Here is a 135,862-nt window from a genome sequence, read left to right on the forward strand (position 1 = left end):
CGTGGGGAGTCTCAGGGGGACAGACAACAGGGGACAGGGGTCGCAGGGAGGTGTCCCGGCACCGTCAGGCAAAGGCCCCCGGGCCGGGGTCTCCGCCTTCGACCCGCCGCCTGGCCCCTGAGCTCCGCTTCTCAGACCCGGCCCCAGGCCACCCTCACCCCGACCCCCGCCCACAGCTCTTGCTCCCGCCCCAGACCCGGTTCACAGCTCCAGGTCCTGTCCCAGGGCCCGCCCTAGGCCCCGCCCACAGCTCCTGATCGGTCTCAGGCCCGGCGCCAGATATCCCGTTACAGCTCCTGGTCCCGCCCCTCGCCCCGCCCCGCCCCGCCATAGCTCTTGCTCCCAGGCCCCGCCCACCACGCCCGGTTCCCGTCAGCAGGCCCCGCCCACAGCCCCAGGCGTTCCCCCCCCGACCCCACCCACAACTCTCGGCCCCGCCCGCGCCGGCCACCCGAACCCTCCTCCGGACGCTAGCGAGCAGCCTGCAAGGCCTGGGTGTTTTTTGTTCCGAGGCTCGGTGGCTGTGCCCAGGCCAAGGGGTCGCGGGTTCGAGTCCTCGGGTCACCGCCGCGGCCCTGGGGTGCGTCCCCGTCTTACGGGCGCAGCCGTTGCGAGCGGCGCGACCCCAGCGCGCGGTGCGAATCTGCTGCTGCGAATCGGCGGGCTGAGCGGCGGCGGCGGTCTCGCGAGAGTCTGGGCGACGCGGACAGGGCTGCGGGCGGGCCCGGCGGACGCGCGGGCGGGCCGGCTGACCAGCAGACGTGTGGACCGGGGCCGGGAACCGGGGAACCGGCGGGCGGACGAGCCCGCGCCCGGAGCCGCCGGCATGACGGGCCGCGTGTGCCGCGGTTGCGGCGGCACGGACATCGAGCTGGACGCGGCGCGCGGCGACGCGGTGTGCACGGGCTGCGGCTCGGTGCTCGAGGACAACATCATCGTGTCCGAGGTGCAGTTCGTGGAGAACAGCGGCGGCGGCTCGTCGGCCGTGGGCCAGTTCGTGTCGCTGGACGGTGGGTCCGCGCGGGCGGGCGGGGGAGCGGAGGCAGGCGCCGAGCGGCGGCGGTGAGGGCGGGAGGCTGGGGCTCGGCGTGGACCTTACTCGGGGTTCGGAGAGGAGCGGCGCGATGCGTGCGGGGCGGCCCGGCCGGGACCCCGCCCGCGCTCCGAGGGGGCGACGGTGAGCCGGGCCTCACGTGGCGTCCAGTGAGCACACGGTGAGGACAAGGGGAGTTCCGCGGCCCCGCGTCTCCCGCGGGCTGTCCCTTCACTGTCCCCCTCTCCCCACCCTACCCCGGCGGCCGGGTCTGCTCTCCGCCCTACGGTTTTGTTTTTCAGGAACGTCCAGTAGATGGAATCACACTACTGCCTTTGGGCGTTGTGTTTCCCTCAGCCCAGGGCCTCTTGAGATTCGCTCAGGGTGTTGCGAGTATCGGTACTGGTCCGTCCTGTGGCTGAGTGCTGGTCCATCTGTGGATGAGTAGTGTTTCATCCTGTGGCTGAGTGTTGGTTCATCCTGTGGCTGAGTAGTGGTCCATCCATCATGTGGGTGAACCACGATTTGTTGAAGGATACTTCGGAGTTTTGTCAGTTTAGGGTGATTATGAATAGAGGTGCTAAGAGCATCGTGTATAGCTTCTTATGTGAACCTAAGCTTTCGTTTCTCTAGGGTGGTTACCCAGGAGTGGGGTTGCTGGGTCGTATGGTAGCTGTATGTTTAATTTCATAAGAAACTGTCAAACTGGTTGTCAGTATGGCTGTGCCATTTTGCATTCTCACTGGTTGCTGCACATCTTTCAGCACTTGGTGGCGTCAGTGTTTTTTGTTTATCATTCTAGTGGCTATCCACGGGGCCTCATCTCGGTGTTAATTTGCGTCTCCCTACTGCCTAGTGATGTTCAACAGCTTTAATGTTTATTTGCAGTCCCTCAATCCTCTTTCTTTGCTGAAATGTCTGTTTGAGTCTTTTGCTCATTTTTTGTTCAGGTTGTTTGTTTTCTTACTGTTGAGTTTTGAGTGTTGTTTAAATATTCTAGTTACAAGTCTTTTGTTGGATATGTGATTCACAGAGCAAAAGTTTTAAATTTTGATGCAGTCCAATTTATCAATTTTTTTCATAGATTGCCCTTTTTTTTTTTTTTTTTTTTTGCCTGAGGAAGATTTGCCCTGAGCTAACATCCATGACAATCTTACTCTATTTTTTTTTTTTTTTTTACTATGAGAGCCTGGCCAGCACAGCATGGCCGCTAACAGAGCAGTGTAGGTCCGCACCCGGGAACTGAACCCTGGCTGTCGAAGCAGAGCACTGAACTTAACCGCTAGGCCACCAGGGCTGGCCCACCATGGATTGTACTTTTTATGTCATGTCTAGGATATCTTCTCACCCTAAGTCACAATGTTTTTCTTCTAAAAGTTTTATTTTTTTATATCTTACATTTCGATCTATGACCATCTTGAGTTTAAGTTTTCCATGAGGTGTGCTGTGCAGGTTGAGGTTCATTTTGTGCATGTGGGTGTCCAGAGTCTCAGCACCATTTGTTGACAGGCCGTCTTTTATGGAATTGTGTTTGCCCCTTTGGCAAAGATCCCTGGGCCATGTTTGGTAGGTCTGTTCCTGGGCCTCCTGTTCTGTCCCGTCTATCAGAGGGCCAATTCCCTTGTCTACACCACACTGTCTTGTCTACTGGACATTCGTAGTAAGTCTTGAAATCGGATACTGTGAGTCCTCCAGTGTTGTTCTTCCTTTTCAGAATTAACTATTGTAGTTCCTTTCCCTTTCCACTCAATTTTAGAATAAGTTTGTGTATATTTACAAAAATTCCTGCTGTGGTTTGATTGGAATTATATTAAATCTCTTGATAAATTTGGGGGTAGTTAACATTTTTACTACATTGTGTCTTTCAGTCCATGAACACAATATGTCTCTCAGTTCATTTAGGTTTTCTTTGATGTCTTTCATCAGCGTTCAGTAGTTTTCAGCATATAGCTCCTATGCATTTTTTTAGATGTATGCCTAAGATCCAAAGAGAACTTTTGTAAATGCTATTTTTTTAAAATTCAGTTTTCAATTGGTCATTGCTAGTATATAGAAACATGGTTGGGTTCTGTTGTTGGCCTGTTTCCTGTGACTTTGCTAAACTTACTTATTAGTTCTAGGAGTTTTTTTAATAGATTCCTTGGGATTTTCTGTGTAGACAAGCACGTTGGCTACAAGTAGGGGCTGTTTCATTTCTTCCTTTTGTTTCTCTTTGTTGCCTTAGAGCGGACATGCTTGCCTTCTTCCCAATCTTAGGGAGAAGCAGTCTCTTCCAGCTCAGTATCATGTTAGCTATAGGGTTTTTAATACCTGTTCTTTATCAATAAAGTTGTGGAAATTCCCTTTCTACTCCTAGTTTGCTGAGAGTTTTTATCATGCTGGATGTTGAACTTTGTAGTATGGTTTTTCTGTATCCACTGATACAATCATGTGTTTTTCTCCCTTAGTCTGTCAATGTGGCTGATTTTTGAACGTTGAACCTGCCTTGCATTCCTGGTAAGCCCACTTGGTCATGGGGTTTTGCTCTGTGCATGCGTTGCTGGATTGGATTTGCTAATATCTTGTTGAGGACTTTTATGTTTATGTTCATGTGGAATATTGGTCTATAGTTTTCTTATAATGCCTTTGTCTGGTTTCGATATCAAGGTAAAGTGCCTCCTGGAATGAGTTGGGAAATGTTCCCTTCTCTCTCTTTCCTGGAGGAGATTGTGTACAATTGGTGTTATCTCTTCCTTGAATGTTTGGTAGAATTCACCAGTGTAGCCATCTGGGCCTGGAGGTTTCTTTTTCAGAAGGTTTTCAACTACAGATTCAGTTTCTTTATAGTTGTAGGTTATGGTTATGTTGTAGATTATCTTTCACCTTGGGTGAGTTTGTGGTTTGAGGGTTTGGTCCATTTGATCTAAGTTGTTGAATTTATGCAGTAGAGTTGGTACTATTCCCTTAGGAGTCTTTTGATGTCTGCAGGGTCTGTAGTGCTTCCCCTTTTTCCTTTCAGATATTGGTGTTTTGTGTCTTCTGTCTTTTTCCCTTTGTCTTTCTTGCTAGAAGTTTATCATTTTATTGATCTTTTCAAAGAACCAGCTTTGGGTTTCATTGATTTTCTCTCCTGTTCCTCTCTCCCCGTCATCTCTTATGCACAGCACGTCTTTGTGTTCTTCCTGGGCAACTTCCCAAGGGTGACTTCCTGGGACTGCTGGGGCTCAGGCTCTGTGACGCTGTGTTTTTGGCTTTGTCACGTGTTGCCAAACTGCCCCCTCGAGTCATCCAACACTTTGTTTGATGCCTGTTGTGAAGAGAGTAACCACAACTGTAAGAACGAGCAGTCGTAGTAGCTGACACTTTGGGTTTTCCGTGGGAAGGCGCTGTGCTGAGTGCACTGCTTGACCCGAGGACAGTGCCTGTCCTCACTGCAGACGGGGAAGCGGGTGCAGAGCAGGTGGACGCCGGAGAGTCCCAGATGTGAGAGATGTGCTCCCACCCATGTGCGGCAAGGTAGATTGCACAGCCTTGTGAGCACAGCCTCAGTGCTGGGCACTGTTTGGTAGTGTGATTTAAAGGTCATACGAAGACACCTCTCCAGCCTGGGCTGGCTCTGTCCTGTGGGCCCGCTCTCTGGAGGGCCTGCAGGGAAGCATTGCAAGGATCATGGGTTCTTAGCCCCTGGGGGACCCAGAGAGGCAGCGCCTGGGCAGAGAGGGGGACAGAGAGGGGAGAGGGCAGCCCCTCCATCCCCCAGGTAGGGCTCTCCCAGACTCCTGGCCTCCTCTCTCGCCCGTCACAGCAGCGATGGTACCAGGCTGTCTGCCTTGGTTGCTCTCAGTCTCCCTGGCACAGGAGTGTGTGCCTAGCCAGCACTTCTCAGCTCTTCCTTTGCTCCAATCTCGTGCTGGAAGCTGAGCTCGCTAAGTTGCCCTTTTCTGGGTCGCAGGGCCAGAAACTGTCTTTCCTAAGTGTTCCTGCTTATTTTTTGAGAACGGAGCGTGGACAGGTGGCTCAGCAGTTTACTCCAGAATATGTAAATTAGACATCAGGGCGATGTGGCCAGAGGCCCTCCCACCGAGGGCTGCTGACCAGGCTTCTAGAAACTACCCCAGTGCTCCGGCGTCCGGGGGCCTTTCTGAGTGAGCATCCACTGTGCTCCACGCCTGGGGTCCAGAGGTGGAAGAACCACTGGTCCCCCTTGGTTGCCTGGAAGATGTTTGCAGACCAGCGAAGTGTGAGTCCAGTGTCCTGGGCTAGACACACAGACGGCACCTTCCTGAGTGGTATTGGCAAGGGCAGTGCTGGGGACACCTGGTCTGAGTCCTTCAGCTGCTGGGTATCTCGTGAGGGGGTGGGCACAGGGGAGGGAAGGGCGACTGGTGGAGAGAAGGGAGGGGTGTGTGAAGACTCCAGGCAGCCTGGTGTAGAATGGCAAGGCAGTGGGCGGGGCTGGAACTGCTGGGGCCTCGGCGGGGTCCTCGGGAAGGGTCCTGCCGCTCCCTGGGGAAGGGGCTTGCCCCATGTGTGTCAGGGAACATGGGACAGAGCAGGGCTTCCCAGCAGGGCTTAGAGGGTCAGCTCTGTGTGACAGGCCCACTTTAGCATCCTGTGCATGTGTCCGTGCTGAGGTCCTCAAGGACAGCAGTGCTTTCCTCTGGGTGTCCCCCAGCACTCCTGCGGGCCACTCCCCTGGGGTGTAGCCTGGAGGCAGAAGGAGCTCCAGCACCAGGCAACCAAGCAACCGTGGCTCCTGCTTCCTCGGCGTCCTTCCCTCCCTCTCCTGGGGAGCGTTCCCGTGGTTTCAGTAATCACAACTTTTCAACACTGCAAACTTCGTCTTTTAAGTCAAGGCGTCTGTAAGCGCTAGTGTTCTCACAGTTATGAGTAATGAAGTCCTTTCGACACATTCGTGATGGGTGAACCCCCCAGTACGATCAGAAAGGTTTGCTGCCCCAGCCCTGGAGGGGGGTGCCCAGGAGGTGGAGCCGCTCCTGTTGGCTGGGGAGCTCCCTCTGCCCTCCGCCCTTGGGGGGCTCTCCAGGCACAGCTCTGGCGCGGGGGTTCTGCGTCTGTTTCTATCCTGTGGCCCCTCAGAGCCCCATTGAGTTTCTGGTGGAAGGGACCTGCTCTCAGGAAACATGGGCTGAATCCTGTTCTGGAGGCAATTGGGTGAGAGGGGACCGTTTGTCTAATGTCATTTCTGCTTTTTTCACCTACCATGCTCCATGCTGCGTGGTGTCTATAGCCAGAATTTTAATCATTACAAAACAGGCTGTGTCTGGTTGGAAGAAGTTTAAGCTGCTGCCACTGTTTAGCTGTTTATTCATCAACGGAGAGAGGTGTGTGTCCTCAGTACTCGGGGACTTCCTGTGGTCTTGTCGAGTGTCTTTCAGACGCTTGGAGGGACTTCTGTCCACGAGTGGGCCCAGGCTGCAGACCACTGAGTTCCTGTTCTGTCCTGGAACCGCTCAGTTGGACCTTGTGCGGGCGTTTCCCCTTAGAAGGAGTTTCACAGCAGTGACAGACACCGCTCACTTTAGTTACAGCTAATTCAAAATTGTTAAGGTTTTTGCTTGCCCACGTTGGAGGAATCTGTGAGACGAGGATGGTGCTGTGCATGGGGCGTCCTCCTCTGGCCCGCCTTTCCCCTTCTGGTCTTGGGGTGTTGGTGTTGCTGGCTTTGTGATGCTCAGAGTGGCTGAGGTGCGACGCTGTCCCCCTGTTCTCTGGTGCCAGGCCTTTGTGCTTCTTGCTCTTGCAGTCACAGCCCCTGGGCACCTCTGGGAGTGGGATTGTGAGTCCCTCCCCCACTGTCCACCAGGGGGCGGTCTTGGCCCTGCCGTCCCAGCAAAAACGGCACCTTCTACTTGTCAGTTGCACTCGTATTGTTTTTGTTACAGGATCTTGTTATATAAAATAGCAAAGGTTTTTAGAAGTAGCGGAAGTAGTATGAAGGGCGTCTGAGGGGCAAGGATATCGTCCGTTGGCAGTTTTGGCCAGAGGTAATACCCAAGCTTTCTTCTTTCACACTTCAGGGGACCCCCAGCCCCGTGGTCTTAGCAGACTGAGATTTGCTGAGTAAGCACTTGTCATACCATCCACCAGTGCTTTCCACATTTTGTCTTTTGTAACCACATCCCCAGCAGGTGGTGTTTGTCGAGTCAGGAATCTGTATCAGTTCAGCAAGCAGGGTTTGACTCTCCCATCCCCCAGCTGGCTGGACCCAGTGAGGCGCAGGCCTTGTGGCAGAGAGCTTGGTCTGTGGAGGGGACAGGTGAGAAGGTCCCTGTTTCTCCTGGGAGCGCATGACGAACTGAGGCTACGCACAGGGAGCTCGGAGAATACGGGGCGGGTGTGCGTGTCTGTGTGAGCGTGTGTGTGCATGCATGTGTGCACGTGAGTGTGAGTGTACCTGTATGCATGTGTGTATGTGATGTATGCATGTGTGTATGTGATGTGTGCACGTGTGTGTGCATGGGAGGAGCAGGAGTCAGGAGATGGCTTCCAGAGCAGATGTAGCTGGAGTGGCCCCAGGAGGGGTGAGTAGGGTGTTGGGGAGATAGAGAGGGACAGCACAGAAACAGGAAACAGAGGTCCCAGAGGGTGCAGGGGAGAGTGATGGGGCTGGAGGGCAGAGGTGGCAGGGGCAGGGGGCTGTGGGGGCGGCTTGGAGGCAGTGCTGGGAGTGGAAGCTGCATTGGAGCAGGTTGAGGAGTGTGGAGATTGCGGGTTGAGGAGTGTGGAGATTGCATTTAACACTCGATGAAGATGGAAGTCTCCACTCTTGTTTCTTCTTTTTTCTCCCCAAAGCCCCAGTACACAGTTGTATATCCTAGTTGTAAGTCATTCTAGTTCTTCTGTGTGAGCCACCGCCACGGCATGGCAACTGGCAGGCAGGCAGTGTGGTTCTGTGACCGGGAAGTGAACCCCGGGCCGCTGAAGTGGAGCGCACCAAACTTGAACCGCTAGCCCACCAGGGCTGGCGTGGAAGTCTGCACTCTTATTCAGCACAGCATCCCTCTGTGATCTGTCCTGGCCGCCCTCCGTCTGTGTCTAAGCAGGGAGAGGTGGCTGGGAGGAAGGCCACCAGTATCCTTGTTCTTGGAAGGTGGGACTTCAGGGGGTTTGTACCATGTCATTGTCCTTTTTCTAATGCCATATTATTGTAATTATTTATTAAAAGCACATATCCATTTTAATTAAACCAACATGGGATTTTTTTCTTTGTCTTAAATAAAAATTGGGGAGTGGTGGAAACAAGTAGGCCACGATGTGGCGGTGCTGGTCCGATGACTGAGTGATGGTGCCTTCTTCAGTGGTTCTAGTGTCTACAAGATTTCAAATATAAAAATTCTAAAGTGTAAAAAAGCCATCACCACCAAAACAGGAGGGTAGGAGATACAGACCCCTGCTCTCAGCTCCGTGAGGCCCTGTCAGGCTTCGGCAGAGCTCGCAGGTAACACACTGTGCTGTTGGAAGCCCCCTTCATTCCTGGGCCAGGTGGGCCGGTCTCCCCGGGCCCCTCTCCAGGCCCCCAGTGTGCCCTGCCTGGCCGTCTCCAGCCCCATGAGGACACAGCGCTCTTCCTTATCCCTCCTCACCCTCTGTGGCCAGCTTCTTGAAGATACTAAGTCTGTGGTGACCTGTCAGGGCAGCAGTAGGAGGCCAACACCCAGTGAGACAGCAAAGCAACCTCCAGGTCCTACCACCTGTCCCTGGGCACTACACTCTACTGGACAGGGCTGCAGGCTCCAGGCCAGTCCCCACTGGTAGGCGGTGCTCATTCCCCGCCAAATGGGGCTGGCCCTGTGGTCTCTGCAACCACAGGAGGTGGCAGAGGATGCTGCCCAGCTCTGGGCTCAGCCCTAAGGGGGCCACTGTGGTGGGGGATGCGGAGGCCCCCCAACTAGTGTTGGTCTGGGATTTGGTTGCAGTCACCAATAAGTGGGAGGCCATGTTTGTTCTGTGCTGTCTGTGCTGGTTTGGTTGCCCAGGGATGACCCCGAGGTCCTTGCTGGCCCCAGGACGTGGGCCACATGGTTTCCCCGGGGGCCTCTTCCCTGACTCCAGAGATCTGGGTTCCCAGATCCCTGTCACTCTGAGTTTCCATCTTGTCCTCATACATGTCCCGGTCCCTCTGACGGGCCCTGTACCCTTGCCTTCTCCCATGTGGCTGAGGTTGTAAGGTCGTGTCCCCTAAGTGCAGAGGCTTCCTATCCTTTGGTCTGTACGTTGTGACAAACGCACTGGCCTGTGGGGCGGGTGGCACTTCCCAGCTCGGCTGCCTGAGTCCTCGCTCCAGCGTGGTACTTGTTTGAAGATGGCGCTTCAAGGGTGGACCTTGTAAGTCTGGTGAGCAATCCGGATGCCCACCTGGCTGTTTTCAAAGGGTAACAGGGCAGAAGCCCCAGCCCTGAGCCCTACAGAGCAGGGTGCATGGGACTTCCTAGGGTGGCTTGGAGATGGCGGGAGTTCCAAGGCAGAGTGCCCAAAGGTGCGGCTGTGGCCACACTTTGGCCTGGGGCTTCCTGGGCCGCCGCTCTGTGGATGGGCGGCACACTGGTGAATAGAGGCGTGAGCACCTCCTGCAGGCCGCCTGGCGCAGAGGCTCCAGGCCACACAGGACACGGCCCCTGCCCTCCAGTAACCTGCAGTCCCAGGGGGAAATGGATGCATTAACAAATTGTCACTGTGCAGGTGTGACTCCTGTGAACGGGCTGGCCCGGGGCATGTGGAGGGCTGAGGTGAGCGACCCAGGACAGGCCAGGCCGGTGCTGTAGTTTGGATTCGAGCTATGCTCTCGCCTGGCCACCATGGGACTGTGGTCCACTCTGGACTTAGAGCGCGTCTGGAACATGGTTAGAGAATACAGATGGGCGTGGTGTACCCGCCATGGCTCCAGGTCAAGGCCACAGCCCCATTGGCAGGCCAGAGGGAGAGGAGCTTCGCTGAGAGGGTTTGCCGGTCTGTGTGAATGGCAGGGGGCGCCCCACTTGCTGCTGCCTCCTGCTGTGAGCACTGACCCCACTGTGTTCTTGCTGTAGAAACTTTACCCGGTACAGTGAAAGGGCTGTCACGGTAGACTTTCTCTGCCCAGTTGTGCCTAATCAGCCTGGTTTGTGTTTCTAGGTGCTGGCAAAACCCCAACCCTGGGTGGCGGCTTCCATGTGAACCTGGGAAAGGAGTCGAGAGCACAGACCCTGCAGAACGGTATTTCCCATCATGGGTGCTGCTGGACGAGGGCGGGTTCCGGGGGTGGGAATGGGGCTGTGGGATCAAGGAGAAGAGCAGGCAGCCTGCAGTGACCCTCGCATCCTTGTCACCCACTATGCCCAGCGCAGGCAACTTCTGGCCGCAGTTGTTTAGTCCCCTCCCCAGGTCATCAGGACCCTCCTGGAGTCCCCTCCCCCAGGTCATCAGGACCCTGTGGAGTCCCCTCGCTCAGTCATCAGGACCTTCCTGGAGACCCCTCCCTCAGTCATCAGGCACCCCCTGGAGTCCCCTCCCCCAGGTCGTTAGGCCCCTCCTGGAGTCCTCTCCCCCAGGTCGTCAGGAACCCCCCTGGAGTCCCCTCTTGCCAGTCATCAGGCCCTCTGGAGTCCCCTCCCTCAGTCATCAGGCCCCCTTGGAGTTCCCTCCCCCAGGTCATCAGGACCCTTCTGGAGTCCCCTCCCCAGGTCATCAGGACGCCCCTGGAGTCCCCTCCCTCAGTCATCAGGAACCCCCTGGAGTCCCTTCCTGCAAGTCATCAGGACCCTCCTGGAATCCCCTCTCCCAGGTCATCAGGACCCCCCTGGAGTCCCCTCCCCTGGGTCATCAGGCCCTCTGGAGCCCCGTCCCTCAGTCATCAGGCCCCCTTGGAGTCCCCTCCCCAGGTCATCAGGACCCCCTGGAGTCCCCTCCCCAGGTCATCAGGACCCTCCTGGGTGTCCTGCAAAGAGTCTCTGCCAGGGCTGCTTGGTGAGATCAGTGGATCCTGCTGGGCCCTCACCTGTTTGTTATTGGTCTCAGTGGAGATAAGCACAGAAAGAACAAATTTATGGCAATTTGACCTGCACTGCCATTTTCGTTTATTTTTTAACAGTACCAGTCCACAACAGATTGGAGTAATGTCTATTCAAATACTTGGCCTGGTTTTAATTGGGTTATTTGTCTCCTTATTATTGAAATATAAAAGTTATTCATGTATTTTAGATATAAGTCTTATCAGTTATGCGATATATAGAACATTTTCACCATTCTGGGGTTGTTTTTTCCCTGTCTTGAGGTGTCCTTTGAAGCAAGAAGGTTTCAGTTTTGATGACGTGCAGTTTCTCTCTTGGTTGCTGTGCTTTTTTGTGTCGTAACGAAGAAACACGCCTAACCCAGTCCAGTCACAGAGATCCGTGCTCGTGTCGTCTCCTGAGTTTCACAGCTGTAGCTCTTCCTTCTGGGTTTCGATCCACTCTGAGTCGGTTCTGCATATGGTATCAGGTAGGGCCCAGCTGCACGCCTGCCTGTGGAGCTCCAGCTTCCCCAGCACTGCTTGTTGAAGAGATGGTGTTTAGCCAGTTGGCACCTTTGTTGAAAATCAATTGCCCGTAAATATGACCAGGTCCAAAAAGGACCACACTGTTTCTGTTGCTGCAGCTTTGTAGCAAGTTTTGAGTTTTGAGATCCTCCAACTTTGTTCTTCATTTTTAACATTGTTTTATTGACTATTCTGAGTCGCTTGAATTTCCATATGAATTTTAGGATCAGCTTGTCAATTTCTGTAAAGCAGCCAGCTGGGATTCTGATAGGGATTGCATTGAATCTGTAGATGAATTTGGGGAGTATTGCCATCTTAACGAGATGAAGTCTTCTGATCCTCGGACACAGACTGTCTTTCTGTTGATTTAGGTCTTCTTTAATTTGTTTCAACAATTTTTGTGGTTTTCAGAGTATGAGTTTTACATTTCTTTTGTTAAATTTCCTCTTAAGTATTTTATTCTTTTTGATGCTGTTGTAAATGGAATTGCTTTCTTAGTTTTATTTTGATTGTTTGTTGCCATTGTATAGAAATATGGTAGATATTTGTATATTGATCTTATATCCTGCAACTCTGGCAAAACTCATTTATTATAATAGTTGCGTAGTGAATTCCTGAGGATTTTCTGTACTCAAGATCATGACATCTGCAGAGAGATATGGCTTTACTTTACTTTCCAACCTAGAAGCCTTTATTTAATTTTCTTGTTCCTGATTTCAGGGGATAGCAGCCATCTGTCACCATTAGGTATGATGTCTGCTGGGGTCAGCTCTGGCATGGACGCTTTCTGCCGGGACCCCTCTGACATGTCCATGAGGACGCTCTCAGGAATGTGATAGCATATAAGAGCGCCTCCTGATTCGGTGTGGTCTTTACCTGCACTCTGGAATGGTGGGCTGGGCTGCGTGGAGCATTTTACCTGCACGCTGGGCACCTTGCTGGCTCTCGAGGACCTGCCTCCCCTCCCGCTGCCGCTGTGGCTGGGGCGGCCAGCAACTGCTTGCGGCAGGGCCGACATCCATGTCGGCCGACTACAATGAGGGTGGGGTGGGCTTGTAATATGTTTTTAGATTTCCATTGTGCTTCTTTCTTTGACCTCGTGGGTTTATGATCCATGTCGTTAGCTCTTTTCCTGCTTCAAGCCTGATTCTGCTGAGGTCAGAGGTCGTATGCGGTAGGATATCAGTCTTTTGAGACAATTTGATGCTTGCTTACGGCCCGCTTGTGGTCGGTTATGGTTCGTTTGGGCACTTGGTGTTGTCTCTGCGGTAAGTGGTACTGAGGTCAGGTTCCTCCCCATGCACGTTGACTTTGCATCTGCTTGTTCTGTCTGTCACTGAGAGGGCACAGTATAGTCTCCCAGGATGACGTGGATGTGTCCACTTCTACCCAGAGTTTTGTTGGTTTTGGGTTTGCCTGTTTTAAGACTCTGTTATTAGTGCATAGAAATTTAGAACTATTCCTGCTGGCAGCCCGACCCTCCGTGGCTCAAGCAGTGCTCCGGCCTGCACGTCCACCTGGTGTTGGCCACAGCCTCAAGGCCCAGTTGGTGTGTCACATAAGCTTTCTTTTTCTCTTTGGCTAACTTTAAGAGCTTCTCATGTGAAGAGCTTTATTTCCTGTAGAGAAGGTATGTATTTCCAAAAACCCATGGTGTGTTTACTAGAGTAGGTTGTACATTGGACCTAAATAAAATGTAAAGAGTGGCATTCATGCAGACATATCCATGTCAGTAAAATTGGAAACTGATAATGAAGAGAGAGGAATAATCCATCTTACTTAAAAAAAAGCTTTAGATAATGCTTGGTTTAAGTAAGAACTTAGAGCAGAACTTGCAGACTCCTCAGAGCGGGTTGTTGGGGAGGACTGGGCCTGGGGCCAGGGGGCTGAGGGAGGCCATCGGGTCCAGCCCCTGAGATTCTGTTGATTTTGGCCCCGGGCCCTGCTGACCTCTTCTGTCCTCAGAGATTGTCATTCCTTTTCTCTTTGCCCTGCTGAGTTTATGCTGATTTTATCACCTTGCTGTCACTTTCTGTAGCTCTAGGGGAGGGATAAAGGGCAGATTCTAGCATGTTTTCCACACGTTCTCTGAGAGACGTAACTGGTGCAGTTCTGATGAGCTGGGGCTGTTTCTGCCTCCTATTTCATGTTGTGTATTTATCTGTTTAAAAAACCTTTCCTGCCGTTGCTGATTGAAAGGCGTTTGTGTTTCTGTTTTTCCTTCTTGTTCCGTGTCTGCCTGCTCCGCTGCTGCCCGGTGCGGGGTTATTCGTGGTGTCACCTCTCTTAGTAGTCACCTGGGCGTGTTCACAGAGACGTGCTTCTCTCGGTGGCTGAGCTCGTCGGCGTCCTCCCACCGGGGAAGACTCCCGCTGCTTTCACTGCCCGCCGCCCACCCCAGCCTGGTGGGTTTGGTTGAAATCTCTGAATGTAGCTTCAGCTGTTCCTATTTGTTCAGTTGTGGTGCCTTTCTTGGAAAACAAGAAAGTTGGAAATGGAACGTGCTGACAGCTTGGACCCCCCATCATTTGGGGTTGCACATGGAGGCTGGCCAGCTCCCCCTCCCTCCCTTTGCTCCTGTGCCCACACCTGTCCCTTTCATGGGTCCTCTCTGCTTTTGTTGGGAACGTGCTCAGGTCGTGGTTAGAGCGGGTCGGAGAGAGAGGAGCTCTGGGCTCCACGTGTGGGACTGGGCTTTGTCTTCCCCCCGGGGGTGCTGGTGGGGTTGGGAGCAGGGGTCCCCCTGAAAGTGGGCAGTGGCCATCCCGTGTCCTTAGTGAGGGAGTCGAACCGCAGTCTGCGTTTCAGTCTCTTGTCCTTTCTTAACTGGGGCCTTTTGGGGTTTTCTCTGTCTTTGGGGTTCTGGAGTGCCATGAGGCTGCAGCTTTTGGACTGACTGACTTGATGAGCCCTTTCTTTGGGAGACATTTCTCAGGGAAATTTTTTTTCTATTCTTTTGTGTCTGTTTTTCTTGGTATAACACAGGTACAGTGAACTGACCTTAAGTGACCTGCTGGATAAGTCTGTGGGGAGTAAGGTGTGCCTCACAGATTAAGGTAGGACGTGTTTCTTGTGCCCAGAAAGCTGCCTCTTGCAGGTTGGTTTTGCTTGTTTTCTGCTCCATGAGACAGTTGGACTCAGAGAATGTCCTTGGCTGCAGATCGGCGGTTCATCCGTTTGCTGCCGTGCAGAACTTCCTCATGTGAGAGACACAGTTGTGTGTCTGCTTTTCCTCTCGGGGGATGGTCAGAGGTCCATTCTGGCTGCTGTGTCTAGGGCTGCCATGCACACTCCTGTACGTCCTCCTTCAGTGGACACGGGCGCCAGCGTCTCCTGGGAACGTGCTTGAGAGTGGGATTTTGGGGGCATCTTCCGTGGATATGGCCACACGTTTTCCAGCGTGGTTGTATGATCTGCCCTCCCACCTGCACTCACCGTGGGAGGGTCTGGGAGCTCCTGAGTGAGTCAGGCTTTCCAATGTTAGTCTTTCCAGTGGACGTGCTGAGTACTCACGTGACTTAGTGTGCTTTGCCTGGTGAGTAGTTGTGGCAGCCACCTTTACGTATGCCTTTTGGCCGTTTGGAGATCTTTTTGTGAGGTGCCTGTTCATCGTGTCTTTTGCAGAAGTTTTCTAAAAATTTGAATTATCTTTTTCTTTCCGGTTTGTGGAAGTTCTTTATGTATTCTGGATTCGAGTCCTTTGTTGGAGATACATATTTTGAATCCTTCTCTCAGTTGAGGGCTGGTCTTTTCACTTCTTAATGTTGTCTTTTGATGAATAGAAATTTCTTAATTTTAATGACGTCCCAATACATCAGTTTTTTATGGTTAGGGGTTTTGTGTGACTTAAGAACTTCTTGTCTATCCCAAGATCTGGAGATGCTGTCCTGTGTTTTTATTGAGAAAGCTTTATTGTTCTATATTTTGCATTTAGGTTTGTGATCCACCTCAAATCAATTTTTTACCTATGGTGTGAAGTGGGGGTTGAGGTTTCCATTTTTCAATGTGGACATCTGGTTGTTCTAGCACCATTTATCAAAAAGACCATCCTTTCCCCGGCACACTGCAGTGGTCCGTTTGTCATCCGTCAAGTGACCATATACGGTGATTCGATTCCTGACTCTGGTGTGACACCACAGATAAGCTCTAACTGCCGTATGTGGGTCTGTCTGTCCTGAGGTCAGAGGTACGTTGTCCCGATTACTGTGGCGTTATAGTCTAAGTTCTCCGGCTCTGGTGTTCCTCAAGATTGCCTTGGCTATTCTAGCTCCTTTGCATTTCAAAATATCTGTTAGAATCAGCTTGTTGGTTTCCAAAAGAAAACTTGCCCAGATTTTGGTTGGGATTACATTGAATCTATACATCAATTTGTAGAGAATTGCTCCATTTCCTTATGAAATCTAATAATTTATAGATTCTTTTCTTCATTACCAGTCATGTGGTTGGCGAATAGACATTATTACTTCTTCCTTTCCTGTCTTTATAAGTATCATGTATTTTCATGGCTTTGTTACATTTTTTATTGCTGTTTTGCCACACCTGCGCTATGATGTTGACTAGAGTGGCGGGGGTGGATGTTCTCGTCTGGTTCCCGACCCTGAAAGTGGTTGATATTTCCCTGTTGTTAAGAATGTTAGATGGGGCTGGCCCCGTGGCCTGGTGGTTATGTTCAATGCACTCTGCTTTGACGGCCTGGGTTCAATTCCTAGGCATGGACCTACACCACTCATCAGCGGCCATGCTGTGGTGGCGACCCACATAAAAAATAGAGGAAGACTGGCACAGACAGATGTTAGCTAAGGGCCAGTCTTCCTCAGCAGAAAAAAAAAATGATATTAGCATTTTGTCACATGCTTTTCTGTATCTATTGAAATGATTATATGTTTTTTCTGTTTATTTTGTTAATGTGATGAATTTCACTGATTGATTTTGTGACTGTTAAACTCACCTTGCATTTCTAGAATAAACCCCATTGGATCATGATGCATTGGTCTTTCTCTGTTCTCTGTGAGAGCTAGTGTCTGATTTACCAGTTTCTTCCTTAAATGTGTGGTAGAATTTACTAGCAAAGCCATCTGAGCCTTTAGTTTTCTTTGTGAGAAGATTTTAATCACAGATATAATTTTTTAATAGGATTTTAACAGGACCATTTAGATTTTCCGTATCTTCTTGTCAGTTTTGCTGAGGTGTACTTTCCACATTATTGAACATTGCGGTAATTCACTTTCCACTTTGCTGTCCCAGAGTCGTTCATACGCCCTCCTCTCATGTGTTAGCGTGTCCTCTTCATTCCTGACCCTGGCAGTTTGCGCTTCACCCGTTGTTTCTGAATTGATCCTGAATTGATCTTCCCGTGTATCAGCCTGGTGCTCGTGCTCATCTCCACGCCTCGGCTTGGCTGTGTGGGTCTGCTCTGGGGTCTTCTGTTCACTTTCGTTGGATGCTGCTTTGTGTCATCCCCTTTGTTCAGCATCTTCTGTTCAGTTTATTCTTTTTCAACTTCTCAAGTTGGAAGCTTCAATCACTTTTTCAAGCTTTCTTTTTCTAATATTTGTGTTTTAAACTGTACATTTCTCTAAGCTTTGGTCTAGCTATATCCTGCAATTTTTGAGATAGCTCTTTGTCCTTTTAGTTCTATGGGGTTTTTATTTTATTTTATTTTTTTTTTTAAGATTTTATTTATTTATTTTTCCCCCAAAGCCCCAGTACATAGTTGTCTGTCATAGCTGCACATCCTTCTAGTTGCTTTATGTGGGACGCGGCCTCAGCATGGCTGGAGGAGTGGTGCCTCGGTGCGCACCCGGGATCCGAACCCGGGCCGCCGGCAGCGGAGCGCACGCACTTAACCGCTAAGCCACGGGGCCGGCCCTCTATGGGGTTTTTAAAGGTTTTATTGAGAAATGCTTGTAGACGTACGGCAGGGTTGCAGAGGGAGCCCTCTGAGCGCTCCCCTCAACAGCTCTCTCCACCACAAACACCTTCCATGACCTGGCACAGCGAGCCAAGCCCTGACATCCACCCGGCACAGGACCGCTGACGACACTGCCGCCTGGGCTCCTTGTCCCAGTCTTCCCTCTGGTGCTCTCCTGCTTCGGGGTCCCTTCCAGGTCCCAGGCTGCATGAAGCTTCACCTTCCTTAGTCTCCTCCCATCTGTGGCACTTTCTCCCAGCCTGGACACATTTGAAGAGTCCTGGGCAGGTAATGTAGAAGGCCCCACAGTTTAGTCTGTTGGGGATCCCACAGAGGTGGGATGCCCTTCTCTTTGCCCCATATCAGGATGTACCTGAAGTCACATGATTTGTCACAGGTGATGTTGGCCTCAGTCACTGCCAGGCTCCTCCATGAAGGGTCACCTGCGTTCACTCTGTTCCTTTGAAACAAGTCACTTAGTCCAGCCCACACTCAGACTTGGGGAAACTGAGTCCGTTTTGGGGGGGGGCGTGTTAACGTGCGTGGTTACTGGGGGTATTGTAGGGAGATACTTTGTAGCTCTGCGCTTACCCCATTTCTCCTTAAAGCTCTGCCTGCTGCTCCTGGTGCCCATTGGCTCACCTCGCCTGCTGCAGTGTCTTGTCCTAGTGCTGCCGTGCTGTCCCCTCACTCCTTTCCCGTTAGTCATTGGAATTAATTCTCTGGCGGGTGGCGTTGGCCCTTCCCCATCAGTTCTGTCAGTTTTTATTCTGTTTTAAAGCTATGTTACCAAGTCCACACCGTGCGGATTGTTATTTCTTCCCGTGGCATACCTTGGTCTTTGTGATGTGCCCTCTTTATTTCTAATAGTCCTCCTTGCCTAGAAGCCTGTGCCCCGTCGGGAGGCGGAGGCCTGTGGTGTCAGCTGCGAGCCTCGCTCCAGGGGTCCCAGTGGTGGCCTTCTCCTGTGGAGCTGTGTGCTGGGAGGTTCCCTTCCTCCAGCTCCTAGCTCACTTTTTAAATCTTCATCTGTGCCCACTCTGCTGTTCGGTTATTCTTTTTTATTTTATTGAGGTCATATAGTTTATAACATTGTGAAATTTCAGTTGTACTTTGATTATTTGTCAGTCACCATATAAATGTGTCCCTTTACCTCTTATGCCCACCCCCCAACCCCTTTCCTCTGGTAACCACTGATCTGTTCTCTTGATCCATGTGTTAGTTTATCTTCCACATATGAGTGAAATCATGTGGTGTTTGTCTTTCTCTGTCTGTGTTATTTCACTTAGCGTAATACCTTGAAGGTCCATCCATGTTGTTGCGAAGGGGATAATTTTGTCTTTTTTTTTATGGCTGAGTGGTATTCCATTGTATATGTATACCACATCTTCTTTATCCATTCATTAGTCCATGGGCACTTGGGTTGCTTCCACATCTTGGCTGTTGTGAATAATGCTGCAGTGAACATAGGGGTGCGTAAGTCTCTCTGAATTGTTGATTTCAAGTTCTTTGGATAAATACCCAGTAGTGGGATAGCTGGGTCGTATGGTGTTTCTATTTTTAATTTTTTAAGAAATCTTCATACTGTTTTCCATAGTGGCTGCATCAGTTTGTATTCCCACCAGCAGTGTATGAGGATTCTCTTTTCTCCACATCCTCTCCAACATTTGTTATTTTTTTGTCTTGATGGTTATAGCCATTGTAACAGGTGTAAGGTGATATCTCGGTGTAGTTTTGATTTGCATTTCCCTGATGATTAGTGATGTTGAACATCTTTTCATGTGCCTATTGGCCGTCTGTATATCTTCTTTGGAAAAATGTCTGTTAATATCCTCTGCCCATTTTTTGATTGGATTGTTTGGTTTTTTGTTGTTGAGTTGTGTGAGTTCATTATATATTTTGGAGATTAACCCCTTGTCAGATATATGCTTTGCAAATATTTTCTCCCAGTTGGTGGGTTGTCTTTTCGTTTTGTTCTGGTTTCCTTTGCCTTGCAGAAACCCTTTAGTCTGATGAAGTCCCATTTGTTTATTTTTTCTTTTGTTTCCCTTGCCCAAGTAGACATGGTATTCAAAAAGATCCCTCTAAGACTGATGTCAGAGAGTGTACTGTCTGTATTTTCTTCTAGGAGTTTTATGGTTTTGTGTCTTACCTTCAAGTCTTTAATCCATTTTGAGTTAATTTTTGTGTGTGGCGAAAGATAATGGTCTGCTTTCATTCTTTTGCGTGTGTCTAGTTTTCCCAGCATCATTTATTGATGAGATTTTCTTTTCTCCATTGTATATTCTTAGCTCCTTTGTCGAAGATTAGCTGTCTGTAGATGGGTGGTTTTATTTCTGGGCTTTCAGATCGGTTCCATTGATCTGCTTGTCTGTTTTTGTACCATGCTGTTTTGATTACTATAGCTCTGTAGTATATTTTGAAGTCAGGGAGTGTGATGCCTCCAGATTTGTTCTTTTTTCTCAGGATTGCTTTAACTATTCAGGGTCTTTTGTTGCCCCCTATGAATTTTAGGATTCTTTGTTCTATTTCCAGTGAAGAGTGTCATTGGGATTCTGATTGGGATTGCATTGAATCTGTAGATTGCTTTATAGGTAGTATGGACATTTTAACTGTGTTTATTCTTCCAATCCATGTGCATGGAATATCTTTCCATTTCTTTATGTCATCATCGATTTCTTTCAATGTCTTATAGTTTTCATTGTATATGTCTTTCACCTCCTTGGTTAAATTTATTCCTAGATATTTTGTTCTTTCTGTTGAGATTATAAATGGGATTGTATTCTTGAGGTCTCTTTCTGTTAGTTTGTTATTAGAATATAGAAACGCAACTGATTTTTGTAAGTTGATTTTGTACCCTGCAACTTTGCTGTAGTTGTTGATGATTTCTAATAGTTTTCAGATGGATCCTTTAGAGTTTTCTATATATAAAATCATGTCGTCTGCAAACAATGAGAGTTTCACTTCTTCCTTGCCAATTTGGATACCCTTTATTTCTTTTTCTTGCCTAATTGCTCTGACCCAAACCTCCGATTCTATATTGAATAGGAGTGGCACGAGTGGGCACCCTTGTCTTGTTCCATTTCTCAGAGGGATGGCTTTCAGTTTTTCCCTGTTGAGTATGATGTTGGCAGTGGGTTTGTCATATATGGCTTTTATTATGTTGAGGTACTTTCCTTCTATACCCATTTTATTGAGAGTTTTTATCATAAACGGTTGTCGGATCTTGTCAAATGCTTTCTCTGTGTCTATTGAGATGATCATGTAGTTTGTATTCCTCATTTTTGTTAATGTGGTGTATCACATTGATTGATTTGCGGATGTTGAACCATCCTTGTGTCCCTGGTATAAATCCCACTTGATCATGGTGTATGATCCTTTTAATGTATTGCTGTATTTGGTTTGCCAATATTTTGTTGAGGATTTTTGCATCTACATTCATCAGTGATATTGGCATGTAATTTTCCTTCTTTGTATTGTCCTTGTCTGGCTTTGGGATCAGGGTGATGTTGGCCTCGTAAAATGTGTTAAGAAATGTTCTGTCTTCTTAGTTTTTTGGAATAATTTGAGAAAGATAAGTATTAAATTTTCTCTGAATGTTTGGTAGAATTCTCCAGAGAAGCCCTCTGGTCCTGGACTTTTATTTTTTGGGAGGTTTTTGATTACTGTTTCAATCTCTTTGCTTGTGATCTGTCTATTCAGATTTTCTATTTCTTCTTGATTCAGTTTTGGGAGGTTGTATGAGTCTAAGAATTTATCCATTTCTTCTAGATTGCCCAATTTGTTGGTGTATAGTTTTTCGTAGTATTCTCTTATAATCCTTTGTATTTCTGTGGTATCTGTTGTCATTTCTGCTCTTTCATTTCTAATTTTATTTATTTGAGCCTTCTCTCTTTTTTTCTTGGTGAGTCTGGCTAAGGGTTTGTCAATTTTGTTTATCTTCTCAAAGAACCAGCTCTTAGTTTCATTGATCCTTTCTACTGTTTTTTTTTGGTTTCAATTTCATTTATTTCTGCTCTAATTTTTATTATTTCCCTCCTTCTGTTGACTTTGGGCTTTGTTTGTTGTTCTTTTTCTAGTTCTGTTAGGTGTAGTCTAAGATTGCTTATTTGAGATTTTTCTTGTTAAGGTGGGCCTGTATTGCTATGAATTTCCCTCTTACGACCACTTTTGCTGCATCTCATAAGAGTTGGTATGGTGTATTTTTGTTTTCATTTGTCTCCAGATATTTTTTGATTTCTCCTTTAATTGCTTCAGTGATTCATTGGTTGTTCAGTAGCATGGTGTTTAGTCTCCACATATTTGTCCCTTTCCCAGCTTTTTTCTTGTAGTTGATTTCTGGTTTCATAACATTATGGTTGGAAAAGATGCTTGTTATGATTTCTTTTTTTTCTTAATTTTTTAAATTATTTATTTATTTAATTTTTTTGTGAGGAAGATCAGCCCTGAGCTAACATCCGTGCCCATCTTCCTCCACTTTATATGGGACGCTGCCACAGCATGGCCTGACAAGTGGTGCGTCGGTGCGCGCCTGGGATCCGAACCCCGGCTGCCAGCAGCGGAGCGTGAGCACTTAACTGCTACGCCACAGGGCCGTCCCCAAAGATATTTTGCTTTTTTTTTTTGCGAGGAAGATCAGCCCTGAGCTAACATCCATGCCAATCCTCCTCCTTTTGCCGAGGAAGACTGGCCCTGAGCTAACATCCGTGCCCATCGTCCTCCACTGTATGTGGGACGCCACCACAGCATGGCCAGAGAAGCAGTGCGTTGGTGCGCGACTGGGATCCGAACCCGGGCCGCCAGAAGCGGAGTGCGCGCACTTAACCTGATTTCAGTTTTCTTAAATTTATTGAGGCTGGCCTTGTTTCCCAACATATGTCTGTCTTTGAGAATGTTCCATGTGCACTTGAGAAGAATGTGTACTCTGCTGTTTTTGGATGGAGTGTTCTATGTATGTCTGTTAAGTCCATCTGGTCTAGTTTTTCGTTTTATTCCACTATTTCCTTGTTGACTTTCTGTCTGGATGATCTATCCATTGATGTAAGTGGGGTGTGGAGGTCCCCCACTATTATTGTGTTGTCGTTAATATCTCCTTTTAGGTTTGTTAATAGTTGCTTATGTACTTTGGTGCCCCCGTGTTGGGTGCATATATATTTATAAGTGTTATGTCCTCTTGGTGGAGTGTCCCTTTTATCGTTATATATTGCCCCTCTTTGTGTCTCATTGCCTTTTTTATCTTGAAGTCTGCTTTGTCTAATGTAAGTATGGCTATACCTGCTTTCTTTTGTTTGCCATTAGCTTGGAGTATCATCTTCCATCCCGTCATTCGGAGCCTGTGTTTGTGTTTAGAGCTGAGATGTGTTTCCTGGAGGCAGCATATTGTTGGGTCTTGTTTTTTAATCCATCCTGCCACTCTATGTCTTTTGATTGGAGAATTTAATTTATTTACGTTTAGAGTGATTATTGACATATGAGGGCTTAATGCTGCCATTTTATCACTTGTTTTCCAGTTGTTCCATATTTCCCTTGTTTCTCATCCCATGTATTTCCAACTGCCAGTTCAGTTTGGTGATTCTGTATGATCGTTTTCTCTTTATTTATCATTTGTGTCTGTGTTCTGATTATTTGTTTAGTTGTTACCATGAGGTTTGTGTAAAAAATCTAGTAGATGAGATAGTCCATTTTCTGATAGCCTCATATTTCCTTAGTCTAAGCAGGTTCCATGCCTTTCCTCTTCCCCTTCTAAGTTATTGTCACAACTTATTCCATTTTGTGATGTGAATTTGTGGTTAAAATGACGAGATTATAGTTATTCTTGATCTTTTCCTTCCTTTTATCTTTAATGTTATAATTAAGTGTTTGCTAACCTGTTCTGATAGAAAGCTGCAATTTTCTGACTTTGTCTGCCTATTTATCTCCTTGCTGAAGGCTTTGTAAAAACCCTTTCTTTTTTTTACAGGTATGAGGGCCTTCTTGATCATTTCTTGTGTGTGGGGGTGGGTCTTGTGGCAATGAACTCCCTCAGCTTTTGTTTATTTGGGAAGATTTTAATTCTCCATCATATCTGAAGGATAGTTTCACTGGATAGAGTATTCTTGGGTGAAAGTTTTTGTCTTTCAGAATTTTTAATATATCCTTTCACTCTCTCCTACCCTGTAAGGTTTCTGCTGAGAAATCCACTGAAAGCCTTATAGGGGTTCCTTTGTAAGTTATTTTCTTCTGCCTTGCTGCCCTTAATATTTTTTCATTGTCATTGATTTTTGCCAGCTTTACTAGTATATGCTGTGGAGGAGATCTTTTTACAATGATGTAATTAGGAGTTCTATTAGCTTCATTTACATCTAATTCCAGCTCCTTCCCCAGGTTTGGGAAGTTCTCAGCTATTATTTCTTTGAACAAGCTCTCTGCTCCTTTTTCCCTCTGGAATACCTATAATCCTTATGTTGCATTTCCTAATTGAGTCAGACATTTCTCAGGGAATTTCTTCATTTCTTTTTTAGTCTTAGTTCTCTCTCCTCCTTCATCTGAAGCATTTCTATATGTCTGTCTTCCAAATTGCTAATTTTGTCCTCCATAGTATCAGCTCTGTTATTCAAGGACTCCAGAGTTTTCTTTATCTCATTCATTATGGTTTTCATCTTCTACATTTCTGATTAGTTTTTCTTTATGGTTTCAATCTCTTTTGTGAAGAATTCCCTCTGTTCATTAATTTTATTCCTAATTTCATTGACCTGCCTGTCCGAATTTTCTTGTAACTCGTTGAGTTTTTTTATGATAACTATTTTGAGTTCTGTATCATTTAGATTGTAAATTTCTCTGCCTTCAGGATTGATTTTTGGGTGCTTGTCATTTTCTTTCTGGTCTGGACTATTAAGATACCTCTGCTATTTGATGGGGTAGATTTGTGCCTTCGCATAGTGATAGTATCTGGTCACAGATTCCCCCTGCCGCCACTGGGGATGGGCAGGAGCTTTGTATTCTCAGCCTGCCATGATCACTGGCTTCTGTGCCACTCCTTTGGAATATGTGCTGTTGGCCCATCTGCAATTGCGTGCTTACCACTGCTGCTTTACAAATGTATGTGCATGCACTCTGGGGAGGTGCCTTCCTCTGGCTGACTGGCCAAGCTGGTGCGCTGGGCGGGTTGAGGGGCACTTTCTTTTGCGTGTGCAATCCTGGGGGCGTTCTCGCTCTGCCCTTGCTATCTGCCCTCCTGGGGTGCTGGCTTGATGAAGACACCCCCAGTTGCTCAGCCTCCTCTGTGTGGAGCTTTCCCATGGGCTCTGAGGCAACTCGGAAAGCAAAGGCATTCCTTGGAGAGCTTCCCCTCCCCCTTCTCCTCTCAGAGGCATGCGTGATCCTGCACCCTAGCTCACTGCCAGGGAGGGAGAGGCGATCCCCTTACCTCCTTCCACTTTCTCCAGGGAGTCTAGAGCCTCCACCTTCAGGCATATGGCTGTGTGGGTCTTTCAGATGTCTGTCGTGTTGTGTGAATGTCCTCTGTTGGTTTATAAATGTCCTTTTCATTGTATCTTAGTGGGGAGAGACTAAGGGAAGAGCTCACTCCACCATGATGCTGATGTCACTCTCCCTGTTCGGTTATTTTTGAGTTTTATAAAAAGTTCAGTGATCATATTTTTAATTTTCAAGGACTGTGTCTTTTTAATTACAGCCTATTTATACTTTTCTATGAACTGATAGTTTTTCTAACATTTTGAGGATATAATGGGGCTCTGAAAGCTTTCTTCTGTTAGCAGTCTGCTTGTTGAGCTTTCCCATCACATTTCTGTTTTTTGCAGAGGTAGGATGATTCTTAGTTGTTTGTTCATGTTTATATGAATGCGAGTCTTAAATTGAACCCTTTACTCTGTAGCCCACACAGGGCACCTGTCGGCTTCTGGCTGCCCCCAGATCAGATCACAAGGAGTGGCTTCCTGTGTGGCCAGGCGGGGACAGATGTGACATGTGGCCCTGTTGATGTACCTGAGTCTCCAGGCCAGGCCAGCTGCACTGCCCAGCTGGCGTTGTGAAGGTCCTCCTGGCCTAGAGGAGGCTTCCAGGGGGAGCCCTGTGGCTTGGGGGCTTTTGTGTGGATCAGAGGATCTGCAGATTCTTGAGCAGTGTGAGTTACAGCCGTCCTTCCTCACATTCCCTGGGGCACTTGCCCTGCCGAGCACTGCCTGTATTTGTTTTCACGCTTGCTGTGCTCATGCCATAAGCCTGGAAGGATGCTGTTCAGCCACCTCTCAAATGGAAAGACAGGCCTTATTTTTACAAAATGTCGAAATTCTGAAGGTACCTCTGTGCTGATGCATTTACTTTTAGCATTCATTTATTGGGAGGAAGCCTCAGGAGAGTCAGCTATGGTTAGTTACTTAGGAATTGGTTCTACATCAATTTGTGTTTATTAATAACATCTTAGTACATTCAAAAACTGCACACATGCCTGTGTCATGATTTCTTCAGTCCACTGGTTGTACTTGCTGAAATAGCATGAATTTGGGGGGATGGGGAGTAACTGCTGATGGGTACAGTGTTTCTTTCTGGGATGATGAAAATGTACTAAATTGTGGTAATTGTCAAACAGCTCTGAATATACTAAAATCATTGAATTGTACAATTTAAGTGGGTAAATTGTGCAGTATGTGAATTATAGTATAATAAAGGTATTGTAAAATAACTTATTGCAATAATTCTAAGCCCCTCAAACCTCTGGGGAACCCCAGCCTGTGGGTTTGGGGGTTGGGGTGGGTCCCAGCCTCGGGTCAGCGCCCTCTGGGGACCACCTCTCTCTCACCTTTTGTTACGGGAGTTCTCAAACATGCACCAAGGAGCTGGTAGGGAGCAAGCACCCAGCGATAGTGTGTCTCCCATCAGAACCTCATTAGACTGTGGGGGTGGCTGTGTTCATCTGTCTGACATGCTGAGCATGTGGTGCTGATGGGGAGGCAGCGATTGGCTCTGTTGTCTTTCTGTCCAGTCGGTCAGGATCTTGGCTCTGCCTAGGCCCCAGCTCTGGGGACAGTGACCCTGATTCTGCATCGGTTCAGCCCAACTGGAGGCCTCAGAGCTGCATGGGCTCCGGGCAGGCCCCATTGGGTGCTTGAGGCAGCAGAGCTGCAGCAGGTCGGGGGAGCTCTGTGGGTGTGCTGACCACCAGGTCCCTGAGGTAGAGTCAGGCTTGTCCCCAGCTGTCAGACCACACACCGACTGCCGGTTCCTCGGGGCACTGGCTCCCTGGGTGCCCATCTTTGGCTGATGGTCATTGTTAGCAGCGTGTGTGGGGTGGGCAGGCCAGACCGTGAGCCAGATGAGACTGGAGGAGACCATACAGCCCTCGCCTACCCCAGCCCACGTCCTTGTCAAAGAAAGCAGGGAATCGGCTCTTAGCTTTTTGTGAACGAAGCAGGGGTCCTTGGCTTCTTTCCCTGGCCTGGTCTAGGGTGCCTTTGCTGGAAGAGAGAGGATGCTGGCTGGAACTGGGAGTCTGTGGTGGGATCCATCCACCCGCCGTGCCGACACAGCAGACGGAAGTGGGGATATGAGGTGGGCCCAGAGTGGTGCTGTAAACAGCTCTTGCCTCTCCAGCTCTCACCAGTGTTCTTGCTGTGGCCCCTGGGCAGCTTTGTTCTGCGCTGTGTACCACGTGGCCCACTGTACTCCTGAGGGGGGGGCAGCATGTCTGCTTTCTCTCTTGCTGCTGTCTTTTGGCCCATAGCTTATGGGATGGGCTTGCTCCAGGAAGATGTGTGTGTGAGATATGTCCTGGGGCCAGCTGACATCCTGGCCACCTGAGGGCCTGGCGCCCCCTCCCTCCGTGAAAGAGCTGGGGTGGCACGTGCCCTTGCCAGGATGGTGCATAGTAGGCTGGAACAATGCCTTCCTCTCTGAGCCTGGAACCTGTCCAGGCAGCGGCTCTTGGAGGAGAGGCTGGTGTGGGGGCCTGCTGGCTGGGGCAGACAGGGTGCTGCAAGGAAGGCTGGGCAGGCATAACCCAGCTCTCTGGCTGTTGGAGCAGGAGGCGGAGACTGGGGCACACAGCTGTGGGGCATGTGTCCCCTGGCAGGAGGCTGTGTCTGTGGAGACATTGCTTAGTAGTGGAGAGTAGCAGCAGGCTGGCCAGCCCAGACAGCCTTTTCTGGATACCTTGGGCTCGGGGGTCCTTGAGAGAGACACACGCACCACACTACCCATGCCCACCCGGGGCTGGAACTAATGCCGTTCAACGAGAAGAGAGTTGCATGCGCCTGAAAATCATAGGACATTCTCACCCAGTGTCCATACATAAAATTTTACTGGAACACATGCAAAAAGTGAACTTAAAAACATGAAAGGCAAAGGGCAAACCTCTATTCTTAGTCTTAAATTGCTGAGGCAGTCATGTGACACTTTTATTTATTTTTAACAAAGTTGTCAGTTAATGGACAGTTGGGAATCCGCGGTAACGTTTCGTGTTGTGTCCTAGGGAGGCGTCAGATCCATCACCTGGGGAACCAGCTGCAGCTGAACCAACACTGCCTGGACACAGCCTTCAATTTCTTCAAGATGGCCGTGAGCAAGCACCTGACCCGCGGCCGGAAAATGGCCCATGTGATCGCGGCCTGCCTCTACCTGGTGTGCCGGACGGAAGGCACACCACGTATCCTTTGGTTCCGGGGCCTCTTGGAGTACCCCTGTCTTGGCTCTTGGTCGGCCTCCCTCCTATCTTGGGCTCGGTCACTACAATAACTTGGTGTTTGTGTTTAGTTGCAGCACCTTGTTGGATTAACGGTCAGGGTGAGTGCAGGGCTTTCTGGACTTGAGGTAGCCTTCCACCGATGTAGGAGCTGTGGAGCTGGGCACCCGCCCCTCCTCGGCCCTTGGGGAGGACGGAGTGGGCACTGTGCCGGCCGCTCTTCAGCATCTTCCCGTGGTTGTCCGGTTGTAGGCAGGCCGGTGTCCTGCAGTGCGGGTGGGTGGCTGTGCAGAGGCCTGCTGACTTCCCCCCCATCCGCCAGCCTCCCCTTCTCTGAGAGGACTGTGGTCTGCCCTCTTCTTGTGCTTAGATGGCTGTGCATGCATGATGAGCATGGCCTGCGCTCCCCACTGCCCTGCAGATGTTCACGTGCATCCAGAATTCTGTCCATTGCACCTTCCTGAAGAAATCCTTCCGGGGCTTTCTGGCCCTCCACTTTGGCCGTCTGCACCCGAGAACATCTGAACATGGTCTTCCTGCCACCCTCACTCTTGGGGAAAGCCTGGTGGAATTCCAGGTTGCAGACTGGTTCCCCAGAATTTGGAGGGCGGTGCCTCCCAAGTTCCAGTCCAGCATTTCTGTGCCCTGATTCCCAGTCCTGCGTCTGTGACGGAGGGCTGTTCTCAGGGGCCTGTAGTGCCTCCCTCTGTTCTCACTCGGTCTCCCCGTGCTGAGGACCCACAAGCCTTCCGTCCACAGCTTCCGAAGCCGCTCTGGTTTCTCCCTCTGTGTGTCGTGTCCACTCTGCTGCCCCACTGACCTGCCTCCTGTCTTTTCCTTCCTCTTCTGCATGATTTATCTCTTGCCTTGGGGGAAGGCCTAAACATAATCTTTCAATGAGGTCTTTGTTTCTGTTGTCATGTTTTTAATTCGAAGAGCTCTTTGTGTTCTCTGAATGCTTCCTTTTTGTGAAATCCCATTGTGTGTGGATGTGGTGTCTTCTCATCTCTTGTTGGAAGCAGCCATCGTCTCTGAGCTCTCTTTTCCCGTGGTCTGTTGGTCTGTTGCAGGCTTTCCTCGCTGGCAGGTGGCCTTGGCTGTCTGCTCCTGTTTAAGTGGGGAGCGCCAGGAGGGTCCTGGAGACAGTGTGCATGGGTGGGTGTGTGTCGACCTTCAGTATCCGAGTCTTTCATTAAAATGTCTTTTTAAAATCTTGAAGTTTATCATTTTAGCATAAGTGTGTCTAAAGCACACGTATGCTTTAAGTGCTGACGTCTACCACGCAGGTTAACGATAGAGCCCACCTTGTGGCTCACATCTCAGCCCTCCTTCTGCCAGAGTTGCCACCGCCCAGGGTTGTGTCAGTTGCCACCTGGCCTTTCTTTATCCTCTGAGCGCCCATGGGTGTCCTGGAACAGTGAGAGGCCTGCCTTGCCTTGCTCTAAGGAGGACTGTGTCACGCCGGAGGAGGGCCCTGCAGGGTGGGCACACAGAGCTCGGGGTCAGGGTCTGGCCCTGCCCCCTGAGAGTTTACAGGAGCCGCTGGAGCTGTTGGGGCCGTTACAGGATGCAGGTATGCAGGCCAGGCTCAGGAATGTGGCTGAAGCATGAGGGGGTGAGCTGCTTCTGCCCCTGCCGGAGCCCCCCTGCACTCCCAGTGGGTCAGAGCAGATGCTCCTGTGGGGAGAAGGGGCGGGAACCTCGTCATGAGGTGGTGCAGACAAGTTAGACAGACAAGTCCGTGCCTTGTGCTCTGCAGGTGGGAAGGAGAGCGGCACAGCCCCTGCAGACAAATCGGGTACCCTGGGCCCGGGAGGCCCACTCCTCCTGTCTGCCGAGAAAGGCATGGATGTCTGCACACACACTTGTGCGTGACATTCGTATTCCCAGCAGCACCAGGCACTCTCGCCAAAGGTGGAAGCAACCAGACATCCCCTGCTGATGAGTGGGGGCACAGTGGGCGCATCCACACAGTGGGCTGTCACTCAGCCACAGAAAGGGACCAGGTAGTGGGTGAACCTCGGAAACGTGACGCTCATGAAGGAAGCCGGGCACAGAAGGCCACGCGTTGTGTGATTCCTTTTGTACAAAATGCCCAGAACAGGGGAATCCACAGAGACAGAAAGCACATCAGTGGTTGCCAGGGGCTGGGGGAGGTGATAGCTGAAGGGCTGGGGTTTGTTTTTGATGATAAAAATGTTCTAAAATTAGATATAGTGATGGTTGCACCACTCTGTAAATAGACTAAGAACCATTGGACTGCACACCTTGAGCAAGTGAATTTGTGGCAGTAACTTTGACCTCATAAAGCTATTAAATATGAGATGGCAGGTTGTGGGGAGGCCAGCGGCCGGCCCCTGGGCCTGTGAGTGGTCCCCTCAGCAGCCTCGCCCCAGGCCAGCTTCAGGATGGCTGCTTTTGGGAAGGCAGGTGGGGGTGCAGGTGTGACACGGTCCTTTCTGTCCTCCTCTGGTTGCTAGCACCACCAACCCCCCCTCACCCAGCCAGGGTCCCCAGACTCATCTGGGACATGCCTGGGCTCTCACCTCCCCTCTCTCGTTCCTTCCCCTTTGCCCTCCCTGCCACCCTGGCTTGGCTCTGCGGTCCCTGTCCTGGTGCTGCCTCCTTTCCTTCTACATAAACTCCAAGCCCCTGGAGTGCACGCGAAGGCCCTGCTCTCTTCTCCTTGTCTTGGACTGCCTGCAGCGCCCCCAGTGTCTCCACCGCCCCCCTGGGTATGCCAGGCCTTACACGCAGCACCCCTACTCCCCGACTCACAGAGGGGTCTCACGCGTGTGAGGGGCAGGCTGGGAAGAGACTTGCTCTCCAGACCTTCTGTCCCTGGGCCACGGCAGGCGTCATTGCCAGGCAGGTGACCCGGGCCAGTGTGTTTCCCTAAGAGCCATATGTCCAGATTCGTTAGTGCAGCCTTTTGTGACACAGGCAGCAGTGGGAGGTGCGTTTTTGCCCACAGCTGGTTTTAAGTCTTTGTTATTTATTGGGTTTTTGCTGAGCTGCCAGCAGGCCTGTGTGTGAGCAGGTGAGTCGAAGCCAGGAAGCTGGTGTTACCTGTCATCCCTGCAGGAGCCCTGGGCAGGGACACAGGTCTGCAGAGTGCTCCCATGGCTGACTGGCTGCGGCCTGCCTGCCGCTGCCTTCAGACCCTTCTCCTCTCCCAGGCTTCTGACTGTGCATTCACACCTGCGAGGGCTTGTTAACAGCAGGTTCTGGTTCACAGGTCTGGGGTGGGCTTCCAGAGTCTGAGCTTCTGCCCCTCCAGCCACCCCTTCAGCGTGTCCCTCTCCTCAGGTTCAGCTGAGGACCTTGTTTCTCACAGCGCAGTCGGGGACCCTCCCTCCTCCTGCCACCAGGCTCCCCAGGCCACATTTACCCGCTTCTCTCTGCTCCCCTCTGCTCACCTCCCCAGGGACAACCAAGGAGTTAAAAATGTTTTTGAATAGACTTTATTTTTCAGAGCAGTTTCAGGTTCACAGCACAATTGAGAGGAAGGTACAGCAGTTTCCCATATCCGCACCCCCCCACACACAGCCTCCCCCTTGTCAACATCCCCCACCAGAGTAGGGCGTTGTTACAACTGAGGAGCCTATGGTGACCATCGTCATCACCCAGACCCTGTGGTTTACACTGGGGTTCACTCTTGGGGTTGTACGTTCTGTGGGTTTGGCACATGTGTAATGACGTGTGTCCATCGTCATGGCACCACACAGAGAGTACGTGGTCAAGAGAAGGCCTCAGGATGGCTGGTTAGCGTCTGTCAGGTACCCAGCATCACTGGGCAGAATGAAGTTGCAAGTTCAAACCCACAACAGGCTGGAGTGGCGATGACTGCCTGTAGCCGGTGTTGGCCAGCCTGGGCCCCTGGAGCTCTGGAACTCCTGCCTGCCAGGGTCCAGTGACGCTTGGCGTGTGCACACCCTGGGGTCCAGCAGTCCCACGCTGCTCTGCCGTAGCATCCAGGCCGTCAGCAGTGTGAGCAGGGTGGTGTCCGCACGGGAGATCGCCTCCCCCTCCTGGCTGCCTTCTGTCCCTCGAGGGCATCTTTTGATGAACGTAGTTCTTAATTTTAATGAAGTCCAATTTATCTGTCTTCTCCTTTATGGTTAATGCTTTTGCACCCCACTGAGGAAATCTTTCTCTGCCCTAAGTCATGGAAATACTCTCCTATGTTCCCTTCTAGAAGCTTTTGGTTTTACATTTCCCATTGGAGTTTAGGATTTTGGAAGAGTTGGTTTGTGTGTCTGTTGTGAGGAAAGGGCCAGAGTTTGCTTCTTCCCACTGGGTGTCCCGGTGACCAGGAGCCGTCTGCTGAAGACCCTCCCTCCCAGTGCGCTTCTGGCACCGCTGTTGCGAACCCCGTACATGTGGATCTGGTGCTGGCGTCTCTGACCCCTTCTCTTGGTCTGTTTGCCTGTCCTTGTGCCAAGACCAGACTGCAGTTGTCCCTTGGTCTCCGCAATAGATTGGTTCCAGGACCCCCCACCTCACCTCTGGGGATACCAAAATCCTCGGATGCTCAAGCCCCTTACATAAAACGGTGTAGTATTTGCATATAACTTACGCACATCCTCCGGTATACTTTAAATCATCTCTAGATTACTTATAATAACTAATAGAATGTAAACGCTGTGTAAAGCGTTGTTATACTGTATTGTTTAGGGAATGATGACAAGAAAAAAGTCTGTACATGTTCAGTACAGATGGAACCATCACAGGCCTTTCCATCTGCGGTTGGTTGAATCCAGGGATGCGGAACCGCAGATGTGGAGGGCCGACTATTTTAAGAACAGTGGTTTGTAGTATGTCTCGAGATCTGTAGCACGAGACCTCAAACTCCAGCTGTTCTGCCTCAGGGATGTCCGGGCTGTTCTTGGGCCTCTGTTTTTCTGTATAAATTTTTGAATCAGATTGTCCATTTCTGTAAAAAGCTTTCTGGGATTTGGATTGGGGTTTATGGATCAGTGTGGGGAACATCAACGTTCATTTAACAGTATTGGCTCTTCCAGTCAATGAATATCCCTAATTTCTTCAGGTGTTTACTTTCTCTCAGGGATATTTCGTTATCTTTGACGAGGAGGTCGTACCCATCCTTCCTTAGATCTGTTCCCAGGTATTTGTTTGGAGCTAGTGTAAATGGTCTCTTTCATCACCAATGTATAGAACTACAGTTCAGTTTTGTATGTTGATGATATATCCAATAATACAAAATTCCATTCTTAATCTCACTACATGAACTTTGGAATCTCTTTTTTTTGTTTTTTTTTTAATTTTTATTTATTTATTTATTTATTTGTGAGGAAGATCAGCCCTGAGCTAACATCCGAGCTAATCCTCCTCTGTTTGCTGAGGAAGACCAGCTCTGAGCTAACATCTATTGCCAATCCTCCTCCCTTTTTCTTCCCCAAAGCCCCAGTAGATAGTTGTATGTCATAGTTGCACATCCTTTTAGTTGCCGTATGTGGGACACGGCCTCAGCATGGCCGGAGAAGCAGTGCGTCGGTGCGCGCCCGGGATCCGAACCCGGGCCGCCGGTAGCGGAGCGTGCGCACTTAACCGCTAAGCCACGGGGCCGGCCCTCTTGTTTTGTTTTTAATGCACAAAGTTGTGTCTGCTGCTAGTGTAAGTTCTTCCTTCTGATCCGTACACCTGCCATCTGTCTTTCTGGCCTGTGGCAGCCCGCGTGGTGGTGACAGTGGTGAGGGTGGCGCCCTTGGCTCTTTGCTCGTCTCTGGAGGGAAGTTTTCACCGCTTCGCCTTAGATGTCTGTGGTAGGGTTTTGTAGATGCCCTTCATCAGGGTGAGGATGTTTCCTTTTTCCCAGTTGCCACAAGCTTTTATCAGGAAGGGCAGTGAATCTTGTGTCTGTGTTGGTGTGATCATCATGTGGGTTTTTATTGTTTACTGATGTGAAATGCACTGACTACTTTTTAAAGGTTAAACCAACCTTGCTTACCCAGACTTGGTCATGACAGGTTATCCTTTTTAGGTATTGCTGGCTTTTCTTTGCTAATATTTGTGTAGGAAGTTTTGTGGTTGGTCTGTTTTTCTTCTTCTTGTAATGTCCTTGTCAAGTCCATTTGTCGCAGTCAGACTCACCTCCTGACAGCTGGGGGATGTCCCCTCATGCTACATGTCTGGGCAGTCTGGGGTGATTGGGACCATTTTTTCTTTAAATGTTTGGGAAAAATCACTGTGAAACCATCTGGGCCTTTAGCTTTCTTTGCGGAAAGGTCATAATTAGGGATTCTATTTCTATAACAGATGTAGAACTATCCAGACTTTCTGCTTCTTTTTCCAGTTTTGGTAAGTTGTATTTTGCAAGGCATTCATTTGGATCATTTCAGACACCCAACGTATTGGCATAAAGTTATTCTTAAAATTATTATCCTTTTAATGCCGTAACAGTTGTCCTGATGTCCCCTCTTTCATGTCTTATGTTGGTAATTTTACCTTTTTGTTTCTTTGATCATCCTGCGGGGGCGTTACCAGTTTTGAGGTCGTTTTTTCTTGGTAACAGCTTTATTGAGATATAGTTCACATACCATACAGTTCAACCATTAAAGTGTGCAATTCAGTGGTTTTTAGTTATAGTCACGGAATTGTGCAGCCTCACCACAGTCAGTGCTAGAACATTTTCATCACCTCAGAGAAAACCCCGGCCCTCAAGCCTGCACCTCCCAGGCCCCCAGCTCTCAGCACCAGCAGGCTGTCTTCTGTCTCTCTGTTTGTTCTGGACATTTCTTTTTTATTTTTTTTTGAGGAAGATCGGCCCTGAGCTAACATTTGCCAATCCTCTTTTTTTTTTTTTTGCTGAGGAAGACTGGCCCAGGGCTAACATCCATGCCCATCTTCCTCCACTTTGTATGGGACGACGCCACAGCATGGCTTGACAAGCGGTGCATTGGTGCGCACCCGGGATCCGAACCGGCGAACCCCGGGCTGCCGCAGCGGAGTGCGCGCACTTAACCACTTGCGCCACCGGCCGGCCCCTGTTCTGGGCATTTCATGTAAACGGAATCATCAGTGTGGCCTTGGTAACTATAGGTGTAACTTTTGAGGCCCTGTGGCCTGTTTTCTGGAGCAGTGGCGCCGTTTCCATTCCACCAGCAGTGCGTGAGGTTCTGGTTTCTCCGTGTCCTCGCCAGCACTCCGTCAGGCCTCATAAAGACCAGACTTTTGCTTTGTCTTTTATCTGTATTGTACATTTATTCTATATTTCATCAATTTCTTTTTATTATTTCTTTCCTTCTGTTTTCTTTGAGTTTAATTTACTATTTTTCCAGCTTCTCGAGATGCTTAGGTTCTTGATTTTAGTCTTTCTGGTTTTCCTCATATAAGCATTTGAGACACAGTTTCTCTCTAGGCAGGTTTTAGTTACATCACAGTTTTTTTGTTGTTGTTATTGTTTTTGTGAGGAAGATCAGCCCTGAGCTAACATCCATGTTAATCCTCCTCTTTTTGCTGAGGAAGACTGGCTCTGAGCTAACATCTATTGCCAAACCTCCTGATTTTTTTCCCCAAAGCCCCAGTAGATAGTTGTATGTCATAGTTGCACATCCTTCTAGTTGCTGTACCTGGGACGCGGCCTCAGCATGGCCGGAGAAGCAGTGCGTCGGTGAGGCCCGGGATCCAAACCCGGGCCACCAGTAGCGGAGTGCGTGCACTTAACCACTAAGCAACGGGGCCGGCCCGCACATCACAGTTTTGGTGTGTCATATTTTTATTATCATTCAGTGCAAAATATTTTCTAATTTCCATTGTTGTTCTGTTGATGCAAATAATCTATAACCAATCTATAAATCTAAATTGGGGTGAGTTTTATTGTGAGCGAGGTCTAAGGACTATATAGCCCAGGGCCTTTCTTCCTCAAGGAAGGCAGGACACCAAAGAAGTGGAGTGTACAGAGTGGTTATATACCATCTTGGAACAAAGAGCACACATCACATATGACAGGAACGTCTCTTCTACAACAGTCATGAGATACTTAGCTGGCACAGCAGGTCCGTGTTCAGTGGGTCAGTGGTCACAAGGTGAGCACAGCAGGTTGGTAATTAATCCTTAGTTTCTGGGAAGAGATGTTTATCCTCAAAGAAATGCCAATATTGGGGGGGAGTTACATCCCTATCTTTAGGGGCATCATTCTTGTCTTTGGGACATAGTAAATGTTTAAAGCAGACGTACAATGCATGCTTAAGAGGCCACGTTAGGCGCTTTTGGAAAAGGAAGATCAGGCTGAATTACTTTTAAACCAGATGGCTTCCTCATATGCTCCAATATATCCTATTGCTTTTCATTTATTTGTCACTTCTTAGATCCTGAGCCATTTATACGAGTATTGCTTATTTTGACAGAGTTGGGTTTCTGGTCATCCTGTTACCAGTCTCTTGTATAACTCTTCTGTACTCGGGGACATTCGCCAGGTGGTCCCTGGACTCCCGGTGCATGGAGATCAGATTTGCAGCCCAGCAGAGGGTCTGTTTTGGTCACTGTGCCACGTGTGGCTGTTGGGCGGAGTGTTCTCTAAATGTCACTTAGGTCAGGTTGGTTCGTCGTGTTCAGATCGCCCTGTGCTTGTTCTGAAAGAAGGTTAAATCCCCCACTGCGATGTGGGCTTGCCTCCTGTCCTTCTGCTTGCTCGATTTCCGTTATATTCTGAAGCCGTGTTATTGGGAGGACACAAAATCAGGACTGGGTATCGTCCCTGGGGAAATGACTCTTTTACCATTATGAAACGTTAAACGCTTTCCCTGGAAATTCTGCCGTGGTTGGTATTAGTGTAACTCTGCTGCTCTCTTTTGCTTATGTTTGCATGGTCTGTCTTTTTCCATCTTTTAAAATTTAGTCCTTCTTCAAATATTTAAAATGTGTCTCTTATAAGCAGCATATAATTGTGGTTTTTTATTTTTTGTGAGGAAGATCAGCCCTGAGCTAACATCCATGCCAATCCTCCTCTTTTTGCTGAGGAAGACCGGCTTTGAGCTAACATCTATTGCCAATCCTCCTCCTTTTTTTTCCTTCCCCAAAGCCCCAGTAGATAGCTGTATGTCATAGTTGCACATCCTTCTAGTTGCTGTATGTGGGACGCGGCCTCGGCATGGCCGGAGAAGCGGTGCGTTGGTGCGCGCCCGGGATCTGACCCCGGGCGGCCAGTAGCGGAGCACACACGCTTAACTGATAAGCCACGGGGCCAGCCCCTAATTGTGTTTTTTTGTCTAACTTTTTATCCACTCTTAAAATATTTTTGTAAAGATTTTATTTATTTATTTATTTTTTCCCCCCAAAGCCCCAGTAGATAGTTGTGTGTCACAGCTGCACATCCTTCTAGTTGCTGTATGTGGGACACGGCCTCAGCATGGCCGGAGAAGCAGCGCGTCGGTGCGAGCCCGGGATCCGAACCCGGGTCGCCAGCAGTGGAGCGCGCTCACTTAACCACCAAGCCACGGGGCCGGCCCCTCCACTCTTAAAATATTTTTTACTGGAGGATTTTCCCCATTTAAACTTAACGTACTTATTGATGTACTTGAGTTTAATTCTAGCACCTTACTCTTTTCTACTTGTTCCGTTTGTTCTTTGTCCTCTCTCTTTCCTCCATCTCTTAGAGAAATCAGTGTTGTATTTGAACAAGCCCCATCGAGCCTGTCAGTCATACCTGTACTTAGGGTCACTATGGTGCTTAGCGGAGGTCACCCTGTGCCCTCGTGGGCAGGGTCCACTTTCAGCCAGCACGCGACGTGTCCCAGGTATCATCGTTACTGTGACTGTTACTGCTGCCGCTGGACCCATTCCCTTCGCTCACACGTACCCAGTTTGACCCTTTCCATTCCTGTATTTCTCTGCTTTCACCTGGGATCATTCTCCTTCTGTCTGAGGAACTACTGTTTGTATTTTTTTAGTATGTCTGCTGGAAAAAAATTCTCTCAGCTTTTGTTTGAATGAAAACATCTTTATTTTGTTTTCCTTTTGAAAGGTATTTTCGGGGTCTGAGGGCGTCGTGGTGCTGCGGCCGCCTGAGCTTGGGGGTGAGTGACCCACTCCAGGCTGTATCCAGGCTCCATCAGAGCGTGGCCTCACTGTGCCCTCCGCCCATACCTGCCGCAGAGGAGGGAGGAAGGCTTGAGCCCAGGAGTCCACCTCTCCTTTATGTCTTCAGATGTCGTACTGAAATGTGTGCTTCTGCAGGAACTGTGCTGTGCAGGGGCTCAGGGCAAGTGCTCTTAGAGCCTCTGCCTGAGGTGCTCAGTGTGTGCAGAGCACAGCCCCAGTGTGTGCAGGGAGCAGGCCCCTTGTGTGCAGGGAGCAGCCCCAGTGTATGCAGGAAACAGGCCCCACCTGTGCAGGTAACAGCCCCAGTGTGTGCAGGGAGCAGCCCCAGTGTGTGTGGGGAAGAGCCCCAGTGTGTGCAGGGAGCAGCCCCAGTGTGTACGGGGAGCAGGCCCCAGCGTGTGTGGGGAGCAGGCCCCCAGTGTGTGCGGGGAGCAGGCTCAGTGTGTGCGGGGAGCAGCCCAGTGCGTACAGGGACAGGGACTTCTCCCTTTGCCAGGCACAACTAGTGCTGCAGCAGGCATGGAGTGTTCTTTGGCCTTTGTCCTTGGGAGGGTGTGGCTGTGAGCTCCTGTTCTAAACAGAGCTGTGGGCGGGGCCTGTAACTGCAAAGTGGTGCTGGCTGCCTGGGGAAAGATTGGTCAGAGCAAGAGGGACCCGGCAGAAGGGGCTGTGGCGTTGGCCGATGGACGGGTGCCGGGCTGGTCATCCCTCTGGGAGCTCAAGGTTTCTGCTCCTTGGTGCTGACGGTCCTGTTGTTCTCGGGACTCACCCTCTCGTCCCTTTAGGCCTTGGGAATGGTGGTGTTGGCTCACGCTGTGGCTGCCCCGCTGGTTCCACATTCATTCATCTGCTAAAAGTGGCTTCCGTGCACACATACGACCTTTCAGACCCTCTGTTGGACTGGACGTGCAAGAGCAGTTTCTCTCTGTGAGCGCCTGAAGAAACACTTACGTGTGAGGCTGTGCAGAGAAATTCATGTTCTTTTTTGACCTTTAGTTTTGCCTTATTTAAATCTGTGTAAAGTTCTCCACTTACCAAGAATGCCAGACTTGAAATCAGGTCCTGTCTATGATTGCTCTCCCAGAAGCAAGAAGGTGCGAGTGGACACGTTCCCACTCCCCATGGTGCAGCGGACGCCCGGAACCATCCACACCCTTTCTCAAAACCCATTGAAGGTCTGTGGGTACCCTCATGCTTTGGTCTGTTTGGACTCGCAGGAATGTCCAGAATCTTCTGAAGGTGTTTTATCTGCCACTGGTCTTTTTGTTTATGCCCCTCTTCTGGGCCCGGTACTCAGAGTCGGTGTTCGGTGAGCAGAAGTGCCACCTACTAGAACATGGCAGGGACCAGGCCTTGGGCAGAGAGGCCTGGGCCAATGGAACAGATGTGCTCATGCCCGGACACCTTGCTCAGCGCCCCCAGGGCTTCAGACAGGTCTCATCCCCACTGACTTTTACATTATTCCAGCAAGTTCAGTGGTCTGGTGTCCCTGTGCCAAGAAGATTGGGAGAGGCTGGTTAGCAAAAAGGAGAGGCTGCTGGGAAGGATACAGGCCCACTGGCCAGGCTGTACAGAAGACTTTCTGAAGCCACCAGAAGATCCCCAGATGCCCATTAGTTGGGGGACCCACTGTGGGCCAGATCCCAAGGGTATTAGCAGGCTCTGGCCCAGGATGGGGCAGGAGGGGAGAGTGGACGCCTTGTCAGGGAAGCACGTAATTCAGATTGTCACTGCTCAGAGGGGGAGCTTGAGTTGTCTAGACAATGCCATGGAATGCTTCCTAGCAGAGCCGGTGAACATTGGAGCTAGGGCCCTGAAATTGTCGTTTCAAGGAGAGCAATCATTTTAACTTAGTTAAAAGTTGAATTCCCATCTCCTTTTTAAAATATACACACTTTCCTCATCATTTTATTATGAAAAATCTCAGGCACCTGGCAAAATTGAAAGAACTATGCAGGGACCACCACACCCCGCAGAGTTGGTTGGCCACACCCGGGGAATCCTTGCTCACCTGTTTCTCGCCCCCTCCCCTCCCTGCCATCCACCCCTCAGCCAGCTTCTTTTTTGGCACATTTCAAAGTAAGTTGCAGACATCTGCCCGCTCCCCCCCAAGCCTGTCAGAGGCAGATCATTAACTGACTAGATTTCAATATTCGTTTATGGCTCTTTTCTCCTTTTGAGGTACAGTTGGCATAGGACGGAATGCCCGAGTCTCACTCGTACCAGTCGGTGAGTTCAGACAGATGTGTGCGTCTGTGCAGCAGGTGTCCCATGAGGGTACAAGGCAATGCCATCACTGTGGCAGCGTCCCTGTGCCCCTTATGGTCAGGCCACCCACCCCAAAGGCACCCACTGTTCCAGTGATGCCAGTGGATTAGTTTTGCTTGTTTGGAACGTGCTATAAGGGAAGCATGCAGTGTGTACTCTTTTCTGGTCGCGTGCGTTTGCAATCCATCCATGTGGTGTGTGAGGAGCGCTCCGTGTCGAGACACGTGACCCATCAGGCTGGCGAGTAAATGCCCGAGTGGGAAAGCTGGTCAGAGGGTAGGTGTGCGTTTGGTTTTATGAGAAACTTGCAGTCTTTTCCCAGCCTGGCTGTTGTACATGCGACCGCCGGCAGAGGGTGTGAGCTGGGCCCATCCACGTCCTCGCCGGCGTTTGGTGCTGTGGAGGTATTGCTTTAGTTCGCCTTTCCGTGACAGCTAACAAGGGTGAGTTCTTTTTCATGTGCTTATGGCTCTTTGCTTCTCATCGTGAAGCATCTGTTCCAACTTTTGCCCATTTTTTGGCCTTTATTTTATCATTATTATTATTATTATTTTTTAAATAGACTTCATTTTTTAGAGCAGTTTTCGGTTTACAGAAAAATTGTGCAGAGTTCCATGTGCCCCACCACTCCCCACAGAGTCCCTATTAACACTTGGCATTGGTGTGCTGTCTGTTACCATTGATGGACCAGTACCAATATGTTATTATTAGCTGAAGTCCACAGTTGACATGAGGGCTGACTCTTGGTGGTGTAGGTGCCATGAGTGTGACCAGGGGACAAGGCCACGTGTCCGTGTGGTCTCATGTAGAGTATTTCCACGGCCCTGAAAATGCCCTGTGCTCCGCCTGTTCATCCTCCCCCACCCTACCCCTGACACCCATGGATCCTTTCCGTCTCCGTGGCTGGGCCTTTTCCAGAGTGTCATAGAGTTGGAATCACCCAGTGCGGAGCCTCTTGGTGTTGTTCGTTTTTTCTGTTGTCTGTCTGATGTCATGGTTTCCGTTCATTTATGTAGTGTGGCCTTCATTTCCTCTGACTTGACTTTCTTTTCTTTGTAGTCCTTCTCACTGGTTTGTCAGTCGGCCCTGCAGTGTGCTCTGTCTTCCTGTGGCTACACTCGCTGTGAGGGGCATGCCTTCAGAGACTGGGAAACTAGGTGCCTCTTATTCAGTGCCCTTGGAAGCATGTTTCGATGCCTGTGATCTCGTGTGAGGCTGTGGGATCAGGGACTTCCTTTCTCCTTGAAGTGTTGGGTCCCGGATTTTCCTTGGGACATCTGGTCTAGGTGCTGATTCAGCACCATCGGGATTCCTTTCTTTCTTACTTCTCAAAGCCCACAGCAGACCCATAAATGATACGAATTTTCACTTCCTTTGACAAGTCTACTCAGAGGCTCATATTTTATATTTTTGTGTATGTGTCTGGTGGAGTTTGGAATCACTTAGGACATATTCTGGTCACTATTTAATCATCTGCTGAGAGCGAGGACAGGTCCCATGCCACAGTGCCCACAGCTGTCCCCTTGAGCGCCAGCACCGTGGCAGTGCCTCCTCCCCATCAAGGATAGCCTAGTGTTCCTGTGTCTCCTCCAGGACCATGAGTCCTGAGGCAGAGGACACTGCCTGGCAGGCGCTCGTGGAATGGAGTGAGTGTTGTCATGCACTTCCGGGCTGTGCCAGGGGCAGATGACCCCTCGGTGCAGTGGACACCTGATTGGGCAGGGCCCACGCAGGGTGCGGGAGCCGCTCTGTGAAGGCAGTGTGCACTCTGAGGACCGTGTGGAAGGCCCCGCCCGCTGCTGTGCTCCCCTCGTCCTGGTCATGGTTCACAGGGTCTCCCAGAAGGTTCTGGTCAGCCCTGATGCTGCCGCCTCACTGTTCATTTGTGACCCCATGCTGAGCTTAGATTGACAGCAAGGTCCTGTTGCCAGCCTGTCAGGTAGCCGGAGCCCGTGGGCCTGGTGCGCATGCTCCTTGACTCCTCTCGCAGACATGCTCCTCGACCTCAGCGACCTGCTCCAGGTAGACCCATTTCCTTCCTGAGTCCCTCCCTGAGGAGGCTCTGATTGGGGCACGCGCCGCACACCACACTGCTCATGCTCCGGCCCCAGGGGGGAGGGTCCACAGGCTAAGGACACACAAGAGCATGGTCTCTGTTTTTTTTTTGTTTTTTTTTTTTTTTCCCCCCAAAGCCCCAGCAGATAGTTGTATGTCATAGCTGCACATCCTTCTAGTTGCTGTATGTGGGACGCGGCCTCAGCATGGCCGGAGAAGCGGTGCGTCGGTGCACGCCCGGGATCCGAACCCGGGCCGCCAGCAGCGGAGCGCGTGCACTTAACCGCTAAGCCACCGGGCTGGCCCCATGGTCTCTGTTTTAAAACTGGCAAACCAAGCTGGTGGGGAGGCACTGGACACAGGGTCACAGTGCTGTCCTGGGGCCCGGCAGCCCCAGCCTCAGAACCAGTGGAGAGACCCAGGTGAGCTTCGTCTGAGGCAAAAGAGAGTCTTTATTTTTTTGTTATTATTTTTTTTGTGAGGAAGATCAGCCCTGAGCTAACATCCATGCTAATCCTCTTCTTTTTGCTGAGGAAGACCAGCTCTGAGATAACATCTGTTGCCAAGAGGAGAGTCTTTAAAAGACAAAAAAAACAGGACTCACATGCATACATTTTAACAATATGAAAATTTATATTTACAGTCTATTTAAAGAAACTTGCTTTCTGGGTGCCAGGAAAGTATTTTTCTGTTGCATCTCATTTCCAGATGACTGCATGTAATGGAAAGACCCAATGAGAGGGACCCCTGTGTGAATGGGACATCACAGGGGTAGGGGGTAGTGCCAGGGTGGGGCCAGAGAGGTTCTGTGTGTGTCCCTGGTGACAGTGCTGGGGCAGGCCTGGCCCCATGCCCTGGGTTAGGGCCCACAGTGATCGCTCCACTGAGGACTCGGAAAGAGAAGGAATGTCATTGAAAACCGATGTGACTACAGTGTGAGGATTCATGCAGAATTCACACAAAGTCCACCCCTATGAGGAAAATGTCGTCCAGACCCAGGCACCCACAGAGGGCCCTGTGACCCTGGGTGCCGCACTGCCCCTGGTGCTGGGGGCTTCAGTGCCCTCTGGTGCCAACCAACAGGTAGACTTTCATTTTAATCGGATGCTGCCTGTATTTTGTCCTCCTGGCTGGCTTTATAAATGGCCTCTCTCAGAAGTCCTACTGAAATACTCTGCAGTCAAGCTAGAAATAATCCGTTGGAATTGTGAAAATCCAGCACCCCGTGTGCCGAGCTCAGTTCAGGGCAAGGCCAGACGGCCTCGTTTCCCTCCCGGTGACTTCCCAGGAAGGACAGGAGTGAGGGCCTGAGCAGGGCGGCCCCTCCAGAAGTTCTTGGAAGGGAGACCAAGGTCTTCTCCTAGCTTCTCACTGCACACCTTTGGAAATGGGAAACCAGTCAGGGTCCAGGTGGAAGAGGGGGACTGGAGTGGATGTTCCCGCTCCCCTGGGGCTAAACCAGGGCCCAGGGGAAAGTCACTGTGCTGACCAGTGAGACCCCGTAAGTTCAGGCTGGACCCACACAGACAATTTGCTTTGACCTTTTAATGCCGCAGGAGAAGGGCTGTGCCTCGGGCCTCCTGGGCCTGGGCAGAGTCCTGCCCTCGTGCTGGGCGTGAGGTGGCCTGGAGCTGGGGACTGGGCAAGGCCAGCCATTGCCCCCGCCCTAGAGGAGCCCATGGCATGCTCCTTTCCTCTGGCGTGGACTCCCCGGGCCGGGCCTTCACAGGACAGATGTTGTGCACTTGTCTGTGGACGTGGAGCGTGCCGTGTTGGATGAGGGCCTCACAGGGGACTCGCACTGCCAAGGGAAGGGCTGACCGGTTAGAGGAAACGAGGGAAAGACTTAAAATTAGAAGAGACCACCCAGGTTTAGGGTCTCATTTTGTTCTTATTCATACACACACCAGGTTAAGCTTCTTCCCGGGGTTGAGCTCACAATGAATGCAGAGCCATGGGGGCCCCTGGTGCCCCCTGCACCCTGAGGGTCCTGGTAGAAGGCCCCTTTGTCCCCCTTATGGTGTGGCTGACACAGAGGTGCTCACTTACCTGGGGGCACAGCCCCCCAGAAGTGGAGCCAGGAGCCCCCACAGGCCGTCTGCATTGGACAGAGGAGTTGGGGGGTTGGCAGGCCACACCTAGCCATGACCAGCCGCCTTCACGGAGAGTCACCCTTAAACTAAGTGTCTGTGTCACGATTCCTAATAAAGACTAACGAATGTTAGCATCTCTGGCAATAACTATGTGCATTTTATATGCATAGCCTTTTTCAAATTTGATTTTCCATTTGAAGTCCATTTGGAGAGCCCTTTTCTGCAGCATTCAGATCTTCACCCTTCTGGGACACGGTTAGGTGGTGGGAGGTGAAGGGGGCAGGCAGGGTGGGACGTGCTGCAGGAGGAAGGAAGAAGCTCCTTGGGCGGCAGATCCGTTCATCTGCCCTGGTCTGAACAAAGGCAGGCAGTCAAGGGGTCAAGAGGCTGGAGCCTGGTGGGAACCCAGCAGAGGGCTGGGGTACTCCTAGGAAGATGCACACGCACACTTTGGTGGGCAGGCCCTATGATGGGGCTTCTCCTGGAGCTTTCAGGGGTGTCTTGGAGGAGGAGGGAGGGAATGACTGTGGCCCACCTGGTGGAGGGTGCTCGCTGCTGCCTGCATGTGGAGGCTCAGCTCCTGCTGGGCAGGCCCCCAGCTGACTGGTGCCCCACAGGTACCCTCCATCTCTTCCTCTAAGGGGTACTTGCTTTGCACCATTCCTTAGCACCCTGGTCCCGACGGCAGCAGGCACCGTGTGTGCCACCTGCAAGCCCCGTGATGGATGTGGCACACGCCAAGGTCGTGACTTTCCCTCAGCATCTTTTCTGGTGGCCTCTTGGGCACTGGGCCAAGGGGCCCTTGTCCAGGGGCCCACAGGCCAGGCTTGACCAGGCAGGGGAGCACTGGGGAAGCCAGAGGCAGAGGGCCGGGCCAGCCGTCCTGTGAGTCCCAGGGCAAGTGAGGACAGGTGTGCCAGCTCTGCACATCTAAGCTGCCCTCCCTGGGCTGTTCTGTGGGCAGCAGGGTGAAGAGCTTGGGCCAAGGTGTGACCTAGAGGCCTAGTGGAGTACAGCTGGGCTCATGGGGGAATCGGGTTCCCTGTCGGGCTGGCAGGGGGCTCTTATAAAGAAGATTGTTCAATCTTCTTTAAAGATTGAACAATGAAATGTGCGTCTTAAGAAAAACAAGCAAATTTTTCTAAATACAAATGCCATTCTCGGTTGTGGTTTCTTCACTACAGGTGAATGTTTACGTGCTGGGGAAGACGTTCCTTCTCTTGGCGAGAGAGCTCTGTATCAACGCACCAGCAATAGGTACGGCTGGGGCAGCTGTGTGCACTGGTGGGGTCCAGGGCTTAGAGTGGGAGGGGGTCGTGTGCAAGAGCAAGGACCCCACAAAACGCATCTCCTAGGGAGCCACCGGGAGCCCAGCAGCATGGGGGTTATTTCTGGTTTAAAACCAGGTGAGTCCTCAGCAGGTGTAGACAGAGGGCAAGGGGGTGCTGCTGTGTGTGAGGACCATCTGTCCACCTCTTGAGGAGTATACTTGGCACAGGTTTGAAGGCAGAACCTCTGCACAGACTGTGGGTGCTCTCCTGGCCTTGGTCGGCCTTTATCGGAGCTTTTCCAAGAGGCCTGTTTCCCTAGTTTGCTCAGAGGGGCCACTCCCTACTTTGCTCACCAGCGTGTAAAAGTGTATTTCCTCATATTAAGGAGGCGGCATGTGGGGCCAGGGAGGGTGGGCTGGGGGTGCAGTCCTGAATCACCCACAGGATAGTCCCCTGGGGCTGGGAAGGCAGGGTCCTGCAGGGTGGGCTGGGGCCCTGGGCCCAGCACAGTGTGCCCCACACCCCCACCGCCTTGAATGCGAGTCATATAGTAGGGCTTTGTCTGAGTGGCTAGTGATGCTTTAGGAGGTACAAACACAACCAGACACCTGGCCTTTTCCAGAGTGTTCCAGCTGCAGACCCAGAAGGCAAGCTGCCCAGATGCCCGCCAGCCTGCTGGCGGAGGGCAGGCCTGGAGACAGATGGGCCTCCCTGGGACACAGTTTGCTTTAACCACTCTGCATTGTTAGTGCTATGGGCCGCCTTCTGTGATGGCAGGGAGGAGTATGAGAAATCAAACACCCCAGTTTCAGACTCCTGTAGTCATTTATCTACATGTGGCTCTTATTTTATTAAAACTTTATTATGAAAACCCACTTAAGTAGATGAACTGTTTTAGGTGACTTTCCCCCAATTTTGGATATGAAGAGAAAGTCTTAAGTTAAGCTTAGAACCACTTAGAATAGAATCCAAGAAGGTGGGAGGGACAGCAAAGCCCGCAAAGCAGGCGGCGCAGGTGCCACTGGGAGGGGATCTGGGACCTGCCTTGTGCCTCCCAAATCTGCCCTCCACCTGAGACGTGCGCCCCAAATACAGGAGATGAGATGCCTGTGAGGCCCAGCGGCCAAGATTCAGAAACTGATGCCCTGGCTGTGTAGAAAAGTGTCTATGCCACAGCCTGGCGCTACATGACTAATAAAAAAGAGATACAAAGAAATGGAAGCCTTTAATAACAGTGACAGCCTTTAAGGCAGTCAACTGCAAAGTAAAGGGTAGCAGAGCGTCCTGCACTCCTGGCTGCAGAGAAAGGCCCCGCGGCACAGCCTTCCTGTGCCCCTCACAGCACAATCCACCACCCCGTGGTGGCTCAGGCGTAGAAGATGAGCTCAGGGATCTGCCCACCCTGGACCCCGGTCCCATTGGTGCTGTCTGAAGAGCACTGGAACTGGAAGGTCACCTTCCCACACTGCACTTCTGTCATGCCCTCCTGCCCAAAGTAGCTGAGTTCGCTGCCGTCCAGGACGGCACTGGCCGTGTAGAAGGTGTCCTGCTCGACTTGCACGGGGTGTTCAAACCAGACCGAGAAGGTGTTGCTGGAGCCGTCCGAGACAAACTTGGTCAGGTTCTGAGCCAGGACCACTCCCAGCCGCTTGAGTTCAATCTTCACGCTGTACTCGGCTTTCCCAGAGCTGGACCCGTATAAGCCCAGCCCCGCGATGAATACCCTTCTGTCCACGGCAAACTGGATGCTGTCGCAGCGCCCTCGGTAGCGCCACTGGTTGCTGCGGTAGGCAGAAGACTGGAAACGGTGGCACCTCTGTGGGGCGAGACCCTTCCTCTTGGTCAGGGGGAAGTCGAGGAGGGGCTTGTTGGCTGCTGTGTACCACAGGAAGATGTTGTGGGTCTCCTCCAGCGTCAGGATGTCCGACTGGGCAGCACCATTGGCAAATTCCTCCAAGGTCATGGTTGGAATTCGGACCAGATAGAGGGCTGGCCCCAAAACGTGCCTCTTGTTGCGAGGGGTGACCGGCAGGCCCTGCCTCTTGCACTCTGCCTCGGCCCAGTTCAGCACGGCTTCAAAAACCACTGCCTCCTTGGTGTTGAGGGCCTCCCGGGTCACGATGATTTCCAGTGTCTGCCAGTCAATTTCACAGAAGCCTTCAGACCTCAGGGCCATCTCAGCCTGTGCATCAATGACCTCCCAGCAGCGCTGGGTCAGCTCGGGCTCTTCAAACAGCCGGCTCTGGGACAGCAGGACACAGGCGTTTTTGGCTTCCAGGCTTGTCTCCAGAAAGTTGACGCAGGCTTTTGCTAACGCGGGGACAATGTACTTCTTGGCAGCATAGAGCGTGGCCAGCACTGTGTCGGCTTCCAGATCGATCTCGTCACTGTACATGTACCTAGACAGGAAAGGGACCACATCACAGGCTGCATGGGGCACGCAGGGCACCCAGGGCCTAAAAGACAAGCCCATCAGTCTTTGTGGACTTCCCCTCGGAAGCTGCAGGATGCTGGCTGGGGGCAACCAGGCAGCAAGGAACCACCCCATCCCTTGCACGCTAATGGAGCCGACTTACTTTAACAAGATCAGAAAAGCTGCAGGCTCCACGTCGGGGATGTGGATTTCTGACTTGACTTCTGCCAGGTCCCCATAAAACATGGCATAGAAGACAGAGCTACCAACGGCCAAGACGTACTGTGGATGAGAGAGCGCTGCCCTAAGCCCCTGGTCCTCCCTGCCCCCGGCGGCTGCCACACCCCGGGGAGAGCACCGTACATACTCAGGAGATGGCTGGTCCCTTCGGGAGCTCAAAGGGCCCAGCCACTACCAACCTTGTGAGCAGGCACCCTCTGGGCCGCGCCCAGGGGCCCCACAATGAAATGGACGTCAGCCATGAGCTCGTTGTTGAACATCAGCGCGTTCCTGCAAAGGGTAGAAGCACACGGCTCGGGGCTCGGGGCGCGGGGGCTGGAGCCGGGGCCGAGCAGGGGTGCGGACGTGGGGCGGAGGGCTGGGGCCGGGCTCACCTCTCGCGCAGGGTCGGGTGGAAGGACTGCCAGTTGGGGCTCTCCAAGTTGTTGTTGTCCGGCGCGGGCGGCGCGGGCGCGGGCGGCGGCGGGGCGGGCGGCGGGGCGCTGGGCGGGCCTTTCCTGCCCGCGGCGGCGGCGTTGCTGTTGGCGATGTCCGTGGCGGTGGCGGCCGCGGCGCCAGCGGGCGGGTAGAGCTCCGCGGCCATCTTCGCGGGCAGGGCGGCCTCCGCGCGCCGGGGCGTTGCGCGGTGCGCCCTCGTGCTGCGCCGGGGTCTCGGGGGCGGCTCTGCGAGCACGAGGAGTGCGGTCAGGCACTGCGCCACCCGGCCGTGCAGACAGGCCAGGGGCAGCAGCATGGGGCCGCGGCGGCCGGCCTGCGCTGCTCGCTCCAGCCGCCCCGCTCGCCCGCCCGCCGGCGCCGAGCCCCCAGCCCGCAGCCCGCAGCCCGCAGCCCGGCCGCAGGGGGCGCCGTCCACCCGCCCTCGCCCGTCGCGCCGCGTCACGGCGCGCCCCGCCCGCGCCGGCCCCGCCCCGCGCTGGCAGCGTGCACGCCTGCGGCGCTGGTCCCGCCCCGCCCCGCGCGGATGACGTGCGCGTCCCGGCGCTGGCCCCGCTCCGCGTGGGCGCCGTGCACGCCGGCGGCCCTGGCCTCTCCCTCGCGCGGATGACGTGCACGTCCCGGCCCCGCCCCCGGCGGTGTGCTCCAGGAGCCGGGCTCCGGGAGGGGCAGTGAGGGCGGGCCCGGCAGCCTGTGGCTTCGCTGTCGTGCGAGCCCCGCGCAGGACCCGACGTGGGGGTGCCTTCCTCAGCGGACCCCTGCGGCCTTTGCTCCCCGCGCAGTGTCCTCAAGGGCGGACGCGGGGCGGGGCGAGGCGCGCGGGGCCGGGAGAGCTCCGGGACGGAGGGCACGGCGGCCGCCCGACCCCGACGGGCGCGCGGTTCTGCGCTCGGGCGTCCGCGTGTCCTCGGAGAGCCTGCGCTCGGTCGTCTGCCGGCGCTTGAGTCCGGGCTGTGGGTTGAGGCGCTGCCCGCGCGTTCCGGAGGTTCCCCCATCCCCCATCCGACACGTGGTTCGCGCATATTTTTCTCCCGATTTTAGGGTTTACATGGTCTGATTTGTCTACTTTTGGTTTTGTCGTCTGTGCTTTTGGTGCCTCATCCAAGAAATCACCGCCACGTCCAGTGTCCGGAACCTCTTCCCCTGCGTTTTCTCCCAGGGTTTTTATGGTTTCGTGTCTTACAGTTAGGTCTTTAATTCATTTTGAGTTGATGGCTGTAAATGACGTAAGATGAGAGCCGGTCTTCACTCTGCGCGTGTGGACGGCCAGTGTTCCTAGCCCCGTTTGTGGGAGCGACTGTCCTGTTCCCTGTGCAGTCCCTGCCCCATCGGGACCTTGTGGCCCTGTGCGGGGGTCCTTTCTGGGGTCTATTCTGTTCTGTCGATTTCCTGTCTTTATGCCAGTACTCTACTGTTTTTTGGTTTTATCTTTTAAAATTCTTTTCCTGGTGGTGGTAATTTGTTTATTTACTTATTTTTCTTTATTACTCTTTTTTTCCCTACTTTAAATACTTTATCTTGTTTATTTTTAGTTTTCTACTTAACTGCTTAGTTCGTTAATTCTTTGTTAATTGAGTGTATAAGTCTATAAAGTTACTTAAAAGATTGTTCTTTAATTTCTTATTAGTTCGTTTGGAGGTGAAGGGGCTGTGTTTATCTGTCTCTTCCTGATTTTCAGTTTGTTTACACTCAGAGTGGAAGAGCGTGTCCCGTGAGATTTCTGTTCTCTGGGGCGTTTTGAAGGGTTTCTTTGTCCATTCGTAGGTGGTCAGTTTTCATAACTGGTCCACAGATTTTGGGGAAGTATGGTTACTCTTTGTAGGGTAGTGAATTTTACATGGAGCCTGTGGTGATGGCACCCAGTGTCCCATCTAGTTTCTTCCTAGTCAGCCTATCAAATTTGAGAGAACTGTGTTAAAATGTCCTGTTATTGTGGTTTTGAGATTTCTGTTTGCAGCACGTTTTGCTTTATTTAGCTGGTGTTGTGTTCCCGTGTGTCCACAGATTTGCAACTGTCTCATCTGTCAGATTATTGTTTTCTTTCAGTAATTAAGTGCTCTTCTTTGTCTCTTTCAGTGTTCCCTTGCCTTGAATCTCATGTCGCCGGCCACATCACTGCTGCCCCTTCTGGGTGACCCTACTTGGTGTGTCCCAGTGCAGCCGTTGGGTCTTCACCTTTTTGTGTTATTTTTTAGTGTCTTGTAAACAGCATATCCTGGATTTTGCCTTTTTGTCCAAGGTGATAGGGAATCTAACATAGGTCATGTGATCTTTGTTACTTTCTCCTTTAGTTCTGTTTTGTCCTTTCCTAGTTGAAATGTCCCAGTCCCTTCTACACCCACCCTAGTCTCCTGTCATATTTGTCTTAAAATTGTTACCAGTATCTTTAAACTTACAGTTTTCTATTTCAAGAATTACTCAGTGTCAAAGTCTCACCCAAATCAGGATGTATTCTTTTAACATGCTTTTAATCCCAGCTCTAGTGATTTGTGTTTTATTAAAAATAGTTAGAAATCTTAATAATGGTACTATTTTTAAAACATATATCCCGACAATATCTTTTTTAGCAACCAAATCGCTAAAAAAAGCCCAAACCAACCCAAAACAAAATGCCCACGGTGGAAGCAGGCTGTAGCCACAAACTACCCAGGGCTCAAACCTGACTGCCCCCTGGTGGCCATGTGGCCTTGGAGGCTGTGTGGTATCTGTGTCGTTTGCTCACCCAGAAGGGGCGTCAGTGGAAGCAGCTGCCTGGGCTGGGCGGCTGATCCTGGTGATGTAACACGACCAAGAGGCACCGCTCACTGCCACACAGCCCCTCGGTCCTATGGGGAGTACCACTTGGGGACCCTGGCAGGCGTCAGGGGCTGCTGCCAATCTCTGTGGCCTCAGAAACCTTCCCTGGGTCCTTTATGTGAGCCAAGACTGGCAGGGGATGGAAGGGGAGCTTCCGGGATCTCATGGGGCTTTCAGGGGAGAGCTCTGTCAGGAAGGCCCTTGTAGATGCTGGGAGCCAGGAGAAGCGGTCTGGCCAGGGCCCAGAAGGAGGCTGCTGAGTGCTGGCGAAGAGACGGGGTCTCTGTCTCAACTGCTCCTGCTGGTAGTGGGGGATTAAATGAGCTGGCCAATCCCCTCCTCTCCGGTGCCTCCCAGGGTCTTCCCGATCTGCCCTCCCCCTCCTCCGCTATCTTCCGGTGCACGCCTGCTTCCAGGCTGCCTGTGGCTCTCTCCCAGCGCCCCCTCCTCATGCCTCAGCCCAAACTGCCCCTCTTGCGTGAGACGTGCCTGAACGATTCTGTCCAGAGGTCTGGTCCCTGGTGTTGTCTGTCATAGAACCCCATACGGTTCCTTCAGTGCACCTAGGGCAGTTGCTGTAATCAGCATAATTCATTAAATCGCTTGGTTATTCTTGCCCACCCCAGAGGCTGGAAGCTCCATAAAGCCTCATCTTCCAGCTCCCAGCCCAGAGCTGCGCACAAGGCAGGCACTCGTGACGGGGAGAGTGTGTGCGCGGGCGTGCAAGGGACCCTCCTGAGCCAGCCGGCTTTCCCTTAGTGAGAGAGAGATGTTTAAACAGATGCACACGCCTGCAGACAAAAGGGCAGAAGACGTGAGCCGGAGTCTCACAAGAGTAAACACAGCGAATAAGTATGTGAAAACCATGCTCACCCTCACGTGTAATCCACGAAATGCCAAACAAGGCAGCAAGCTACTGTGTGCACGTGTGCATGAGTATGTGCGATGCTGGTGCAGGCTAGCGCCCCACCCCTCATGGCAGGGCATGCACTACCCACCGGCCGTGCACCACCTGCAGCAGGCCACCCGGCCGGGGCAGGGGAGCCCGGTGAGCAGGTGCAGGGTGCACAGCCACTCCAGCTGAGGGTCAGGGAGGCCATGTGTCGGTGGGGGGACCCTGGGGAGCCTGTGCATGGAAGGACTTGGGGGGTCGCCCTGACCAGGGGTAAAGCTGCCTGGTGAGGCATGCTCCTGCCCCAGGGCTGTGTGCACGGCAGCACTGAGGCGCGTGTGTCTGCTGCAGACCCGTGCCTGTACATCCCGCGCTTCGCCCACCTGTTGGAGTTCGGGGAGAAGAACCACGAGGTGTCCATGACGGCCATGAGGCTCCTGCAGCGGATGAAGAGGGACTGGATGCACACGGGCCGGCGCCCCTCTGGCCTCTGTGGGGCAGGTACGCCAGGCTTGGAGTCCCGCTGGCTGCTGTGGTGGTGGTTTTGCAGGCTGAGCTGGTGGGTTGTCTCAGAGCCGCCACCCAGGCCCCCGTGCTCAGCACTAACCCAGCCGTTAAGGACTTCCACCTGCTCCCCATTGACCACCATAGTCCTGGGGGAAGGGGCAGGACCCTCAGAGGCCAAGGAGACTGCCAGGCTCCCTGGTCTTGAACCCGGGCTTAACTCCTGGGGTTCGGCCAGCCCTGCCCTGGTCCTGGCAGTGAGTCATTACTGAGAGGGTGCCCCGGCCTTTTGGGCTGGCTCCCCAGCCCCCAGAGGGCAGTTGTCCTGTCTCTCTCATGGGCGGCAGCTGCCCGCAGAGAGTCCTGCTCTGTTCCTGATGCCATTGGGTCTGACGTAGCCCCCAGACCTGGAGCCCCTCCCCAGGGGGGAGGCCCTTCAGGCAGCAAGACCCTTAGTCTCCTCAGGCGCCCTCATGCCCTTTCCTGGCACCCGCAGGCCCCACTCCTTCCTGGAACGCCAAGGGAGGAGCAGCATCAGCGCTGCGGAGGGTCATTTTCTGTCTGCGAGCCTGTCTTCCCAGTTTGCACTGGAGGTCTGGGCATTTCCAAGGGTCTGGCTGGCCGTCAGTGCTGCGCGCACTGGGGCCACCCCCTTTCTCCCCAACTTTGGGCTGTGTCCTCAGAACCCTCAGCTCCTTTGCCACCTAGCATGTCCTGTTTGAGTCACTTCAGAGATACTGTGTTTGTTTCGAGTGGTTACATAAGGTTCTCAGAAAATGTATTTTAATCCTTCTCATATTTGAAAATGGAATATGTGATGCAGCGCTTTCTATGTTTTGTTTTAATGATTTACTTTTTTTGTTTTTGCTGAGGAAGATTCGCCTTGAGCTAACATCTGTGCTAGTCCTCCTCTATTTGGTATGTGGGTCACTGCCACAGCATGGCTGATGAGTGGTGTAGGCCTGCACCCAGGATCTGAACCCGAAAACCCGGGCTGCCAAAGTGGAGCATACCGAACCTAACCACTACACCACGGGGCCAGCCCCGTCTATATTTTTTTAAATTATGGCATAATTGCCTGCATAGCAGCACATGGATCTTAGGTGTTCTGATAGTCGCACAGACCATGTGGCCACCGATCACGGTGAGGTAGAGAGCACTGCCTTGCCCCAGCACCCCTGGGCAGTCCCGTGTGCATCACCCAGGCTGCAGTCTCGCTGCCCAGGTCATTAGCCCTCTGAGCTCAGGACCGGCCCTGGCTGTCCTGGTGGCACCGGAAGCGTCCTGTATCCTAATTCCCCATCATGTTCCTTTCCAGCACTTCTAGTTGCAGCCAGGATGCACGATTTCCGGAGAACCGTCAAAGAGGTCATCAGCGTGGTCAAGGTGTGCGAGTCCACACTGCGGAAGAGGTGGGCGGCTCTTGTTCACAGTGTTGGGGCCGGGGACGCTCTATCCATTGGGTTCTGCCGGGACCCAGCATGGTCCGGGTGGCAGAGGGCACACCCACTCTCTCCAGAGCGCCTCGGTCAGTCCTTGTGGGGCAGCACCTGCTGTGTCCGCAGTGGCAGCTCCTTTCTTCCATCCCGTGGTTCTAAGTTAAGGCAAGGTGGATGGTGGTTTGTAAAGTTGCCCTGACTCACAACACTCAAGAAACGGGCACTGAGAGTGGCCTTGCCTGCCTCCTGGTCAGTGTGGCTGAGTGACCGGTCCCCCTGGGGGAAGTGGGGCTCGAACAGAGGGCCACCACGTCCGTTTGACTGAGAGGGGTGAGCTCCTGCTTTGGGGCGCAGTGTTCATGGGGTCACTCCGGCTTAGCTCCATTAGATGATGACATGACAGCAAGCCCAGCGTTGCTGACAGACCTATAATTGCGGCTTTATTATGGCCAACGTGGGGCATGTGATGAGGTCATATCCTGTGGCAGTTTTCAAAGACAGAGGGAAAATTATTTTCCTTATTTGATCTCTAATTCTCTTTAAAAGTTTCTTTATTAAATATTTTGAAGATTTTATAAAATGTAGGAAATGGGCCAAGTTGGTAAGAATTAACCTTGTGGGGCACACCGCAGTGCAGAAACCCTGCCTGCTGGCGACTGCCTGAGGCTGCGGCTCTGCCGCCTTCCCTCCAGGGCCTTCTCCGAGTCTCCCTGTGGGGCCAGTGAGGGTGCCACGGCCTCTCCTCCCGGGGCCCTGAGCTCTTGGTGGGGTCAAGAGGCTGCCAGAGAGCCATGGGGCCTGTGCTCATGGCGGAGTGCCACCAGGGCGCTCGGCCAGGCACTAGGATCCTCTGAAGGACCATCTCGTAAGCGGGTGCCGGTTTACATGGCTGTTCTCAGGGCATCGGGGCCCCCTTCGCTGCTCTGTTTCAGGCTCACGGAGTTTGAAGACACCCCCACCAGCCAGCTGACAGTGGATGAGTTCATGAAGATCGACCTGGAGGAGGAGTGTGACCCCCCTTCGTACACTGCCGGGCAGAGGAAGCTGCGGATGAAGGAGGTGAGCCACCCCACCGTTGAGCTCCTCGTAGCGCTTTGCAGACCCAACATTTCATGTTCTTATTTCAAAACAAGTGGCTTAGTTATGAAGGCTAAACTGGATTATCGTCCAGGCACAGCTGGTGGGGAGAGGTGGCCAGACGAGGGTGGGGAAGGCGCTGAGCTCTGGGGGATGTGGGGAGCAGGCCGCACTGACCTCAGGTCCAGTCCGTGCTGGTCCTGAAACCGTGTCATCAGTGTAGGATCTGCCCCAGACTCTCCCTCGGGTGCTTCTAGCTCGGTTTCTCGGGGAAGCACGGCCTCTCTCTAGGGCCTGCCAACCTCCCGGCACCCTCGAGCATGCTGCTTTTCACCCGTGGTCAGCACCAATGAGGCGAGTTCCAAGCCAGGCCAGCGTCAGAATCCAAAGGGCCCAGTGGTCAGTGTCGAGAAGCTGCGGGGGCGCCAGGCGGGCCTCCCGCTCACACTGCTTGCACCCTTTCATGGAATGATCTCATCTTCGTTTTCAGCTTGAACAAGTCCTGTCAAAACAACTGGAGGAAGTAGAAGGTAACGAGCGACCTCTGCACACAGATGCTTCAGGTTCCTTAAAAGGATGGATTTTGTGCTTATGTTCTGCTTTTAATGTATTAATTCAGGTGAAATATCCAGCTATCAGGATGAAATTGAGATTGAACTAGAAAACAGCCGGCCAAAGGCAAAGGGGGCCCTAGCCAGCCTGACAAAAGATGGTGAGTCCAGCCATGTCCCCCGAGCCCCCCAGGCCCCCAAGTTCTTCACTGTGCCAGGTGCACCCCCGTCCCGCTGGCCTTCAGCACCACCCCCCCACCGCCTCGTTCCACAGCCACATGGTCCTACATCATGGGGCCCCGCTCCCACCCCAGGACCCGATGCACTGTGCCGAGTGTCCAGCTGCCCCAGGGCCCCCCACGCCACCCTGTCCCCCAGGTCCCAGCACTGTCCTGAGCAGCTCCTCAGTGCCGAGTCTTTCAGATAGGTCTCCTGTCCCCGTTGCCCTGAGCTGCAGTCCCGTCTCCCTGAGGGAGGGAGCTCGGCCCTGCGCGCGCCCCCTCCTGAGCCCCTTGCACTGCTGCCCCCTCAGTGCCGTCCCGTCACAGCTCAGGTGCACCCCCATTTCCAGTTTGGGGCTTTGCAAGGCTGCTGTGAGCGAGCGTTCTCGGGCAGATCTTTTTGTGCACATGTGGTTTTCACTTCTCTCCAGTTTGCTCCCATGATGCCGTCCTTCCCAGTGCTCTGGGGACCCTCTCTGTGGTTTGGGGCTCCGCCTCCATCGTGCACTCTGCAGGTCCGCCGTCTCTCTGGCTGTCAGAACCAGGACTGGGTGCTGAGTGAGCGTTTGTGCCACGAGCAACACCCGCCAGATAGCCACGGTCTGGGCGGCGAGGCCTCCTTGCGCTCTTGCCTTGGGGTTTCTGCGGCTGCTCTTGGTCATTTGTTCTTACCTCCTAAAGTCCTCTTGTCCACCCCAGCCCACCCCAGCACTCTGCTCTGTCCTCAGCCTGGAGAAGCTGGCGCTGTGCCCCTCCCGAGAGCAGGCTCCGCCCTCCATCCCGCCCTCTGGCCCACGCCCACCGCCCTGTTGCTGCCCTTTCCCTTGTCTTCCGCCGTGCTGTTTGTGCAAGACACGGATGTGCAGGTGCTACCTGTGCGCTCTTGCACGTTAGGATTCCGTACTGCTTTCAGTGCTTGGCAGCTCCTCGTTGGAGTTTTTAAGTAATTAACTGTCTTCCACAAAGAGTGACGCTGTTACTGCCTGTCACTGATTTCCAGGCCCTGAGTTTCTCTCTCCGCCCTAATCGGTTGCCTCACCCTTCAGCCCCATGCTGAGTCGAGGTGGAGCAGGCGTGTCTCTGGCTTCCCTGCAAGGCCTCCGTGCCGCCCAGACACTTGGTGCAGGCTTTGGGCTGCGATGCGACCTTATCCTGGGTTCACAGCCTCTTCCTGTCCCAGCTGGGGTGAGGGCCCTGATGTCTGCAGCATCTGGAGAGGACGTGGGCATTGCTCGGATCGACAGATGCAACCCCTCACCTTCACGGTGGCCTGCGTCGAGCCTGCCTGTCCAGGACGGTGGTCCTGTCAGGTCTCGTGGCAGCGTCTGTCCCCTCTGGGCCACCAACACTTTGGATAGAGTTGAACACAATTGTGTCTTGAGATACTTTTTGTTTATTGTTTCCACGGTTATTTTCTTTTTTATCTTTTCTTATTTTGCATGGTTTTGTTTTCTGTTTGTTTTTTTTCCTAGCTAGTTTATTGATTTCCCATTAAACCAGCCTTTGCATTATTTATTAATTCTGCTGCCTTCTTGTTTACTAAGTCAGTAACTTCTGCATCCACCTCTTTCCTTCCGCCTTCTCTCCTTGTCCTGACCTTTTGGTCACTGCTTGACTGGTTTGCTCTGACGCTGGGGCCACGCATATGCAGGCAGGGTGTCTGCTGAGCGCCGTCTCAGCTGCAATCCTTGTCCTGCGGTCAGACGCTTTTTGTTGCTCACAGTCTCAGGTTGTTTTTCTCTTTGGCTCTAAGAGTTGAGGGAGTTTAAGGTTTGGGGGAGCGTGAGTGGCCTTTTGTTTTCCGATTTGGTTGTTAATTTCCACGTTTATTGCGTTGTGACTGGGAGTGTTGCTGGCGCTGTCCCTCCCTTGTGTGACCTACTGCATGTTTGTGACCAGGTCCCTCGGTTCGAGAAGCCCATGGGCACTTGGGGAGGAGGTCCCCTCTGCTCCCGCCCGGGCTCCCACCTCCATCAGGTCATCTTGCTGCTTACGTCTTCAGGTTTTCTGATCCTCCCTTACTCTGCCCAGCGAGCTCTCGTGGATCGATGTTGGCTGCCCTTGCTGAGACTCCCGTGGTCACCGTTTTACGACTGTATCGCGCATGTTTTGGCGCTTGGCTCTGCGTGACGTTGAGGGCTGGGCTCAGCCTTGCACCCTCCTTGGGTCTGAGTGCACGCCCTGTAGTGTCCCTGCATCTGCTGCTCTGCTCTCCCCACCTTCCTTGACCGTTCCTTCATGTCTCCCTCGTCTACACAGCACAGAGTTGGGCTCTGCTTTCTGGTGCAACCAAAAACTTTTTCGAGGGTTGAAGCAAGCTCGTTCATATCTGTCAGTGTGCCTTTTTGCGTGCCGTTCTCTGGACCTTGGGAAGTTTTATGTTTTTGTCCTGCTGGTTTTCTGTGTGTCATTTCTTCAGTCCTCTGTTTCTCGGGCAGTGACTGTCTGTACCTGCCCTGGCCGGCAGACAGCGGCTTTTCCTCCCCTGCCCGGCTGTACGTTATCGTTGGCCACGGCTGTCTGGTGCTGTCCAGGGGGCCACCCCGTCTGCTGCTCCGGTTTCAGCTTCTCACACGCTTCTCCTCCCAGTGAGACTGTCGGGGACGTGTCCCCTTCCACACCCGCCGCAGTGTGGTTATCCAGATTGTTTCCGCGTTGTTAGGATAGTGGACATTTTACCCCATCCTGCTCCCCGACCTGTCTGGTACTGAGCTTGGGATTAAGCAGAGTGGGTCTGGCCCACCTTGGGTCGTGGCGCTGCTTCTCAGATCCCCTACCCCTGAACCACATCCTTGATCTTCGCAGCCTGGGGTCGCAGGATGGCCTGCTTGGAGGGAACATGGCTCCCATGTTCCCTTTCTTCTGTGTGTCTCTCTGCTGCCCGAGATCCTGCGAGGAGAGGGGAGGCGGGTTGGTGCAGGAACCTCAGTCTAGTTCCTGGTGGAGGTGCTGGGGCAGGGCTGGAAGCACTTAGAGGAAAGATAGAGAAAGAGACAGGCCAAGGAACCAGGTAGGAGTCCTTCTCTCAGAAGAATGTGTTGTGTGTGTCCAGAGTGCCGGGCTCTGGGACCCTGCGGCGGACAAAGCGGACAGAGACTGCTGCCCTCCCACTGCTGGCCCTCCTGCAGGGACGTCCGGCGACACACACGGTAATGAAGTGGGCTCCACGGTGCAGCTGCACATGGAGGGAAGGGGCCAGAGAGGACGGTGTTTCAGGAAGGGCCTGAGGGAGTCAGGGAGCTGTGCATGTGGATTGGGGGTGGCGTGTGTTCCACGCCAAGAGCCTGGCAAGTGCCCAGGCCAGCCTGGGTGGGGCACAGCAGGGAGGCCGGCGTGGCCAGTGGGAGAGCCATGGGCTGGGGTGTCCTGGGTCAGGCTGTGCAGGCCGTGCAGGACTGTGGTGTTCATGTGGGGTGCAGTGGGAGCCCTGGGAGGGCCTGAGCAGAGGAGGGACATGGTCTGACTCAGGTTTGAGGGGAGCGTTGACTGTAGGAGCGAGAGCTGCGCTGGGAGGATGAATGGCCTGAGGCCGGCCAGGTGGAAGTGGTGGAGCCAGGGGAGGAGGTTTGACTCTGGAGGTTGGACTCTTCTAGGGCTCAGCCAACAGGATGGGAGTGTTGATGTCCATGGCACGTGGTGGCCAAGGCCTGGGCCTGTTCACCCCAGGCTGGGGCACCCAGGACCTCAGGGCAGAGATCCACCTGATTTGTCCAGAAGAACCATCACCCCATAGGACTTTGCTGCTCTTGGGGAATCTAATGTTTTTTCCTCAGGGAACCATTTCTCAAGACATAAACCCCTCATAGGGCGTTCAGTGCTAACCATGAACTTCATAACACACTTAGAAGACAGCAAGTTAAAATGAGGGAAGATTTTGTAGGGTACTCTTTGTTAAAATTAAGTCATTGGGTGACTTTTTGTTAACTTTATTGAGGTGTAATTGACATATAGCAAACAGCACATATCTAAAATGCGATATTTGGTGAGTTTTGACATATGAGTACACCTGTGACACCATCGCCATGATCAAGATAGTGGACATATGCATCACCCCCAAAAGTGTCCTCCCACCTGCCTTGCCCCCAGGCAACCACTGAGCTGCTTTCTGTTGCTAGTGTCACCTTAAAAAGCAAATTCGCCTGTTATTTTATCTCAAAATGAGTTTATTTGGGAATAGCCAAAAGAATCGTAATTCGGGATGTGTGTGCTATGGCAAACCGTAGGCAAATCCAGCAAACAAAGGAAGGGAGCTGCTTTTATAGAGAAGAAGGGAGAGTAGGGAGGAGACATTCTGAAGGAAAGTCCATTGGGGGAGAGTAACAGTTCAGTGTGGCAACCGCCCCTCATTGCCTGAGCTGTGGCCTTTCTCATTGGCTGGGCTGTGGCCTTTCTCATTGGCTGGGCTGTGGCCTTTCTCATTGGCTGAGCTGGGGTGTTCCCTTTGGCTGGGCTGCAGTGTTTCATTGGCTGAGCTGAGGTGTTTCTCATTGGCTGAGCTGTTGCAAGGCTGTTGGGCTCTTCCTCTTGGGTGTAACTGACATGTGTGATGGGGTGTGAGAGCTCCCCCTACAGGCCTTCCTGATTCCAATTTAATTAAAGTTTTTAAAATTAACTTCCACATCCAAGTTAGTGTATCTTCTAGAATTTTATGTAAATAGGATCACGTGGTGTGTACTCTTTGTTCTCTCTGGCTTTTTGACCCAGTATATTTGTTCTGAGTCACCATCAGAAGTTCCTCTTGTTGTGGGGTGATGATCGTTTATCCAGTCCTGGGTTGTAGGGTGTTGGGTTATTTCCAGTTTGGGACTCTTGCACACAAACCACTGTGAACACCTGTGTACAAGTCTTCACGTGAACGTTTGTTTCCTTTTCTCCTGGTGAATACTGAGTTGTGGAACTGCTGGGTCGTGTGGGGCGTGGTCGCACCGTGTCCACTTCTTGGTAGATGGAAAGTGGTAGCTCGAGGTGGCTTCATCTGCATCTCCGTGTGACGTGACGGCAGGTGCTTGTTTACCATCCACGTGTCTTCTTGGCTGAAGTCTCTGTTCACATCTTTTGTTGAGTTGTGTGTTCTCTTCTTGGGGTTTTGAGAGTTCTTTATGTATTGTAGACACAAGTCCTTTATCAGATGTGTAATTTGCAAATAAGTCTGTGGGTTGTCCTTTTGTTCTCTTAACAGTGTTTTTCAAAGGGAAGAGTTCTCAATTTTGATGAAATCTAATTTGTCCATGTTTTATAGATTCTGCTTTTAGTATCATATCTGAGAAGTTTTTTCCCAATCCAAAATCACAAACATTTTCTCCCATTTTTTTTCTCAAATGTGTATAGTTTTAGGTATTATGTTTGTCTGTGACCCATCTTGAGTTGCTATTTGCATAGTGTGAGGTGTAGGCCAAGGTCCATTCTTGGGCGCGTGGACATTGGGCATCTTTGGGACCAGGCACATCTTTTGGTGGTTCTTTCGTTCTCGGTTGTTTAAAGAAGTGCAATAAAAGCCTTTTGCAGCCGAGCAGAAGTGTTTCTCTCCACAAAAGCAGGCTCTCTCTGGCTTTCTGCCTGGTTAACACGTGGTCTGGGAAATTGTGTCCCTAGGCTCCGCCGACGACACCACATCCAGCGTATTTGGCGAGGAGGATGGGGAGGATGAGGAGCTGGAGGCCGCAGCCAGCCACCTGAACAAGGACTTTTACCAGGAGCTCCTCGGCAGCGGCATTCCTGGCAGCTCAGAGGCGGCAGGAAGCCCTGAGCGGGGCAGCAGGCCTCCCGCCCTGGAGTCCCTGCTCGGCCCCCTGCCCACGGCGGCCAGCCTGGGCATTTCAGACTCCATCCGAGAGTGCATCTCCTCCCAGAGCCGCGACTCCAGTGAGTGGCATGGGAGGAGCAGGGCGGGGGTTGGAGGGGTGGGGGGCTCCTCTGGGTGAGTGTGGTGGGGCTGAGGTTCAGGTAGAGGTTTCCAGGTCTGGGTCGTCCCTCCCGTCTGTGGGAGGTAGAGGTGCTGCTTTCAAGGTGCAACCTTCTAGAAGGGCGGGCTTGGGGGGCATTGCCAGCCCCGCCCTGCAGGGCTGTGTGAGCCATCAGTGACTGGCGTGTGCTGACATCCCCGGTGCCTGCAGGGCTCATCCCCGTGTCTGGGCCTTCCCCGCTGGCTAACCTGGTGGGAAAGCATTGACTGAGGGCACAGTCTCCGCTGCTTACACGGACGGCAGTTGCTGAGCTCCAGCAGCGGTGGTGACGGGCGCCTGAGCAGGGGCCAGTTGCTCCCCACCATTGCAGAAGGCCTGGGATGCTGGCAGCTCCAGGAAGAAGGCGGGTTTGGTTCCATCACATTTCACTCCTGGGAGCAGGTCCTGGTTCTCTGCCAGAATGGGCTCCCCAGGTGCACCCACTGCAGAGCACTGGCCCCACCTCCTCCCCAGGTGCTGAGAGTATGGCCTCTGTGAGCGGGGTGCTACTCAGAGACACCGTTCAGCTGCTCAGACATTGGTTACGTGCCCTGTGGGCCGGGCATGGCAATGGGCAGCTGTGCACCTGCCCTGGTGGCAGTGGTGGTCTGGAGGAGAGAGGGACAGTGACACAGCCCATCAGCTAAGTACAGGCAGGTTATACCATGAAGGGCTGCTGTGTGGACTGTCATAGGTCCCTCAGAGCACAGGCAGAGGGCACGTGCGAAGGCCCCGAGACAGCCGGGGTGCTGCGACTCTGTAGCAGGAGGAGGCCATTCTGGCTGGAGCTCAGAGAGCGAGCAGAGCAAGGCAGAGCACGGAGGGGCGCGAGGGGCGCGTGAGCGCCAGGGGAGCGACGACGTGGCAGAGAGCATTGCAGAAGGCCTGTGTGTGGGCTGGAATCCCAGGACTTGGCAGAGGACCTTCGGGTGACTTCGGGGCCATGCAGGTTGTGCTGTTGACCAGCTGGGGCAGGAGGGCAGTGGCCAACAGGTTTTGGGGGTGTCCTGTGCATGGTCACGGAAGGCTTGAGGGCCCCTCTCCTGGATTGTTGAGCAGAGAGGTGGATGACCTGCCCTCTCCCGGTCAGGGAACGCTCCTTCTGGACAGGAGAGCATAGGGATGGAAAGGTTTCTTCTGTCACTCCAGGTTAGCGTCCTGCTTCCTCCACGTGTTGCCGGGAGGTAAGCCCCGTCCCCTGTGGGCACACAGAGGGCAGTGCCAGCACCCACTGGTGGCGAGGGGAGCGGGGTTCTAGAAGCCCTTGGACAAACTCCCGAGTTCTGAGATACCAGGTGATGTTTGTACTCATTAACCAGCAGTCGACCCTACATGACACTGGCCCTGTGCTTCCCTCTAGAAGATGCTTCTGGGGACGGCGAACTGGACCTCAGTGGCATCGACGACCTGGAGATCGACAGGGTAAGTGGCTGTGTGCTCTGTGTGCCCCTCCCAGGGTTAGCCGGGGTCTGTGGTCTCTTTGCCCGCGCCCCTGTCAGGAGGGCCCCGAGCCTGCACCTGGCTGTTGCCACCTTGTGGCCTGTGACGGCAAACACCATTCGCACCTGGAGCCATCTGATCGGGCATCTCCAGTCTCGGGGGTGCCCCGACCGCAAGTTTGCCGCAAACTCCAAATCCTGAGTTGTGGCCTCCAGGCTTAGCAGGTGTCCAGCAGCGCTTGCTCTCCAGCAGGCAAGAAGCTTTTTCCTGATTCCATCGTCACGCGGCATCTGAGACCACCCGTTGGTTCCTCCGTTGGCATCTTGCACCCTCAGCTTGGTCCCTTCTCAGGGACCCGTGTCCCTGAAGTCTGGGGGGCCCAGCTACTGTGTCTGCGAGGTGTATGAGCTGCCGAGGGACAGGGGGATGTTGCAGGGCCAGTTCATGGACCCTGAGGTTGGCCTTGGCGAAGTCGGAGGATGATAGGTGTCCCCGACGTGCTCTCGACGATGAGCTGTTAGCTCTCGACGATGAGTGACGTGCTCTCCGCACGTGTCCCCCTGGGTCGGAGGCCCCGTCTCTGACCAGTTTACACGAAGGGGAAAGTGTTGTGCCTGAGAGCCAAATGTGCCCTCTGAGCGTGGCGCTGTGTCTGCCCCAGTATATCCTGAATGAGGCTGAAGCCCGCGTGAAGGCCGAGCTGTGGATGCGTGAGAACGCCGAGTACCTGCGGGAGCAGAGGGGTAAGCGCCACCGGCCCGCCTGCCCACCCGCCTGCCCACTCGCCCATCTGCCTGCCCATCTGGCCTGGGCCCCTCACTGATCCTGACGCTTGTGGGCCTTTCAGAAAAAGAAGCAAGAATAGCAAAGGAGAAGGAGCTCGGCATCTACAAGGAGCACAAGGTAGGGCGTGCCGATGCACGGGGAGACCCGCCTTTCCCTTCCCCGAGTGGCTGTGCAGGCGGTGGGGGTGCACTCTGGGCCCAGACCCTCATCCCTGGCCGTCCAGTCCTGGCTGTGCTGCCCTCCCGGCGGACGGACGTGCCATCTGGGGAGAGCCCCCAGGTGGGCCGGGTCGGGACTCGGGGCCCATGCCGAGCGCCCTGGGCTTGAGTCTTCGTCAGGAAGAGAGGCCTGCCTGGCCTCCCAGGGCCCTAGCCCACCTCTGTGACCAGGAAAGCCTCCTTGTCGTGCCGTCTCTGTGCTGTGGTGGTCACAGCACAGTGACCTGCCTTAGCTGCTCGTGCACAGTCAGATGGTGACGTCTGTCTGCAGGGCCACATTGGGGAGTAGTGGAGCCCTTGACTGGGCAGAAGCAGAGAGGGACCTGAGCCAGGTCATCTGGACGACTTGAAAGCTCTGCTAGAGAGTCCGTCTGGGACTGGGAGGGCAGGAGGCCGGGAGGAGGGCCCCTGGAGCTTAGGGTTGGGGTTTGGACCCCCCCAGCACGTGGTTCGTGTTATTGCACCACAATGGGGGGCCGTGTGGGAAGGCTGGTGGGCAGGAGAGGAGGCAGCAAGTACAACGTGGGCTCCTGTGGATGGTCTGCAGCTGCAGCGCCCAGGACGAGGTCCAGGGAATGTCCCTCCCTGCTGGGTGATGTATCTCAAGCACAGGGAGCGCTCGCTCTGCCCCGTTCTCGTGGCTGTGGGGCCCAGCACAGCCAGGGATCCGAGTGGTGGGCCTGTGGGCAGTTTGTGGCTATGGCTGCCTGGCGGCCCCTCCGGCACTAAGCTGGCCACATGCCCTCGGGACCTGCTGCCCGCTGATGGTGGAGGCTGCCTGGGAGCCCTGTTCAGTAGGGAGGGCGAGGGTTAGGCAGGCGCAGGATGGGCCCAGGCTGGCTTCCCCCATCAGTGTCCCTCGGGAGAGCTGGGCCAGGACCTCGCCCACCCCGCCCACCTCAACTCCCTGGGCATGGGGGTCCCCATAGACCCTGATTGCTGAGCCCCCCTCCCTGCCCCCTCCACAGGGGCCTTCCCTGGAGTCCGGCTGGCCCCGCTCCCACATCCCCCACAGCGCCTTGCAGGTTCACAGGTGCCGAGACCCACAGGAGGCTAACTCCTGTGTTTCCATCAAGCCCAAGAAGTCTTGCAAACGGCGGGAACCGATCCTGGCCAGCACGGCTGGAGAGGCCATCGAGAAGATGCTGGAGCAGAAGAAAATCTCCAGCAAGATCAACTACAGCGTGCTCCGCGACCTCAACAGCAAGGGCAGGGGCCTGCAGAGGGAGGATGCGCGGCCTGAGGACAGGGCCAGCGCCAGGAAACTGTCACGGAGGAAAACGCCGGCCAGCAGGAGCAGGGCTGACCCTGTGGCCAGCGTAGGGAAAAGGTACTGTGCCCGGCAGGCTGAGTGTCAGGGCTGGACTGGCGCAGGAGCCCCGGGGCAGGTGGAGGAGGCGTAGGGGGTGTTGGCTGCCTGCAAGCTGGGAACTGGTGTCATTGTCCAGCATGGCCGCCACTGCCCACGGCTCACCTTCACATGCGGGGCCGGAGCTGAGGAGGGGGCTCCAGCCCTCGAAGGTCCTGCAGCGTCAGGGTCTGCTCTGTTTCAAGGAGTAGGTGGGCTGGGCCAGTTCTCTAACCAGGGTCTGTTTTCCTGGGAGGGGTCCCTGTGTGCCCCTCCACCGGCTGCACTGCCTTCTCTGCCGAGACGGATGGGCAGGGAGGTGACAGCAAACTGCCAGTGGGAGCGCATGGGGCTGGGTGGAGAAGGTGTGAGCAGTGGCTTCACTAACTGCTCCTGATGGGGGCTAGTGAGGGCCGCCCTGCAGAGCCGGGTCCAGGCAGCTCTGCGAGCGCCTCCTGTGCCGTGGTGTGCTGGTGGGCGGCTGTGAGCCCACACCCTGGGCCCCCACAGCACCTGCCACTCCCGTGGCTGGTCACTGTGGCCCCTCTGTGCAGAGAGGCTGGTGCTCAGCCCCATGACCACCCACCTGGCCCCTGGGCACACTGGATACCGCAGGATGGGCGGGTCGCCCTGAGGGGAGGGATGGGGCTCGAGGCTGTAATGCCACACTCCCACCCACCCCGTCCCTGTTCTCCACTGCTGCCATTTTTAATCGTGACTCATCTGAGAAGTGTGTCCAAGTGTTCCCCTCTGATGATGGGCACGGAAGCAGGCACTGCAGGGTGGTCTGCCCCCATCCTCCTGGGCCTGGGGCCATGCTCCCCCAAGCCTGTCACCTCCTCTCTCGCTGGTCAGTCTGTGGTCACCGTGTGGACTCCCAGGCCATGGGAGGCAGCCAGGGGACCCTGAGCCCTCGGGTGCTTTGCATGCCTTGCAGGGTCTCCTTCCTCTCAGGACGGTCAGCCTGTGCTTTGGTGAGGCTGCACGTCGACCCTCGCTGGGGCTCATGACACCTGTCAGCAGTGTCCCCACAGGGATAGGCAGAGGGGCAGGTGTGGGCAGTGGTGCTTGGCGTCCCCTGCTCCACTCATGGTGCACACCAGAGCCCTGGGCTGCTGGGCCCATGTGCCCTCCCCACCCAGCTCAGCCTGCGGTTGTCAGGTGGAAAGTTGTGGGCACGCCCCCACCTCACGTGTCCAGCTGTCCCCCTGGGCCGTGCTGTGTTTGCTGTCCAGGCTGTGGGAGGTTTGGCAGCTGGATCAAGAGGTGGGTTTGCATGAGCAGTGGGGCAGCAGCCCCGCTGGCTGGCTGGGGACCCACTGGGGGGCTGGGGCTGTGGGCGAAGTGGGGGAGTGTGTGCTCCAGGTGCTCGCAGACCCTCCTGTGAGGTCCTTCCCCCCTCCCGTCCCCCCTCCTTCTCCTCTCTCTCCTCCCTCTCCTCCTGCTCAGAGAATGTGCACCCACATCTGGGCAGGGCCACATTCTTCCCCACCAGTGGGCGCTTCCTGAGCTGAGGACACCGTGCTCTACTTTCTTCTAGGTTGAGGCCAATGGTGTCAACGCAGCCGGCTAAGAAGGTGGCTGTGGGAGAGGTACGTTGTGACACAGCCAGGGTTGGGGACCTTGGGAAGCAGCAGACCCCAGACACGATGTCTGTGAGTGACCTGAGAAGACAGGCCCTGACGGAGGGAGCATCAGCCACTTCTGGTGCTCCGGTGCTGTCCCGGCCTTGTCCCAGCAGGGCAGAGAGTCTTGAGGCCCAAGGGTGGCAGAGGGAGAAGTGCCCGGGGTATGTCTGTTGCACAGGGGGCCTGAGAGCCTGAGCCTGACAGACAGCGTGTGCCAGTGTCGAGGCATGCCCCCTCCAGCCCGGGCCCCAGGCCGCCTGCAGGGCTGTCCCTGCCTGCGCCGTCTGGAGAGCCTCTATGTGGGCCCTGAGGCCCCAGTCCCTGGGTCCAGCCTGGCCGGTGCCGGCGATCCCTCTATCGATGGCGGCCTTGGCTTGCAGCTGGGCCCTCCCAGGCCAGCGCACAGGGGTCTTCCCTCCTTATTGCAGGGTCCTGGTCTGGCCCAGGAAGCAGGAGGCAGAAGCAGGAAGGGAGGGTCCCCGAGGGATCTTGGGGGCAAGCACAGGTCGTGGTCACTGGGGGTGGGCCTGAGCGTGAGCCTCTTCTAGACGGCTTTGCGGCCAGGCCGTGTTCTTGGGCAGGAACCACGTCTGCCTGCGGTGGGAGTGCAAGGCTTTCTGGAGGCTCCTGAGTGTGCATGGGGTGAGGGGAGAAGCCAGGGGGCTCAGGATGTCCTCACTGACTGCTCTTGAAGGGCGAGAGATGTCCCCACTGTGGGTCTCAGCCCACGGCATGGCCTCCAGGAGGCTGGACGGGGCCGGTGAGCCTTGGGAGCCCGGCTGACACTGTGAACAGCTTGAGTGTGGGGCCACTGTGGCGGGTGCCGCCGCTTCTCTGTGGTGGTCAAGGAGCCGTGTCCCATGCCCCGTCCCTTGGCGCAGCTGTCCCAGAGCCTGTACTCCTCGCTCGCCCACAGGCCTTGCTCCCAAGCTCCCCTGTTCCGGGAGCCGAGCCTGTCAGGCCTGCGGCGGTTGTGGTGGAGAGTGGACCTGTGTCATACCACCCCGAGGAGGACCCCGACGAAGAGGACCCTGACGAGGAGGACGGAGAGCCCTGCGTCAGCGCCCTGCAGATGATGGGCGGCAATGGTGAGGGGGCCGTGCGCGCTGGCAGGGCCAGCACAGGTGCTGGGCAGGGCAGAGGGTGCTCCCGAGTAAAAGGCACAAACCATCTGCCCCTAATGATCCTAAACTCGGGCCTGTTGGCTTCAAGGTAATCTATCTTTCACCCTGAAAAGAAACTTGAACGAGGACGTTTTATAAATTGGCTGTATTGGTTTTGAGGCCCTGCCTCTGGTGAGGGCTGGCCGGGAGTGCTGCCTGCCAGCAGAAGTAGGGCTCCCCACAGCGTATGGCTCACGCGGCTGCTCAGTGAGGAGCCAGGATCCCCGCTGCGTGCACGCCAGGCCATCCGCCCCAAGGACCTGCGGGGATGAAGAGACCAGAACGGGGGTCCCTACGGGTGGTGGTGGGGCCTATGTGGCTGAGGCCTGCAGAAGCTGTCCCTGGAGCCTCAAGGAAGGGGCAGCACAGTGGGGGCACCGGGGCCCCTTGGCCGCACCGCCCTCATCAGTCTGTGACTGTCCTTTGTGCTTTGCAGATTACGGCTGTGACGGTGAAGATGACGATGGCTACTGAGCTGTGACCTCGCATCCAGGCAGTGTCCTGGTGGGACACCCTGCTGGCGCCTCGGGAGGGATCCGGGGGCTCTGGGGCCAGGGCCTGCAGGCGTGAGCACTGAGACGCTTGGTGACGAGACAGGCGCTGCCCTGCCTGCTCCGCAGTCCTCGTCCATGGCCACACGTGGCCTTTGTAGCACTTGCTGTTGGGACTACGTTTTGAGCACTGTAAGAAGTGTTTGCCCGGCTAGGGGGACCAGACGGACTGTCTGCATGTGTCTGGTCAGACGTGGGTCTTAACAGCCCGAGAACTCTCTCAGGTGGGCACTGTTGTGTCCCCTGTAAGGACACTGAGGCCAGGGAGGCCTAGCACTGGTCCAGGCGAGAGGAGGGCTCGGCGGCTCCAGGACTCCACTCGGCCTCTCGTGGACCCAGTGCTTTGCACGCTCCCCTCCTCACTGTCGCTGAGAAGCACTTGGCGTCCAGCCCCTCCCTCTGCTGGTCCGGAGCTCTTGCAAGCCTCTGGCTGCAGCCCTCAGCCAGGCCCCTGGCCTCCCTCCTGCCACCTGGGCCCTGGAGGCCACGTGGATCTACCCTCAGGAGCCTGGAGGCTGCCTGGCCCCAGTCCGGCCAGCTGGTGAATTGAGTCAGTTCAGTATCGCTCAGCAGACGCACGACCAGCTCTATTGCGCTCGTATGCACAGGTGCCCTGGGTGATGACTGCGCAGCCTGAGCCAGGAGGAGAGCTGTGGGCGCTTCCTGTCTGAGCTGGGATCCAGCTCAGCATCCAGAAGGGAAGGAAGGCAGGGTTCCCCAAGCCCAGCCACTCTGCTCTGGATGGTTCCTGCTGCCGTGAACCACCCCTGGGAGCCAGGCCTCGTCCTTGCAAGGCACAGGGACCACTTTCAGGGTCTTCACTTGGGCATTGCTGCTCTGGGCGTAGCGGCGGGGGAGGGCAGGTGCTTCTGCCCCTCGAGGCCCCGGCCTTGGCTCTACCCCGCCCCCCAGGCGAGGATGACCACAATGGCAGAGCCATGCCCCACTTCCTTCCTGGGGGCCAAACCCCCTCCTGGAGCACAGCAGTCTGCAGGTAGGGGATTTTGAGGTCCTGTGTCTGCATCCTTCTGCCTGCACCCTGGGGCTCCGAGAAGTGTGGAGTGAGGGGTGGGTTTGGTGAAACAGAAAGACACATTACTCGAGCGGAAACCCGCTGAGGTTGTGGTCTGTGATTACGCGTCTGGCTCCACCCAGGAGGAGTGAGGCCGAGGCAGTGTGCCGGCCTCGTGGGTGGCTTACAGCGGGCAGGCTGGACTGCAGCCTCCTGCTGGCCTCCAAACTCCATGCGCCTGGCCCCGTTGTCAGATCCGTGATGGGGAGCCCGGCTCAGCACATTCTCAGAGCCACCTGTTCTCACTTCGTCAGCAATACCCCCTTTTGTAGGAAGTGCCCATGCCCGTCGTGGACTGTCCTGGTGCTGGGCCCTTCCTGGGGTCATGGGGCAGGTGAGGATCTGGCTGCGGCAGCTCTTAGAGGAGCCCCGAGGCTCTCGGGGCTGGGGAGCCTGCTGTGCCGTGCAGGGAGCAGACGGTGGGCCAGAGCAGAGATGATGGGGCAGGGGGGGCAGGTGGAGGTGAGGCAGTGGCTGTGGGGAGCAGCAGAGGAATCCTCTTCAGTTAGAGCTGCCTCGTGGGTGGCTGTGGGCAGCTGAGTGCTTCTGCTCAGAGGCTGGGAGAGAAGGGGTTCCTGGGCCCCCAGAGGGAATGGAATCAGGAGGAGTGGGCGGTGGGTTGGACTGTGCTGTTCTGCAGGAGCCCCAAGCTGAGCTTCCCAGAGGGGATGGTGCTGTGGCCCGGTAAGATGACGGGCAAGTGACACTCAGACCAGTGAGTGGGAGGAGGAGGAGAACGGGGAGGGGTTCTTCCAAGATGTTTGCAGCAGAGGGAGAGGCTCCTGGGGGGTGGGGGGTGGGGTGGGCAGGAGGTGGAGGAGGTCTGAGGGAAGGGGCAAGTGCCCTGGGAAGAGAGCTAAGGCCCGGGAGTAAACAGGCTGGTTCCCCAGCTCTGCCTCATCCACCCTTGGGGAGGGTGGAGGGGTTGTCGTGCTGGGAAAGGAGGCCGGAGGGAGGCTGGAGAGGGGCAGGTGGGGCCCGAGGACTGGATGTTGAAAGGGGAGGTCTGGGGCCGCAGTGACTGGGTGTCTGGCTGAAGCAGGAGGAGGGGAGCCCCAGGATAGCTGGAGGACAGGGAGGGGCCTGGTGGGGAAGGACTGTCCGCTGCGAGGATGAGGTGGGGAGCACGCCACTGGCCACCAGCCTCACCATGGTGCTGGAGAGCAGCTGGGAGGAGGCAGTCTGCTCCCCAAATGTGAGCCCAGCTCCCCAGGGCCCCTGAAGGCTGACCATCCCTATTGGTGCTGGGGGTCTCTCACGTGACTGGGGTGGGGCCATGTGCCTTGCTGTGGTTGTGCAGGTGTCTGCACACAAGTGTGTGATCAAGTGTGTGCCCTAAGCAGGCCAAGAGCATGTGCCTCCCCCCAGATTCTCCAGTGTCACACCCCAAGACCAGCCAGGCCCATTAGCCTCCATGCACAGCCGCACTGGGCCAGTGAGCCAGCAGGCGGCAAGCAGGCAAGTCAGCTGGCTCCAGGGGGGAGGGTCCTTCCCGCTCCTCCTGCCACTGGGCTTTCCCTGCTGTTTCCCGCCCTCCCCCACGTCCTCCTCACCTGCGTCAGTGTGTCGCCTCCCCAGAGGCCTGGCGGGGGGTGGGGGGGAAGGGGAGGACTTGAGCCAGCGCCAGCCTGGAGAGGGGACGGAGCACGCAGCCTCACGCACATGCCCGTCCACACACAGGCACACACACATGTTCACACGTGTGTAGTCCACTTATGCACACATATACACATAGCAAGTGCATGCACAAGTGTGCACACACACCTGTCTGCTCATACTATGGGCACACACGCACGGGTGTGTCCTGACCCGATCCCAGGTGCGCACGTCCTGAGGGGCTGCAGCCTCCAGAGCACCCTTCAGGGTGCCGGGCCCTGAGCAGGCGGATGTGCTCCAACCAGACCAGATCCACCCCCGATGATGACCGTGGGCATGTTGGTGCTCTGGATGGTGCTTCTTGCGGGGCACCCTGACAGGTATGTCCCTGTGCCCACTCCCCACAGAGGAAGGGAAGGGGATTGAGGCCAGGGGCTTGAGTCTGCGTCCCCAGCACCTGCTAGTCCCCCAGCCCATGCCATGCCGTGTGACCTTGCACCAGTTCCCTCTCCTCTCCGAGCCACAGAGCTGGGTCTACAGGTAACCTTCCTGGCAGCACTCACTGCCCCAGGCTTCTCCAAGAATTGGGGGGCAGGGCCAAGGGCAGGTCTGAGACTCTCCCCACCCACCCACGGCCCTCAGGCAGGGATGGGTCACGTCCTGAGCCAGCCTTAGCTCCAGGCTGCCTTGGCTGGAGCTTTTGCAGTCCATTCCCAGGCACCCTGAGCAGCAGTGGGAACCCTGGGGAGGGGGAGCAAGGGTAGGGCAGAAGGCAGGGTGGAACAATGGGAGCACCCCTCTGCGTCCACACCCCAAGAGCTGTCCCCACTGGATGTTGTCTCTCCAGTCACTCAAAAAGGTCGGCCTGAGCTGTGCTCTTCCACCCCCGCCCTGCTGCCACCAGTTGCTAGTGGTTTCCAGGTCACATCAGCCTGCTTGGCCTCAGGGTCTGTATGCCCTGCGCCCACGCATCTGGTTCCCACCTGGCTGCCCCCCCACCCCCGCTGCCCTGATGCAGCTGCACGCTGGTTTCTGGATTGGTCAGGCCTCTAAGTGGCTGATGGCCACCCACTGCCACCAAGACCCCTAGAGGCAGAGTGAGGGCCTCCTTGGAGGAGGGGCAGACACCAGGCAGCCTGAAAACAAAGGCCCACTGACACCACGTCTGGACTCCGTCACTGGCTGCCCCAGATGCCTGTGCCTTCCGGAGCCCAACCTGAGCCCCAGGTGTGTACCGCCAGAGGTCAGCACCAGCCCACTGCAAAGCCACAAACATGCTGCTCCCTGCCTGCTCGGCACTGTCACACCACTGTTCATCTCGCCTTCCTAGGACCAGGCGTGGGTGACAGCAACACCTCTGTCCATCTCCTGCATCCTTCTGTCCATTTCTTGCCCCCACCCCTGGGCCTTTCCTCCCCCCTGTCCCTTCGTCCACACCACCCTGGCAAACACCACACCCAGCTGCCTGCACCCCTATTGAACCCCCATCCTGCCCCCCAGGACTGGTCATGGTTACTGCAGCTACACCCCTAGCCAGCATGGGGCACCCCAGGACCAGCTGGACTTGGGCAGGACACTCAGCATCTGGGGCTGCCTCTCTGTTCCCTGTCCTGTGGCCTCAAGTCCAGGCCCCTGCCCGCAGCCCCAGCCCAAAGGTGCCTGCCCTGGGGCCAACCCCTACAGGGACCCAGCCACCCTGCACACGCACCCTGGTCTCCCCGGGGGACACCGAGAGGGGCCAGTTGGTTCCTGTGGGGAGGGGCTCCTGAGGCAGGGCTTGCAGGTGGCGTGTTGTCCAGCTGTGGTGCTGTGTCTGAAGCCCATGCCTGCATATGGCCGGCAGCTTCCCTGATTGGTCAGCGCCTGTCTGTGCCGTCGTGAGCCTACGTGCCTGGAGGGTTGGCTGGTCCCTGGGGAGCCCTGGGCCCCAGCCAGGCTGGCAAGGGGTGGGGGCCGAGGGAACGGCTCCAGGGCTGCGGGCCTCAGGCACTGACTACCCGGGCCCTTCAAAGGGGCTGTGGGCGGTGGCAAAGTGGAGGCTCTTTATGGTTTTCCTGCTGGGAGAGGAACCTGGCTCAGGAAGCCATTGTCCCCACACAATGGGCCCGGCTGGGACCCTTGAGGGCAGCAGCCCTAGATTGGTGGAACCTGACCCTGACCCTCATCACAACCTTGATCCTGATCCGCCTGACACTCTCCCCGCCACCCCGGCTGACCCTGGCCAGGCCGGTGGATGGCTGCTCCTGTCTGAGGCCGGGATACCAGGGGCGGGGGGGGTGGGTCATGATGGTAGGGCCACTCCTGGGGCAGCCCCTGGGTGTGCGGTGGAGGCGCCCTGCAGCCCAGGCCAGCCAGCAGGGTCTGAGCAGAGGGGTCGGGAGGGGCAGGTTGCTGCGGCCACTGGGCCTCTGCCGAGCCTGGAGGCCCTGGCTGACTGAGGTCAGAGCAGGGGCCGCGCCCCTGGCCAGAGGCAGGGCCTTCTCTGCCAGATAACGTGGGGGCTGTCCTTTCCTTGGCGGCCAGGGGCCTTTGCACCGGTCAGTCTGAGTAATCGCTTCCCCCCATTTGGAAGTCACGGTGAATAAGGACATTGTCTGCCAGGTGCCCTCCTTGGTGGGGCCTGGGAAAATGACCGCCCGGCATGTCACAGGGGGATGGCCACCGTGGCCCCCGGTGTCGGCAGCAACATGGAGCTGAGCCAGCAGCTGGGGGCATGCCCCCGGGCGGGAGGTGATGGGTCAGCACGGGCCAGGCCGGCAGGTCCTGCAGTGTTCGTGCAGGGCCTGGTTGCCGGCGTCCACAGGTCCAGGCAGAGTGAGGTGGGCACCCTAGGCCCAGAGGTAGAGCTGGGATCAGCACCTGTGTGTGCACGTGTACCCACGTACACACTCAGGTGCACACAGGCCTCTACTTGCGCCCACATGGAGACACGTGTGCATGTCACGTCAACGATGGGAAAACGGAGCTGTTACAGTTCACGTCTCTGTGCCCATCCCCTGCTGTCCGTGGACTCCATCCCCCCTCAAATCTCCCTGAGGCCTCACCACCTCTGGCTTCCCCTCTGCACCAAAGCCCCTTACCAGAACCTTCCCTTCCACCACTCACAGCACTCTGGGAAGTACATAGTTCCCATTCGTTGGCTCATGGGTTTATTCACTCAGCAAGCATCGCAAAGCCTCATAACAAAGTGCTTACTTGGAGGTCAACGTGGGGACGGGGCAGGGAGGGAACAGCCCTGGTGTGGGGACCCAGCAGGCAGGGGCAGGCTGAGCAGAAGTAGGAGGGGCCCGGCAGGGTCTGAGCAGGTGGGCTGAGTGGCTGTCATGAGGGGTTGGGGAGCAGCGGGTTCGGGGCCTGTTGGGAGTGTGGGGCAGCGGTGGAAGCCTGGAATGGCGGAGAGGCTGCACAGGGTGGAAATCGGGCTCCCCAGCCTGTGGACGGCATTCAAGGCCCCTTGGTGCACCCTGAGCACGGTTGCTGTTCAGAGACAGATCTCCCAAACCACTATCACTGACCCCAGTCTGGGAATGTGCATGTTGGGGAGGGGCATGGGTCATGCGGTCCAGGCCACAGGGCCCAAAGGATCGCCCATGCACACGTGGGTGCACACCTGTGTGAAGCACCCAGTTCCTGGCCCACAGACTCTGGGCAGGGCAGGGCCACTCAGTCCTGGCCAGCAGGTGGTGCTGCAGGACGGCCAGATGGGCCTGAGTGGGACAGGAGCCTCAGGCTGTGTGTGCGCAGTGAGGACCCTCTTGCAGGTTTTGTGTGTGCGTGTGCACACGTGTGCGGGTCAGTGCTGTGAGGAGACCCGCTCCAGGGAGGGAGCTGCTCTTCGGGAAGGAGCCCACCCAGACAGCTGGTTCCTTTGCCATTTACATCTGCTTCAGGGGGTCTCCTGACGCAGGGAGGGGTGCCCTGCGTGATCAGACCCAGGTGAACCTCCTGGGGCCCTCTCAGCCCCTCCCCAACTTGGGTTCCTGTCCTTACCCACAGAGGGCCCCCAGGCACACTGGGTGAGGGGGTGCACTGGGGTGAGGGGGAAGGTGGGTGCTGCTGGTGGGCAGCAGACTCTGGGCTCCCTCTGAGGGTCCAGTGAAGCTCAGAGACGAGCTCCATGGAGTAGTGGCATCTTTTGGGAGGCCCCGGGGGGGAGGATGTAAGGGTTAGATCAGGAGGGCTTCCTAGAGGAGGAAGGGTCTACACTGGGTCCTGAAAGAGGAGGAGCTGGTCAGGCCGCAGTGGGGCACAGAAGAGGCAGACGGGCCGGCCACCAACCTGGGTTGAGTGACAGAGGACGTGCAAAGACAGAGGGGGTTCCCCAGGGGTTGGGATGTCATGCTTGTTGCAGTGGGGGAACACCTGAGCCTGTGGGGGGAGCAGGCTCGTGGCTGCAGAGATGGAGGTGTGTGCTCGGCTCTGGTGGGCTCCGCAGCCCCCAGCTGCCACCCTGCTGGCCATGGGCACTTGGCATTTGTGGGGGGACGGGTGGACACATAGGTGGGGGTGCCTAAGCCCTGCTGGCTGGGGATGAGCAGTGGGGAGGAAGATGCTAGTGGGTAGAGAACGGTGCGAAGGCAGGGTTGAGGTCCTGGGAATGGGGGCTCAGAGCTGCCAGCCAGGTGCTGGCTGGGGTGAGGGCAAAAGAGCGCAGGCGGGTGGGTGTGGGCCAGGGCGTCCCCAGGCCAGCTCTCAGTGAGTCACTGCTGACCCGGCGTCCCGGCGCCGCGGGGGCCCAGGCCGTACTGGCCGCAGGAAGCGGCGAGGGCTGATAAAGGGCCAGAGTCAGAAGCCGCCGGGCCTCCCACTTCCTGCGGCCCGAGCAGCAGGGCTCAGCACTGGGCGGGGGCCGGGAGGGCGGCCTCTGCTGATGCAGGCCCCAGTGTCCGCGGCCCAGCCTGGATCGCCCACAAAACAACGCAAATGTGACCCGTGACTGGCTGGCTGTGTCTGCAGAGGATGCAGTGGGGGACGTCACGATGGGTGCAAGGAGTCCCAGGCAGCTACTGGCAGGAAGGACGGCTGCAGTTCTGAGGCTTCGGATCAAGGGGCAGAGTGGAGAGGTGGTCAAAGAAAGGACACAGCCAGGGCCAGGACAGGGGTGAGGAGAGGGTGGCTGGCAGGCCAACGTGGGTGTATGTCCACCTGAGGGTCGGGCTGTGTCCTGAAGATCGTGTGTGTCCACCTGCCCAGGCCACAGAGGGGTCATGGTTCCCTAGGTTACCCAGGAGATGGGATGCTCACAGCACGTGGGAGGGGCGGGAGGTCAGTGGGCAGGGGTCCTGGCTCCTTGGAGGGCGTGACCCAGGCCACTGAGTGTCCGTCTGCACAGCCTTGCCAAGGCACTCAGTGATTGCAGCCCTTCTGCCGTGCCCGTGGCCATAACCTGCCAGCCCAGCAGCAGGGCCACCACTGTCACGAGACCCTGCTCACCACCACCACTGCCCAGTCTGGCCCTGTATCACCAGGGCCCCACCCCAGCACTCTCCACACAGGACCACCATCTCCACAGTCACCCCACCCAACCCAACCCCTGGGATGTTGGCAAGGAGTTCCCACGCACCCACTCTCCCTGCCAGGGCTGGCCTCCAGCAGCCACCTTCTCCACAGCACTGCCACCATCACGGCAGAGTAGAGTGGGTAGGACAGGCCTGAGAGGCAGCTGGTGTCAGGGCAATGCCACCCCATCCTGGCGGAGCCCTGCCCACAGCCCAGGCACACCCTCTGGCCCCCCACTTGCACCCCTGGACTCCCTGCCCTCCCCTAAACACCTGACTCTTCCCTGACTCCAGGCTGTGTCTGGGCCACTCCCTCCTCCTGCTGGTCCTGTCTTCTGTCCGCTCCTCCCCTGGCAAACTCAACACAAGTGTCACCTCCTCCAAGAAGTCTTCCTTGGCCCCCACCCACTATGGCTGGGTCAGTCTGCGAGTGCCCCTCTGTCCCAACTGCCCACCCTGTAATAATCCCCGACCTGGGGGAGACTCGCAGCAGGCCAGGGGCTTGTTGAAGACAGACACTGCCAGCCAGTGGAGGCAATGCCAGGTGGTGTTGGCAGAGCTGTGGGCTGGACAGACAGGACAGGAGAGTGCTATGGGCTTTAGCTCCCAACTCTTCCCTGCCTGGGGACTGCCAGGACCAGAAGTGGGCCTGGGCCGCTTCATCCTGCCCAGGTAGACAGAGCCTGCCTCAGTTCCCGGAAACCTCTAGGTCTCTTCCCCTCTCAGCCCTGCCTCCCCCCTCCCCCGTAGCTTTCTAATCAAGGGGTGGCTTCTTCCAGAAGATGTTGGAAGCCCCCCCAAACACACACACCCTGCCACTTGCCCTAATTACAGCTCTGCGCCTGCCTCACTCACGAAGCCTCCCAGGTTAGGGGTGGGACGTGGGGCCACCTGGGCTCTCCGGAGCCAGCACAGAGCTGATTCCTGACCTCAGCTCCATGGCCCAGGTCTGGGCAGGGACCCCAACTCCTCCCTTGGAGCTGGCTCTCAGCGCCCGGCCTCCGCACACTGAGCTGCCCATGTTCACCGCCGTGCCCAGGGGCCTCAGGGGTAGCAGTCTCCGCGGCGGGGAGCCCCCGGGAATATGGCGCTGGGTGGCCTTCACCATCTCCCCTCCCAATGGCGCTGCCCCACGGCCCTGACCGCAGCAGACGCTCCCCGGGCAGGCGTGAGGACCAGGGGGCTGCCCCCGCGGCACAGCGAGCCGCAGGCGACCCCCGCAGGAAGCCAGGGGTGCGGCAACAGCTGGCCGGGCTGTCGTTCCACCGATCAATGCGAGGCAGGCGCAGCGAAGCGCCGGCGTGGCCCAGCATCAGGACATCTGATGCTTTTTTGGGGAAATATCGAACATCACGTCCTCTCCAAACCGTGACTTCGTTCGCCGGCGCGGCGGCCAGGCGGAGCGCCCGGGCACCAGCGCGGCCAAGGCCGCGTGCGCGCCTGGCAGGCCCGGGGGCGGGGCCATACTCGCAGGCAGGGGCGTGTTGCTGAGCGGGGCCGATACGGGGGCGGGGCCTATCCCCGGCGAGCTCCCGGATTGGTCTCCGCGCGCCCGGCGGGGCCGCGCCGGCTCCCCATTGGCCTCCAGCCTGCGGGGCGGGGCCGTCGCCAGCCCCGCGCTCACGCCCTGGTCCGGAGCCGGTGGAGCCTGCGGGGCCGGGTCTTATCAGCGCGGGCAGCTGGCGGCCTGTCCGTGCGCGAGCGCCCAGGCCCAATTCAATGGCCATTGTCCGCCGGCCCCTTTGTTCAGGAGGCGGCCACTTCCTGCGGGGCTGGGCTGGGGCGCGCGGGCAGGAAACGTTCCGAGCCGAGCGAGGCCCAGACGCCGAGGCCGCCCCAGCCTGGGGTCAGAAGCTGCGGCCACCTGCCCGGGGGCCGGGGGTCCCAAGCCGGAGCAGGGGTCAGCTGGCCTCAGCTCAGCCCTCTCCTCTGGGTCTCAGTCTGCCCGTGTGCAAGGTGGAATGCAGAAGCCGGAATGTTCCCTCCTGGGAGGCTGGGGTGGGCCTGGGCTCCTGAGACCAGGTGCTGTAGAGCTGAGGGAGGGGCAGGAGGAGGAGGAGGGTCCTCAGGCAGAGGGGAGCCCCGCCCAGGTCTGCTCTCTTCCCTTGATCCCTGGCAGGGGGTGACAGGCTGGAAGAGATTAAGAACAGCATCAGGCAGGACTCAAGTTCCAGAGGATGGAAACCCAGCTGCCACTGCTTCCCTACAGGAGACAAGACAGTGGCATGGGAGGGGAGTGAGGGAAACAGGCCCCAGGTGCTCCCCACTGTGGACAAGCCGTCTCCTTGGGGCCCTAACCAGGCCTTCCCATCCGTCATCCCCTCTGCTCCAAGGCTGCCCACTCACCAGGTGGCATGGGTCAGCCCAGTGCAGCACTCTGATTGGCCAGCCTCAGCCACGTGCTCACTCACAGCTGGGAGTGGGGTGGGTCTGTGGGAGTGGGTGGGAGAGGAGAGCCCTCCCCAGCACCACGGCTCACCAGTCCTCACCAAGCCAGTGGAGGTATGAACAGTCACACCCGCTGCCAGCTCTCCCACCCACGTGGCGTGGGCCTCTCTTGGCCAGCCCCCAGCCCACCTCTCTCCCTAGTGCCCTAGAGTGGCAGTTCCTTCCTCTGAAGCCCCCATGCGGCTGGCCCTGCAAAGCCCTCCCCTGACTCAATCCAACTCAATCAAGAAAAACCACCATGGGTATTTCCGAGGTCAGAATCGAATATGAGAAATTGGTGACAAAGGGCTTTGGCGAGCTGGAGGAGCACTACAAGGACAGTCAGGCAACCCAGAAATTCAGTGTTGCAGGAGGTCACCGCCCGAGGTCAGAGGAGCTGGGGAGAGAGCTGTGACCCAGACCCCACGGTGTGTGTCCCTGCAGGGCTGGGCTGCTGGCCTTGGGCAAGCCTCGTCCCCCTCTGAGCTCCTCAGCTATAACAGATTTTGCGCAGACGAAAAGAGGTGTCAGGTGGAGCGCACCCAGCACAGCCCCGGAACTTAGTAGGTGCTTTACAAAGGGCAGCGAGTGTTATGAAGGGCCTGGACACCCACCAGGGAAAGAGGGGAGCTGTGCCAGCCTGGTGGCTCGGTCTGAGGAGCCGGAGGTCACAGGAGAGGTGGTGGGGGCCTGAACTTGAAGCCATCTGAGAGGCCGATCCAAGTGGGGATCTGACATGGAAGCGACTTGGGGGGAAATGCCTGTGAAGAATCAAGAGGGGGCAGGAGGAGCAGGGAGAGCCCCCGACCCCAGGTGGGGTACCTGCCCCTGGGAAAGCAGAGGGGAGGCAGGAGGACAGGGTGGGGTGCCTTTGTATCCCTGCCTCGCTCCATCGCTCTGTCAGGGGCTGGGAGCATCCAGGGGGCAAGGTCATGTGGCCCAGAGAGCAGCAGCTGGGCCACCGTCCACCGGGCTCCTGCAGCAGGACGTCCGAGCAGAGCCTCATCATGCGGCCACACAGGCCAGCCCTGCACTGATGTCAGGGACGCCCAAGGAGAAAGGCCGTGTGTCCCCAAAGCAGGGCAGTGGGTCCCACCATCTCCATGCTGGGGGTACCTGGAGGGGAAGGGCAGGGGTTGGAGGGGCCAGCGCGAGACCCCAGAGCTGCAGGGGAGGGTGTCTGGCCATGGCGGGGGTGGTGTGGGGGCAGCAGAAGCCTCAGGAGTAGGCAGGAGGATGGTCAGCTGGGGCCTCGCACAGAAGAGACCAAGAGCCCAGTTGCCGCAGGCAGGGGCAGTGGGCTGGAGGTGGTGGCCAGGCTGCTTGTGGGTCACATGAGCCCCTCAACCCCGGGGACTCCAGAAAGGCTGAGATAGAGGTCAGGAGACAGTGCCCTGGAGAGCCCATCAGAGCTGGGAGGTCACAGCAAGGGGATCTCCGGCACACACTGGGAAGGGATGAAGAGCTGTCAAGGGTGAAGGTGGATGGAGAGGATCAGCATCTTGACCGCATTTCCCTGAAGAGTACAACTCGGTGTGAGCCTGGGCCCTGCATCTGTCCCGGCCACCCTGCGCTCGCTGCCCTGGTCTGCTCCCCATGGCTTCCTCCCCCACGCTCCACAGTGGGGCTGCAGGGGTCGAATCTCCCCCCCAGGCCCGGCCCTCACAGCTCTTCTCTGGAAGGGAAAGCTCCCAGGGGGTGGCCTCAGGATCCTTCTGCTACCACAAAGGACTGTCCCCACCCTCTGAGCAGGTCAGAAGTCCCTTGGGCTCTGCGTCTCACCACCTGGGCCACCCGCTGGCGGGCACCTGGCACCTTTAGCTTCGGCCCCTGCATGATGGCTCTCCTCGGCTGGCCATCACTGCTCAGCTCTGCATATCCAGGGATGCCCCGCGGCCACTCCACTCCCTCTTCCAGAATGTGGCAGCAGGCCCAGGCACTGTGGTCTCCACCCCTCCCTCAAACCTGCTCCCCTCTGCCCAGGACCCATGGCCTGCCCTCACAGGGCCTTCCTCGGTGCTCAAGCCCACGGGCACCCCACCCCTGACCTCTCGGGAGCAGAGACCCTCTGACTGCTCTGCCCCTAGACCCTCTGTCCCCAAGAAGCTCTCACATCCCCCTTAGCTGGTTCCTGCACAGCTGTTAATGCTCTGCCTGGGGCCCCCTCCTCCGGGAACCCCCCCATGCCATGTCCCAGCCCTGGTGCTGCCTGTCCAGCTCCAGGCCCTCTGCACGTGGTTGAGCTGCTGGGGTTGGAGCTGAAACTCGGGAGGAGGGCAGCGGCCTGGAGGACAGCTGGTGGGCCCTCGCCCGGCCCTGGGGGCCCAGGGGTGCAGGGCTCTTGGGGCACCCAGCCCTGGTGGACTTGGCCAGAAGCTCCTCTTTGTGGGAGGTCTCGTGTGAATCACCCCTCAGGCGCAGGCACAAATGCAGGAAATCGCCATTCTATTAAACTCTATTTTCTCCCACAGAGGGGAAAGTCTGTCACACGAAGGTCATTGTTCCCGGGGCTCGTGTTTTCCGGGTGGGCTCGGTCTGTGATGGGGCTTGCGCGTTCCTGGGGCTCCTGGCTGAGCTGTTTCCCTTCGAGACCCAGGGGCGCCTAGAGGTTGGGAATGCAGGGCCTCCGTCCAGCCCCCAGCCCCAGGGCGAGTGTCCGTGGGAGCCTGGGTCTGCACTGTGTTGGGGGCCTGAGTGAGGTCAGGTCTGGGGTTTAGCACACCGCCCACATGTTCTCCGCCTGCCCACGGGCCTCAGGGTGGGGTCCAGGTCCCAACCCGACCTTCTCTCCCCTGCCAGGAGGGCTACCCCAACCATGCCCTGTAGCCCCTGCAGCCTTCCAGACCTGGCCAGGGACTCCTGCCCGGTGCTGCCTCACTGCCCTCAGCTCAGCTTGGCTCTGGCTTGCACAGGCCACTCTGTCCTGGAGAGACCCTGCCACGGTTGGGGGACAGGGCTGGGCCAGGCGGGAGTCCAACCTCTGCTGGGCCCCGGAGGCAGTGGAGGGGCAGGCAGCCCTCACATGACCCCACTCTGGCCACTCCATCCCACCCCTGCCCTGGGGGCTAGTCCCACCAGGGGTACATGGGGTACCATGGGGTAGAGGGTTGGTGGTGTCGCCCACCTCAGTTCCCCTGTATAGGGGGTGACAAGTGCACTGAGGAGCTGCCACGAGTACCCTGGGCAGCATTGGTATGGGCCATGGACAGCAGGCGCCCCTCCCCATCCTGGGGGGCTCCACTGAGGAGCCTGGGCACCTGGGGGTACAGGTTCAGGGCTGGCCCAGCAGGAGCCACAGACCCCAGGGCCCACCCAGCACTGAGCCCCAGATTAGAGCTGGGACAGGTAGGGGGATGGGCGGGCAGCCATCACAGGCTGGAGAACAGGCCTGGGGGCGTGGGGGTCAGGGCTGGGCTGTGCATCGATGGGGGTAGAAGGAAGCCCCGCCCCTTTGCCCTGAGCACTTCCCTCCCAGCTCATCCAGCTCCATGCTGGAGCCTGGGCACCTGGGGCCAAGGGCAGAAGGGACCCGCACATGCGCACACACGTGCATGCACACATATGCACGCACGTCCACTGCCTCCACTCTCCCCCTGAAACGCTGGTCAGGAACAAGACAGGCCAACAGACAGACAAGACCAGGTGAGACCTGTCCACACAGCTTAGGACACGGCAGGTGGGTGAGAGAGCACCAGGGGGCCAACTCCCCCCTCCAGCCCCAGCCCCTGTCTGCAGGGTCCACCCCGGGGAGCCCAGCTCGAGAGGAAAGAAGGGACGTGGCCCAGCCGTTCTGGGTGGGGCAGGCTAACGGACCAGGGACGGGGCTTCCAAGATAAGCTCAAGAGGTGGGGCCACAGGCTCCGAGAGAACAGGCAGATGCCCGGACCCCGGATGAGGCTGAAGCAGAGGACTGGAGAGGCGTCCCGAGAGGGGCTCAGGGACGGTCACGGCGAGGGTTCTGGGGACAGGGGGGGTGGAAGTGGATGGAGAGGCACCAGCATGACCGTGCTTCCCTGAAGGACAAGAGAGGAGGGGCATCTTCGGAGAAGCAGTCTGAGGATTTGCCTGAATCACAGACGAGAGACTCAGGTGGGGAGGGCCCTCAGGCACGTGGCACAGCCAATGGGAAGGAGCGCCCACCCACCTCGTGCTGCCCCGGGGGCACGCAGACCCTACCCCGTCCTCCTCACCTCGGACCCCACCTTCCCTCCTCGACCCTTGTGCCTCCTCCAACGTGGTCGTTCTGCAGTGACTCCTAGGAATCACTCGGTCTTTCCATCTGTCTCTGAGACGATCTCCCAGCCAGAACTGTGATGCCGTCGGCACATGAATCAGCCCCCTGGGTGGCTTAGGAGAATGTTCCCCTACAGTGGGCCCCACAAGGACCCCACCAGGGCATCACTGGTTGCCGAGTCTCTTATCCTCAGGTTCTCCTGTTTGAAGAAACCTGGTTGTCTCTCGTTTGCCCCCGATCACACGTCTGCCGTAGACGGGAGGCGAGTGTGGGATAGCCATCCATCGGTGTGTCTTCAGTCAGGAGGCATGTGCTCTCTGGTTCTTTTTTGTGTGTATTTTATTATTGTGGTAAAATATACCCAACACAGAACTGACCACTGTGACCATGTACATCCACAACACCACGGGCCAGCACCTCCCCCAGCACTTGAGTGAGCACAAGGTGCTCCCCTGGGCCTCCAGCTGGCTCCCAGTCCACCCGTTTCCTATCGCCGTCTCCTTCACTCCGAGTGCTCCGGCCACCCCAACTGGCCACCAAAGACGAGTGTCATCCTATGGCCAGGCCAGGCACACTCCTGCCCCTGGCCCTTTGCACCTGCACTGCTCCTCCCAGATACCTATTCAGCTGGCTTCTGTATTGAATCCAGGCCTCTGCTCAAACAACACCTCCCCAGAAAGGCGTCCCCTATCCACCCAATCTAAAAGGCCCCCAGCTCATTCCCTGTCCCCACCGTGTTCCATCTCCCGGCCAGGAGTCAGCACCCTCTGACCGTACCTGTACATATTTGCTTACTTGTCTATTGTCCCCCCACTGCAATAGAAGTCCCAGGAAGGCTTGGGGCTGCTTAGTCACTGCTGCACCCCCAGTGCCAAGAACTGTACCTGGCACATAGTGGCTGCTTGCTCAATATTTGTTGAATGGATCGATGAACTCAGAACAAAATTCTTGGTGATGCCAACATGGTAGGGATAGGAGAGTCTGCTGAGAGAAGGGAGGAAGGTGAAGCATGGTAGAGCCAGGTCCTGTGTGGGTACTGCTACGTTCTAGCACAAGGGTAAAGGGCAGAAATGTGGGTCTTAGTAAGTTATGAGCAAGTACCAAAAGCATAAATACAGAGTGTATAGCTTTCAAAGCAGCAGATGAAAATTTTATTTATCCAGTGGAATGTCAGAACAGAGGAAAACAAGGAACAACAACAAAAATGTGCTCAGCAAATAGTAATCCTAAAATCAGACGGCTGAAATAAGTCTGAACATAACCGTAATTACAATAAATACAAACAGGTTAAACTCAATGATCAAAATTAGAGGCTCAGAATGGAGAGGAAACCCCCCCGAATTGTACTATGTTATCAAAATATACACTTAAAACAATAAGACACACAACACTTGAAAATAAAAGATGGAGAACTTCTAACCAAAGGAAAGCTGGGGTAGTTATTTTATAAACAAGAAAATAGATTTTAAAGTAATAGCATCTTGAAGGACAAAGAGATACCAATACTTGTGCGATGAATAGCAGATCAAAAAATATAACATGTATGCAACTAAAAACACAGCATCAGAAGACAGAAAGCAACGGATGAGAATTGATCCAACAACTGTAGTTGGAAACACTCCGACTCCTCTCTCAGAAACTGACAGCTGAAGCACCCACAAGCACAGACGTGGACATTTTGGATAATGCAATAAACAGATAGAGGCACACTCTTTCCTAGTACCAATGGGACATTCTCCAAATCAATATGTATTAGGCCCCAAAAGGGCCTCAGAATGGCTTGAGAAGTGGAGGCAGCCACACTGGAGGTAAGCAGGCAAGGAAGCAATGCCTACAAAGGGCCAGAGGAAGAGATTTCCAACCTAGAATTCTACAGCCAGCCCAGCCATCATTCATTCAAGTACGACAGTGGAATAAAGACTCTCAGACAGGCAAGGTGTTAAAATGTATCTTCCACGCACTCTCTCAAGAAGCTATTGGAAGATGTGCTCCGTTCAAATGAGAGTGTAAACCAAGAAAGAGCAAGGCCAGGCACATGGAGCCCCAGTGTCTAACACAGGAGCCAGGGGAGGTGAGTCCCAGGGGGTGGCGAAGGGAGATGTCTGCCTCACAGCTGTGTCCCTGTGAGTGTCAGCCATCCAGACCAGACAGTGTGACACAAGAGATGGCAGCTCTGGGGCAGCGAGGATGCGGCTCCCTAAGGACTGTCTGCTTTGACTGACACCTGACCTATGCTGGAGGACTGGGAGAGGCCCTGGTGGGTTTAGACGCAGAAATGCAGGGCAGCCCAGCCCCCAAGCCCTGCCAGATGCCCTGCCCCTGGGGGTCTGAGTGTCCCTAGATCATCTGTGTCCCTGCCCACTGATGGCCCCAGGACTGCTCCTAGAAACACTCGGGGAGGCTGAGGCCAGACCTGGACCCAGAGGCTCTGCTCAGCTTCTCTTCTCCCGGAGACTTCAGCTGAGCAGGTCGTCAAAACAAAAGGGAATATAGCTCGGGGACGTACACCAAATGCAGAAAGGGTTCAGAAAAGCCGGGAGATGGTACTCAACATCTGGAAGGAGTTACTTTGGTGTGGGCAGAGCCCCCTGCAGTTTTCAGGGTGCCAGAGAGGTGCTATTTCGTGACCTGGCTCCTGCGTGGCTCTTTTCCTATTATCCTTTCAACTGTACATTACACAAATAGATTTTTTATACTCTTCTGCGTGTCCGACACATTTCACATTTCAGTGTTTAAAAATCAACAGTGCTCCTTCACCCTGGCGATAACCCAGCAGAATTCACATAGAAAGCAGGATACGATTCACAATGCAGCGAAACACGCAGGGCCCGGAGATCTGCCTGCAAAGGAGGCACCCAGCTCCCAGGGAGGAAGTCTGAACACAAGCAGATGTGGGTGAGCCCACGTGGAGCCCGGCAGACACTGAGTCTCTCCCAGGTAGTCTGCAGACCCAACACCGTTCCAATCCAAATTCCTGCACTGGTTTTATCACATGTGTTCTAACATTTGTAAGAAAAAATGAAGGTCGATGATAAATAAGTTAAATTTGAAAAACGAAGAAAAAAGCAAATGGGTGGAGTTTTGATGAAGATGTGCCTCGAAACCACAGTGATGGGACAGGATGCTGGTGTGGGAATCGGCGGAGGGACAGAGAGGAAAGCCGAGAGGCATACTCCCAGCCGCCTGCGGGTCCCGGCTTCTCCGGAGAACCTGAACCCTCAGGGCAGGGCCTGCGGACACTCCGTTTGTGCGGCCCAGGCCAGAGGCCTGAGGGCCCTTCGCTGGAGATACGAACTGGCCCAGAGAAAAGACCCCCCGGATACTGAAACCTGGGGGTGCACAAAGGGGCTGGTTCGCAGGGCAGCCCCCCAGTCAACAACACCCACCCCCAGACAGAGACAGCGCCTCCCAACCCTGGATTACAGGAAACAGAGACAGCGAGAGGGGACCAGGAAACAACTGTGACCCCCCTCCTCGAAGGTGAAGACACATCCAGGAAACAAAGACACGTGAGGGAGAGAGAAGCGTGGACACACAAGGTTAAAAACACAAAGGCAGAAACGTGAACAGAATGGATGGACTGAAGATAAAATTGAGAAACTCTCCCATCAAGTAGAACTGGAGGACCAAGAGACACAAATAAAAGAGGAAAGTAAAGAAAATCTCCTACATCCAGATCCACGCAATCCAACATCCACCAGCTGGAGCTCCAGAGAGAAGCGGTCAAGGAAAATAATAATAAAGATGTGACACGCATGTTTCCCAAATTGAAGGGCACATGTTTCCAGACGGAAATGGTCACAGGCCACCTGGCCGGGGGTCGAGAAACCCACCCAGAGACAGGGCACCACGGATCTGGGGACCTGACTGCTGCCGAGGGAGAGACAAGTGCCAAAAAGGGTCAGGAAAGCTCGGCGGTGACCGTGACACCAGGAGCGGCGGGCACCTTCATCGTGGGAAAATGGTTTTCACACCAGAATTAACCACCGGTCAGATGGCAGTCAGGGCGAGGGGCTGGTGACGTTTCCACACAGGTATAAGGTCCCAACTCATCGGCTTTCACGAGGCGTTTCCAGGAGGAGGGGGATGTGCACCAGCAAAACGAGGGAGTGGACCAGGGAGAGGAGGGCATGGGGCCACTGACTAACGGAAAGGAGCTCGTCAGGGGGACGAGGGGACCCCCTGCTCCCGGAGAAGGGGGCACCAGGCCATGGTGGCTGGAGGAGGGCCTCCGCCACGAAGGACCAATTGCAGGATGACCAGGTTCATCAACCTGGAGGTGGGTTGTGGGACCGCAGGGACCTTGATAAGAAGCAGCAGTAGGTCTCCAGACAAACAGGACGAATCTACACGTGCATGTTATATATATCTCTCTATATAAAACAGAACAGATACACATATAGATCTCTCTGTAGACATAAATCTATTATAAGGAACTTTCACGCAGTGGTAACGGAGGCCAAGGGTCACGATCTGCAGTCGGCCGGCTGGAGCCCTAGGGAGCCGACGGTGCGGCTCCAGCCTCAGTGAGTCTGGAGGCAGGAGACCGACGTCCCAGCTGGCAGACCATCCGGCAGAGGGCGAATCCCCCTTCCTCTGCCTTTTTGTTCTGGTCAGGCCCCAGGGAGTGGGTGAGACCCCGCACTGGGGAGGGCATCTGGTTACTCAGTCCACCGTGTCAGCTGAGAATCTCACCCAGAATCGCCCTCACAGTCACACCAGAAGTAATGCTGGACCAGATGTCTGTGCACCTGGGGTCCAGCCCCGCTGACACATAAATGGACCATCACAAAAGGACAGAGGGGAAGGAAGCAGCGATTAAACCAGAATGTTACCCGTGGTGGAAATGCAAGCACGAGGCACTTGTGAACATGCCACCAAGTGCGCACTCTCATGAAGGGAGTGAACACTCACACTGATCAGCCAGAACTCCTGAGGTGCACCTGTGGGGAGAGGGAAAATGGATATGTGCACGTGTGTGCACGTGTGTGTGCAAGAAAAGCAAATCTTCTGGGGCTGTGAGGCTGAGGCAGTGGACACCTCTCCTATAGCCCCGCCACGCCCACCTCACCTCCTCCTCACAGGCCCAGCCTCGGGTTGGGGGCTTCACCCTCCATGGTGTGTGCTCAGGGAAGGCGATGCACCCTACCTCCTGGCCCAAACCTTGGAGGTGAATGGTCACTGGTGCTCACAATGGGGGCTTCTGGGCAACGGTTTCTTCCTGACAAAAGAGACACCCCCTCCCCTTTACTGATGCCACTGGGTCTGTATGCAATACCTGGGTCACAGCAGCCATATTGGGAGCATGAGGTTGAGCAGGGAGGACCCGCGGTGCATGGTGGAAGTGCTCGATGGATGCTTCTGGGCCTCCTCCTTCCAGACTTCCTGAGTGACACTGCTGGACATCTGGGCCTGGGTCATGAGAAGCCTTGCCTAGTGACTGTGTGCTGGGGGAGCTGGCTGCTATGGAAGAATCCCACTACTCTGAGACCACTATGCTCTGAGGAAGCCCAAGCCAGCCACACGGTGGGGCCACATGCAGTGAGATGACCAGCCAGCCTGGGCTGTTCCGGCCACCCACCTGAGGTGCCAGACATGGGCCCAAGAAGCCATCCTGGACTTGCAACCCCATTGAGCCTTCCAAAGATTTCAGCCCCAGCTGCCACCTGATCATGACTGCAAAGAAACCCCAAGGATGAGCTGCCTGGCAGAGCCAGGGCCATCCATGGACTGGGGGAGAGAGTAATAAATGGGTGCGTTAAGTCATGGAATTTTGGGGTGCTTTGTCACACAGCAATGGATAACGGGGACATGGGAGTCAACCTTAAGGCCACACAGCCAGCCCCACCTGGGCTGTCCCCCCAGGGCCATAGTTCAGAGAGCAGGTGCAGGGCTCAGCTCCCCCACCCCATCGTTAGCACCTGGCCCTGGGGAGGCAGTGGCAGCATTTGGAGGGGGTCCTCGGGATCCACACCCAAGGAAGGAGTCCAGCTGCCTGGGAGAGGTGTCAGCAGGGCGGGGGAGACAGCAGGGGGGCTTCTTGGGGGAGGGACTAGCAGCTGGCTCCTGAGGTGGAGGAAGGATAGCCCCAGAGACAGGGAGTGGCAGCTGCTCCCACGAGGGGCAGGTGGGCAGTCCCTGTCCAGGCCAGCTCTCCACCCATCCCAGGAGCCTGGAGGGGAGGGCCTGGCTCCGCCTAGGCCCTGGTCCCTCCCCTTTCCCACTAGGGCTCCTCTGCCTTGCCTTCCTTCCAGAGCCTTCTCTCTTCCCAGCCATGATGCTCCCTGGAGGTGCCTCCACTCTCCCCCGACACTGCCCACGCAGGGGTCCCTTGACCTCTTCGTTCTTCCTCTACTGCTTCGCAAGGCAGCCGTAGCCGTGACTGCCAACCTCTCTCTTCAGGGCCCAGTCTCTCCTTTCGTGGAGGTCTGGCCCCGCCCCCGGAAGGCCCAGTCTCGGGGTGGTGGTCAGCGCCGGTTGGGGAGCCATCCGCTCGGCTCATCCTCGCCAGAGCTGCACCGCGAAGCCCTCTCCCGACCGTGAGGTCCCAAGCCCCGAGCACCGGGGATCTCTTCTCCCATTCGTCTCCTCCTGTCACGCCCGCCCCGGCGGGCCCGCACACTCGGCGGGCCCCAACCCCGCAGCTGGGTCGCTCACATCCCGCTCACCCCGCGGGGCTCCGGAAGCGCCCGGTCTGCGCGCGGACCCCGGCAGGTGCTACCTGCGCGCCAGCCCGGCGCTCGCGGCGCGACCGCCCCGCCCCGCGCGCACTGGGCATGCCCGGAGCCGGTCACGCGCCCGCCAGCCCGCCCGCCGGCCCGCCCGAGTCCAGCGCCGACCCTGCCCGCGCCCGCCCCGGCCCCGGCTGCCCCTCGCGCCGCCATGGAACGCATCGAGGGGGCGGCCGTGGGCCGCTGCGCATCCTCGCCCTACCTGCGGCCGCTCACGCTGCACTACCGCCAGGTGAGCCCGCCCGCGCGTCCGCGGCCCTCCGGCGGCCCCGGAGCCCCGCCCCCGCTCCGAGTCCTGCCCACATCATCCGAGCCCCGCCCATAGCCCTGGAGTCCAGGCCCCGCCCACAGACCTGGAGCCCCCGCCCGTAATCCAGGAACCTGACCCCGCCCACAGCCCGGAGCCCCGCCCCCGCCAGGAGCCCCGCCCCTCGCGCCCTGCCTCCCCGCCCAGCGCACCAGAACCGGTCAGGGTTCGCAGACCCCGGAGGGCGCTCGGGTCGGGGAGGGGCCCCGGCAGAGACACTTCCGGAGACCACTCATTCCTCCAAGGAGGCTTTGCTGAGCCCCGGCCTTTTTTGCGGAGAGACGTATTGGGCGCCCCGGGGATCAGGGAAAGTTTCCTGGAGCTGGTGGTCTCCATCTGGGCAGAGGAGGAAGGGGAACTGAATGAGGAGGCCAGGAGGGAGGAGGTAGGAGAGGGAGCTGGGTGGGCACTGGAGAGCCTCTCTAGGTGGGCTTCCTCCGAGGGCACCTCTTTGGAGTCTCCAGCTGCCCAGCTCCGAGGGCGTCACCTCCTCTGGCCCATCTCCTGGGGAGCAGGACCACACCTACCTCCTCCTCTGGCACCGGGCATGTAGTAGGTTCACAAGAAATATGTGCTGGGTTACAGAACTGGTTCTGTCTGGCGTGGGCCCCCCTCTTTTGGCTACCCACTCCACCTGCCCCCAGCGCGCTTCTCCATGCCGTTCAGATGAAGACTGCCCTCCTGCCCCTCAGTGAGGAGAAGTGGTCCAGGTCTTTGGTGCCCCTCTGCCTGCAGCGTTATGTCCCTCCCGTCCTCTCTAGGCCCCTTCCTCTTGCCAACCCTGTGAAGCCCTCTTGGCCCCCAGCCCGAGAGGAGCCCCCGCATCCCCGCTTTCCCTGTGGCTATAGCCCTATTGGCTCCAGGGGACAGGGAATTCGTGTCCTCGAGATGGACCCACGTTGGCAGTGCTGGCCTGAGCCAGAAGCCAGGGCCAGTCGAGGGCAGAGTGTGGGGACAGGGAGGTCGCTGCCCTTCTGCCTGGCATTGGCCTGGGGCAGGGGTCCCTGATTGTGGCTGCACAGCAACTGGGAGCTAGGGCTCTGGGGGGCAGCAGGTGGGCACAGGGTGGTCCAGGCACACCCCCCTGTGGCCCGAGGCTGCAGCAGTCTCTCCCCTGTGAAGCGCAGACGGGTGCTGGTAACCAGTGCTGAGCCGGTGTGCGCTGCAGGCTGTGGTGAGCAGGGTCTGGGGGCTGGAACAGCATTCCCTCAGGGGCCGAGGGACATGGGGCTGAGCAGTGCATGCCACCGAGGGGCATCTGCATCCTCTGGTCATTGGCCACCCCCGCCAGGGGAGATCTAATGGACAGACAGACCCATCGACGAGAGGCAGGGCACCTCTTGTGGCTCAGGGAGGGGCTGTGTTCACACTCCAGTCCTGTCCCTCCCTCCCAGGACTCCTGGAGGACGAGCCAGGCCTGGTCCCACTCACTGGGCAGGGGGTCCTGTGGGAGGGGCCGGCTGGGCCTTGGTGAGCCTATCTGGACCTTCCCCTGCACTTCACCTTGGCTGGACCCAAGGGTCTGACAGACGTTTTGATATTGAGCCGAGAGGGTCCCAGAGACCTGCCCCGGGTGACACTCACCCTGAGGGAGGCAGGGGGCAGGGCAGGCACATGGCCGACTGGGGGGCAGGCCTTCCTGGGAGCCCGTCCTGGTGGGTGGCTCGCCCCTGGGTGGCCGAATTGCGGGCAGGCCCGGGCTTGCCTCTCGGGGTGGTGCCTCACAACGGCCTCCCAGGTGGCCGACCTGCGCACCACAGGGCTTCCGCCCTCCCTTCCCCTTGGAAACTCAGGCCCTGCCACCCCTCCAGGATACCTCTGCCTAGGGCAGAGCTCAGGCCAATTTTCCCAGCTCCTCTCGGATCAGCATGAGGGCCTCTGCCTGTGAGGTCCCCCTGCCTGAGATGCTCTTCCGTCACTTCTGTGGGGCCTGGTGCCGTGTCACCTCCTCCAGGAAGTCCTCACAAAGGCTGTCCCTTAGCGTCCTCCCTCTGCAGCCCCAGCTGCGCTTTCTGTCTCTGGTGCTCAGCTCCATGTCCGTTTCATGACCTGGTCAGAGTCCCAAGGGTGGGGCCAGCAGCTTGCCAGGGCCTCAGGGCTGACCCAATGGTTGAAGGCAGGTAAGCTAAGCATGCTGGTGATGGGCAGCCAGAGGGCAGGGCCCCGGGTCCAGCTCCATCTGCAGAAACCCCTTGGGGAGGGGGCGGGGCTGGTGGAATGGCCACTGCCTGCCCTCACCCTGAGGATAGGAGCCCGCCTGGCCTAGCGGTGGCCAGCTGGCAGGATGCTGGGCCCCTCCTACCTCCTGCCTGCTGAAACCCCGGCCCAGGCCCCTACCGCGCACCACCTCCTTCCCTCACTGAATGCTGCCTGAGCCCTGCGAGCCCGTCTGGGCAGAGTGCCCAGGGTGGGGGAGCAGGCTGGTGGAGGAAAGTGACAGAACAGCAGGACCACAGGATGCATGAGAGACAGCCCAAGACAGAAACTGGGCTGGGGAGGGGGTTGTCCCACTGTCCAGTCACCACCATTGAATCAGCACGTCCTGCAGGGTGCTCTCCCGCCTAGCTCAGGCACCATGCGGCCCCGGCTGCTCGGCTGCTCTGCTGCTGGTGCGCTCTCAGGAGGCCAGCCTGCCCCTTCCGCCCTCCCATCTCCCTCTGTCCAGTGGCCCGAGGGCGTGTCAGCGGTGCAAACCTGATCTCAGCTCTGCCCGCTTGGGACCCTCCCTGCCCTGACTATGAGGAAGCGTCATACCTGCCCCTTCCCCATACCCCCATGGTCCTTCCCGCACTTGGTGACAGTGTACATCTCGTTGCAGCTCCTTGTGCTTAGCCGGTGCTGGGTGGCAGCTCACGCTGTGCCTGGTCTGCCTTTCCTCCCTTTGCCCTGGTTTTCTGCCTGGAGAGCGTCAGGCTGTCCTTGACTTCCTTGCCCAGTTCGGGCTGCTACCCACTCACTGATCTGCCACAGCTCCCAACTGCTCTGGGCCCAGGCTGTGAGCGGGTCTCCCTGGCAGGATCTGCTGCAGTAGGTCTACGTGGCCTCCTCAGCTCCCCAGAGCACCTCCACCCACACTGGCAGCCCTTCGGCCCACCTTGAGCACTGCCTTGCCTCTTTCAGAACGGCACCCAGAAGTCGTGGGACTTCATGAAGACACATGACAGGTGAGGGCCCAGCGTGGCCCGGCCACTGGGGAAGCCGCAAGCTAATGCCCGCGGGGACGCTGGGGCCCAGGGCTTGGAGCCCCACCCCTGCCTCTGCCTTTCTGCGCTCTCCTGTTCTCTGAACTGCTCCACGCTCAGTCCTCACTTTCACATTCCTTTCTGAGGTCTCAGCCCGAGGCCTGGAGGCTGAGCTGGCCCCCGGCTCAGGCTGCCTGGACCATGGTGGAGGGCCGGCCTTCCTGGACCTGAGAGAGACCGTCCGGGTGCCCTGGCCCCTGAGCATCAGGGGAATGGCCGGGCAGCGACATGGCTCCAGGAGTGTGGCTGCCAGGCAGCTGGCCAGCAGGGGCCACATGTCCCATCAGTCACCCAGCCTCAGCTGCCGCCACCCCCGACCTGCCCAGCTGCCCAACATGTCTGTCTCCACCCTGCTGCCCCCGTCCTGCCAGCTGGAATACAGTGGGTCCGGGTCTTAGCCTGACTGTGTGGCCCTGCGGGCTCTGGCCTCAGTCTCCTTGTCTGAGCAAGGGACCCGATTTCCTGGGCTGTGGGGAGAAGAGGTGGGCTGGGAACAGGAGGACGGTAGCCAGGGCCCCCATGGAGGTGAGCGGAGGGGGTTGCTCCTGTGCTGAGCTCTGTCCACCCCCCCGCAGTGTGACCATTCTCCTGTTCAACTCTTCTCGGAGGAGCCTGGTGTTGGTGAAGCAGTTCCGGCCAGGTGCAGCCGGTGGGAGTGGGGTGTGGGGGGAGGGGAGATCTGCAGGGTCACTTTCAGGCCCCTGTGGTGTAGAGTCAGAATGCTGATGAGGGGAGAAGGCTCCAGGGGAAACTGAGGCCCAATGAGGGGGTGTGGCCTAGGTGGGTCGCATGGAGGTGGCTGCCATGTGGCCGTGACCGTGGTCTGCCCTCCCTCCCCGCAACCAGCTGTGTATGTGGGCGAGGTGGAGCGCCACTTCCCAGGGTCCCTGACAGCCATGGACCAGGACAGGCCCCGGGAGCTGCAGGCGGCCCTGCCCGGCTCGGCGGGGGTGACGTACGAGCTCTGCGCCGGCCTCGTGGACCAGCCAGGGCTCTCGCTGGAGGAGGTGGCCTGCAAGGAGGCTTGGGAAGAGTGCGGCTACCAGCTGGCCCCCTCCGACCTGCGCCGGGTCACCACGTACAAGTGAGTGGGGCTGGGCTCGCAGGTCTGCACCTTTGGGAAGGGCGTCCTGCCATCAGCGCGGCCTGGGGACGGGACAGGCTGCCCGCGAGGCAGTGAGCGCCCTGTTCCTGGGGGCGTGCAAGCCAGGCGATTCCTCCTTGTCTTTCAGTGTGGGGTTGGGGGAAGGTTGGACAGAACACACCTCAGATCGAGATCCAGGCCGGAACCCGGGGCTCGTGGGGCTGGTTCTGGAGCGTGCTCGGCCCGTGCCCCCACCCTGCGGCCCCTAGCCCTGTGGGGCCGCACGGGTGGCAGCTGCTGCCGACAGATGCCTCTACTTCCTGTGGGATTAAGCACAGGGCGCGAGGGGTGGGGGTGAGTCACAGATCTGCTGTCAGATGGTGGCTCAGGAATGAGGGGAAGGCTGAGTCCCAGGCCGGGGTGGGGGCAGTGGCCCCAGCACTCCTGGGGAGGGGGAGGTGTGGCCCGGAGGCCGGACTTCAGGGACTGCCCCACCAAAGCCCGGGTGCCCTCTGCTGCACACTCCCCACAGGGTCCACAGCCGGGCTGTCTTCCCAGGACAGGATGTTGGAGTGAAGCCTGTCCCCTGCCCCAGGGGCGCGGTGATGCGTCCCTGACTCTGGTGAAGTCTAGCGCAGGAGGAGGGTGTCACAGTGTCCCTCCACACGCTGAGCCCCGGCCCCTGGCAGCCTTCTCCAGAGGGCAGGGGCCACTCAGTGTGGGGCCCTCGTCAGGGTGTCCCCCTGGCCTGGGGGTGGGCTGCTGGAGTTGATCTCCAGCCCTAGGAAGAAGATGAGCCAGGGCCTGCAGCCTCATGTTAAACATGGCATTTCCATGCCAAAGGGTCAACCATCTTGGTGTTATCTGCAGGTGTCCTCCGTGTGGCCGGCCAGTGGCCACTTGGCCCCAGAGCCTCCTGGCATTTGGTGCTGGGGGCGGGGAGAATCCAAGGAGCCTGACTTGGGGTAGGGGTCGGGCCAGTGGGCAGATCAGTGGGGCTGGCAAGGAGGAAGGCGGGTGGGATGTGTTCCGGAGGGTTGGGGTCTCCCTGGAGGAGGTGAGCCTGGGCGGAGTCCTGGCAGTGGGCGTCATGGCCAAGGCTTGGGGGCAAGTGGACATGTAGCCCCAGCTGCAGTAGTTCCACAAGCAGGGCCTCTGGGCTATGGCCTGATCCTGAGGGTGCTGGGGAGCCAAGGAGGGTTCTGGGCAGAGAACAGCATGCTCAGACTTGTGTTTTGGAAGCGAGGGGTGGCTGTGAGGAGGCAGGACTGGAGGGCCCTGTGGCAGCAGTGTCTGCGGGCCTGATGGGGGCTGGATAGACAGCAGAGCTCGTGCTGCCCCTATAGCAGGTCCCATGGCTTCCTGCTCCTGGCCCTGGAGGTGAGCCAGGCCACTCACCCCCCAGTCACAGGTGACATGGTGCAGGCACTCGTCTGAGATCACCCAGCTAAGGGTGTGATTGAGTGAGGATGGACAGGCAGTGCCTGGCCTGCTGGGCATATTCTTCTTGGTCTGGGCCAAAGGCCACGCCCGTCTCCTTCACAAGCCGGCGGAAGCTAGGACTGGAAACCCTGCAGGCTGGCCATCAAAGGCACAAGCCATGGCCGCCGGCGGAAACAGGCCATCAGGAAGGGTCCGCGGGAGATAAGGGGCTGGAGGGCGGAGGAAGCAGCTGGGCGAGGTCAGTCTGGGTGAGGGCTCCCCTCCTGGGGGAGGGGGACTTGGGGAGTCGGGAATGGAAGCCCCTCAACCTGCTCCCCTCCCTCCCCTGCATCTCCAAGGGCAGCCTGCCACCCCGCAGGCCTCTGGCCGGCCTCAGCCAACCTCCTGGGGTGACCCGGGGTTCCCCTTATCCCCTGGACATTTCCCAGACCCTCCTGGTTCCCCTTTCCCCCCACAAACCCATGCTTGGCCCTTCCCCTCCGGTGCTGGAGTCCAGACTGGCCCCTCCACCCCCCACCCCGCTTCATGGCCAGCACTCACCATGGCTGCCCACGCTTGCTCCCACCGGCACCATTCCGGGCCACTGCCCTCTGCCTGGGTGCTTGGCCCCCTCCTGGTGGCCACCGCCTGTGAGGGATGGGACTCCCTCACACCCCTTTCCAGCCTAGGACCAATGGGCCTGGGTCTGGGGACTTCGCCCCCATCCCACCACGCCCGTGAGCCCCAGCCGCTCGCCCGGGCCTCCTCGCCACCTGCCATCCCCAGCCTGGACCTTGCGTCCTGCAGGGCTGCTGTAGGGAGCTCTTATGGGCCTGAGCCGCACGGGCTGCCGGGTGTGCCCCTGCTGCCAGCCAGCCTGGAGTCCTGAGTGTCTGTGCTGCAGAACAGCGTGTCATGGGCTTCCAACAGCTCACGTGTACAACCTCGCGGCTGCTGTGGGTCAGCAGTCTGCTTACGGGGGAGTTGGGGCCTCTGCTCAGGGTCTCGCCAGGCTGCAGTCAGGGTGTCGGCCAGGTCTGTGGTCTCGTCTGGGGCTCGGGTCCTCTTCCTAGCTCACAGATTGTGGCAGAATCTCCTCGTGGCTGTGTGTCTAAGGACCCCATTTCCTGGCTGGCTGTTGGCTGGGACCATGGTCAGCTCCTTGAGGCCCCTGGCAGGCTCTGGCCATGTGGCCCCCTCACAGCATGATGGCTTGCTTTGTCTTGAAGGCCAGCATGACAGTGTCTCTCTGACTTCCTCTGTCTCTGATCTCTAAACCCTTGCCGAAGAGCTTGCCTGATTAGGTCAGGCCCACCCGGGATAATGTCCCTTTTGATGAACTCACAGTCAACTGATTAGGGTTGTTAATTATATCTGCAGAATCCTTTTGTCTTTGTTATATGACATAACCTGATCACAGAAGCGATACCCAACGTATTCCTAGGTTTCCCCCACACTCGAGGGGAGGGGATTACATGGGGTGTATACACCAGGGGTGAAGATCTGGGGTGTGTGATGGAGTATTCTGGGGTCCTGCCTACCAGAGGGCTGGAAGGAGCAGGGTGAAGAGGGCTGTGGAAGGGGCAGGGGTGGCTGGCGGGGCCCGTGTAGGTGGCTCAGCACACTCTGTCTTGCCCCGTAGGTCTGGCGTGGGACTGACCGGCTCCAGCCAGACCATGTTCTATGCAGAGGTGACAGACGCCCAGCGGGGCGGCCCAGGCGGGGGCCTGGCCGAGGAGGGTGAGCTCATTGAGGTCGTGCACCTGCCCCTGGATGGCGCTCAGGCCTTTGCCTACGACCCGGATGTCCCCAAGACCCTTGGTGTCATCTTTGGTATCTCGTGGTTCCTCAGCTGCGTGGCCCCTGGCCTGAGTCCCCAGTGAGACTCCAGGGTGCCTGGACAGAGGCTGGTCCTGACCACTCGCCCTGCAGACCGAATAAAGGCTTGTGTCCCTCCAGCCTGTGTCCACTGGCCCTGAGCTGTGACGATGGGAAAGCAGGGGCGGTTGGGGGGGGCTGGGGTAGGGGCAGGGAGTGGGGCTCTCCATCAGAGCTGGCAGTTCCGCTAGAGCAGAAGCCTCGGGCTGCAGGCGGTGCAGGGGGCTAAGCAGGCATCGGGGAGTGCCACAGGCCTCGGTGGGGCTGAGGGAGAGGCAGGGAGGATGGTGCCAGGCTGTGCCGCCTCTTGGGGCAGGAGAGGTGGGGACGGGGGCTAGGCCAGGCCAAGTGCTCAGGGAGGGCAGCACAGCAGGTCTGAGGCTGGGCCCACTGGGCACCGGGCCGCGGGCTGAGGCAGCCAGAATTTAGGAGGAGGAGGGGCACACAGAACTGCGGGCTGCATTTGGAGGGCACACGCCTCCTGCTCCTGGAGCAGGTGTGGGGCCCTGTGCTGAGTGCGGTGGCACTGGAGCACTGCTCCAGGAGCCCAGAGCCAGAGCTGCCCTGGGTTTGGTGCTCCTAGTTGCTGCTTATGTCCCGTGGGCCGTGAGAGGCATCACTCCGTCTGCCGGCCTGTGTGTGATGTGGCCTACAAACCCCGGAGGACCCGTGCCCTGCACACTGGCCTGTCCTGAGAGTCAGCGACTGTGTGAGCTGCCCTCCGTGACCCTCGAGTACTTGGGGTCCCAGGAGGGCTCGCTGCCCGCTCAGCCAGGCACCCAGTATGGCCTCCGTACATGACGGGTGGCTGGAGCCCACCATGCGGAGCGCATGCCAGTCACTATGGTCGTGGGCTTTTTCAGGCACTGCTGGGCCGTCAGTGGGGGATGGGGGCCAGGGAAGCTTCCTTGAGGGAGAGCTGGCTTGACCCTTTCTGAGGGTGGTGAGCTGGTCCCCCAAAGCCTCTGGTCAGCCCTTGGTTGATGCCCTGGGGGACGGGTCGGGGGCAGCCTGGGTCATGGCCCACTGACCCTGTGGAGGGCGAGGTGGCCAGGGAAGGCTTTCCCCACAGGCAGGTGGAGACGGGGGCCGGAATAAGCAGGAGCTTTGCTGTGAACCTGACCTGTGCTCTGTGCCCTGGTGTCCCCTTGGACTGGGCCCTGGGCTGGAATGGTGGAGGACCCCAGGCAGGACACGCTGCCTCAGGCTCCTGCTGACACCCCATTGTCGGGTGGGGGGCACCTCACCTGGGCTGAGGTCCACTTGTCCTCCTGTGCTCCCCCTGCCCTGCCCCAGGCTGAACCCATGCTGACCCCAGGCAGGCAGGCAGGCACTTTTGTGAGCATGCATGAAGGGGCACCCAGGTCCCCCTTCCCTGCTGGCCTGGGGGAGTGCTCGTGGCTGAGCCCCGCTGGGAGCAGTAGTGCAGACAGCCTCTGGGCCTGGCATTTGAAGCCGCCCTGAGGAGGCTGTGCCCAAGGGGCCCACTCCATCAGCACCACCTGTATGCAAATGCCAGCTGGGACCCAGATGGGGCCGCCCAGGTGGGGCCTTCTGGGAGCCCAGCCAGGTGAGTGACATGCTGCTGGGGAGGGCCCTCGGGCATGCAGTGTATGTCCACGGGGCCACAGGGCTGGGCTGCAGTGGGTACTGAGCAGCCCAGCTCCACCCTGTCCAGAGGAGGCCCCAGCCCCAGTGCATCTGGAGAGCGAGTCCCAGGGCAAGAGCTCTGCCCAGCTGCGCTGCCCCTCTTCCTCCCTCCCTTGCAGCTTCCTGATGCCCACCTCTAGAGCTCCCCTGGCCCTCTGGGCCCGCCTGCAGGTGCTGCCCACTGTCTCTGAGTGACCGCTCCTGCGTACTGGGTGGGGCCGGTGGCTCTCTGTGCCCTGGGGAGCGTGCTGGGCTCCAGACTGGCGGGGTGGGGTGGAGGACAGGGTCCCTGGACTTGGGTGCAGTCCAGCCCCTCACTCTGCTCTGCAGCCCGATGGGGCAGCTCAGCAGGCATGGCTGCTGGGCCTAATGGAGCTGGCATCGATTTCCCGGCACTGGAGAGGGGGCTGTAACCGGAAACTCCCCTCCCTGGCTGCTATATTTAGCACCGCAGAACACGGGCGGAAGCACAGCTCACTCTTGAGCCCAGCTGGCTCTGTCCAAACCCTGGGCAGCCTGCGCCCCAGCCTGGTCCTGAAGCCCCTTGGCCAGGCCGAGCGGCCCCCACCCTGTCCATGCCTTGTCCAGCATGAGTTGAGCACCCACCTCAGAGCGTGCCCGAGAGAGCCCCCAGGCTAGGGGGCAGGTGGAGCTGGGAGGCTGAGGGGTCCAGTGGGCCCCAGAACAGTGATGGGGGCCTTCCTGGAGGAGGCAGGGCAGCCTGGTCCGGCAAGGGTGGAGGCAGGAGCCCTGGCCCCCCTGGCCCCCACTGGGTGCTGGGTGGGGGGATCCAGGGCTGCAGAAATCCCTGCAGAGGGAGACCCCAGGAGGGAGGAGGCCCCCTCTCTCAGCAGCCTCCAACGCCCACCCCTTCCCCGAAGCGGCCACCTTCCTGACTTAAACCTCTCCTGGGCACCCTTAGGTCCAAGCTGTGGCTCCCAGGAGGCAGCAGGGGACCGTGAGTGGGAGGGGGCTACTCTGCCCTGCAGGGTGGCACCATGCACAGGGAGAGAGGGAGCCTGCCCCACAAACAGGCTTCCTGGGCCTGCCGACCTCCTGGTACTGCCCTGATGCTCACCCAGCTGCCCTGGGCCCAGGGGAGCCAGAACCCACTCCCAAAGGACCTAGAGGGAGGCAGATGGGGCCAGGCCACTGTCTCCTCAGCTCTGCAGGGCAGGCGGGGCCTCTGTGTCCTGGAGGCAGGGCTGGCCAGCAGGAAGGGCCCCAGGGAGGCTGCATCCCCCAGCAGGTTAAGCTTGAATCTTGAGATGGAGTGAGCATCTCTCACTGGTGCTCTGAGCGGGGAAAGAGCCTCTGCCGAAATGCTGCAGTTTCTGGAACGGCCACACAGAAAGCCCCACCATCAGCCATGCTGCCTCTGAGCTAGCCTAGGCGGTCCTTTCCTCCCACAGTCCACAGCTGGCCTCGAGCAGGAAGCTTCAGAGGTGGACGGGGGAGGGGCCCATGGGGGGATTGTTCTCCGGATTCCGCCTCTTACATACACTGGAATTCCCCCCTCCTCAGCCCCTCCGCTGCCAGGCCGTGGCCTGGCCACCGGCCCCTCTCACTTGCACGATGGCAGGGGCCACTTATGGCCTCGGTGCCCCGACCTCGCTCCCTGCTGCCCCTCCCCCCGCAATCCTGCAGCCCAGCCCAGCTCAGCTGCTTGGTGTGACTTCCCGTTGGTCTTAGCAGGAAGACTCCAGTCTAGTCGGGGAGGCCCAGGGCAGCCTGGCACTCACCATCACCACCAGCCTCACCTATGCCCCTCATTGTGTCCTTCTCACAGGCTCTCACTGGGGAGAGGCTCCCACAGCCCCAGGGCCTTTGCATGTGCTGTTCCCAGCTCCTCACCCAGCTGACTTTTTTTTGTGAGGAAGATCAGCCCTGAGCTAACATCTGCCAGTCTTCCTCTTTTGGCTGAGGAAGACTGGCCCTGAGCTAACATCTGTGCCGATCTTCCTCCACTTTATGTGGGATGCCGCCACAGCATGGCCTGACAAGCGGTGCGTTGGTGCACGCCCGGGATCTGAACCCGAGCCGCCAGCAGCAGAGCACATGCGCTTAACCGCTACGCCATGGGCCGGCCCCTCACCCAGCTGCCTTTTGCCTGCCATCTGGGTCTTAGCAGGCCCCCTCCCTGACTTGTCCGTCTGCCTCACCTTTACAGTTTGTTGTTCTGCATCTTTGTCTAAGTTCTCAGTCCCTGAGCCCCCTGAGGGTGGGCAGGGGCCGTGTCTGCCTTGTTCACCACTTGGCCCAGGGCCTTCCTGGGTAGTGGGGCAGTGGGCATGGGCAGGGGCAGGCAGGGATGGAGCCCTGGAACCCTAGAACCGGGAGGGGGGCTCCTCGCCCCTCCTGGGGCCTTCAGTACTGGGTACCTGCCCCTGGGCCAGAACAAAGAGAAGGAGACGTCTCCACAGAGAGCCCCCAGCCCCCGCAGGCAGTAACTGCTGCCCACCCGCAGGAGGAAAGCGGCTGCAAGGCTCTGAACACAGCATGCATTCCCTTATTTGGCGGGGGTCGCTGTGTGTGGCGGTGCCTGGCTTGTGTCCTGCCCCCCTCCCAGCCTACCAAGGGGCTCAGGTAGGGACAGGCGCTCAGAGTGAGCAGACCCAGGCCCATCCCTTTAGGGGCCCCCAGCTGCTCCTGCAGGCCTGGATCCTGGAAGGGGCTGCTCAACAGGGGTGGGCACTGAACCCAGTAGGGGGTGGTATTCCCTGGGCATTGGACCCCTTGGGCAGCCCCACCAGCACATCCTAGTGAGAGAGGGCAGTGTCGTGCCCTGAGTTGGTTCTGCTCTGCCCCCAGCCCCTGAACCTGGCCTCTTTCAAAGCTGTCTTCCTCCAGGAAGCCTTCCATGCGCCCCCTCCTCCTGCCCCCACAAATTGTGGCTGTGACCAGCTCTAGGCAGGGGGCTGCCCTCCCAGCTCCCAGCCCAAGGCCCCAGGCAGATTTGCCAGAGGAGCCAGGGGAGAGAAGACAGCCCAGTCATTGTAGGGGCTGGGCCCTGTGGACCATATCTGGATCCCTAACCGCCAAGGCCACCACCAGCCCTGGAAGGGACCCTGCTTGGAGGGGAAGTGATGTTTGGAGACAAGGAGCCCTCGGTATTGACTCCGTGGAGGGGGGCGAGGTTATCCCGGCAGAGGGCAACAAGGTGATGACAGAGCAGTGGGACGTGGGCCCCTGGCGACGAGGACAGCAGGAGGACCCTCCTTGAGCGGCCCTCACCTCGTCCTTTTAGGCGTGCACCACCGTCCTTTATTCCCCTGTCGGCCCCCAGCCTCCCGCCGAAGCCCGCACGCCCGGCCTGGGCGTGCGTCGAGAGGACGGCCTGGCGACCCCTGCGCCAGCGCAGAGCTGGGCACACAGCCTGCGCCGGGAGCATCTGTTGCCCGGCTGCCCGACCCGCGAGCCGTGCGGCAGGGAAGGCAGGGGCGTCGGAGGGGAGCAGCGCCCCCTGCGGCCGGCGTGGAGGCGGTAGGAGCGGCGCGGCGGGGCCGCTCCCCGGGGAAGGGGGCGCGCAGTGGGGCTGGGCACGGCTCGGGGGGTGCGTGGGGGCCGAACCCTGATTTGTGCAGGAGACGGCATCTCCCCTGGGACCGCGCCGAGCGCGGCGGCGGCGCACTGATGGGAGGGGACCACGGCGGTGACCTCAGGGGGCGGCCCACCTCCTAGCTCTTGACACCCGGCGGAGCCCGGGGGAGCGGAGGCCGCTTTGCGGCGCCGGCCCCCGCTCTCCGGACTCAGCGGAGGCGTTCGCGGAGCCCCCACGGCCCTGCGCCCCGTGAAGCGCGCGCCGGCCTCGGGCGCTGGCAGGAGGCGCCCTCCGCCGCCTTTAAAGGCCGGGCGCCCCCGGCCCCCCAGCCCCACCCCGCGGCGCGGCCCCGCCCCCTCATGCATATGCAGGTGCGCGGGTGACGAATGGGCGAGCGAGCTGTCAGTCTCGTCCCGAACTTGTTGGCTGCGGGCGCCGGGAGCGCGGGCGCGCAGAGCCGAGGCCGGGATCCGCCGCCGCCGCCGCCGCCGCTGCCGCCGCCGCCGGGAGGGAGCCGGGCCGGGCCGGAGCGCGGCCGCCTGCGAGCCCTAGCCGCCGCCGCCCCCGCGCGCCCGCCGCCCAGGCCCGCCGCCCAGGCCGCGCGGCGCCGCCTCGACCCCGCCCGCCGCCGCTGCCGCCGCCGCTGCCGGCGCTCGGAGGGCGGGCGGGCGCGCGGGCGCTGGGAGGCCGGGGCCGGGCGCGCAGGGGCGGCGGCGGCGGGCCCGGCGGGCGGGGTCGAGGCGGCGATGCGGGCGCGGGGCCGGGGGCGCCTGCCCCGGCGGCTGCTGCTGCTGCTGGCGCTCTGCGTGCAGGTGAGCGGGGGCGCGGACGGGGCGCACCGGGCCGCCCCTCGGGGCCGGGCGGCACCGCCTGGGGCGCCTCCGTTCGGAAGCCCTCGAGGCTGCGCGCCGCGGCGGGGGCTAGGGCGGCGGAGTGGGGGCGGAGCGGCGCGCTCGCCGACCCCGGCCCGCGCCTCCCTGCGCTCTTTCTCTGCCTTATTTTTAGGCGGCGCGGCCCATGGGCTATTTCGAGCTGCAGCTGAGCGCGCTGCGGAACGTGAACGGGGAGCTCCTGAGCGGTGCCTGCTGTGACGGCGACGGCCGGACGACGCGCGCGGGGGGCTGCGGCCACGACGAGTGCGACACGTACGTGCGCGTGTGCCTGAAGGAGTACCAGGCCAAGGTGACGCCCACGGGGCCCTGCAGCTACGGCCACGGCGCCACGCCCGTGCTGGGCGGCAACTCCTTCTACCTGCCGCCGGCGGGCGCCGCGGGGGACCGGGCGCGGGCGCGGGCCCGGGCTGGCGGCGACCAGGACCCGGGCCTCGTCGTCATCCCCTTCCAGTTCGCCTGGCCGGTACGTGCGCCCCCACCCCCCGCGCCTCAGCCCTCCCCTCCCTCGGGGCCGGCGCCCGCCCGCCCGCGGCCCCTCCGGCACCTGCGGCCCGGGCCCTGCGTGCAGGCCGCGCGCACCCAGACGGGGCGGGGCCGGCAGGGGCGCCGCGCGGCGGGCGGACCCCGGGCGCGTGCTCCGTGGGGCCCGGTCGGCGCCCGGCCACGTGGGCGCGCGGGGGTCGCGGCGGGGCCGGGGGCGGGGTGGCTGCGGCGTGTGCCTGCATCGCCTTGCGCGTGTCTGTCTGGGTGGGGAGGCGCGGCGAGGCGCCCCGGGCCCGGGCAGGCCGCGGAGGCATGTGCGCCGCGCGTGCTGGGGCTGGTCTGGGGCAGGCCCCGGCGGAGCCGCCCCGGGCCCGCGGCCAGCCTGCGCCCGCCCTGTCGTTTCCTGGATGCCCGGGGGTGGGGGCGGGGTGGGGTGGGGGGCAGCTCGGGCCGGCGCCCGGGCTCGGGGCTCTGGGCCCTGGAGGGCCTGATGGGTGTGTGTCGGCGGTAGCCCCGCTGCTGGCCTAGGACCCGGGGGGAAGAGACACTGGGCCCTGGTACTGTGACCTTTGTCGCAGGTTTTTCTGTTTGTTTGTAGAGTTTTGGTCTGGTTTGTTCGTTCTTAGGAGGGGGCCTGGGGGCGGCTAGTGAGGCAGGAGCCCTGGGCTGGGCACGCTGTGGGGGATGTGGCCCATCCCGTGGGCAGCCCTGGGCTGTGGTGGGTGAGGGCTGGGGTGGGCGCGACGGCCTCCTGGTGCCCAGTGTGCTCTGCTTTGTGCAGCACGGCTTGGCCTGGCCGCTCGGAGGTCTCTGTGCTGCAGTCCAGGAACTGGTTGGGGGCTGGAATGGGAGAACCCTGTGAGGCAAGACCCCAGCATGCAGGAAGGGGTCAGGGCAGCCGGGGTGGGCCTGGGAGCCGGGAGTGGCTGGAGTGGGGTGCCAGCCTGTGACTGAGAGACCTGTCCTTTTAACTGAGGACTTCCGGCTGGACCAGCCAGCAGGAGGCACCAGGAATGTGGCCGCCCAGTAGCCCGACCCTGAAAGACATTGGGAGTTGAGGCCAGGCCAGCTGAGTTTGGGCCCATAGGGCCTACCCTGTGGGGGGCCAGGCTCCCTGCCCCACCCTGGCTGAGTCCTGTGCTGGCACCTCCTAAGATTGAGCCAGGCGGCCTTGACCGCTACCCCATCTCACCCCTTCCTGATCTCCTGTTCATACAGGGAGGCTTGGCACGGCCTCCTCTGGCCATGGGCCTGCCCCCATGTATTTGGGTGGTCTTTGGGGTCTCCTTTGACCCCAGGGCCTTGGGTGGGGGTGTCCCTGAGATGGAAGAAGCAGGGGTAGGTGTGGGAGGGCCTCGTGCAGTTCCGATAAGCCCAGCCCCGTCGCCCCCACAGCGGCGCAGCAGGCAGGTCTGAGCAGGGCCCGCAGCCTGTCATCTGCACTTGGGCCCTGGCCAGCGCGGCTCCAAATCGCTACCTGAGGATGTGTTTCTGCTCGAGTTGGCAGCCGTGGGCGTGGGGGCGGGGAGGCCTGGGAGGAATGTGGCGGGCCAATGCGTGTCCCTCGTGGCTCTCGGACCCACCGGCCGGCCAGGGGTGGACGGGATGGGGCGGGCCCTCGCCTCCCTGGGATCCTGGGGGTCTGGGCACCGGGTCTCGGGCCAGTTCCGCTCCCTTCGTGCTCCCAGCTGGTTCCCTTGGTTGCCTCAGAAGGGGGCGGGCGGCCCACCCACAGGTGGGGGGCTGGGGCTGTGGGGTGGCTGTGTATTTGGGGGCAGCTCTTGTCTCCTCCCTCCCTGCCGGTGGTGCGGCCTGGCTGCCGGGCGTGTAGCTGTGTGGTGATGCCAGCACCCTGGTATTTCCGCTCTGCCGGCAGCAGCCCCGTGGCCACTCTGCCTCAGCCTGCTGCACGTCCCACCGCATCCTGTGAGCTGGGGTGCGTTTGGAACCCGGGGCACCCCCGGGCCATTCGGCTCCAACTGGGGAAAGCAAGGACTGTGTTTGGCTCCCTGGGGACTGAGGCGGGTGGGCTCTGCTTCAGGGGCTTCAGTTGGGGGAGCAGGGCTCCTGCCCAGGACCAGCTTCGACTCTCCGGCTCTCTGGGGTGCGGGGGGGAGGGCCTTGAGGGTGGCTGGAGGTGGAAGGGGGTGCTGCCCCTCCTGCACCCGGCCTGGCCCCTGGAGGCAGGAAGAGTGAGAGCTGATCTGGGCTCTGTGTCCTTCCTACCCCCCCGAGTGACCCTCTGTCGGTCCTGAACCCTCCTGTGCCCTGGCCTCTGCCAGTGGTACACCAGCCCTTGTTGGATGGTTCTCTGCACCCTGACCTGGTCGCGTGGGCCGGGGTCTCTGTGCTGTTTGCAGTCTGTGGTTCCAGGTTGGTGTCAGGCTCAGCCTGTGGAGGGGGCTGGGTCTAGGGTCTTGGATGTGCCAGGTGTGAGGGCTGCTCCTCCGCTCCTGACGCCACCCGATAGATGCCCCTGTGCCTCCCACTGGCCCCCAAGGAGGTCAGTGGCACCGTTGGCGCTGGTGCGTGGCCTGTGACTGGCAGAATGGAGGCCACTTTTGGTCGTGCATGCGTGTGTGTGTGTGTGCGTGCACGTGTTCTCTGTGACAGGTGGCTGATGGAGGGTTTGGAGGAGCCTGGTGGGTGGTGCGCTCAGAGGGGTTGGTGGGCAGATGGAGGTGCGGTGTGGCAGCCGGTGCCACGCCCCAAGTGACAGGTCTGCTGCCTGGCTGGAGGCCCCGTGTTCCTACCTGGCCCGTGTTCTGGTAGTTGGGGCCCCAGGACCCACCCGCAGGTGGAGGGCCTCCCCGCTGGCACGTGCAGTGTGGGTTCCAGGGGCGGCTGTGTGTGGTGGCACGGATGGAGCGTGGTCACTAGCGGTGGATGAAGCTGGAGCTGCGGGGAGGACCAACGCGGGCACAGGCGCTGTGCATGTTGCAGGTGGGCCTCAGGCTCACCCAGTTTCTGACAGCGCAGCCCACCTGAGATCCTGGGTCATGGCAGGCTCTGGGGCCCGCTTCTCCTGCCTGTAACGTGGCGTGATGGTGTGCTCTCCTAAAGGGGACAGGGCTCAGGGCTCAGGCTTGCAGGAGCCCTTAGCCTGGCTCCGCCACCTGCCTCGTCTCCTCCCCGTCCCCCACTGGCTGCCCAGCCGAAACCCGGAGTCCCTGGGGGGCTGTGGTGTGCTCAGGAGTGGGGGCGGGGACTTTGGCCAGTCAGGACCGTGCATACCCAAAGCGGGCGGCTGGTGGGATGTGAACACAGGGCCGGGCCCCACCGCATCCACCTGCCGTGGGGGCTTGGCAGCTGCATGAGCCCCCAGCCCAAGGTGGGCCAGGCTGGGGTCTGCGCCTGGGGACGTGGCAGTGGGGGCACCAGGAGCACCGTCCTCCCTGTGCTTCCTGCCCCCACTAAGGAGCTGGGGGCTGATGTGGGCCCTAGACCCCCCACACACACACTCCTAGGGCCTCCTCTGTGCACACTGGGGCCCACCGCCCACTTCCCACAGCTTCCTGGCAGGGGCCAGGAGTCCTGCTTGGGTGGACTCGGCGGGCTGTGCCCCGCTCTGCGCCCAGGCACCTGCTTCATGCGTCAGAAGCCTTGTTCAAGGCTTTGGTACGGGGGTGGCAGAGTAGGGCTCTCGGTGCCCAGGCAAAGTGGGGACCGTGAGAGGACAGCACTGGCCTGTGGAGGGCCTGGAAATGGGCTGGGGGCTTTGTCCCTGGACCTTGGGGCGAGCGTGGGTGTTGGGGAGCAAGACTAGCATGACAGGAAGGGGTTGCTAGAGAGCTTGTGGCTCTTAGGGACCTTCTCAGGCTGCTTTGTCATGTCTGGATGGGGAGCACCCTGGACCAGTGAGGGGGTTCTTGGGGGAGCCAAGTGGGGCCCTGAGCTAGAAGTGGGGAGATAAACATCTCTAATCCCCAGGCCTGAGCTAGAGTTCTCATCCCCCAGACCCCAGATGAGCCAGGGTCTCCATCCCCCAGACCTCAGGTGAGCCAGATCCCCATCCACAAGATCCGAAATGAGCCGGGGTCCCCAGACCCCAGGTGAGCCGGGGGTCTCCATCCCCCAGACCTCAGGTGAGCCAGGATCTCCATCCCCAAGACCCCAGGTGAGCCGGGTCCCCAGACTGCAGGTGAGCCCTGTGTGATTGGGATCAGCCTGATCCTGGGCTTTGTTGCAGCAATCCCACAAGGTCTGTGTGACGAGGTGCTTCGAGCCCCTGGGCTGCTGGCCCTCTTGGCAGCGAGGGACCTGAGGGTCGGGTGGGTGGGGCTGGCCCAGGCAAGGCCCTGGCTGGTCTCTGGGGTGGAGTGTGGGCGCCTGGGTTCCTGTGTGGGGTGGGCCTTCGGTTCACTCCTTCTGCTGTGGCCCTGGGGCACAACGCCTTGGGGGGAGGCGGTCCCCTCCCCCTCTCCCTTGGGTGACAATGGCGGCAGAGGCCCCGGCCTCTCCAAAGCTCAGGTTTCAGGAAATGTATCTGTGCTTAGAGCTCCTGGCGCCGGCACCAAGCTCTGCTCCATGGGGGCCTGGGTTGCTGATGTGGGATGCTGCGGGGAGGAAGCGTCTTGGAGCCCATGGACCTGGGCAGTGGGCCTAGGCGCTGTGCTGGGCCTTCCTGGCCTGGGGTGCTCCGGGCCGTGGGGTGTCCTAGATTGTGGGGGCCTTGGGCTGTGGGTGTCCTGGATCAGAGGGTTTGGTACAGCCGGTCCCACGTCTGCCTTGTGTCATTTCCACGTTTTGGGGCTGTTGCCCCATCACTCCTGTCACCCCTTGTGGGGGCTCAGATGAACCATTTGGATCTGGCCTTGGGGGTCTGGGCTGGGGAGGAGGCAGTTGGATGGTCAGGCTGGGGGTCTGCCCATGCGGCGTGGGTGGGTCAGGGAGGCTCGTGGGTAGAGGTGTGGCTGGGCAAGCAGGGACTCTGGCCGGCTGGCTGGCTGGCCTCCCAAGGATGGGGCCGGCTGGGGAGGAGAGGCTGGGGTTCCCTGTCGGCTCGCTAGGGAAGCCGCCCCAACACCCCACCGCCAGCCTCATTGCCCAACCCCAACCCTGTCCCTGCAATTCCGGGACACCCTCCAAGGCCCCCAGCCCAGGCCTGTTGTCCTCTCCTGTTCTCTGGGGATTTGGGGTTGACAGCACCCTGTCCTGGCCCGCGGCCAAGGAGGCAGGAAGCGCAGGGAGGAGAGGCTGTCTGTTGCGGAGGGAAACTGAGTCCTGGAGGCCGGCCTGGGGGAGGGGCGGAGGCTGGGGGAGATGCAGGGGGCACCTGCCGCGGCTCAGGTTCTCCTTGGGTGATTTCCTGCCGTCCAGGTGTGGGGAGCCCAGCTGGCGGGCGGAGGGGCCCTCGTGGGCGGGCGGGCGGCCGCACGGCCCCGCGGGAGCAGGTAACCGGAGCCCTGGCTCGGGCGAAGGTGGCAGTAATCCTACCTGAGCCGTGGGCGAGGGTTTCCTGGGAGCCAGGAGGAGCTCCCTGCCGCCATAAGCCCAGGTGCGGGAAACGCGCCGGTGGCCCTGTGGGACGGGTGGCCCGGGCCTGGGGCTCTCCTCCGCCTGCCCTGCTGGCAGCTCGACCTGCGGTGGTGGTCGCAGGTGCACCCTGGCCCTGTTCTCTCTGGCTCAGCCCGTTGCCGGCTCCCTGCCTCGCCTGTGCCCGCCCTTACAGCCCATTCCATCCAGCAGCCAGACTGACTGCCTTGGGTCTCAGGCCTCAGACTTCCCAGCGGCTGCTTGATTTGCTCAGCGTTGGTGCCAAAGTTGGTGCGGGGGTCTGTGGCCCTGCGCAGTCTGGCCCTGATACTTCTGTCTCCGCGTCCCTGCTCTTCCCGCCCCGCGGCCCTGCCGTGGTTCCTCCCCCTTGGGCTGCTTCCTCGGCAGCCTCAATCCCAACGTCATCCTCTCCGAGGCCTGCTCTGTCCCCTGTTTAGAACAGCGCCCTGCCCCTGGAGCCCCGCTGACTCATCCGTCTGCCAGGGCAGAGATTGTGGTCCCTAGTGGCAGAGCCATGCCTGGTGTACGCTTGATGAATGAATGAATGAATGAATGAAATGACATGAGTGAAGCCTAGGAAGGAGCTGGGCGTTCCAGCTGTCACCAGGAGTGGGTGTGGCCAGGGGCAGGCCGGTTGAGGGTGGCATTCTACGCAGAGGGAGGGAGCTGCATGTGCAAAGGCCCAGGGGCAGGGTGGGCATGCTGGGGTGGAGGCAGAGCAGGGTCTGGGTGGCTTCCAAGAGGGCCAGAGCCGCAGGATCCCCAAGAGGGCTGTGAGCAGCGGAGGAGAGGCAGACGAGCCCTGGGGGCCATTGGGGCTCCTTTGGATGGCGGTGTGGAGGCCCCAGAGGCTGCAGGGAGTCCTTGGAGGGGATGGGCAACCTGGACACGGGTCTGCTGGCCTGGCGGAGGGCGTGGCAGGCGTGAGGGAATGGATTTAAGGGACACTCAAGAAGTGGGATTGAGAGTCTGGTGACAGCCCCACGGGGGCAGGGAGAGTTCTAGAAGCCTGGTGGATGTCTCCCCAGTTACAGCTCGTGCTCCTGGGTGGGTGTGGGGTCCTGTGGGTCGTCCTGGGGTGTCTGGGGGAGGCGCTGGTGGGGCTGGGCTCAGGGCAGGGGCAGCAGTGTGGGGAAGGCTGAGTGGAGCTCAGAGTGGGCAGTGTCCAGGGCCTTGAGGCTGCCTCATTGGAGGGGCAGGAACAGGAGGGGGCAGTTGGAGGCGTGGGGGGAAGGGGGCCCTGGTTTCCCGGGTACAGCCAGACTGCAGGGGCTAGAAGATGGGGGTGCCGAGGGCGGGAGGAGTCTGGCCTTCCCAGTGCAGTGCCCACTGGTGTGGGAGGGAACCAGCCGGCATGTTGCCCCAGAGCTGGCCGTGTCCTGTGGACCCCTGGTCTGGGGCAGGGCCTGGGCTGGGTGGGGGGTGGTCAGCATGTTCATGGCTGGTCAGGAGAGGAGGCTGAGCAGTGTGGGTGGGGGGCCACAGAGGGGCCTGAGCAGGGAAGGGCGGGGCGGGGTGGGGGTGGGGGGCGAGGCCTGCCCCCGCTGCCCAGCGTGTGCCCGTGAGTGACGGGTTCAGCTGCATGGTGGCTCTGGTTATGCTCATGGAGGGGGTGGGTCTTGGGGCTGCTGAGTGACATCACCCCACCACGTGGCCTAGGGCACGAGGGCTGGATGGTCCTGGGAGGGGGTGGGGGGAGAAGTGACTGTGGGCTGAGGCTGCACTGGGCATTCCCTGGGTCTCAGTTTCCCCCTGTGTCCTTGCTCCTTTTCCTGTTGTCAGGTGAGGCAGGTTTGTGGGTTCCGTGCTGTTTATTGTGTCTGGGGGGCAGCCCCAAGCTTGGGCCTGTCGGGGCCTCGCAGTGGGCATGCTCTCTGCCCTGCGGGCCTGTGGGCATGGTGGAGGGGTAGCAGGGTGGCCATGGGGCATTGTCCCTCGGGTGGGCTTGCAGCAGGACCTCTGTTCCCCACTGTGGATCAGGACCTGAGGGCGTGGCAGGCGTGAGGGAATGGATTGGCACTGAGGTGCCAAGGGGTTCTCGCACTCGACACCCTGGTCTGGGCCACCCGGGGACCTCTGTCTGTGGCCACTCCAGTTGTGCCCTCTGCTCTCCCCGAGTCGCTGTCCCTTCTGTCTGTGCTGGCCTGAGCCAGTCGGGCTGGCCAGGTGTGGGCCACTGGGGCACAGGAGCCCGGAGCCCAGGTTCCTGAGCCTTCGTCTTGGAGGAGCAGCCTTCCTCCCTTGAGTGGGTCATCTTCGGGTCTGCTGAGATGTGGCCTGGGGCTGTTCCCCAGAGCCGAGGGGTGAGGTGGGGAGGAGCCCTGACAGGCCCAGGGGGCAGAGTCGGGGGCACTGGGGGCGGGGCCAGGGCTGGGGTATGGCAGGGCTGGCCCCCGCCTGTTCAGCAGCAGGCAGGTGGGGCCCGGGGTACCTGACTGGCCCTTCCCTGTCGACAGCGCTCCTTCACCCTCATCGTGGAGGCCTGGGACTGGGACAATGACACCACCCCGGATGGTGAGTTAGCCCCAGGCTGGGTAGGCTGCTGTCTGCAGGGCCTCCCTCAGGGCACTGGGAGGCTGACCCCCCTTAGCCACAGAGATGTATATGGCCAGGCTCCTGGTCCTCTGCTTGCTGGGGACAGAGGCTCACGTGCCAGGAAAGCTGCCTCTACCACGAGGATCTTGTGCACTGTTTTCCTTTTTGCCCTGACTGCCAGGAAGCTCTGCCATGTTTACGATTTGCAGAGCTGCGCGTGCACTGTTCTCCTCTCCAGTCTCAGTTGCATCTGTGTTCTGATGGGCATGTCCTTTTGGGGTCATGTCGGTGGCATGGTGGAGTGGGGCACCCCTGAGAGGCTTTCTCTGGCGTCATGGCCCCTTGTCTGCTCATCTATTCTGGAACATGGGGCTTGATGGGCCTCTCCCTGAGGCTCACCTGCTGGCCGACCAGCCTCTGCGTGCCAGTCTGTGGTGCCCTATGGTGGGAGGGCAGAGAGGTTTTCTGTGGACAAAGGGAGAGGAGCCCCAGAGGGGGTGGGAGCAGCGTGTGCAAAGGCCCCGAGGAACAGCAAGCCCGATGTGTTTAGGGAGCAGCATGGGGTGCCTGTGGCTGGGAGGAAATGATGAGGGCAGCGAGGCTGGGGCCAGGTCATGGGGTCACCATGCGGAGGCTGCCGTGTGACTCCAAGTGGCAGTGGGGGCGCTTGGACCTGGGGCAGCCTGCAGGGGTGAGGAGGGCCCGGTCCTCTCTGAAAGTAGAAGCAGAGGTTTGCCAGTGAGTTGGCTGTGCTGAGAGAGCGGGCTTGGGGGTGGCCCGAGGAGCCGGCAGGGTGGAGAGGCCATCGTGGGCCTGGGCCAGGGCGTGGTTTGGACATGCTGCATTGGAGGGTGACGTCACATGGGCACTTGGGTGCTGAGTCAGCCAGAGCCCTGGGTCCCACTGGTCCCCATGCTCAGGGGACATGGAGGGGCCGGGCTGGGAGCGGCGGTCAGGGGGATCAGGCGAGCATGGGGATGAGTGTTCCTGGGAGGAGGGTGGCAAGGTGATGGGTTGGTGGGGCACAGGGTGCCAGGCCCTGTTTGGGGAGGGTTCTCCCCAGGCCTTTGCTTGACGCAGCGTGAGGGAGGGAGGGGAGCATGGGATTCCTTAGCCTTTATTGTGGAAAATCCCAAACCAGTACAAAAGCGTGGGGCAGGGTTTCACGGACCCAGGGTGCCCCTTCCCCTGTGCAGTGGCTTCGTTCAAAGTGAGGCCTGTCTGTCAGATCACTGGATTGACGCACATCCCGGGGTGAGAGAAGGTGTTTTAAGATGGGGGCAGAGGAGCTGGCCCGGTGGTGCAAGCGGTTAAGTGCGTGTGCTCTGCTGCGGTGGCCCGGGGTTCGCAGGTTCGGATCCCGGGCGCGCACTGACACACCACTTGTCAAGCCATGCTGTGGCGGTGTCCCATATAAAGTGGAGGAAGATGGGCACGGATGTTAGCCCAGGGCCAGTCTTCTTCAGCAGAAAAGAGGAGGATTGGCAGATGTTAGATCAGGGCCAATCTTACTCACAAAAAAAGAAGACGGGGTCAGGAGCCGTGTGCTCACGACTGGGAACAACCCCGTAGAGAGGGAGCATCACAGAGCAGGAGAGGGGACAACTAAGCAACATCCTGTGCAGGGAGGGGCAGACACGGTGTCCGAGGAGGGGCACTGGCATGGGGCATACTGGGGACACGGAGCTTGTGGCCTCGCAGCAGCTCGTGCCAACCCTGAGGAGCTGTGGTCTCAGCCCTGCCTCCTCCTGGGGCCCCCAGCCCTCCGTGACCCGTCTGCATTGGGGGTGAGGAGCAGGAGCCCTGTCTCAGCTCTCTGCTCCCTGTGGTAGCCGGGCCAGTGTCCCTGCTGTCCCGGCTCCTGCCCGCCCTCCCTGGCCACTGCTGTTGTCCCGGGGCTGCCTGGCCGGGCTGGTCGCTGGGGCCCATGCCACATCCCCGGCGGCCGCGCTGACTCTGCCGCCTCCCCAAGAGGAGCTGCTGATCGAGCGGGTGTCGCACGCGGGCATGATCAACCCCGAGGACCGCTGGAAGAGCCTGCACTTCAGCGGCCACGTGGCGCACCTGGAGCTGCAGATCCGCGTGCGCTGTGACGAGAACTACTACAGCGCCACCTGCAACAAGTTCTGCCGGCCGCGCAACGACTTCTTTGGCCACTACACCTGCGACCAGTACGGCAACAAGGCCTGCATGGATGGCTGGATGGGCAAGGAGTGCAAGGAAGGTGAGCGGGCCACGCGGAGGGGCGTGGGGGCCACACGGAGGGGATGCGTGGGGCCACACGGAGGGGATGCACGGGGCCACATGGAGGGGGGCTTGGGGAGGCCACATGGAAGGGGCGCGCGAGGCCACTTGGAGGGGGTGTGGGGGCCACGCGCAGGAGCCACGGGGCGCCACGTGGAGGGCTGCTGCCCCAGCACCTCTCCCAGGGCAGTGGTGACAGGGCTGCCGCAGCCGTGCCTCTCTGCCCGCTCTGTCCGCAGCTGTGTGTAAACAAGGATGCAATCTGCTCCACGGGGGATGCGCCGTGCCCGGGGAGTGCAGGTGAGTGCTGGGCACTGGCCCCCCTCTGCCACCTTGCACACTTGCTCCCCAGGAGATGCTGGTTGAGTGCCCGCCATGCGCGAGGCCCTGGGTTGGATGTCGGGGTGTGCACTGAGTTAGGGACGCAGGCCCTGCTCCTGTGCAGCTTGTAATCAGCGCAGGGGAGACACTTGTCCTCAGAGCCTGGGGTGTGCCCGATGGCGACAGCCCCACGAGAATAGTGTGGCAGGGGACCAGGGAGGGTGGCCAGGCCGTTTCACGTGACATGGCCTGGACAGTGATGCCCCACAGGCAGAGGCCTGGAAGCCAAGAGCCACCCAGGGGTGGGTGTCTGCAGCACAGGAAGAGCAGACACGGAGGGCACGGTGGCTCATGCTCATGGGTGGGGACGGGGAGAGCCAGCGAGCATGGAGGTGGCACCTGGGAAAGAAGAGGGGCTGCTGGAGGGTTTAGGGCTGGGCAAGGTGGGGTGGAAGGACCAGGGCAGCTGCTGGGTGGGGCAGAGCCAGGCGGGGAGGTGGCTGCAGGGGTGGGGGGTGGAGGTGATGATCCAGCGGGAGGTGGAGAGGTGGTCGGTCCTGCAGACATCCTGGAGTGGATTTGGTGTGGGGGTGAGAGGAAGGGGGGCATCAAGGAGGACCCCAAGCCTTCTAGCTGTGCCTCTAAAGAGTGGAGCTGCCATGCCTGGGGCTGGGACGGCTGCGGGAGGAGCAGGCGGGGATAGAGACAGGCAGGGGATGTCACAGGGTGATGTCTTCCCTGCGCTTCCCCGAGGGTTTGTGGGGAGAGGCCTGGGCTGGGGGCAGATGGAGAGAAGAGGCCAAGGAACCAGCCCCAGCTTCCTGCTGGTGAAGGTAGGCAGCCGGCAGAGCGCCGCCTGGGGTCAGAGGGGACAGGAGATGACACGGGATGGGCGGGGGGTCGGAGGGCACGAGGAGAGTGAGGAATGATGGCAGCCACGTGCAGCCAGTGGAGGCCATGGGGGGAGGTGGGAGAGACCCCAGATCGGGCGGGGTCAGGAGGCAGTGGGAGGGGAGGACAGTGGGTGAGCAGTTCTGCCTGGCAGTGGAGCGGAGGGGCTTGGAGTGGGCGGGGGGCTTCGAGCAGGGCACTCTTACAGTGTGCAAGCAAGGGCGGGTGCTGGGGACTGCACGAGGACAGCTAGGGAGATGGGGCTGGGGGACCAGGTGGGTACTCTCCGCCCTTGGGAGGAGTTGCAAGTTGGCAGAGAGGCGGGTGGGGGTGAGTGAAGCCCTCTGCCCCAGCCTCGGGTCTCACTAATCCATGACCTGAGTTTGCTTCCATATGCATTTGTCAGACAGGAACGCTAAGCGCAGAGAAATTAAGTGTTATTTTCCCGGGATCACACAGCGTTGAGTTTGGACAGGAGAGCCAAGTTTCGGAGCTGGCTGGCTCAGCAGCCAGGAAAGGAGGGGCGGTGACCCTTCTGCTTGTTCTGTGGTGGCTTTGGCCTGGGAGGTAGCGTGAGGAGCAGCCCCGGCCCGTCCAGGGCAGGGAGGTGGGTAGGCTGCCCAAGGAAGGGGTGGGCTAAGGGTTCACCCACCCAGCCCCTCACACTGCAGGACCTCAGAGAAGTTGAGCGGGCCTTGAGGCAGCGTGGGGAGCACTGCAGGGTGAGAGGGCACCTGGTGGGGGCCCTGGCCCAGGGTGGTCCATGTCTTGGGGGGCAAGCACCCCTAGGATCCATGTCCTGGGTGGGAGAGTGGGAGAGGTGGGTGCGGGGCTGGCTCTCTGCCCTCTGACCTGTGCAGTGGGTGTGGGCCTGGGGCCTCTGGGCAGACACGGGCTGTGGGCAGTGAGCACGACGGGCTGGGTCTCGTCTGTACATCCTGGCGTGGCACCCGCTGCTGCAGTGCACAACCTTGACGCCGTGCCAGTGATCCTGGGTGGCCAGTGACCGAGTAGCCGCGGTGGGAGGAAGGTGGGAGAGGAGTCAGTCTCTTCCCCGCCGCCCCCCGCTGCTGGTGCGGGCTGTGCGGGAAGATGGGGGCAGGATTCTGCAGGGACAGAGGGCTGACGGGGCAGGGAGGGGGAGCCGTAGGTGAGCCCCCACTCCCCCTCCCCGTGGCCCTGTGGGTGAGGCCCAGCTGCTGCCGGTGGCTCAGGGCTCAGGTTTCAGTGCAGGACACCCCCCACACCGGATGCCGCGGAGATGGCCGTGCCTTCCTGCGGCCTCCTCCCTGGGCTGCTGGAGCTGCAGCCAGGGAAGCCGGGGAGGTGGGGGCCTGCTGAGGCTGCCCCACCCAGGGCTGAGAGCATGCCCTTGGGACCCTCGGGGTCTGGGCTCCCAGCCGGCCTTGCTGCTCCCTGGTGGGTGACCCAAGGCACGTCACCGCCCGGCTTGAGCCCCCATCTCCACACGTCACCTGGAGGGAGGACTCCAGGTGTGGGTGTGCGGTCCCAGCCAGCGTGGACCCTCCCTGTGCACGTGGGCTGAACGGCAGAGCCCTTCTCACCAGCCTCAGTCTGCCCGTCCCAGTGCCCGCTGAGCCGGTCACGTCCCCTCTGGATGGCTGCGGCTGGGGAGTGGCCCAGGAAGGGCCGTGGCTCTTTCCTTTTACAAAAATAAATTCACGTGGCGCGTGCCGGTGTGGAAGTGACATGGCCTGGACGTTACTCCCGTCCCCCAGGACCGTTGAATTCTAGGAAGGGGGCCGCTGGGGGTCCTGTCCAGGGCCTGGAGGGTCGTCTGCTGGGCCTGGGGCGTCCACCACAGGATGCTGGGCTCTCCCCGCTGATAGCAGTGCTCCTGAGGCAGGAGAGCCCCAGACCTTGAGGGGTGGCCAGCCTCTGTCCCCCAGGAGCAGCCCAGGCCTGGGGTGGGGCCTGCACTGATGGCCTGGGTGCCTTTTCTGTCCCAGCCGCCTGCCCCTCCTCCTGAAGGACTTCCCAGAGGGGACGCTGGCTCACAGCACGGGCCGGGGCAAGGCCCCTCGAGGCCATTTGCCAGGGCATGGTGACTCCTCCCGGGTCAGGAACTGCCCTGAGTCTGGCCCCCCGCAGGGCTGGCCTGGCACAGTCCATGGGCCTCGGTATTCCCACCTGTGAGATGGGTTTTTGATGGAGCTCTATTGGGAGAGAGAAGTTACTGCCCTTGAGTTGCAGGTGAGGTCATGCACTGTGCCCAAGGTCACACAGCGGGGGCTGGGCCAGGAGCTGTCTCCTGATGTCCCACCAGCCTACCCAGCCCTGGTGCCGTCCGGCCCTGGCAGATCTGGCGTGTCTGAACTGGCACGCTCGTTCCCGGGGTCCCGGCAGGGCCTTCCTTTCCCGGCGCCTGCTCTTGGGGCCCTGCTCAGGGATGAGTCCCAAAATAGCTCAGAGTGACTGGACAGCTGCGGCCGACTGTCCGAGGCCAGCGGCCGGGAAGTGCCCGTGACACAGTGCGGGCTGGCCGGCGGGGCCGTAACCCCGGGCTGGCCCGGGGCCTGCTCCAGTTCAAAGGCTGAGGCTGCCTGCCGGGGGGTGGCCCATGGGACTCTGTGCCTGCCTCCCGAGCTGCCTGGGCAGCAGGCACAGCTCCTGAGGTCCACCCTCACCCACTGGGCCTTGCGCCCCCGGCCCTCCCCAGGTGCAGCTACGGCTGGCAGGGGAGATTCTGTGACGAGTGCGTCCCCTACCCCGGCTGTGTGCACGGCAGCTGCGTAGAGCCCTGGCAGTGCAACTGCGAGACCAACTGGGGCGGCCTGCTCTGCAACAAAGGTAGTGCAGGCGGCGGGTGGTGGCAGCCCAGGTGGCAGGGCCTGAGGCTCAGCCATCTTGGGGAAGGTGGGGAGTGACGGCGGGGCCTGTCCCCTGAGCACCCCCCACCCCCCCCAGACCTGAACTACTGCGGCAGCCACCACCCCTGCACCAACGGGGGCACGTGCATCAATGCAGAGCCCGACCAGTACCGCTGCGCCTGCCCAGACGGCTACTCGGGCAAGAACTGTGAGCGGGGTACGTCAGCGGCCCGGCACGTGCTGATTCTGGGGAGCCCAGCCGGGCCTGTCTCCCTGGCCACTCTGTGCACTAGACACCCCCTTACCCCCACCTGGGGGCCTTGGGGGCTGGGGAGGAGCACTTGTGGAAGTGGGGGGCCTGGGCCACGACACCCACCCGACCCTCGCCTCTGGCTCCCACCGCAGCTGAGCACGCCTGCGCGTCCAACCCATGTGCCAACGGCGGCTCTTGCCACGAGGTGCCCTCTGGCTTTGAATGCCACTGCCCGTCGGGCTGGAGTGGGCCCACCTGTGCACTGGGTGAGTGCCCACTCGAGTCTTTGGGGGCTCCAGCTTGGGGTCTCAGGTTGTCTAGAGAGTGGGGGGTGGATGGGGGCACGGTGGTTGAGTCCACACATGTGGCTGTGGACCTAGTGGTTGGTGGAGGAGTGGCAGGAAGACCCGGTACTATGCTTGTCCTCCCCACGTGACCCTGCCTCTTCCCACGGACCCCGCCTCCCTGGGCAGACCCACCTTCCCACACCCTCACGCCTCTCCCTCTGTCCCCCGGCCCTCCACAGACATCGACGAGTGTGCCTCCAACCCATGCGCGGCAGGGGGCACCTGCGTGGACCAGGTGGATGGCTTCGAGTGCATCTGCCCTGAGCAGTGGGTGGGGGCGACCTGCCAGCTGGGTAAGGGCCCCATGGGGCACGTGTGCGCATGGACTCTGCACTCTGCATGTGGCTGCTGCTGTTGGGGCTGCTGGGGCTGCGGGCGCCAGGTGCAGGGCCAGGGGGGCCCGGGCCCCATTGCTGCCCCTTGTCTCGTTCACAGACGCCAATGAGTGTGAAGGGAAGCCGTGCCTTAATGCTTTTTCTTGCAAAAACCTGATTGGTGGCTATTACTGTGATTGCATCCCGGGCTGGAAGGGCGTCAACTGCCATATCAGTTAGTATGGTGGGTGGTGACAGGGGACGGGGCTGGGGGAGCCCCAGGACCCCGCCCATGACACTGACCCTCTCCCCCAGACATCAATGACTGTCGTGGGCAGTGTCAGCACGGGGGCACCTGCAAGGTAAGGCACAGTGGGCCCCCTGCCCCTGCACAGGCGTGGGTGGGGCGTGGGGGTTGGAGGGGCCCGCTGGGGGGCTGTAGGAGGCTCACCCTTCGCACCTTGCCAGGACCTGGTGAACGGCTACCAGTGCGTGTGCCCGCGGGGTTTCGGCGGCCGGCACTGCGAGCGGGAGCTGGACGAGTGTGCCAGCAGCCCCTGCCGTGGTGGCCTCTGCGAGGACCTGGTCGATGGCTTCCGCTGCCACTGCCCCAAGGGCTTCTCGGGGCAGCTCTGCGAGGTGAGGCCCATGGGCACTGCCCTGCCCTTCTTGGTCTGGCGCTGCCCCAGGTGCTGGAGGGGTGGCCGTCGTCCCCAGGCTGCCCAAGTGACCAGGAGGGGCTGCAGTGGGGGTTGGCCCTGCAGTGTCCGGGGCTCAGTCACGGACCAAGACCCAGGCCCCGGAGCCCCGGTGCCTGGCTGCAGGGGGGCAGGGGAGGGGGAGGGTCGCAGGGCCCCTGCTGGTCCTAACAATCCTTCTTGTGGATGGGCCAGGAGCCCTGGCAGGTCAGCTGGCTGCCAGGTGGCCTATTTGTCTGTGACTGGAGGGTGGGTGGCCTTGATGGGGTGTAGCATGTGGGCAGTCTGAAAGAGGGGCCGTAGGGTCAGGTGAGGGTGCTTGAGAGCGTAAGGGGCTGCATGTGCCCTGTGTGGGTCCTGGGTAGGAGTGGGTAATGCTCCCCAGCGGCTCATGCCCCCGCCTCCCTCTGACCTGCCCTGGTCTCTGCAGGGGAGAGTAATGGGCTGCAGGGGGCGCTAGGGGCGGGGCTTGGGACCAGCAGGCTTCCTGGAGCCCAGGGTAGAGGTTGAGCCTGTGCCGGGGCGCCTGGCAGTGGTGCTTCTGGGAAGGACCCACAGACGGGGCTCAGGGCGGTGAGGCGGTCAGGGAGGGGCTCAGGAGCTGGCCTTCCTGCCAGCAGGAGGGCTGAAGGCCGGATGTTGCCTGGGGAGGCAGAGGAAGCACATTGCAGTGGAGGCCGGGGTGGCGGGAGGGGCCTGGTGGCCCGCAGGTGTTTCCGTCCAGCTGACAGCCCGGTCAGTCTCGGGTGGGCAGATCTTCAGGCTCTGGCTCTGGGTGTCCAGGCTGAGCAGGGCGCGGGCCTCGGGGATTCCTTGTATGGACACGAGGCCTGGCTCATTGCCCAGTACCTCTGGCGGGGGGCTGGGCCCTCACAGACGCCCCCTGCCCTGCAGGTGGATATCGACTTCTGCGAGCCGAATCCCTGCCAGAACGGCGCCCGCTGCTACAACTTGGAGGGTGACTATTACTGCGCGTGCCCTGACGACATGGCTGGCAAGAACTGCTCCGTGCCCAGGGAGCCGTGCCCCAGCGGGGCCTGCAGAGGTGGGGGACGGGGAGCGAGGCCTGTGGAGGGTGGGGTGGGGCCTGCAGAGGTGGGGGACAAGGGGCGGGGCCTGCAGAAGTTGGGGGATGGGGGAGTGGAGCCTGCAGGGTATGGGGGCTGGCTGATCCCTCCTCGTCTGGTCTGCCACAGTGATTGATGGCTGTGGGTTCGAGGCAGGCCCCAGGGTGGCGGTTGCAGCACCCTCCAGCGTGTGTGGCCCCCACGGACACTGCGTCAGCCAGCCTGGGGGCAACTTCTCCTGCGCCTGCGACAGCGGCTTCACGGGCGCCTACTGCCATGAGAGTGAGTGGCCGTTGACTGTGGGCCGGGTGGCGGTTGAGCCAGTCTGGGAAGCCTGCTCACCCCTGCCTCCCACAGACATCGACGACTGCCTGGGCCAGCCGTGCCGCAACGGGGGCACGTGCATCGACGAGGTGGACGCCTTCCGCTGCTTCTGCCCCAGCGGCTGGGAGGGCGAGCTCTGCGACACCAGTGAGTGGGCCGCCTGCCTCTCCCAAGCCCCCACCGGCCCTGCACATCTGTGCTGGGCCAGCCACCCACCCCCTGGGGGGGCTCCCACCAGTGCTCAGGCCTGGTCCTTGCTCCGTCGCCTCGCTCTCCTTCCCCGCCCCTCTCTGGCTCCCTGGCCCAGCTGGGTGCCTCCTCCCCCCGGGAAGCCCTCACCGAGCGCCGGTGACCCCCCTGCTGACCGGCGTCCTCGCCCCCAGATCCCAACGACTGCCTTCCCGATCCCTGCCACAGCCGCGGCCGCTGCTACGACCTGGTCAACGACTTCTACTGCGCCTGTGACGACGGCTGGAAGGGCAAGACCTGCCACTCGCGTGAGTGCCCGCCGGGCCCTGCCGCGCTGGGGGGCTGGCTGCCGGGCCCCGCCCGCCGCCCCAGGGCATGCCCGCTGAGCGGCCCGTGTGCCCGCAGGCGAGTTCCAGTGCGACGCCTTCACCTGCAGCAACGGTGGCACCTGCTACGACAGCGGGGACACCTTCCGCTGTGCCTGCCCCCCGGGCTGGAGGGGCAGCACCTGCCACATCGGTGAGGGGCCCTGAGAGCCGGGCGCAGGCACAGGCTGTGCTCCCTTGGACACGCTGGCTGGCCTGCCCCTGCTCTTGGCTCTGTCTGCCCATGTCACGGGGGGGCATGCCGTCGAACCCAGGTATGCCGGGGCCAGCTGACAGCCCCGTCCCCTGGTCCCCCCTCACAGCTGAGAACAGCAGCTGTCTGCCCAACCCGTGCGTGAATGGGGGCACCTGCGTGGGCAGCGGGGACTCTTTCTCCTGCATCTGCCGGGACGGCTGGGAGGGCCGCACCTGTACACACAGTGAGCTTGTGCGGAGGGGATGCTGTGGGCTGGGAACAGAGGCCTCCAGGGTGGGGACCCGTGGGGCGGGGGGGAGGCCTGTGGGCTGGGGGCCCACTCCTCTGCACCCGGCTCCCAAGGCCTGCTACCCAGCTCCACCCCACAGACCTGTCCCTTGCACCCGTCCGCCAAAGCACGGTGGTATCCCAAGACCTGCTGTGCTCTTCTGGCTCCCCCCAGCCTTGCAGCCTCACTCCCTCCCCAGGTGTCCCAGCCTCTGTTGACTCCTCTGAGCACACACCTTTGTGCCCCTCAACTAGAGGCATTCTCCAGGATAGGCCCCTCTGTGACTGCCCAGAGCAGCCTCCTCCCGAAGCTGCCCCTGCCCTGCCCCCGCGCCCCGCCCCAGCCTCCCAGCCTGGTCGTGGTGAGCTGGTGTGGACAGTGCCGAGTCCACCTGCCCTACGCGTCTGGGGTCCCCCAGGGCTGGCGCAGGGGTACGGGAGAGTGGATGCCGTGCCTACCTCTTTTTCTCTTCTCTCAAATGCAGACACCAATGACTGTAACCCTCTGCCTTGGTGAGTGGCAGCCCGGAGGCTGACTGACTGACCCGGGGGGCTCGGGCTGCTGTGGGGACCTCCCTGACACCCGCCCTCTCCCCTGCAGCTACAACGGTGGCGTCTGCGTCGATGGTGTCAACTGGTTCCGCTGCGAGTGTGCGCCTGGCTTCGCGGGTCCTGACTGCCGCATCAGTGAGGGGCCTGGGGCGGCTGGGCGGGTGGGGTGGTGGGATCCCAGCCCTGGGCGTTCCTCCCAGCCCAGCTCAGGTGTCTGGAGTTGGGGGTCAGGGATGTCCACGTACCCTGAAGCCACAGCCACTTTCTGCCTCGCCACAAGCCTCAGTTAACCCCTTGTCTGTGCCCTGCTAGATGCACCCTTCACTCACCCCAACAGCAGCAGCTGGGGGCTGCCCTGTAAGAAGATTGACCTTAGTTTGGGGTGGGGTGTTTGTTCCCCAGAGACCACTGCCCACCCCATTCCAGAGGCAGATGGAGGAGGATGGGGGGCAGGTACTTATTAAAATCTCAGGCTTGGGGCCAGCCTGGTGGCATAGCAGTTAAGTTCGTGCGCTCCACTTCGGCGGCCCTGGGTTTGCCGGTTCAGATCCTGGGCGCGGACCTACTCACCACTCATCCAGCCGTGTTGAGGTGGCATCACACATAGAAGAGCTACAATTCTACAACTATGATACATGACAACGTGCTGGGGCTTCGGGGAGAAAAAAGAAAAAGAGAAAGATTGGCGACAGATGTTAGCACAGGGCTAATCTTTCTCAAAAATAAGAATTGCAGGCTAGTGGCAGTGCCAGGTTCAGCCCAGAGGCCCCATGGGGCACACTGAAGCCCGAGCTGCAGTTGGCCTGGGGGCTGCTCCTCAGACTTACACAGGCCTCCCCCTGCCTCACGCCCCCCTGGGCCTGTGTGTGGGCACTGGTCTCTGCTGTCTGCTGAGCCTGGTCCTTCCCTGCAGACGTGGACGAGTGTCAGTCCTCGCCCTGCGCCTACGGGGCCACATGTGTGGACGAGATCAACGGCTATCGCTGCAGCTGCCCCCCAGGCCGGGCCGGCCCGCGCTGCCAGGAGGGTAGGTGGGGGGCACTGTGCTGGGTGGTGCCATTCCGGGTCGGGGTGTGGGCAAGACCTGGCTTCCAGGGCCGGCTGCCCAGCGCTGAGCCCTCCTCCTCTCCTCAGTGATCGTGTTCGGGAGGTCCTGCTGGTCACGGGGCGTGCCCTTCCCACATGGGAGTTCCTGGGTGGAGGACTGTAACAGCTGCCGCTGCCTGGATGGCCACCGGGACTGCAGCAAGGTGTGTGACCCTGCCCGAGAGCCTCCCCGACCAGCCCTGCCCAGCCCTGCCCTGCCCCGCCTGGGTCCGATGTCCCAGTGCCCCTGGCCCAGGGGTCCCCGTCATTGGTCTATAACCCTGACACTTGATTTGTGAGACCAGGGAACTGGTGCTGGAGGTGGAAGTGAGCCGTGTCTCTCTACCTTTGCTGGCACAACCAGGCACCTCCCTTTGTGCACTTGGGGAAACTGAGGCTCCACCTGGTTCAGGCTCCGCCTGGCCCCGCCCTCTCTCAGGGTCAACCCTGCTCTGGGTGGGTGGTCCTTTCTGGTGCTGGGTTGTCTAGGAGCTCTGGTGCTGGGGCGGGTGCGGCCCTGGACTCGCTGACGGTGTCTGTCTCTCCCGTGTGGTGCCTGCTGGTGCCCGCATCTGTTTCTCTGTGCCTGCCTGGCCCAGGTGTGGTGTGGGCAGAAGCCGTGCCTGCTGGCTGGCCAGCCCGACACCCTGAGTACCCAGTGCCCACTGGGGCAGCGGTGCCAGGAGAAGGCCCTGGGTCAGTGTCTGCAGCCGCCCTGTGCGGCCTGGGGGGAGTGTGGCGCCGAGGAGGCCCTGCTGCCCAGCACCCGCTGCCTGCCGCGCTCCGGCCACCTGGACAACAACTGCGCCCGCCTCACGCTGCGCTTCAACCGCGACCAGGTGCCCCAGGTGAGCCACCCCTGCGGGTGGGTGCCCCAGGCGTCTGCAGAGCCCGACGCCTCATCCTTTCTCTTAAGTGGCAACTCAGAGAGCCTGAAGCTGCTTCTAGCAGCCCCGCTACCCTGGCCGTGGCTCAGCCTGTGGGGTCAGGGAGGCTGTGGTTGGCACATGGCCTCTCAGGGAGCCTGGCCTTGTGGGGTCCCATGAGGGGGGGTACCAGGGCCGGTGTGCCCCGTGGGGGCAGCAGGGGAGGCCAGGAGCGGCGGTCCCAGGCCAGGGTGCCTTTTGTCCAGTCGTTCTAGGGGCCTGGACTAAAGATGTCCACGGGCCACCAGATCTGGGCCCCTCGGCTTTCCAGGGGCGGTCCAGGCCAGCGTGCAGCTCTGTGGGCAGTTGTGTGGCCTGAGTGCTCTGACCCCAGTGGGGAGCGCTCAGAACTAGATGAGGCCCCACCCTGCCCCCTTGTACCTACAGGTGGAAGCCAAGAGGATGAGGACTGGGGGGGTGGGGGCTGTCGCCCCAGGCCCCGACCAGCCCTGACGCGGGCAGTGGTGGTCTTCATCCTGGGTGGGGGGCACTGGACTGGTGTGGAAAGCAAGGTACCCACTGGCCCCTACGTTCCCACTCTGCGCCCCCAGACAGCTTGTAAGCTGTGTCCTACCGCCTGCCTGCTGTGCCAGCTAGGGGACGAGTGGCCTCGTTTCTTTGGGCCCCGGACCCTGCTCATGTGCTGCTCATCTCCGCCTAGGGCACCACCGTGGGCGCCATCTGCTCGGGGATCCGTGCCCTGCCGGCCACGAGGGCGGTGGCCCGGGACCGCCTGCTCATACTGCTCTGTGACCGACCGTCCTTGGGAACCAGCGCCGTGGAGGTGGCCGTGGTGAGTGCTGGGCTAGTGGGGTCCTGGTCTCGGGTCCCCTGGGAGATGGGGTGACCCACAGAACCTGGAGTCCACCCTGGTGCAGTTGTAGGTGGCGGGGCTGTGGCAGCTCCCCTTGCCCTCGCTGGAGGCAGATTGAGCCGGGGCAGGTCTGCAGGGGAGGAGATGTTGGCCCAGCAGGGGCAAGAGGAGGAAGAGTGGGAGTCCAAGAGGCTGGACACTCAGATAGCTTGGTGGGGCCAGTGCACATGCCAGGCCAGAAGGCTGGGTGCATCGCTGGGCCGGCAGCTGGGGTGAGGCAGAGGTTGGGGGGGTGGATAGGAGGTGTGTGAACGTCCGACACTGGACAGGAAGGGCAGGGTGCGCTCGGGGCCCAAGGAGGTGCTAATTGGCGACCCACGGGGCCAGCTTTTCGAGGGACGTGGAGCAGGGGTGTAGGGTGGGCTCACCCGTCCCGTGTGCTGAGATGGAGGCGGGTCCAGAGCAAGCCGGCAGAGGCCCATGAGAACTTGTCTGTGGTGAGGTGGGGGGGCACTGCCCCCCGCGGTATGGAGTAGAGGAGTGGTGCAGGTGCCAGCGGGTGCAGGTGCTGGGGGAGCCAGGCTCAGGCCGCAGAAACGGGCGGGGTGGGGGCCAGGTCGGCAGGTGCCATAGGCCGGGCAGGTGTTGGGTGTGGGGATACAGAGGCAACGTGGGGGGAGTGGTGGCTGGGACCCTGGACTCGGATCGCACCGGTTCTCAGATCTGGCGTCTGAAGCCTCGGAGGCTGGGCCTCTGGCAGGAGTCCCTGGAGCCGGGGGAGCCCTAGGTGACAGCAGGAGTTGGCGTGCTGCAGCAGCATCCAGAGAGGGAAAGAGAGTGGCGGGGGGCCTGTGGTAGACAGCTAGGGTATAGTTGGAGGGTCCTGCAAGGAGGAGGATGGGCATGAGGAGCCTCCCGAGGCTGTGGGCTGAGGATTGGGGCGTTTGGGGATGGGAGCCCTCATCTGGGACCCTAACTGGGGGCTGTGGGGCTGAGTCCGAGGGGCGGTTGTGGCCAGGGTGCCTGGAGCCGCGGCCAGGGGCCTCCTTGACCAGACGGGGCGGGTGGGATTGTAGTTGGTGAAGCCCCGTCCTCCTGCAGGCTTGTTTTCACTTGGTCCCCTGCTCTGTCTGTGCCGCGTTCCCGGAAGCCTGCGGCAGGAGGGGTGCCTGTGGCCTCAGGCTGTCCCTGGGATATGTGGTCCAGGCCTGGGCACCTGCCTGGGTCTCGGCTGAGTGGGCATCCTTGGGGCGCTGCTCTGGGCCCCCGGTGGGTGTCAGCTGTGAATGGGTAACCACGTCAGGTGAGGCTATGGCTTGGGGATGTGCAGAGAGAGAGGAGGGAAGGAGGCAGAGCCATTTCTCTGGTGGCGAGGTGGTAGGGGCCACACGGGCGGAGGCATGGCCCCAGGGTAACTTCAGCACTAGCACTGGCAGCAGTGCTGGGTTTGTGATGCTCTTAGGGCCGTGGGTGTGGCCAGCTGGACAGCCATGCCTACTCCAGATGCAAGGGGGTCAGCAGGAAAAGCAGATCAGGCCACACCTGCTTCCCTGTGAACTCCCTGGTGGGGTCATCCCCACCGCGGGACACCCCTCCAATCAGCCTCCCCCCAAGAAGCCTGGGGGACCCAAGTCCCCAGCCCTTGTCTAGTGTATCCCTGCTCACGGGGCCGCAGCTGCCTGTGTCCCTTCTTGCAGCTGGCCGGGAGCCTCGGCGTTCCGGGGGCGGGGCGCGCAGGCCCCTGGACACGGCGGGCGCCTCTCAGCGCTGTCCTCTGCCGCAGTCCTTCAGCCCGGCACGGGACCTGCCCGACAGCAGCCTGATCCAGAGCGCGGCTCATGCCATCGTGGCCGCCATCACCCAGCGGGGGAACAGCTCGCTGCTGCTGGCAGTCACTGAGGTCAAGGTGGAGACGGTCGTCATGGGAGTCTCCTCCACAGGTGAGCAGGGGAGGGGCTCCCTGGACCCCTGGGCCAGCAGGACTCTTCCTGGCACACCCGGCTCAGAGGGGTGGGGTGGGCCCAGCCTGGGGCTATAGATTCTGCTGCCCCGCTGGGCGGCCGCTTGGCTCTGCCGGTGGAAGTGAAACCCCGCCATACCTGTGGGTAAAGGGCCCCCAGCCCCACCATGGGCCCTCTCCCCAGCTCTGCTGTCCCAGCCCCTATCCCCGGACCCCCCCTCAAGCCAGGAGCCACAGGCCTGGGCGTCACAGGCTGGTGCCCTCACGGCCGCCCGCCCCAGGTCTGCTGGTGCCGGTGCTGTGCGGCGTGTTCAGCGTGCTGTGTCTGGCGTGTGTGGCCGTCTGTGTGTGGTGGAGCCGCAGGCGCAGGAAAGAGCGGGAGAGGAGCCGGCTGCCGCGGGAGGAGAGCGCCAACAACCAGTGGGCCCCCCTCAACCCCATCCGCAACCCCATCGAGCGGCCGGGCGGTGGCGGCCCGGGCGGCGGCCCCAAGGACGTGCTGTACCAGTGCAAGAACTTCACACCACCGCCGCGCAGGGCGGGCGAGGCGCTCCCCGGGCCGGCGGGCGGCGCAGAGGACGAGGAGGACGAGGAGCCTGGCCATGGGGAGGCCGACCCCCTGGAGGCTGAGAAGTTCCTCTCGCACAAATTCACCAAAGACCCTGGCTGCTCGCCCGGGAGGCCGGCCCGCTGGGCCTCGGGCCCCAAAGTGGACAACCGTGCCGTCAGGAGCATCCACGACGTGCACCGCGCCGGCAAGGAGTAGGACAGTGGCCGCCAGCCGGCCTGGGACCCAGGACCCCTCGCTGGGCACCGCGCCACCCGCCGGACCATAGGAGGCTGAGGCCGTGTGCATAGTTTCTTTATTTTGTGTAAAAAAACACCAAAAACCAAAAACAAATGTTTATTTTCTACGTTTCTTTAATCTTGTATAAATTATTCGATGACTGTCGGGTGGAGAACAGCGGAGTATTCGGATAGTTGCTATTTTTGTAACGTTTCCGCGTCACACTTGCTGTGTGGCGGGAGAGAGCAGAGGGTGTCTGTGTTCTCACCAGATTGTTTAACGTGTGTTACCAGAGGTGGTGCACTGTTTACAGAATCTTCCTTTTTATTCCTCGCTTGGGGTTCTCAGTGGCTTCAGGCCAAAGAGCCAGTGGGACCCATGGCTGTTGGTGGGACCACCGTGGGTGACAGCAGGGCCAACGGTGTGGCCCGTGGCTGTTGGTGGCACCACCCATGGCTGTCAGCATGGCCTATGGCAGTTGGTATGGCTTGAGGCTGTCATTGGGTCCCATGGCTGCCGGTGGGACCACCCGTGGCTGACAGTGTGGCCTGAGGCTATTGGTGGGACCTGTGATGTTCAGTGTGGCCCGTGGCTGTTGGTGGCACCTGTGGTTGTCAGTGGGGCTTGAGGTCATAGGTGGGGCCTGTGGTGGTCGGCATGGCCTGAGGCCCGTGGGCAGACCCTCGCTGGCTCACCGGTCAGTCCCCTCCAGTCTGCCGTCCCTGCTTGCTCCTGCCCGGAACACCCGCTGTAGAGATCTCTCCACTGTGCTTTCAGAAGTGCCCTTCCTGACTGCTCTGTTCTCCCCCGGGACGGTGGCAGTATTGAAGCTTGTGACAAGTGCCTTCACAGACTCTCCCCTCGCAACTGTCAGCGTTTGCCGTGGGCATCAGGCCGCTGCCCACCTGCCGGCCCCGGCCACCCCTCCTCGTGAAAGTGCATTTTTGTAAATATGTACATATTAAATGAATCACTCTGTATATTTGATTTAATAACTTAAATGCTTTGGCCTCCCTGTTCTTTGGGTGCTGTTCCTTTGTTACGTGGAGTTGGGGCAGGGGCAGGGCCTCCACGGGGAGATCCAGGTGCAGGGAGGCTGGAGCGTGGGCTGCGTGTCGGGCCCGTGGCCGTGGTGGCCGTGAGCAGTGAGATGGTCCTGCTGACCCTGGGGCCCTGCAGGCGGCCAGGGCCGTGAGCACATTAGTATCCCATGCGGTGGATACAGCTCTGCAGAAGCTTTCCTGGGAATAGGGGGAGGTGCTTGGCACCTGCCCCAACTAAAAACACCCAAAAAATGTTTCATAAAATAGTTTAGTGTCACTTAGCAATGAAGAGCTATCACGGTTTTAAAGAATTACCGGGTCAAAACTCGGGAGACTGAATTCAAGGCTGTGAGCTGCTCTTGTGTCTGGCTGGTTGGGCAAGTGAGCTCAGTGTGGTGGCCTCGCCCCTGGCTGTCAAAGGCCGACTCCTGCATCTCGTCGGTTTGTACGCAAGTCGGCTGCTGTCCAGAGAGCGGGCTGGTGGTCGCGAAGTCAAGGAGCAAAGCCAAGAACAGAATCTATAAGAAGGAGAAGAAAACCCTGCCAACAGCCCAGGAGGGAGCTGTGAGCCGGTTTGCCCATTTGCTGTCGCCGCAGAGGTTACTCTGGCCACCTGTCCTTGAGCTGTGTCTGTTGTCGAGGATTCTTTAGCTGCTGCACACCTGAGCCACGGTGCCCACGTAAGGAGTGGTCTCCTGGGGGCCCACTGTGTCCTCCCAGGAGCTCCTCCGACGGGGTGCAGCCGGGGCTGCGAGAGACCCTGCTCACATCACCCGGATCCCACAGACTTGTGCCCTCCAGGAGAGGGGGTGGAGGGAAACCCTCTTCCCACCTTGTCCCCGAGGGGGTGTCCCAGACGGCCCAGGTGGGAGGTCTACCCGTGAGAAGTCGTGTTTACACCTGACTGTGGACACGGAGACCACATTCCCACCTCCGGTTGGCCAGAAAGACCCCACGCTTTGAGTGCCCTTTTAAACTGTGTTTCCTAACTTGGACCCTTAGGTGCCTGGGAGAAGGAAATGCTAATGGCCTTTGTCCCAGACCTCCTGGTGCCTCATAAGTGATTTTTCAAGGTCAGTGAACCCAAGACCCAGGGAACCCTGCCACCATGAGCAAGATCCCCCACAGGGGCGGAGGGGGCGCTCGGCCCGGAGTGCAATCATGTTCGCTCGCCGAGTGCAGAGAAGATAGGTCAGCAGTGACGTCAGGTCAAACGGGAGCTTGAAAATAACAACCTAGCAGATTCAAGAAAGAATTGAGTGGAACTTCTAAAAATGATGAAGTGCTGTCCCTGAACTAAAGACTCCACAGCCACAGAGACACTGCTGAAGAGAGAATCAGGAGACGTCAGAAGAAGACAGTCCAGGATGCTGCCCAGGGGCATGAGGTGGAAATAGCGTCAGCAGCCGGGTGAGCGCGGGGCAGAGGGCCTGGCGGGGGCCTGAGGCGGATCTGAGCCGGGCAGGCGCAGGGTGAGCACAGAGAACATGGGAGCAAGCGGGCTGGCCTGCTGGAGGCCCTTCCGCAGGAAGTGTGCCATCTGCGGGCGATGCTGGTGGTACCCCACATTCTGGGAAGGCCCCCTGTGACCTCGAGGGGGCAGGTCTGGCCTGGGGTCTCGGAGGACACTTTGCCTGCTCGGGGGAGAGGCCAGCTGTCACAGGCGGGAGTGGGTGGCACCCACAGGCGCATCTGTACATACCACATCCGCGTGTGCTCGCACGTGCAACCTGCCGCCAGCCTCCTGAGCCCACCTCAGATTCTTGCCCGCCTTACCCGACTCAGGCCTGGTCTGGGTGACCCGGTGCCCGGCAGGAGTGGGGACAGGGCTCTCCGCACACCTTTCCAGGCTGGGGCCTGGCCATAGCTAGCTCACACTGATGGCCACACTGGAGCTGCCCAGGCCCAGGACATGGAACCTTCCTGGCTCAAACGTCTCGTGCCTGTGTCACCCCTTGATGTCACTCCTGGAGGTCACCCCTGGACGATGGGGCTTGTTCTTGCTTCCAGTGCCGCCCCCTTGGTGTGGCCACGGGGAGTGGCTGGGATTGCAGCCCAGCACCCTGTGGCTGGCCCTCTGCCCTGGCCCTCAGCCCCAGGGCCACCTCCACAGCCCCAGAGCGCCATTCACCCTGCCAGCCCCCAGCTCCTCTTAGTCCCGCGATGCTGAGGCCGGGGCCCATGGAGAGTGTCAGGCCACTCTGTCCCGCCCGGGCCGGCACTTTGTTCTCTCCCGGGTAGGTGGATAATTAGCCCCCAGAGGAGCAGCTGCTTCGTTAGGAGGTTCAGACAAAGGAAAACATGCTCACAGGGGCCCCAGCTGGCAGCCACCCCACAGTCACCCTGAGGTTGGCGCTGGGCACCGGCCACGCCCCTGGCCGAGCAGGAGAAAGCTGTGGCCGTGGGAACTGTCGGCAGCCCCCACATTGAGGCTCCCCATTTGCCTGCATGACTGAGCAGCATCTTGCTGTGGCCCACATGTGAGAGGACCATGCGCCGTCCAGGGGCAGTTTGGGGACCTCCTCGGCTGCCTTCCCACGAGCCCACCGTGATCTGTGCAGCTGTGCGAGCCACCTCCCGAAGACCGGTCTCTCTCACTGCCTGCCCCCCTGCTCCCCTGCGTCCCCCTGTCTCTTCCTCCTCCTTGGTGACGGGTCTTGGGGAGCTGGACGGGAGAGGCCGGGGTCCGACAGGAGAGGAGCAAGGCTCTAGCCCGAGGGCTGGGCTAGGGGAGCCGCTCCACTGTCTCTGGGGCGCATGTCACCAAGGTAGGGTCTGGGCCTTCCAGGAGCCTGGTGGGCTGTGGGTTTGGGGGGCACAAGGCTCAGCAGCGTGGGTGTCGGGGACTGGGGCCTCCCCTGAGATGGCAGCCCAGCCAGGACCTCTGGACTTGCTCCCAGCCAGGGTCTGGGGAGGCCGAACGGGCCCAGCAGGGTCTTCGTGTCCCCCTCATTTGCATCTAGGACCAAATGCTATGCAGTTGAGAGAAGATGAAGGTGGGATCAGAGTGGCCATTGGGAGGGGAGTGGGCTTCAGACGTGCACTGGAGCTGGGGTCCACCACAGAGATGGGAGTATGGGGGCCGAGATCAGCCTGAGGTGTCGGCCTGGGGACTGGGGTGGGTCTGGATAGAGGTCTGAGGCCGAGGTGGGTGCCTGGCAGGGCTGTGCTGGGAGAGGTGCGAGGCTGGGGCAGCCCCGGGCAGCAGGCACTCTCTCCATGGGCAGGGGACCCAGAGAGCCCCACGCTGCCCTCTGGGTGAAGAGTGACCTGTCCGCAGTGGCCATTGCTGCAGGTTCCGTGGCATGGGCGGAGCTGTGGTCCATGCGCACCCCCTGGAGATGCCGGCCTCCTCTGGGCTGGGGGCTGACCGCTGGGGGCGTGTCTCCCTGCATACCTCCTCTCATCCCCACGTGGTCAGAGCAGGGAGCTGTGTGCCGTCCCTGCCCTGCCTGGACCAAGGGGCGCATCCCGACCCACCGGCTGACCCAGTGTCCTGGCAGGCGGCCGGCTGCAGGCACCAAGCAGCTCGGAGGCCAGCATCAGCCCCTCCCACCCCTATGGCCCTGGGCCCGCCTGCTGCTTCCTCGGTGCTTGGCCCCGGGGACTGCGCCAGCTGGCTCTGCCTGGCGACAGCTCTGACTGCTGAGTCTCCGAAGAAACCGGGCCCCGGGGAGCGGGGCAGAGATTTTCACGTCCCCAGGGCAGCCAGGCCCGTTAACGCCTGCAGGCCAGGCCGCAGGCCAGTGGTGTTGGCCTTGTGGTGGCCTGACTCCAGCTCTCCCAAGACCCAGCCTGGCTTGCCCATACCCCATCAGACCCCCAGACCCAGGTCTTCCATGGAGCTGGGTCGGCAGGGACCTGTGAGCATCTGAGATTGAGAGCATCAGGGTGCCGGGGCTGGGAGACCACTATTCAAAAAGGAAACTGAGGCCCAGGAGCAAGGGATCTGGCCTGGGACAGTCTTTGTGGCCTCCCTGGAAGGGAGATTCTGGAAGCCTGCTGCACAGGTGAGGACTCGGGTCTCAGGAGATGACAGCTGAGGGGTGGCATCCCTGGAGGAGGGCAGCAGGCAGGAAGGCGGGAGCCGTGGGAGGCCTCCCTGGGGCACAGCGGATGTTCAGAGAGGCTCAGACCAGCAATGAGGCCAGTGCGGCAGCTGGGCGGTGCCCGAACACCAACACCAGCTCATGGAGCTCCAGAGGAGGCCAGGAAACAGGCTCTGAGCGCGGGCGGGGCATGGGGGGGGGCTCCGCTCAGGCGGGAGACACGCTCATCGTGCCTGCTCCATGGTTAGTCCAAGCCCCCGCCCCCGTCTGCACCGCACGTGGGAGAGTAAGGCACGGCCCACCTCATACCTCACATCCTTAGTCCTTCTGCATCTTCCAGGTTCCCCACGGGGCTGGGCCTGTCGCCCCTCACCACCACCCCTGGGTAGGCTGCTGCGCCTTCCACTCACACAGCCCTCTGGACATCAGGCCCCCCAGAGCCACTCAGTCCCCCCAGAGCGGGACGGAGCTGACAGCCGCCCCCAGGGGCTCGGTAGCCAGAGAGGCTCTGTCAGGACCCCAGTACCTGGCCCATGAGACAGAGCAAGTGGCCACAGAGCTAATCACCAAAGGGAGCGTTGGAGGTGATCAAAAGATGGCAGAAAACAACTTCCTGGAGCTAAAACGTGGCCTCCCAGCCGGCAAGGCGGCAGCCAGTCGGAGGAACAGGTGGTCGCTGCTGAGACCCAGATTAGTGCCTTGAAGACACGAGGGAAAAGAT

At 58.8% G+C, this 135,862-nt stretch overlaps 4 protein-coding genes and 1 long non-coding RNA gene across 18 annotated transcripts; 3 read left to right on the plus strand and 2 right to left on the minus strand.

Moving 5' to 3' along the window:
- Positions 1 to 479: 479 nt before the first annotated feature.
- Positions 480 to 70,824, plus strand: BRF1 (BRF1 general transcription factor IIIB subunit). 11 transcript variants are annotated; one of them, XM_087447806.1, is made up of 19 exons: positions 480 to 946; positions 10,148 to 10,228; positions 27,905 to 28,078; positions 42,435 to 42,466; positions 45,777 to 45,849; positions 52,991 to 53,140; positions 54,462 to 54,555; positions 55,515 to 55,641; positions 55,951 to 56,058; positions 56,150 to 56,189; positions 56,279 to 56,371; positions 62,024 to 62,293; positions 63,734 to 63,795; positions 64,475 to 64,556; positions 64,661 to 64,716; positions 65,894 to 66,147; positions 67,706 to 67,757; positions 68,710 to 68,881; positions 69,393 to 70,824. In XM_087447806.1, exons 3-19 carry the CDS (start codon positions 27,985 to 27,987, stop codon positions 69,428 to 69,430), a joined length of 1,797 nt encoding a protein of 598 aa, XP_087303932.1. In that variant the 5' UTR covers positions 480 to 946; positions 10,148 to 10,228; positions 27,905 to 27,984; the 3' UTR covers positions 69,431 to 70,824. The 11 variants fall into 11 exon arrangements, with proteins under 11 accessions (XP_087303932.1, XP_087303927.1, XP_087303928.1 ...); XM_087447801.1 differs by having other exon boundaries at positions 748 to 1,010; XM_087447802.1 differs by having other exon boundaries at positions 748 to 1,010; positions 63,737 to 63,795.
- Positions 46,705 to 49,309, minus strand: BTBD6 (BTB domain containing 6). Of its 2 annotated transcripts, XM_004434322.3 has the most exons (4): positions 48,891 to 49,309; positions 48,696 to 48,786; positions 48,440 to 48,558; positions 46,705 to 48,262 (listed from the first exon to the last, which is right to left on the minus strand). In XM_004434322.3, the coding sequence occupies exons 1-4, from the start codon at positions 49,247 to 49,249 to the stop codon at positions 47,230 to 47,232; spliced, it is 1,602 nt and encodes a 533-aa protein (XP_004434379.2). In that variant the 5' UTR covers positions 49,250 to 49,309; the 3' UTR covers positions 46,705 to 47,229. The 2 variants fall into 2 exon arrangements, with proteins under 2 accessions (XP_004434379.2, XP_014646076.1); XM_014790590.2 differs by lacking the exon at positions 48,696 to 48,786 and having other exon boundaries at positions 48,891 to 48,974.
- A 17,910-nt stretch (positions 70,825 to 88,734) lies between the features above and the next one.
- LOC147913791 (uncharacterized) lies at positions 88,735 to 91,336 on the minus strand. The gene is made up of 2 exons (XR_015556029.1): positions 89,613 to 91,336; positions 88,735 to 89,277 (listed from the first exon to the last, which is right to left on the minus strand). It is a non-coding gene; the product is annotated as an uncharacterized LOC147913791 (long non-coding RNA).
- NUDT14 (nudix hydrolase 14) lies at positions 90,891 to 99,079 on the plus strand. Its single transcript, XM_004434318.3, has 5 exons — positions 90,891 to 91,297; positions 94,493 to 94,536; positions 95,190 to 95,254; positions 95,461 to 95,698; positions 98,763 to 99,079. Exons 1-5 carry the CDS (start codon positions 91,217 to 91,219, stop codon positions 99,001 to 99,003), a joined length of 669 nt encoding a protein of 222 aa, XP_004434375.1. The 5' UTR covers positions 90,891 to 91,216; the 3' UTR covers positions 99,004 to 99,079.
- A 5,841-nt stretch (positions 99,080 to 104,920) lies between these two features.
- Positions 104,921 to 131,064, plus strand: JAG2 (jagged canonical Notch ligand 2). 3 transcript variants are annotated; one of them, XM_087447813.1, is made up of 26 exons: positions 104,936 to 105,001; positions 105,195 to 105,545; positions 113,518 to 113,575; positions 115,569 to 115,820; positions 116,080 to 116,140; positions 119,733 to 119,863; positions 119,981 to 120,100; positions 120,289 to 120,402; positions 120,663 to 120,776; positions 120,919 to 121,032; positions 121,113 to 121,159; positions 121,266 to 121,436; positions 122,390 to 122,540; positions 122,692 to 122,844; positions 122,920 to 123,033; positions 123,270 to 123,383; positions 123,481 to 123,594; positions 123,764 to 123,880; positions 124,410 to 124,437; positions 124,526 to 124,611; positions 125,390 to 125,503; positions 125,611 to 125,726; positions 126,162 to 126,410; positions 127,150 to 127,281; positions 129,086 to 129,242; positions 129,544 to 131,064. In XM_087447813.1, exons 1-26 carry the CDS (start codon positions 104,936 to 104,938, stop codon positions 130,026 to 130,028), a joined length of 3,729 nt encoding a protein of 1,242 aa, XP_087303939.1. In that variant the 3' UTR covers positions 130,029 to 131,064. The 3 variants fall into 3 exon arrangements, with proteins under 3 accessions (XP_087303938.1, XP_087303939.1, XP_087303940.1); XM_087447812.1 differs by lacking the exon at positions 120,919 to 121,032 and having other exon boundaries at positions 104,921 to 105,001; XM_087447814.1 differs by lacking the exon at positions 104,936 to 105,001 and having other exon boundaries at positions 105,213 to 105,334.
- Positions 131,065 to 135,862: the final 4,798 nt, after the last annotated feature.

The sequence above is a fragment of the Ceratotherium simum genome, chromosome 24 (genome assembly GCF_057802395.1).
Source record: "Ceratotherium simum simum isolate JZ-2026a chromosome 24, ASM5780239v1, whole genome shotgun sequence".
In the NCBI taxonomy this organism is placed as follows: Eukaryota; Metazoa; Chordata; class Mammalia; order Perissodactyla; family Rhinocerotidae; genus Ceratotherium; species Ceratotherium simum.

What these genes read in the sequence shown, in the direction of transcription:
- JAG2 (XM_087447813.1), top strand. Translation starts at nt 104,936, where the DNA reads ATGCGGGCGCGGGGCCGGGGGCGCCTGCCCCGGCGGCTGCTGCTGCTG. An exon ending in GGGCAAGGAGTGCAAGGAAG is followed by an intron (nt 115,821 to 116,079) that starts GTGAGCGGGCCA and finishes CTCTGTCCGCAG; the next exon opens with CTGTGTGTAAACAAGGATGC. An exon ending in GGGCAAGAACTGTGAGCGGG is followed by an intron (nt 120,101 to 120,288) that starts GTACGTCAGCGG and finishes CTCCCACCGCAG; the next exon opens with CTGAGCACGCCTGCGCGTCC.
- BRF1 (XM_087447801.1), top strand. Translation starts at nt 827, where the DNA reads ATGACGGGCCGCGTGTGCCGCGGTTGCGGCGGCACGGACATCGAGCTG. An exon ending in CCAGTTCGTGTCGCTGGACG is followed by an intron (nt 1,011 to 10,147) that starts GTGGGTCCGCGC and finishes TTGTGTTTCTAG; the next exon opens with GTGCTGGCAAAACCCCAACC. An exon ending in ACGACCTGGAGATCGACAGG is followed by an intron (nt 63,796 to 64,474) that starts GTAAGTGGCTGT and finishes TGTCTGCCCCAG; the next exon opens with TATATCCTGAATGAGGCTGA.
- BTBD6 (XM_004434322.3), bottom strand. Translation starts at nt 49,249, where the DNA reads ATGCTGCTGCCCCTGGCCTGTCTGCACGGCCGGGTGGCGCAGTGCCTG. An exon ending in CACCCGACCCTGCGCGAGAG is followed by an intron (nt 48,787 to 48,890) that starts GTGAGCCCGGCC and finishes TACCCTTTGCAG; the next exon opens with GAACGCGCTGATGTTCAACA. An exon ending in GCTTTTCTGATCTTGTTAAA is followed by an intron (nt 48,263 to 48,439) that starts GTAAGTCGGCTC and finishes TTTCCTGTCTAG; the next exon opens with GTACATGTACAGTGACGAGA.
- NUDT14 (XM_004434318.3), top strand. Translation starts at nt 91,217, where the DNA reads ATGGAACGCATCGAGGGGGCGGCCGTGGGCCGCTGCGCATCCTCGCCC. An exon ending in TTCATGAAGACACATGACAG is followed by an intron (nt 94,537 to 95,189) that starts GTGAGGGCCCAG and finishes ACCCCCCCGCAG; the next exon opens with TGTGACCATTCTCCTGTTCA. An exon ending in GGTGAAGCAGTTCCGGCCAG is followed by an intron (nt 95,255 to 95,460) that starts GTGCAGCCGGTG and finishes CCCCGCAACCAG; the next exon opens with CTGTGTATGTGGGCGAGGTG.